This window comes from Rhinichthys klamathensis, unplaced genomic scaffold (assembly GCF_029890125.1).
Source record: "Rhinichthys klamathensis goyatoka isolate OS25496 unplaced genomic scaffold, OSU_Roscu_1.1 h1tg000015l_1, whole genome shotgun sequence".
NCBI classification, from domain to species: Eukaryota; Metazoa; Chordata; class Actinopteri; order Cypriniformes; family Leuciscidae; genus Rhinichthys; species Rhinichthys klamathensis.
Genome location: NW_026606567.1, coordinates 3679658 through 3801553, shown reverse-complemented (window position 1 = coordinate 3801553; position 121896 = coordinate 3679658). Strand labels below are relative to the sequence as shown.

General features: G+C 37.1%; 5 protein-coding genes and 1 long non-coding RNA gene across 9 annotated transcripts; 4 read left to right on the top strand and 2 right to left on the bottom strand.

Annotated features, from left to right (window-relative positions):
* The first annotated feature begins 855 nt into the window (after positions 1–855).
* On the top strand, positions 856–120706 carry LOC130069457 (serine/threonine-protein kinase/endoribonuclease IRE1-like). Its single transcript, XM_056233335.1, has 10 exons — positions 856–861; positions 115617–115713; positions 115995–116246; positions 116565–117191; positions 117407–117570; positions 117826–118046; positions 118937–119077; positions 119323–119455; positions 120000–120094; positions 120577–120706. Exons 3-10 carry the CDS (start codon positions 116051–116053, stop codon positions 120674–120676), a joined length of 1677 nt encoding a protein of 558 aa, XP_056089310.1. The 5' UTR covers positions 856–861; positions 115617–115713; positions 115995–116050; the 3' UTR covers positions 120677–120706.
* Positions 13878–17459, top strand: nfil3-6 (nuclear factor, interleukin 3 regulated, member 6). The gene is made up of 2 exons (XM_056233370.1): positions 13878–14271; positions 15637–17459. The coding sequence occupies exon 2, from the start codon at positions 15747–15749 to the stop codon at positions 16911–16913; it is 1167 nt and encodes a 388-aa protein (XP_056089345.1). The 5' UTR covers positions 13878–14271; positions 15637–15746; the 3' UTR covers positions 16914–17459.
* Positions 26677–30570, top strand: nfil3-2 (nuclear factor, interleukin 3 regulated, member 2). The gene has a single exon (XM_056233343.1). The coding sequence runs from the start codon at positions 26972–26974 to the stop codon at positions 28607–28609; it is 1638 nt and encodes a 545-aa protein (XP_056089318.1). The 5' UTR covers positions 26677–26971; the 3' UTR covers positions 28610–30570.
* Positions 58786–76394, bottom strand: LOC130069437 (ral guanine nucleotide dissociation stimulator-like 1). Its single transcript, XM_056233318.1, has 17 exons — positions 76302–76394; positions 71150–71424; positions 70312–70350; positions 69276–69445; positions 68984–69126; positions 68684–68905; positions 68409–68512; positions 68159–68243; positions 67158–67229; positions 66974–67060; positions 65208–65240; positions 64727–64848; positions 63819–63911; positions 63563–63656; positions 62482–62772; positions 60135–60249; positions 58786–59142 (listed from the first exon to the last, which is right to left on the bottom strand). Exons 1-17 carry the CDS (start codon positions 76323–76325, stop codon positions 58997–58999), a joined length of 2115 nt encoding a protein of 704 aa, XP_056089293.1. The 5' UTR covers positions 76326–76394; the 3' UTR covers positions 58786–58996.
* zgc:63569 (choline transporter-like protein 2) lies at positions 79979–103371 on the bottom strand. Of its 4 annotated transcripts, none has more exons than XM_056233307.1 (22): positions 103304–103371; positions 96644–96692; positions 95996–96069; positions 95591–95669; positions 94939–95023; positions 92851–92961; positions 92699–92759; positions 92477–92597; positions 92260–92343; positions 91654–91766; positions 91419–91550; positions 89220–89319; positions 88986–89078; positions 88180–88264; positions 87532–87794; positions 87331–87425; positions 86706–86809; positions 85616–85689; positions 84333–84403; positions 84059–84147; positions 83482–83566; positions 79979–80273 (listed from the first exon to the last, which is right to left on the bottom strand). In XM_056233307.1, exons 1-22 carry the CDS (start codon positions 103329–103331, stop codon positions 80176–80178), a joined length of 2094 nt encoding a protein of 697 aa, XP_056089282.1. In that variant the 5' UTR covers positions 103332–103371; the 3' UTR covers positions 79979–80175. The 4 variants fall into 4 exon arrangements, with proteins under 4 accessions (XP_056089282.1, XP_056089276.1, XP_056089267.1 ...); XM_056233301.1 differs by lacking the exon at positions 103304–103371 and adding an exon at positions 98991–99192; XM_056233292.1 differs by lacking the exon at positions 79979–80273 and adding an exon at positions 82749–82937.
* LOC130069501 (uncharacterized) lies at positions 103628–114114 on the top strand. Its single transcript, XR_008803773.1, has 3 exons — positions 103628–103742; positions 113774–113827; positions 113960–114114. It is a non-coding gene; the product is annotated as an uncharacterized LOC130069501 (long non-coding RNA).
* Positions 120707–121896: the final 1190 nt, after the last annotated feature.

The following is a 121896-nucleotide window of genomic DNA, read 5'->3' as shown; positions in this document are numbered from 1 at the left end:
CCACATAGCAAAGCCATAACACAGCGAGGGAGAAGAAATAAGTTACATGAAACAATCCAACTACATATTTTACACCACTGACAAGGGGAAAGTCACTACTCACGGTGTTTATGGCTAGCTTTTAGCTTTCTGCTGCTTCTCTTTCAAGGCAGTGACGAAACGCGCTCTGTAGCGCTGTTTGTTCGCGTTCGGCTACAGTAGAAACATGACGTCACAATGTGTCGACCTTCATAGAAGGGGGTGCCCGCGGTTATGTAGATATAAATGTCTCATTCTAAGATAATAAAAACATTACGGTTTATTAAGTAAGTTCTTTATACACCATTGAAAACATAGTTATGGATGTCATATTGCATTTCTGTTAATAGATACTCAATTTTTACACATTGCACCTTTAATACACTACACTCTGTATCTACCTTAACCTTAGATTTAATTTGTACCTTTTTTTGCAGTTGGCAAAGAGCATGGTAGGTTGGTGCAAATATATCTTATGACATCTACTCAAGAACAGACAACATTAGACTCAATAGTGTCAGGTGAAATTCATTATAGCTCAGCTGAAATGTGGAGATGCCGATGATTCAATGGGTTGAACGGGTCAGACAGGTAAAGGATAACTTTACACATGGAGAGAGGAAAATAATCTCATAACCTGGTCAAAAACTGATTTTTTTTATACAGGTTTGCTCTGAAGAGAATGCTGATCTTTCCATATAAGAAAACAGGAGTTAGGCTGCTCAAAGACACTCGCCTCATAGAGGCAGCTTTCCAGAGCTGATGTTCCACTTGTATCAGAAGTTGAAAATATCCCAGAAGTTGTTTTACCAGCACAATCATACTGAAAAAAAAATGAAAGTGGTGAAAAGGGACATGATATATTTCTTTATAAAGTTCCTCAGCTCCTCAAAAAATGTGGTAGCACAAGACATCCAGGAGGGGGAGTTGCTGCTTTATCGATTACATCTGGTGCAGCAGAGACAAGAAATAACAGTCAAAAGAGCCAAATACAAGTGGATCATGCCCTGATTACATCCCTCAGCACTGCTGTAAAAGGACTCGAGGGCCTTTCACACTATCAGCTATCAGTTGTAAAAACGGTCACATAAATGTATCTTCACAAAATGAATATAAATCTGATCTTCAATTCCTGTGCTATATGGAAATTCATTGGAGTTCACAATGACAAACACTGAAGCATCTGCTTCCTGAAGAGATACTCATCTGTGGCAGGCCAAATCTGTGGATATGTATTTTTGCAGTTGTGTTGTGCTATCTGGCTAACAATCACATGCACCTTCATTTTTTTTAACTGTTTTGGAAGGAGTAACCTACATACAGTATGTGGATTGAACAAACAACTGCATTTACACTTCTGAACTGTTTTGCAAACAGTTTTGAATTCGTTTTGGAGGGCATTTACACCTGGTCTTTTCACGATCCAAAGATTAGGTATCTATCCGATCAGTGAAAACACAAAGTGGACACGTGTTAACAGGTCCCTTGCCTTGTTTCAAAAATTAAGTTGAGAACAGCTTAAAAAAGAAAATAAATTCCAGTTGCGGCCAGCAGCGTGATGTTGAACAGGATATTGCAGAGGTAATAGCAAGGGAATGAGAACTAAGTTTTAGTAAACAACGTTAAATTTAATATAACTAATACAGAAAAAGCACATTGCAGTGGGTAATTACTACTGAAAGTCATTTTTATGCATATAATATATAATCCTCAAAATTCTTTATTCAAGCAGTCAATACTACACCATCAGTCTATATACCAGCAGTTGGCATGTGACATTATTGTAATAATTTCCCATGTATGAATTTTTTTTTGAAAAAATGATCAGTTTTGTCAGTAGTTAGCATATATCTGTACTTACAGAACAAGGTAGCAAGGAAGAAACTTGCCTTTCAGCATCACTGGGAAACAGGCATGGAGACTTACCATCAAGACAGTTCAGTTTGTACAAACATAACTCACTTGAAAGCAGCAGGTGACCTAATATTATATATATTTTGTTTGAATATTTTGAACCAAATGGGCATAATCTATGAAAAGCAGAGCACAAAACATTTCCAAATGCTTGCATATATCACAGCTTCATTAAACATTTATGAGCATTTCATTTACTCAGTGTCATATACAAAATGGCCTGAAGGTTAAATAATGGAGCACTGCATGAAATGTTCATGAAGAAGCACTCAAGTGCACTCAACTTTGCAAAGCACTCAACTTTGTACTTGTATCACAGAAAAACTGAACTGACACTGAACTTAACTGAAAAATTCTAGTCTCATATTTCACCAATAACGGGCACCAGCTGTCCAAGACATGCTGGTGAACACTAGACAGTTCCTCAAAGTCAGCACAAGGACTGCAAGAATGTGGGGTGTTGTCAACAAATGATGAAAACAGGCTGTCTTATGTAACTCTATTGAGTGATGAGTCATGTGTGATACATCTGGAGAGAGAACATTTCATGTTTGATCAGTCGTCTCTTACGCACATTAAAGAGTATAAAATTAGCACCGTTCCTTCGCCAGGCTCCGGAAATGAGTCATCTTGTTGGCTGTCGTCTCCTCCTGTATTAGGCATATAATATAAAGTTACCTGAAGGAAGTGAACAAAAATCTTTTAAAATTTTAAAATGTATCTTCTTTGCCTATTTCCATACATTATTTTTAATAACTCGCTTTTTCCCCCTCACTTTTTTTCCCTGATATTCTCCAGTCCTTTTTATTGGAGGAGAATGGTAGGCCTATGTTTGATAAACATGCACACCAGGTCTTCCGAGATATATATTTATGGCCAATTTTTCTAAGGAGTTATTTGAGCAAAGGATTAAAATGCCTATAATTCTACTTTCCACATTTCCACAAAGAGTTGACCAAGCAACCACTTATAAATATTTTTTTTTTAAAAGGACAAACAACTGAAGCAAACAACCTTTATTGTCCTGACACTTTTTATATGTATTGTCAGCTGCAAGTGCTCCACAAATTCGCATGTGTTCCTTAAGAAAACAAATGCAAAGGACAAATGAGGACAAGCAGCAAAGGAGCTTATTGCTTATGTGAGAAACATCTCAGAGATGAGTCATTTCAGCTTTCGGTCAGTTGACATCAAGACTGACCACAACAAACTCGCTCGCCTCTCCTCTATTCCTGGATATAATGCAGTCAAGCCAAAAGACAGTGCTCAAAAGAGCATTATGACATCTTTATGATGCAAAGACAGCATAGAAGCTGCCTGAAGAGTTACATATCCTGTGAAAAGGGAAAAAAAAATCCCACATTTAAACAGGGCTGTATATTGGTGCTTGAGATGTCATGAAGGCATTTACACAGGTATTTAAAATTAAAGAAATAATGTGATTAAAATTGCCGTTTTTAATCAAATTCCACTGGTCTCACATTAGTTTGAAAATCAGACTCATCTTAATGTTTTTGATTCACTAAAGAGAACCGACTGATAAGAGTCATTTAATCATGAATCAGACTTCTCTAGTCGCACTGCATGATTCTGCACGAATCACCGCTCCACATTTTGATTGACAGCAGTCACAACCTATAGTGACCGTGTTTACTCCTTTCCTTTCAACCATTGGATAGGATTTAAAAACGGCTTTTGTATTTGTACTTCTGACGAAGCGCTGTGTGAAAAACTACGCCGCAAAAGAATAAATGCTTTCTTAAAAAGGCAAAAGAACGTTGCATGCAGGTTTTCTTAAAGGGTTAGTTCACCCAAAAATGAAAATTAAGTCATTAATTACTCACCCCCATGCTGTACCAACCCCGTAAGACCTTCGTTCATCTTCGGAACTTCGGAACAACTGAAGATATTTTTGATTAAATCTGAGAGGTGGATCACTGCTACATAGGCTGCCTAAGGGAATGAAACTTGACGGCCCAGAAAGTCATTAAAGAAAATGTTTAAATATTCCATGTGCCTACAGTGGCTCAACTATAAGTTTATCAAGCGACGAGAATACTTTTTGTGCAAAAAAAAACATAAATAACGACTTTATTCGACTATTCCATTACTTCCTTGTGGGCCTGAGACGAGAGTTCAAGAGATTTCCACAACGCATGCGCGAGAACTGAACAAGAAGTAGTAGAAGAAGAACGTCCTCATCTCAGTTCTCGCGCATGCGTTCTGGAAATCTCTTCAACTCTCGTCTCAAGGCGCGCAAGACACCCCAGACCCCCTCTCTGGGGTGTCTTGCGCAACAAAACTCAATTGTTTGATTGTATATGCAATCCAAGCATCCACAAGATTCCACTGCTTGTGGAGCCGCTACTGAATTAAAAAGGTACTGACAAGAAACCAGGTTTTTTTTATTGCCCTCTGGGCTAGAGCGGATAAGACCCTGTTTGAGATGTTATATAATCCATGTTCTCTCTCATATAAGCACTTTTTTTTTTGCACTAATCCACTGTCAAAATGACTACACAAATGTAATCTAATACATGTGCATAGATATATGCTGCGTGGATTAAAAAGTAACCATAAATAGCTGATTTAAAATGAAACCAGATATAGCAGGTTGAATTTCAATTGGCTGTCAACGTTTTAATCGTTCATCATCTGTAAAAAAAAAAATCATTATGAAAGTGCTTCCAACAGTGCCATTACTGTTATATTTGTGATGTGTACTCTTCACATTTATAACAGTTTTTAAAACAATTTCTTTTTGTTATAGTTATCATCCTTGGTGTGAATGGGCCTTTAGTCAAATATGATATGCACTGCTCTATAATATGCTATTGCTGTAAGAATCTGTGGTTTACACTGGCACAGTTCAACAGAGGCTGAAAGACTCATAAGAGGGAACATAGCAGTGCAGATTGGGTAATGTGAGGTAAGGTCAACTGCTCTGAGCTGGGAGCATTTTGGGACATCAACCACCGTTGACCAATCACAGCATGAAATGCGAATTAGCTGAAGGCTCTGGTATTTGATTGGCTGGTTGGATCAGGGCCAAGCACCACTCTCAGCTAAACTCTTCTAGGAAACTGTTGTTCTGAGACAGCATGTTTTTTAGTATACACGAGGGAGTAAAAGCTAGTCTAGAAACAGGCTTAACACCACGAGTCGGTGGCAGACATTTCAAGAAATGTCTTTTTAAATAATATGATCATTTCACACTGTTTAAATCTATTCCACCACTTGTCTTCCTTATGTAAGTGCTCTTAATGCTGCTCCATGGATGTAGAGACAGCACAATGGGAATACTAAGAAACATGAGCAACACTTTAATATGCTGTAGGCTGTTTATAGTTGCTGTTTCAAGGACAAAGCCAAAGAATATTTTCTTCAGGCAGAAAACAAGATGTTTACTACTTATCTTTATATAGGGTGCACTCAGTCAGCAAATTGATTCAGAAGTTAATTAATTTGACCAAATGAAACATGTACTTTCATAAAAAGGTCAAATTAGAATTTTTTTAATAAATGTAATAACCTTGGCTTCCTCGATGTTTGTTAAACAACACTGACTTTGATTTGGCTGACACCTTTTTCAAATATTAATTATTACTCTAAAACAAAATTGCTTCACTCTTTTTTTTGTAATGATTATAAAAGTTAATTATGGCAAGCTACTTATGCCAGCATTCCTTTTTTTCAAGAATCAGTCTTTTTAATAATCTCCAGTTTCACCACTTAGAATTTTTTTTGTTTTGACAAAAATATCTAAATAAATGTTTTTATTCAGATATTGAAAACATGTTCATCCTAAAAAAAAAAAGTATGTTAAAGGCATTTTGAAGGAATTTCTTTTTCAGTGTATTTTGAATTTCTTCAAAGTTAAACAAGTTGGCAACTAAAAAAAATTAATTGCAATAGTATTTTCTTCCTTATGATGTATTCAAGTGAACCGGCTTCTTGAACAAGAATAAATAGGGCGGGGTTTGATTTTGTCCATCTGGAATTGATTGGCTGCTGGATGGTTGTGGTTTGGTATTTGCTATTGCTATAAGACATAATGTGAGTGACAGGTTGATCCCACCCACACCAGTAAACACATCATCAGAGAAGAGATGAGCTGCAAGAGGGAGGGGAAGTTATTTTGATGAAAAATTATGAGGGCATGGATCTCAGGATTATCTGTATAGTGGGTTTACCACCAGTAGTAATACACAAATAATTCCATTACCATTACCAAATTCATTACCAAACAATCTCAGAGATCATGGTAGGTCGGTCTTGAAAGCTTTATACATAACTGCTAAAAATATTTTTTTTAATGGAGAAAATAATGTGATTTTTTCACCTACTGGAATCCGACTGTTGCGCTTTATACCAGGTCTTAACAAACAAATTATATATTCAGTAAGTCTTAAAATAACCTCATCGTTGTCTGACGGTCTTGGTGGGTACAGCAAATCTGAAATGAAAAGGTCCATTGTACTAAAATGAAACATTTAATTGCATCAGCAACGAACAGAATGTTCCGAGCCTTCCGGACAGTGAATCCTCAAACATGCATATGCGGGAAAATTAGGTCATCTATATCTGTCCTACCCCACTGATTATGAATGTATTATGCAAGTTACACAGCGCCTGTTACGTAACTGCAGTCGTGCGCTCATATAGTCCCTCTGTCTCTTTTGTTCCCCCTCTCATTCCCGAATACAAGGGGTTATGAGATTTCGCCGGCTTTTTACGCACAAAACACGAGTGACATTAATACCTTCCATAACACAATATGCCATTCGACGCCAACAAAAAAGATTAGTATTTCATGGATGAAAAATGTCATAAGAGGACAAACAAGAGTCTTAAACCATAAGCAGACATTCCATGTATGATTTATTTCATGTGTGAAAGGTGATGCGAAAGATGAGAGGATTATGGGAGCACATTTCCTGCTTATCCTTTGAGAATGCAAATCTTAGTACTGTACATACATATATTCAGTATTCATATATAAAAACTGTGAACTGCAAACTCCTGCAATAATTGTGTTTCATAACACACATATACTTTGTGTTTAATCTCACTTTATTAACTAATGTCTTTACTCCTGACCTTCAACGATCCAATTTAACCTTACTAATTAGCAAAAATTACTTTAGTTAAACATCAAATTTGTGTTACTTTTTATTATTGCTAAAGTATCAGTGTTTAACTGTCTTCTGCGATCCAGAATGGCAGCTGAAAAGGTTTGTTTGAGTTGCGCTCTCTACTGTACAGGAGTGAATTTGCATTTCCTTCAGCCTGAGGCTTATTCATTTCACTTCTGGGGTGAAAGGGCCTTTGCATTTGCCAAATATAAACTTTTTTTTAAATATACATTTAAAAAAAAAAAAAAAGCAAGCCCAGCTCAGGTAAGAAAAAGTAATGCAAAAGTAATGTAATACATTACTTTACATAAAAAGTAACTAAGTAACGCAATTAGTTAAGCTTCTTGAATTCTTTGGTTATGTTTGCATTTACATTTATTTATTTAAAGGATGCCTTAATTCAAACCAATTTCCAAATGAGGAACATCACAAGCCTTTTGTCATGAGAGCCAACGGTAATACAGGATACAATGCCAAGTTGAACGTATGAGCTAAACCACAAGCTAGCAGAAACAAAATGCAGAAAATCTAAAAAGCACATTAAAATGGAGGATATTTATGCATATAGTTTTACTTTTTCAGACATATTTGTTTAAAATAAAACAATAAATCGCCGGACAGGTTTAGAAAACCTGCTTTTAACCACTTTGCAATGTCCTAGCAATCACCAAACCATCTATTACATTCAAACTAACTATCAAACTGTTTTAACTTCCCTTTACTCATTTACTTTTAGATTGTTCAGTTTGTAGTATTTGCTTTGCTTGAATTATATTTTATGAGAAAGTCGGCTTTGATCAAAGGATGCCTTGAGGAACATCAAAAATGCCCTCCATAACATGCCGGTTACGCAAACCGAAAAGTCATCAAGAGTATTTTTATCAGCTCCACTTAAATGTATATGACGATACTGATGTCCCCTTTTGAGTTGTTTATGATTATTTCATAACGCTCCTAGTTCCAAGCAACTGGCGATGGTTGCCATAGCAACGTGTTGACGTATTTTGGGATCCAGAAATAGAAAGATAAAGAAGGAAGGTGTCTCAGGCCGTGTCTTTTCCTAGGGGTGGGGTGGGGTGGGGGGGGGGGCACTCTTAACCTGATGAAATGCCTAGGAGGAGATATATTGATTTCAAATGCTTTTTAGCATATTGTTTAAGCACATGTTTGTATGAGTGTATGAGATGATGTTAAAGAGTACAGTGTTATGTGGCTGAGGACTGAGTGAAAGCATTTTAATGTCTTTGTGGACACGTAAGAAAAGAGATGAACTGAGACTCTCTTGTACAAGCTAAACACAACAGAGTGAGTCAGATTCTATTCATAGCCTGAGAAATGCAACTCAAGCCCTGCAGAGAATGCTCATAAATTAAAAAATATAGGGTACATGCTCCTATAAATATACCTCTCTGCCCACTCTTTAAACCAGACGTCTGCACATACTGTGCATACTGCAGCTAAGTGTATGGACACTTAATATGAAAGTTTAAATATATATAATATATATATATATATATATATATACCAGTATATATATTCTGTCATCATTTACTCTCATGTTGTTCCAAACCTGTAAGCATTTTTGTGTTTTATCATCTAAAAAACATCGTCTAATGCAATGGTAAATGCTAATGCGTCGGTATATGAATGAGTGAGTGAATGTAAGGCAATATGTAAAGCGCTTTGGTGGCCATTGGCTCTGTGAAAGCGCTACATAAATGCAGTCGATTTACCATTTAATGCAATGCTAATATTGCAGTTTGTAGGGCCACTCTCGTTGTCACAATCTGTATTGTGTGACCAATCATTTTCATGAAAAAAGTGTGACTGTTAAGCTGTTGTCATTTAACTTCATGGCATTGCATCCAAGGAGAAACATATTTCAAAGTTTAGATCCTTATGCGAGGAGAAGTACAAAGAGAAGAAAACAGTCAGTAATTCACACTTTCTTCCGAGAACAATAGAAGTTCACACTGCCTTTCAGTGGCAAGCTGAATTAAAGCAATTGTTTTTAAGGTGTTACATAACTGAGATAATGTAGAACTTACATTTTACATTTAATATTACATTTATTCATTTTAGCTGACGCTTTTATCCAAAGCGACTTACAATTGCTATATATGTCGGAGGTCGCACGCCTCTGGAGCAACTAGGGGATAAGTGTCTTGCTCAGGGACACATTGGTGTCTCGCAGTGGATTTGAACCCGGGTCTCTCACACCAAAGGCATGTGTCTTATCCACTGCGCCATCACCACCCCCATCTTATATATAAGATCACACCACTATGATCTTACAGATTTATGAACTTCTTACTACAAGAGGCGTGTGTGTGTGTGTGTGTGTGTGTGTGTGTGTGTGTGTGTGTGTGTGTGTGTGTGTGTGTGTGTGCGCGCGCGTGCGTGTGTGTGTGTGTGAGACACAGACAGAACCATTTATAATTATGTCATTTGTCACAATTAGGATTAGATGAAATTGCGCATGTTTATTTGTTTTGATTGTTATTGCATTTGTTGCAAGATTTTTTATCATCACTATAATCTTATATATAAGATCACACCACTATGATCTTACAGATTTATTAATGAACCGCTGGTTTTAAAATCTTCCCGGTCGACTGATATTTCTTATGATATTCGCTTCATACATCACAATGCTCATGATAACAGTTAACTCTACAATAAATAAATCCACTTCACCAGTTAATTACTCTTCAACTTTTTCACATGACTTCAAGGTCACCACCATTAAGCTTATTTAGAGAACATTTTCCCTGCAAGTTCAATAGTTTGCAAGAGCCTGATTTTAAACACGCAGAGGCTGTAAAAAGCGGACTAGTGAGTAGATGAGTTTACCCGTTCATCGTGATGAAGTGTAATGTCCCGACAACCTCTGTCCCATTTAACCACTTGTTAGCAACAAGTCAAAGCATTTGTATTTTGCACGATTGTTTTTGATTTGATTACATCATTTGCAGTGTTTCATGGAATGGGTATTGCTTCACTTTTTTCTTCAAAAATAACTTATTTTTGCTTTTAAGTTGTGATTCATCTCAGAGCTGGCCTAGAACTCTTCATTGATGAATTCTTTAAAAAAAAATATAGGAAGAAAATGTATGGACAAAATACTTGTAGAACCAAGGCTGCTGCAAAAAGTTAATCATCTGCACCACTGGCACGTTTATTCTTATTCTTCATTTTATACTTTCTTTTTAAATGTATTGATTGTTTTCTAAAAATTAACATCTTACTCTGTTGGCACTGTATTTATTTTGGGGGGTTTCAGAACAGGACAGAGAAAGGGAGAGAGGAGGGGTTTAACTTACAATCTCTCACTTCCGCTAAAATGGATCACAGATTTTTATGACATCACCACGGACTTCAGCTTCTCATCACATCTTCTGTCCAATCAAATGCTCTCTAGAATCTAAAGCTCCGCCCCCTATGCTATAAACACCACCTGGCCAAAGTGACCGTTGACACTTCACAGAGCTACATGGGTAGGAGATGTGTGTTCGGTTGCTCAAACGCTCGAGTTTCATTAAATGTGCCAACTGTACGTTGGTTAAGAATGAAATTGCCAGAATTTATTCACACCTCTACTATTAAATCCAACGTATCATCAGCGCTTGGATTCGCTTCCATGGTGCTGTCAAGTACGACTTCTGTGAGGTAAACTAAACGCTATTGGCTATTTGAAAAAGGGGGAGGAGCCTGCAATGAGTCCCACCTTAGCTTCATGTTTCAGTGGAAATTCAATCAACGCATCATACAAAGCTGCACGTTCCAAGGCACTTCAGAAAAAAAACCTTTAGCTAAATGAACGGACCATTTCCCACAATTAACAAACAAGACTTTGAGTAGAGGTCTTCTACTTGTTTAACATAAATTATCTAACTATCTGCTCAGGAACTGCCTTTGCTATATGCAGAGCCTCTTCTTTATATGGGATGAGTTAATGCATAACCTGACTGGAATGTCATGTCAAATGGAGTCGCTACATCTGGACCTGTTTCTGCGATGACCTGGATCAATAAGAATCTTCACATATGCTCAAGCAGAGCGTGTTTGCCATGCCTCGACCGTTCAGCGCACCTCTTGCGCCACACAGTGATAACGTGTGTTTGTTTACCCGGTTCGTTTGAAGGGTAGACTGAGGTTAAGCAGCTAAGTGTGTCAATGTGTTAAAGCCTGAGCCGGTCTGGATTAACTCAGGGCATCTGCTACAGCTCAATCACACTCATACACACAAACACAGAGACAGAATTCGCAGAATAGCCAGCTTTTACTTAATTAACAGATTGTTCTTTCTAGAATTCTTGGTATCAACATTTTCATGAAGAAAAGACTGTTTATGAATGAACAAGCACTTTTGTAGGGCACTTTAACCGATTAAAAGGTAAAAACTTAATTGTCATGTCAAAGAGATTAAATATGAATTAAAATTGTAAAATGTGAATGTAATGTGGTTAAAGGTTATTTAAGGAGACTGTAACTTATTCACTGGTCTGACTGTACCACAGAGTTAGATAGGTGCCCTTTCCCCTAGTTTTGCCTGAACAGCGCTGTTGTTATTGGGCCAATGACAGTCAACCGTGGCCACAGGGAAACATTCAAGTTTATCATAACACATGAACACAGAACATTTATATGAGTTTAATCATAATAGCAATATTGTTAACTTACAAAATGCCAACTAAAATACTGTATGCATTACGGATACAAAAGGTAAATCTGTGTAAATAGCTTTACTGAAATTCATGATGTAAATTGTTATAATCTTAATATCTTCAAGCCTTATAGTCACATTTAGCAGATTTTGTTGACCTTGGAACAACATTCCAAACAACCAAACTGATTTGGAGGGAGAAGTTTAAAGTTTGTCAATTTTATGCTTAAAACCAGGGTTAGCTGCTTCTACAACATTCTTATGTATAATTTCCCTCTGATTTTAGGGATAAGTTAGGTAAGAGGTAGGGATAGGACTACATTTTTCAGAGCGTTGTTCCAGGATCAACAAAATATGTTGATCCACAAACATGTTGCTCTTGGCAATATCACAATGACCTATATATTGCTTCATATAAGTATGTATGCAAGTATATATCCAACTTTTATTATTTGGCTGGGCGATAATAAATTGGTGTCATTAGCAATTTACCATTAAAGTTACTTAAATTTTCTCACATGAAACTATTTTATGATTTCAGATGACTTGGAATAGATGCATATGGAGCACTTCTATGTTCCTTTTAATAGTGTTTTTGGCTTCTTTTTTTTTAGCTTAAAAAAACACAGAAACTATTTAATTTCAGTGTTCTGGACATTATACCAAACATATATTTCTGTTCCACGGAAGAAGAAAAAAGAAGAAGTAAAGTATAGAGGTTTGGAATGACATGAGCGTGAGACAATGACAATTTTCATTTTGGAGTTGAAATTATTCAATCACAACTCAGCAATTTTTTTGGGTGGGTGAATGGATTTATAGATTCATGTTTGTCACCAAAATTGGAGTTTTTATGGAAATCCCATGTGTTCTTTTCTGATACCAAAGAGGTCATATGGCGCCAAAGTGTTTTAGTGATGGCCTGAGTCAAGTGTTAGTCAGCTTGTTGCTATAATAAACAGTTTGGTCAAACTGGATGGATAAATAGAACAAAAATGCATTTCTTCATGAGTACATTGCCCAGATTAGGCCATGCCAAGCACAAGCTACAATAAATTCTCATGTAAAAATCTGCCCCATATGTCAGTTGCGACAGCAGATGGTCCTAAGTTGATCTGATCACTCTAATGCAGTGTGAAAACACTGTGGCTTCTCGCAGATCAAGAGCAAGAGGTTACACACTGCTTTAAGACAGGGCCATGCTATAATTAGCGGGGTTGTTTGTTTGTTTCAGCAAGACGAACATACTGCTGTTCCTCACGGCATGCAACACAAACATGCATGCTGTCAGTTTTGCTTTCCCTCCAGTTTTTCAGAGCTGTTGTGTAAGCACAAACTGTCTGAACAGTAGTGCGTGAGTGTGAGGTATATCAGGGTCAACAAGATTGAAGAAAAAAATGTTGAAGGACAAAAATAAGATAAGATAAAATAGACAAAATGAGATATTGCAGATTAATTTAGTACATTATGAGATAATTGGATTTATTCCATCATGTTGAATTGTAGCCTGTATCTTATTTTTTGTCACATTTTAGGTATTAGTTGTCTAACAAACCCCAGCTTTTACTCCAAACAGGCCTGTAAGAACTCAACTTGTCTGATTTTACATGCAGTCTTCATGTAAAAAAAGCAAGCTTCACATATTACATTGCTATCATATTAATAATAATATTGCATTACTTGCTATATTTCATAAAAAAGTGTTTTCTTTCTCATTATCATATGCTTTCATAAAGGTCATTATGGCTGAATTTCTGTATGCTTTAGAAACCAGTTTAAAAAGAGAAAGAAAAAAAAAACAATTCCTAGTACTGGGCCAGTACCATAGTGACATAAGTAGACTTTGAAATATAGGCTATGGCACTGGGTGTTTTTCACTTCTTGATATAGTAGTGTTACCCCATTGCATAACACTGTGTTAAAGCAGCGAACGCAGTTCTTGTCTTTACAGAGCAACTTAGTTTTTTATCAAACCAACATTATAAGTGTTTTATAGCTTGTTGTGGCATTAACCTCCTTTTTGCTATCTTGAAAAAGGACAGCTGGGTCGCGCGTCACTGGTCTAAATATAGTTTCCGTACCTTTATTGAGGACAACAGTCGGTTTTCAGGACACGAGAGGAAAGTGAAAAGGGCGGGGGGGAGATTGAGCAATATTACTTAATGCTTTCGAAAAGATTATTCTGACGAAAACTGTAACGAGGGAGAGATTAGAGAGAAGAGGAGGGTCCTGTGTGCGTACGGAGGGGGGCGGTCCGTTCATCCACTCACACACATGTGGTTCAGTCGGGGTGATGGAGCGTCCTCGACTGAACCTCATCAAGCAAAGGCACAAATAGGGGCCGCGCGCGTTGCAGGCGGAACGGTTGAACGGCGCGAACAGTGTGTTTGACTTTAACCGGCGACGAACGAAAGCGAACACCGTGTGTTTTCTTCTGAGGAGAACCAAGAACCAGATTCTCTGCGGATCTTGAGTCACTGGAAACGATTTCAACTGAAGACATTTTGAACAGAATAAGCCACACGGCGATTTATAATGGTAAAATCCGTTTTTTTGTAATTTTATAAAGTTTACATTTCATTTGTTTGAAGATACTTTTATATTTGTGTATAGGCCTACATCTATAGCACCACAGTTGCTGCTATTCATTAAAAGTTGTATGACTTGTGTGCTCAATTAGTTTTATTCCCTTTTTTTTTAAATGTAGGCTAGCCTAGATTAAGTCTAAATGTTTAATATGGACAAATTATAGATCTTGGGAATGTTAGTTGGAAAATCCTGTTCCGGTTTTGGGACACATATCAAATGATGTAGGCTAGTAGGTTATCATTTATGGTCCAAATGTAGGCTATCATTATATCATTACTGGTCCAAAGATGACTTGGACCATTTAGACAAGTTAGAAACCAGCTAAAATGTTCCAAAGCAGCTACCAACTTAAGAAGGTTTTTTTTTTTTCAGCATGGTTGAGTAAGAATTTCGATAAAGGGGATGTTAACATTATGCAATTCTAGTGCGGGAGGCTTTGGATATGATTAGTAAACTTAGCCCACATCTTTTTATTTGGATCTTTACAATGCATTTAATATATATTTAATGTATTCTGAAATATAGTTTATTTTAGCTAAATACATAAAATCAAAGTTATTATGAACTTTTCACTTTATATTGGTGAAAGCAATTGAATTATGTTTAGTCCATTGATTCAGGTTTTCTTAATTTGTTCTTTATTTTTATAGGAGTTTTTAACATATAGCTTTCTGTATATTAAACTATTTTTGGTTACACTTTATTTTACAGTGTCCTTGTAACATGTTTCATGTACTTACCATAGTAATAACAGTAAATTATGCATAATTACATGCAACTAACCCTCAACCTAATCCTACCCTAACCCTATAGTAAGCACATGTTGTTAATTAATATTACTCCGTATTTAAATACAGAATTACACTGTAACAGTGACATCTTAAAATAAATTGTAACCCTATTTTCTTTTCTTTTTTTATCTGTACCAATGTAACAGAACAGCTTGTTAAGTAAGGCAGGATTTCATAATGAAAGTGACTCACTGGGACAGGAAGAAGATAAGACTCACTCACGCACAAGCTGTTCTGCAAATAGGTCAACATAGGAATTCTTAGAGGCGGCACTTCTGGTTTACATAAAGTAGCCGCTTACTGTTTTATGTAAAGAAATCCGAGTGCGATGCCTAACATGATATGTGAGAATGTTCTGTTGCATCACTTTGCGTAAGATGGCTATATAACTGTACAGTTGTTAACCTGATATATTATGTGGTGTAGCACATACTGTGCTTTGCCACTGGGAGGTAATGAAGTTACATAACACTGTGTTGTAACTGATCTTACGTAACTGTTCTTGTGTTCTTTCTGCCACCAGGTGGAGCCACTGCTGTGTCAATAACATCTGAAATTGACCTGAAAACCACACGCTCAGAAACACAACAGAGACTTTTAACACTGCAATTGAGAAAAATAAATAACTTCGAGATGTATGAAGAGTCATCTCAGGAGATGAGAGAGCAGAACGCTGGAGTTTTGAAAGCTGTTGAACCCTCCACCAGCACAGGGTTGATGGGGTTAAATGTGTCCGCTCCCAGCAGCACAATGTCTTTCACTGATGAAGCCGTGTCCATCCTGACGTCCAGCAGTTTGCTCGCACGCTCGCTTCTGGGCCGGACGTCGGCGCTCAAACGCGAAGATGCCGCTTCAGCCAGCGCCAACTCTGCGAGACGCAAGCGCGAGTTCATTCCTCATGAGAAGAAGGACGAGGGCTACTGGGACAAGCGCAAGAAAAACAACGAAGCCGCGAAGCGTTCTCGCGAGAAACGCCGCGTCAATGACATGGTGCTGGAAAACCGCGTGCTGGGTTTGCTCGAGGAGAACGCCAGGTTACGAGCAGAACTGCTTGCACTAAAATTTCGCTTCGGCCTCATTAAAGATCCCTCGAATGCTTCCATACTTCCGCTCACGACAGGAACCTGCGTCCCACATCCTTCAGCGCCGCATTACTACCTTCCACGTGGGGATGGCGCTCACCATGCGGGTCCAATGTTGCCCAATGCTCAAAGCGGGCCACAATCTGGGCGAAGCATCAGAGATACAAACAGTATGTCAGAAGATTCGGGTTTCTCCACGCCTAGTGGGTCCAGTGTCGGTAGTCCCGTCTTCTTTGAGGACAGACTGAGCGACCATGGAAAGTTGTCCCCGCATCAAGCAGATGAGCTCGGCTATGAGTCCCATCACTCTCCAACTGATGTTTTAGCAATGGGACACGCGCCCATGTCATCCAACCGGATGGAGTCGATGGATAGTTTGAAGAGCCTTCCGCACAAGCTGAGGTTCAAGTGTCCGGGCGGCGGCGAATGCGTCAATCTTGGAGAACGGCAAAGTCCCGTGCTGCCCAGAGTTCACAGCCTTTCGGGTACAAGCGAAGGAGCGGGTTACTGGACACAGCAGGAGGGAGAAGACACCCGAAAAGTCACACCACTGCCACAGCAGCTGCAACACAGAAATTACAGCCACAACATGAACCCGAACGAATCGCAATACCAGGCCGAAAACAGCATGCTCAAATCTCAGCTCAGCTCCCTCGGCGAGGAGGTGGCCCAGCTCAAAAAGCTCTTTTCCGAGCAGTTGCTCACCAAAACGAATTAAGACATTGTAAAAGTTTGAGCAAACTGGAACATCCTCAGTCGAAGTCATGAACAATGAACATCCGTTGATCAAAAATCTAAAGAAAGCAGCATGTGCATCACTACCTCTTCACACTCGGTCAAAACCAAACGGACCTTGCATATCCACCTTATTTTGAGAGCTATTTTTCGTGAATGTGTGAAATTTCTGATTCATTGGCCACTATGCTGTAGGTAAATAAATAGAAGGATGATAAGTACAAAAAACGAGCAGCGCATCAGACCGTTTTTGTACAGCTGAAAGAACTGGAAGTGAACGACAACGGAAACCTCGCACATTCAAGTTACAAATGGCCGCACCCGCTTTTACGTTAAAAATAAGGTGGATGATGACTTTTTTTTAACCCCCTTTCCTTCAACTCTCATTCAGGACCGTGCAAGAGCATTCCAGTGGCATCGGGACACGTCAGCTACAACACCTCACCTCAATTCGTTCGGTTCCTCCTTTTGCCTCAAACACTGTGATCTTGCTCAAAAACACCTCAGGCGGTAAAACCATGTCTCCACACACTGAACTGTTCTTGTCACTGTACGTGTAAAATGAAGCACAGCTTCCTCCGTCGTAACGTCATTCCTTTATTACGTGCCAACACTACTTAATCAACTGTCAGTCAGCGAGATGAGATACGCCGTGAGCCTGATAGTCTTCACACTGTAATGTTCCTCCTGTGGTTTGACAGATTTATACAGTGATTGCTGTGGTCTCATGAATGAAGTGTAAGAAACTTTTTGGTTTTGCAACATGCATCCTGATTAAAGCAGAACGGGAAACACCGGGAAGAGACAATTAGTGGAATCAATTGTTGTCATCGTCATGAACCAGTAGCAACTTAGCACTGAATGACTGCATCATTTTTATTTTTTTCATACGGATCACTTATCTGCCGTTGTCCAGATAAAGATATTATCATTTGAACTACACTGTTACTTGTATTTTGATGGTGAGATTTCTGTTGTCTTGTGAGTTCTTGTGTATTTGTACGGTAAAATATACATTATATGTTTGTGTCAATAAATATTTGAACTGTTCTCTTGTGCATCTGTTATTAAATGATGTTTTATAAACAAGGTTTGGGAGGAGCACGTTCAAATAAATCATTCCAATCAACTCGTCACCAAACAATTACATGTCTACCCTATCAGCACAAGTGGAAGCATATATATATATATATATTCTCTGTCAACTCATAACATTCCTTGACAGTTCCAGCATCCCTCCACCACCCCGACTCCTCACTCCTGGCTTATTTTCACAGTCAGGAATACGGGGGGAGTACTCTGGGTTCGGGCCGCATACCGAGCGCGGAGCCCTCTCCTCGGACAGCACGCCAAACATGCATTTATTCTATCTGACTTATTTGTAAGTGTGAACTCGTGAAACAAGATTAGCTTAATATATGAACTTCTACGTGGTTGATATATATATACATAGCCTACGTACACTGCCCGGCCCAAAAAAAAAAGTTGCTGTTTGGATTTAAATAGGCAAATGATTAGATCATTATTGCAGTGATTAATATGTTTCTAGCATGTTATATATTTGGCAACAGTTCTTCCAACCCTAATTGACGGTGTGTGTAGCTTTTAATTTCTTCCTTCATGTATGAGACACATCATGCCATATTCCAGGATGACAATGATTCATCAGGCTCAAATTGTGTAATAATGGTTGTGAGGGAACATGAAGAATAATTTCATCCTGGAATACAGTGTGTGTGTGTGTGTGTGTGTGTGTGTGTGTGTGTGTGTGTGTGTGTGTGTGTGTGTGTGTGTGTGTGTGTGTGTGTGTGTGTGTGTGTGTGTGTGTGTGTGTGTGTGTGTGTGTGTGTGTGTGTGTGTGTGTGTGTGTGTGTGTAATTTACTTGTGAAACCACTTTTGGTTGTCCCTCAAGACATGTTCTTTTGAAACATCAAATTCTCTTGCATTCGATTATGAGAACTGTCTCTGAATTAGTCAATTTCCCAGAATCAGCCAGATGAACAGGTTTTGACATGTACACATAAGCAATACTCACGGACTATCACCTCTGCTTGGTATTCATCAAGATTTAACAGTAATAAGCAAAGCCCTGGAGGCAATGACATCTTAGATGTCTCAATATACCAGCTCAGATGTTGTTCGTGAGAAAGCTGGTCATATTTTTGTTAAAACGCATTCACAGTTCCTTATTCAATAAATATATATTGTACATGTGCTGTGGATTGAGATATGTTCAAGATGTTTCTTAAAAGATTGTTTGGTAAAATGATCTGTAAAAATTGAGCATGCACAACAATTAAAGGGGTATATATAATAAAGAATTCATGGCTTCCTGAATAAAAATGAAATAAATCTTATTTACAGCAAATCAAAAGCAACAAATATATTTGTCTATAATTCAATTATATATATATTTTTTTTCTTCTGTAACTCTTATTTTTCAATATACAGTATATATTTTACAGGTCTATAACGCGTCACACATTTGTTGTTGCAACTCTAGCACAATCCACAAGAGGTCAGCAAATAATTTTGTATTTCCAGTCAGCGCATACGCACTTACATGCAGGTATTAACCGAACTAAATGACACACGCAGATTTGTACGACAACATCATCTGATTCAAGGTCAAATTACACCTTGACATTTCCCTGTACTTCATTTACTCTAAAAATAAACACCTGACACCAAATATACCCAAATCCCCTGAGAACAGAGCTCCTCTGAGACCTTTCTGGTGACGTAAGAAGATATAAATAGCTGTGAGAGTCTATTTAAGGAGCTGGACTGAGACAAAGCTTTTCTTGAGCTTCAGTGTTTATGAGCCTTCTTCACGTCCAAATATCCCTGCTTCCCAGTTAATTTTCCCTCCTGGACAGCCCTTTTCCACTAATCCACTGACCCCTGACTGGCTGATCTTCATCACTCTGCCAGTCAAAGGGAGGCTGGGCCTGGCGTGAGAGGGTAGCGTGACGGTTGCCATGGAAACCTCCTCCAGACGATGCTGGGAGGGGTGGGATTGGGGGATGAAGGCAGGAAGGTATGGGGGGAGGGGACAGTGGGCCAAGTTCAAGGTCATCTTTACAATACTATTGCATTTGTGACTTCCATCAGTGAGAAAAAAAAAAGAGAAAAAAATCCAAGGAGCATGAGGTGGATTCAGAATTGGAAAAATGAGGCAATCCTGGCCAGTCCTAAAATAATTAAAATATTAAAGCTAAATAAATAATAATAAAAAAATGTAATTAAAATAAAATAATAAATAAAATAACAAAATAATATACTATTTTTTGGACCATTATCATATTCCACAAAAAAAAAAAAAAAAAAAGATTCTCATTTTAATATTCTCAAAATCTTAATTTTACTAAAAAAATCTGTAAAGTGGAAATCATGGTAAAATAATTAGTTTCATTGCTAAAATGCTGTAATAAAGTAGTGAGAAATTATCAATGAAAATAATGGCTATATATTTTACTTTATATACAGTATTAAAAGGTCAGGATGCATTACAGCAATTGTGGGTAATAATTTAGGGGAAAATTGTCCTAAAAATAGTGACACAAAATATCTTAGTACTCTTCAAAATGGCCTTTATATTCTTGCAAAAAAAAAACTTTTTTTTTTTTCTTATGACCTTGTGGTAAAATTTGACCCAGACATTTCTTAACATGGTGTACAAATTATTTATCCTAAAATAGTCTGTCTGTCTCTGGATTCACCCAGACATGCAGCTAAACAAAATCAGCTGTTCAGTTTTTGGAAAATTGGGTCAATGAAATTGCATTTTCTTGTATTTGTTTAGTAACTACTTTTAAAAAATCTGGAGAGAAAACAAAAACAAAATTATAAATGTGAAGGAGAGTGTTATGTGCAATTTCCCGATTACATTTAATAGTGGAAGCGGAAAGTTGCATGCAACCTTATTTAACAGCTACATGTTTTCTAGCCTACATGTCAATCTTATTAGGAATATCACCGTCCTATATCCGAGAGTAGGTCGGGCCGACTGCCTGATCCCTCCCAGTTATGCACTCACAGGCTTTCGGATGGATGAGGGAGGGACGGAGGTGGGGGTTAAAGAGAGAAACAAAACGTGACGAGGCACCCGAAGCGTCCTGTTATGCAACCGCTGACCTACTAACATACATTTCTAAACAGAAGCAGCTAGCGGCAGGATACTGGAGCAACTCGCCAACACAACACAAGGAACCAGGGCAAAAACACAAGGGCTGCGGAATCCATGCGTTCAGGACGCGGCGTGTAGTGCGTGTGTGTGGATCACCTCGTCTTTCCATTCAAGTCTTTGAGGCTGATACAAAGAGACTAATAATAACCACCTGGCGCCAAATATTTGGATACACACACAAAAGCCACAAAAGGTACGTTTGCTTTACTACTTTTAGATGCGCGCACACTGTGTGTTTACAACTGCATGGCTGATGCTTCTGGGTGATATTGCGGTAATTTTACGCGGCTATGAAATTAGATGACTGGAAATAATCAGAGAAATATATTTTTAATGCAACGGGCAACGGCCCAAGCTCAAATCCAGATGAATTCATTAGTTTATGTTTAGTGTGTTTACGTATGCTCGTTACAGATTGGGATGTTGCTCAGTGTGCGTGTTCGCAATGTTAAGGCGAGGCCAGGACCCCTCGCGACTGTTGACAAGACATTTAGCACTTGATGCCCATAACATATTTTAAATGCTGCCCATGATGCACAATCATTCACCATGCACAAAAGTTTTCGGAATCATTGCTTATTTATGGTTAGTAACGATATTAGCCTACCCTATTTTATGATAGGTCATTTTATAAAAAATTAAATAAAAAAGGCACTTTTTTACAGTTAGAGATGGGCTACAGTTAGTTAAGCTGGGCGCACCGCTTATGACTTTAATTAAAACACCAACAAACATAATTTCATTATATCGCCGGAAATGTCTTTATATTAGCCTATATCAATGAATAATGAATGAATAATGTTCGAAAATGACATCCTAATGAAAGTGTTCAATCCAATTGGGTTAGGAGGTTAATGCGGCGGTTTGGGAGGAAAATCCCGGACACACTTCTCGCTGTCACGTGTAGCCGTGCTCGGTAAAGGTTAACGCGGGTGTTTACGTTAGAGGAGTCAGACCTGTTAACTCTTTCCTGGTATTCAGACAGGAGCAAACCAGTTGGCAACCAAATGTAATTACTTTCTTGCATGTAAAATGTAAATGCCCAACTACAAATCGGAAACATGCAATGCTTGCTTTAAACTCTCGTTTAATATATTTCTGCCGGTAAGCAAGCGATAACGGTTATTTCGTAACTTTTGTGGTTATTGTTGTATTGATCGTGGTCAGATCACCTAAAGCCCCCGCATGGTATATGTCTAGCTAGCCTATAGGCTGTAACGTTATTAAACTTTATACTATTGTTATTGTTCAGATAGTTCCCTGTACCTGGATGTAAACTGATTTACCGAGGTCCTTGATTACATGTTTATACAATAGGGTACAATTTACATGAGTAGCCTAATAGGTTAAGTCACAATTATTATTTTTTCCCTGATGACACCCCGTCTATGCTTCTAATAGCATACGCACAATAAAGTTTTATATCATAAGCTCTTGCATCACATATTTTAGATTCAACAAAAGTGTATTATATATAGTAAGAAAATATGCAAGCATGATTAGCCTAAAATGTGTGGATGTGTGAGATTGCTTAACATCTTGCCTTTTTCTTCTGACATAATGCAGTCTTTGTGTAAAGAGTTACATAATGGAGAGAAATGAGAAGGCTAAATAAAAGAACAAAAACTCAGGGTCTTTAAAGCATCAGGGGGCATCAGACGAACTGCTTTGTGTGCCAGCGCAGAATGTAGGTCATAAACCTGGAGAAAGCAACCCTCGTCTGCCATAACAAAGAACAAAGCTTCTGCCAGTTTACTGATTCGTGCGGCTAACACTTGCATATTGGGTACTGCTTTAGCACAAAAAAAAAAAAATATATATATATATATATATATATATATATTTTTTTTTTTGTGCTAAAGCAGTATATATATATATATATATATATATATATATATATATATATGTATGTATATATATATATATATATATATATATATATATATATATATATATATATATATATATATATAAAAACTTTGGTAGTGCCAGTAAATTGTGCAGATAAATCTTTCAGATTGCTACACATAAAAGCATATTTGTTAAGTGCGGTGTCATTCTTGATTTACGGTGTTTGAGTGTGACCAAGTTTACTGACCTCTTTAGGCTATAAACACTCAATTGGTGGATTTCTCAAGATTTCTTCTAGTGAAAGAGAAAGGAAGGTATAGGGAGGAGGCGTGCCGTTATTGTGCCGATGTGGCTAACAGGGAGAGGCGAATTACTGTTTAGTTATGTGGGGCAAGAGAGCACATGTGACTGGTGAAACACATGGACTCGGTCAAAGCATTTAATTTTTTTCAATAGAGGATGATATGAGTGTGTTTATAGAAAGAGTTGGTCTGGAACTCCTCCTGCTTGTCCAAGGCCTGCCCTCCTCCTACTGGAGAAGATAAAGACAAAAAAAAAAGAGCTCCCATCCCACGTGCCGAATATTACATTCCGCCCCAGGGTCAATTACATGGCCACAATGAAATCCAGCTCCCCGCCTTCGCCCATTATTTCCATTACTGAAACGGCTGTAAAGCAACACATGAAACATTTGAGCTGAATTATAGTTTCCAGGCCTCGCCCAAGTTAGTGGGCCAGACATGCTATTTCTTCCCGGATGAAAGCGCAGATATAACCCATGTCCTATATATAGGGCAAGAGTGAAAGTGAGTTTTATTGGCCCATTACAGTTTTAAGTTTATCTAATTGCACCTCATCCAGTGAAGTCGGTTATTAGAAATTTCATTAATCATGTCACATGATAAATAATAGCAGTTTTGAATAACAGACAGACAGGTGTGTCATGTCAGAGTCTTTATGGTGGTTTGATTGTTGGTGATGTAAGATTTCAATTATTAGTTGAATTGTTGATAATGCGAGGAGATACATACTTTTTAATGACTCATGGGTGTGGTTGACAGAGTAAATAACTCATCCACTTACTATTTTTATTCATAGCCTCTTCCTTTTTCTCCAGTTTAAAGGAGGCACAGTAGCATTTACATTTATAATTATAATTATTAAATTCAATATAATATAAAATATTTAAATTTAAATTAAATTCGAAAAATGCATGTAACAGTAATAGTGCTCTGCTCATTGTAAGCCTGAAATAAGTATGGGCATTTCTGAGTAATCTGAACTGATTCAGTGAGAGAATGAGTTGTCTGATTGATCCCAATCCATGAATCCTGTGCTCAGTTCAGTCTGATTCAGCAGTCGATTTGACAGATCAATAAAAAGAACTGAATCAAGTGATTCATTCACAAGTATGACAGTGTGTTTCATTAAACATCATAGGACAACTCTGAATACTGTGTAAATAGTAATACATTTGTTTACATTTGATTCAGTCTTTCTGTTTTCCCAGATAATTCGGAAATTGGCACTTATCCCTGATGGAGTTTTTTCTTTTGTTAGGGTGTCTTGGAAAGCTCCTCTGTGTTTGTGTAGCTGGCATTCAATAAAATGTCTGCAAGCATCCAAACACCTTTTTTCCCTGTATTCTCTTTTTTTCTCATACTTCATTTAGTTTATCCTCAATCCATCCCTTACCTTTCTATTTTTAGCAAACACTTCAATTACCTTTCTGACTTTATCTCTCTCATGATGCCTGTTGCACTCCTGACCTATATTTGAGCACAAGGAAAAGAGACATTTTTCTCGCTACCTGCCCAGTTTCTAGGTTAGTGGGTCATTCAGGGAGGGAGTCTCTTTTAGCTTTGCGCCTTACCTAAATGACCATAACTGTACCTGTTTAACATCATTTACATTTCATTAACAGTGCACTATTTTATTCATATCGTACAATAATTAGGGGAGGAAGCCTCACAGTTTTGGCCATATTCATTATACATTACCAGAATAAACCAGGAATTGTTGATTGAAGCCATCAGAAGAGGTTTAAGTGGTCTCGAGTTACGTAAAGTTCCCTCAGATGTCTGGGATGAGGCGACCATAACCCATAAAATATTCACTTTATATTTATTCTTGTATTATTAGAGAATAGTGGTGTTAGAAATTGGCCTTATGAGTTAAATTTTACTGGGATACTGGGACCAGATATTTGCACCCAAACCGAGCAAACTTGTAGAAAAAAGGAAATCAGACACTTAGTTGAACAACAATATCCTGACATTGCAACAGGGAGTTGTTGCTCAGTTTAGGTCATGATAGGATTGCAGCAAATGTGGAATTACCCACTGGCTGCTGAGTTAATCATCACTGGAGACTTCGCTTTTCCATTAGTGTTCACTTTTAAATGGATGAAACAGTTACCTCCCCTGGATCTTAACTCATGTTGATGGAATGTTCCCTTGGCTCCCCTTTTTTCCAGAAAGGCCTGACCTATATTGCAAAACTCCCAATCCCCAGATCATAAAACCTGACTTGCCTTTTGCCTGACCTCGGTTTATCTCCCATTATAGTAATTATTGTTATGAGGTTTTCTTGGCTTCTTCTCATTTTTAGCTCAAGTGTGCTTCTTTCGGAAGTTCTCCTTGAAAGCCTTTTAGTCCATGGTCATTAAAAGATTAAGTGTTAATGTTTTTGCATTTTGTTTCTGGGCCTTATTGCACATTGGGGCACCAGGCTCCTCGGGCTGTGCAGCCAAGAGGAGATGTGTTGTAACATTTTATGTTAATGTTTCAAAAGCCAAAACCTCTCGGACTGATTTCCTCTGAGAAGATGATGTAATAGGGGATAAGGTTTCAAAATGTTAAAACAAATCATGTGTTCATTGCTAATGTTTACCATATGTGTAGTCATGTTTGCGGAACACATGGATGGAATTCTGGAATTCTTTTGATGGAATTCTGTACAAAGGGTAATGCTTAACTTGGAAACTAATTTTAGGTCATTTTCTTTAGCCGTTGGTCCTCCTTGACCAAAATAATCACTGATAGCGTTCTTAGCCGTGGTCCCTTTGCATCACAAGAGTCCAATGTCTAGTCAGTGAGGAAAGGTCAAGGGTCGCAGACAGACAAATCAATACGAGGGTTAGTAGGTCAGACAGTGGTTACTGGGCAACAGAAAACATTCTGTGGTTGTCAAGGTTGAGTAGATGAAGCCAGAGAATATGACAAAGGCACAGCTGAACATTCCTCTTCTAAATCTTCTGATTACCCAGCCATGCAGAGAAGTGTGGAGAGTTGAATTTAAAATGAAAAACAACAAATTAAAATATTTCTTTAAGTGCCTAAAGGCAAACTATGAATTGCTTCAGCTTTCGAGAATTAACAAATCTGTCTTTTCTCTTTTATGTTTGCAGCCTTTCGTCGAACAGCCAGCTGGAGGCTTTAGGAGCAGCAGCACCCCTCCCCAAGAGGCTGGCAAGCTGGGGTGGACCGAGTGACCTATATCCTCCAACACGCCCAAGGCACTGGGACACATCTCTGTGGCATGATAGAGCCCTGTTGCATAAAGGAACAAAAGTGAAAACAAAGAAAAAGGCGGTCAGAATCTTTCAAGCAGTTTTGGCCACCTTCTCTGTACTTTATTCCCTCTCGTTTGGCTTTGACCAACATTGTGTGGCAAGAGAGTAAAAGATTTTACTCACTGAAGAATTCCTCGGGTTTGTTAAATGCAGGAGACTCATAATAAAGTGCACCTGTTCTTGCTCTTCTTAGCCAACCTGGACACTTGATCAAAGGACTTTTTGCTTGCAATTTAAATCAACAAAATCAATGAGGTTCGGCTTTTCAGAAGCTAAAACACCTCATAAAGTATTTGCTGATCCAGCTACTTAGTTGAAGATTCTCCAGTCTACTGTACATCAGGATATCCTACAGGGAATCTTGTAACCACCTTTCCCCCATCCCCGTTTCTTCATTAATTTCCATTATCGGTGGTGAAGCCGAGGATGGAAAGTTTGAACTTACAAATCTCAACAAATTCCAGTTCGAGCAAAACCTTAGAGAACACAGACAGCTTTTCAGACTACAGCGATCTTCTCCATTCACCTCAAAGCAACCCTCGCCAGAGCCGCGTTCTCAAACCAAAGTCAAACAACATGAGCTGTCGACGCAAGCGTGAATTTATCTCAGATGAGAAAAAGGATGCATCCTACTGGGAAAAGCGACGCAAGAATAACGAGGCAGCCAAGCGTTCCCGGGAGAAGCGGCGCTTTAATGACATGATCCTCGAGAACAGAGTTATGGCACTGAACGATGAGAATGTACGCCTAAAAACTGAACTTTTACAGCTTAAGCTCAGGTTTGGTCTGATAAGTACAGCCTCCTACATGGAAAAGAGTCAGCAGATTGCTGGAGCAGTCAATGGAACTTCTGGGGGCAACTCATCATCATCCTCTTCCTCCAGTTGCTTCTTCCCTAATGGTTACTCCAGTGTTTCTCAGATGATGATAAACTCTGATTCTTCTGAAACAGAGCAGTCTGTTCGAGGGGATGGGCATTTGAAATTGACAAAGTACTCCCCACGAGGTTCCCTCTCTGATATGTCCGATGGCTCTTCTCGGGACAGCCCAGAGCCAATGGCGTATGACATCAAGCAGGAAGGGATGGGTCTAGAGATGGACATTGTCAATAGCACCACTGCACAGTTCATGTTCAACATTCATTCTAGACTACCAGCAGCACTTCACCAGCGGACTTTTGAGCAAGGTTATTCAGCCAACCAACAGAAGCAACAACGCCAGGAGACGGTTGAAAGTTTTGACGTCCCGCAATCTGCTCAAAGAAGTGTCATCTTATACCGTTCTAGCAGTGCCTCGTATCCTGTAGAAACTCAGGAAATGATTCCAAAAGAGCAGCAGAACCTCAGCCAGCTTACAGAGGAACCAACCGAAAAAACCTTGGCAGAGGTGTCCAGACGGCTAGAGAGGAAGACTTTGGACTCTCCTCATGACTACACAGAGGCCGCCGAAAGGCAAGCGTACATTGCTCAGCGACAAAGGGTCGATGCTGCCGCCCCAAATCTTCTGGTGAGACCCGAGGATGGAGATGAAACACAGATGTACCACTGTTCAAATAGCCCCAAGGAAAACGACGAGCCACCAGTGCTGACCTACGAAGGAAGCTTGAGACAAGAAGAGTACTATGAGGCTCACTCAGGAAAGGACACTTCCTCAAGTGACGGGGATCCCCGCACCTCTGATAAAGAGGGCTCCACAGATGATGAGTCTCCCTTTTCCTCTTGCTCTGATACAGGCAGCTACCACCCTCACATATTCATGACCCAGAGCTCCTTTTCACCGAGCCAGTGCAAAGATGGCCAAGCAGAAATCAAAGGCACTGCCCTACCCCACAAATTGAGACTCAAGCACAGAGCTCAGAGTGAGGGCACAGCATCATCTCAAGACTCACCGACAACGCCACCTGCTAATTTCCAACCATTACCTCAGCACCCTTACCTGGCCTTGTCTCAATCTGGCGGTCAGTCGAATGCAGGGTTTTGCAAGGAGGACACTTCGGTTGGAAGCATCGAATGTTGGAAGGAGGAATCCAGCTTGCGTAACAGTTGCAACAAGAGACATGACTGAATGGGAGACCGTAGGACTCACTTGGGTCTTGGTATAAACCCCCAAGAGACATTTTATAAACCCTTTGAGGTCCTACCTTCATCTTATATCCTTCACCCATTCCCTGTTCGTATGGCTTGGAATAAGAGAAATGGACATTGCCAGAACTACATCAGGACAGAAACTGATGCATTGTACCATAATGTATAGACTTACCTTTTGTTGGTTTGGTTTGTTTGTTTAACTTCCTCTTAAGGTTACAGTGGCACTTTTATAACAGAATGAAATAGGATGACAAGCTATTGATCGCACTTACCCGTATTTCCTGTGCTGCACTAAGATGTCAACATAAGAGTACATTCAATTCAATAGCAATATCTACAATTTGTGAGGCATTGTAATGGATTCTTCTATGTAAATAGGCAATTTCAAGTGCCCCTTTCTTAGTTTTTGGCCACAACGAAACAACAGAACATTTGCATCATTTTGAAACATATCAAACATCAGAAGATTCAGGGAACGTTCCCTTGACCAAAGAAACATGGCTTTAATTTCATACCTCTCTCTGCTCCATATACCTCTATCTGCTTTTCTAACTAGTGCTCCCCATCTCTTTTCCCACATTCAACAACCTAGCTACTGCTCCTTTATCAGGCACTTGGTTTGTATGTATAAAATGTGATATAAATATTATATACGAATATATTTTGAGAAGAAAACAAAAAGATTACATTCTTGTCAAAAAAATACTGTACAATATCAGTGTGTTTGCAGTGCCACTTAATATAAACTCCTTTTTTTACTTTACCAATTTGCAAATAAATATTTTTTTGGAAACTCTCCTTTTATAGGAAAATTACAAAATGCCCCAAAGCCTTTACAGATTCATTTGCAGGTTCATGTAATCTCCATGTAATAGATACTAAAATGTTTTTATTGCAGTTATAACTAATTGAAATGTCTAGTCTTGAAACACTGTTTATTGTAATATGTATTTTCCAGATGTTTAAAACATTAAAACTACCCTAAAAATTACATTTACCTTCTATTTTATGTAGCCTTCTTATTTATTGTTTTCCTAGTACATCCACTGATGTAAAACATAAATTTGCTTCATAACCTGTTATAGAGTGAACCTAAAGATAGATATGAAACTGTTTTTGTTCTGGACGTAATGCAAAATAACACTCTCTTCCTCTCTGGTTATGAACGGGAATGATTTGCTCTAATTAGCATGGGGTTTACACGAAAGCTCCACCCTGCTTACATCAGTATAAATGGATGATTACTAGCATAATGTCTCAGATCGTTTGCCATTGAGGCCCCCAGTTAAGCAATTAAGCTAGCTGATACTGCAGTTTTTTCACTCTTTAACTGGTTTGCTGACTCACTCACTAGTCAGCCGCTGCCCTGCATATGCTTTCCTGCTAAAATGGTTTAATTAAAGTTTTTTTTTGTTTTTTTTTCACTTTTAGAAGAACGCTTCAATTTTTTCAGGTAGCTCAATTGTAGTCACAACTCCCCCTAAATATTTTTCAAAATAAGTCTACGTGTCCTGTTAACTTATGGCACTTGTGTATAAATGTAAAATATTTTTTTTCTCACAACACTGTATTGTGCTTTTTGAAATGTTTTTGGGGGCCAAGTGTTGTCCTTTTTATCACTAACTGCGTCTTTACTTCCTGTTTACTGTGATTTTGTAATTGCTCACCACAATGTCACCAACACCATATCCCTCTTCGTCCTTTCAGTACGTTTCAAACTGTGATGTTTGATGTTTTTTTTTTATTATTATTATTTCTTATGGTTTTATCAAAAAAGAAAGTGGAAATAACGAGCAAGGTTTGTTTGCTGTTATTGAGTAGACTATGGCACTGCTTTGAAATAGATGCATATTGTAAAAACACTAATATTCAGTGCTAGGTTTGGGTGCATTTCAAAAATTCTACAAAAAAATTAAATAAAAAAATGTTGTTGCATTATTCATGCATTTGTCCTTTTTTATACTGTATCCACTTAGTTAAATAATTACATAACTGCATTATATTTTGCAACATGCAATTATAGCCTTATCGAATCAAATTTATTGACACCAGATTACATAATTGTTTTCTTTCTAAACAGGATTTCACTCAAGTTAAAAGAGATTAGTAAACAAAGGAAATATTTAATGTCCTATTATATCCTGTTTTATTCTGGCTTAACATTACGAAAGGGCAGAAATGTTGAACATCTTGCTCTGATCTATCATGAGATACAGACACACATCAATCTAGCTTTACCGCAGGCTTACATTACTTATGTAACTCTGACCTAGTTACTCGATGTGCTGCTTAAACATGTTGTGCAGATGTGTTCAGCGAACTGTACACGTACAGTACACGTTGCACATTGATAGTTTTTCATAATGTAACATGATATGCAGAACACAATGTGCGTATTTGAGACGAGCGCTGCATAAAGATACACGCAAACAATGTAGTCAAACGGGATACAATCTGTATCTTGCCCTTTCTGATTGGCTCTACCAGTAGAAAAGACTTAATTAAACCCTTATTTCCCAAGTGCCTTCATGTTCGTGTTGCATGAATGTACAGAACAGCCTGTCCTGCTGATGAGAACATGCACAGGTCAGCAGATCTATCAGGTGTTTTTAGTTTAACACCTCCCAAGCCGTGCCAAAGCCAAATCCACGGTGAGCTAAATCAATTAAAAATCTCGGTTTCCCAAGAAAAAGATTTTCACATTTTTATGCAACTCCCTCAAACTCCTCAGAAAATATGTAGGATTTATTTCTAGGTGCTTTATGACTTCTGCTCAACAATAAGGACGGCCCGGGGTCGGTGTGAGACAATTTAATAAATATAACTAATATAGATATGACTGGACAAATAATTTATAGGGTTCGGAAGCATTAGTTAAATTTAAAATGTGTTAATGAAATCAGTAAAATATAACAAAATAACACCAAAAATGTAAATGAATATATACATTTAAGCAAAAATTATATACTTGTAATTATATTATATTACATTTTAAAATGCTCATAATCAGACAACAGTTACATTTTTATTGATAACATAATTACTTAATATTCACAAATTGCCACTAAATTATTCTTAATTCTTCACTGACTCTTCATAATTCTTCTGTTGTTCCTTTCTAAAACAGCCTATTTCTTATATACGTTTGTAAAGGACATAATTACATGTAAAATTAAGAGGCCATGAACACAGATTAAACAAATACAATATTTAATCTTTTTTATTTATTTTTTATTTAATTTAAAATTATTTTTTAAATAAATACAAAACTATTTATTTAATTTTTTTGTTTTGATTATTACTTTAATTTATTAATACTTACTCCATAATTAATTTTTCATCAACTTACGAACTTCTAGCAGTTCCTTCACCTGATGTAATGTAATGTTCAATGCATTTCATGTTGTTGATAACACATTTAACATTTTTTTTTCTTCTTTTTCTTTGTATTTTTATATCAGTATGAAGATTATCCTATTCAAAAACATTAGGTCAAAGGATCTAAAAGTAATCAAAAAGTAGTCCGATTTTATTACGTAAAATGTGTATTAATGTCGTCACTAACCACAATTTTCATCATGCAATTTGTATTCAGTAATGGACTACCGAGTCCTGGTTTACTTTAGCTAAATGAAATAAACATACAGTGCCAGTATCAAATCCAACAGCTCTCGTTGACTTGTGTTCTCTGAATCAAATAAAACTGAAGCCCTTGATCTGATTACATTTCAACAAGGAAAATGTTACACAATCTGTGTGTGAGGACAGACATAGAAGCAGAGAGACTGGTCCCAAACACAGAGCTGACATAATGAGTCTGGCAGCGAGAGAATGAGGGATCGGGCTGAGGGGATTTAGATCTCTCCTGAGACACACCGTCTGATCGGAAACACCCTGACCCGGTCCACACTAAAAACAAGCGGCAAAACTAGAACACTCTTATTACAATGAAGGCTTGTTGTGTAGATGAGGCCCAGATAAGGTCTGTTTTCTTCACAAGAAAGACAAGGCAAGGCTATGGAATATATATAGATATAGTGATTTTATTTGGGGGAAAAGATCTGTATCTTTTCACATACACTAAAAGTTTAAAAGTATTGGGGTCGGTGAGATTTTTTAATGTTTTTGAAAGAAGTCTCTTTCTGAAAGAAGTTCTGTTCACCAAGACTGCAATATTGTGAAATATTATTGCCATGTAAAATACGATTATTGCCATAAAATAAAATGTGTTTTCTATGTGAATATATTTTAAAATGTAATGTATTCCTGTGATCAAAGCTGAATTTTCAGCATCATTACTCCAGTCTTCAGTGTCACATTAACCTTCAGAAATCATTATAATATGATGATTTGATGTTCAAGAAACATTTCTAATTATGTTGAAAACAGTTGTGCTGCTTAATAAGATGTGGGGGAAAAAAACATTGTTTTTCAGGATTCTTTAATAAATAGAAAGTTCAAATGAACAGCATTTATTCAAAATAGAAATGTTTGGTCACATTATAAATGTCTTCAGTCACTTTTTTCCTTTCTGATCCCAAACTTTTGAACAATAGAGTATATTTTTAATGTATTTCAAACTCTATGATGGCCTAGAAATATATTGCTAATATACATGTTAAAATATATTAGTGCATTAAATATTGCATAAATAAGTTTTAGTTAGTTACATAACAAAACTATTATAAAAAAAAAAATTATACTTAGCATATATTTGAACTCCAAACTGTAGCTAGACTATTTTCAAACTACGTGCAAATTATGTATGTTGCTTCATAAAAGCCTATATTGCAAAAGATCATGTTAATAAATAGGATTACAGTGCTTGTTAATATGGGCGATGATAGAAATATGTGCTACCAAAGTGAGCCAAGTGAAATAGGCCAATGCAACCAATGCCAGCAGTCTCATAACTACACGACTTCTATTAATAATCACCTCTTTGAAGTCAGTGTCGTAACCTGTTACGTGAGGTTAGAAACACCATTGCAGTGTCTGTATAGAGGTGGGGCAGCAGGTAATGATCCCCGAACAACAGCAGTGGAAACAGTAGCACAGTCCTATACAGATTCGGCTTCCCCTTTGTCCCTCTTTTTGTGACTGGAGCGCATGGAAGCTTGCATAAACAGGTCAGTTGAAAAGTAGGTCAGCGCTGAAGGGAGGGAGGAATGAGAGAGAGAGATGGTGATGGACATGAAGTGAAAGTATGGTAGGAAAACAGAAAAGAGAAAGAGAGAGAGAGACAAGCTGGCCTGTCCTGTCGAGGAAAGCTCATGGTAAGCTGAGGGAAAACAGTCTTCTCGAGTTACCTGGTTTATTTGTAACTGCCGAGAGAGGTCAACGGATCAGGCCACTGCTGCGTGTGTTTGTGCCGTAGCACAACGGAAACACTGTGCACTGGGCTTTGGCTCGCTGTAAGCTTTCCTCCACATGGACAGGTCTGCAGAAACACCATCTGAACACCCCCTGCAAGCTCGGTCTACAGACAAAATTGACATAAAACTATTTATTTTATAAATGTAAATTGCTTGCTTGTTCACACAGAAAGCTGAGTCTGGCATTCATTCTGAAAATCATCAAACAAACACCTTTATGCACTGTAGATCTAGACTCAACTAATCGGCTGCATTTTAATGCAAAAACTTTTTTTCAAAGTTGTAAATAAAGATGATTAGAATATGTTTTACAAGAAATATTATTTTAACTTCAAAATCGTACTTTTCGTCAAATTCAATGCGCTATTTATGTTTCCCTGTAATTATTTGTGAAATTCACGAGTAATTTCTGAGTGAAAGTTGTTTTCCTACTATAATATTTTTCAGTGTTCCCCAAATGGAACTAAAATGCTCATAATCTTTACCTAGAAATAAGTTAGACTTATAGAGTCACTTAGTTATTAAATTCCTATAATAATTCATATTTAAATATATTTATAACAAAATTAGGCTGAAATGTTTGCATGTGGTTGATCGTGGTTCTAAAAGTTATTCTTCTAAAGAAACTTCAGTGTGATTTTGATGCAGGGTTAGAATAAAAGGCAGGTTTGATGCACAAATTCATCAATGCATCTTAAAATGATTCAACTTTCTCCAGCTCTAGTAGAAAAAACAAAAAAAGGAAAAAAGAAAAAAAAAGGTACTGTGATAGTACTGTGTACACACAAAAAGGTTCGATAGGGTTATAGACCTTATGCACCAGAAAATAAGTAATATTGTTTTTGAACTTCCGTTTTAGCAGCTCTGTATATTTCTATGGCATCGCTGTCGAAGAGTAATTAACTAGTGAAGTGGATTTACTAACTTATGAGTTAACGTAAGTTATCACGAGCATTGTAATGTTTGAAGCGGATTTCATAACAAATGTCAGTCGACTGGAAAGATTTTAAAACCAGCGGTTCATTCATAAATCTGTAAGATCTTACCTTCATGCTGTGGAAAAACAAACCAGAAGACAGAACATGACAGAACAGAACCCTTCAAGCTTGTATACAGAACCTTTTCTTCTAAGAGTGTGATTGATTGTGAGCGATTACCATATTGATGTCAGTATATTAATATCCAAATTTAGTGGTGTGTACTTCAAAGAGTACACCTGTACGTAAATGTCCGATGAAAAATGGTAGTGCATAATACTTTTTGTTTTGGGCTGATATGTTTTTGAAAGGCCTTTTTATGCAACTAAACAAAAACTAAAAACACTCAACAAAAGCGTTTGACCTGCTGCAGTGTGTCCTCCACCCACACAGACAAACACAAGCATGTCATCATGAACACGATCACACACACACACGCCACTCCCTGTCGACTGTTGACCTGACTTTTTTACTCCACAATCTGTGACCCAAAATCATATTTTACAATCCCTATTACAAACAACTGCCCATTATCAATCATTTATGTTTAATCAGTAGTGCAGGATATGCTTCGGATGTGTGTCATGGAGTCACGGACGCTAAAGGGTCAAGGTTTGGTTGTTATATCCAGTATTATTCATTAACAGCCGTTTAAAATGTATTCTGATGAAATTTCTTTTTTTATTATATTCTAGTAGGTGTTTTAGCAGTGTCTGATACTTTTTGCAGAGCTCTTAAAGGGAGTGAAACGTACATATACATACATATTTTTCCCTTGTTATAAAACATTAGCATTTGTTTATACATGTACAGTATTGTGCACTTGCAGATGGATTTATGTAATATTTAGCGGAAGTGAGGTGAAAGAAAAAGAAACTGGGTAAGCTGGTTAAACCGATCCTGTTCTAGATTGGTCATAAATTAAAAACACAATCAGTTTATTGTCTGTTTGCAAACATTATGCACATGGTAATAAAAATCTGCCTCTGTCTGGAAACTGGGCTATAAATACTAATAACAGTTTTTTCCTCATTATGCAAGTATCGGTACATTAATAACAAGAGTATATAACAAAGAAAGAAGGCAATGGGGCCTTGAGATTAAGAGAGACTTAGTTTAATATGAGAGAGGAAAGGGTTTTATGTGTTTGGATATAATTCAAAACATAAACATGGACTATATCTCGTCCTGCTCGGTTTCCTTCCTGAAGCCAAAAACATTCCCCCACCTTCTGTTTTTCACCTTCCCGTTTTCCCCTCCTGTAATATGTAATGTGTGGACCATCCACACTTCGGACTTATTTTTATTCAGTTAGTTTTACAGAAATGGTGAGTACAAGTTCTAAAAAAAAAGTGTGCAAAACAAATGCATGGCAATAAATAAATAATTTTTTTTAAATTCATTACAGTGTGATACAGTGACATTCAATATGCCTAAGCTAATGATAAAAACCCTTGCTGTTCTTCCCATTATGGTTCTAGCGTGGTTTACGTAATACAGTAAGTAAATATACATAAAATGCAAGCAGCTCAGACAGATTGCACAACACAGTCAGTTTTTAGTAATGCAAGCCTCTCATGATTATCTGTGCATTAGTTAAGTATGAATTAATGCATATTAGTGCATCCGTATTGTAACGTGTTACTATATATATATATATATATTCACACACACACACTTACAAACTTATGTTAGATGCGATTAATTGTGATGAATCTATTTGACAGCACTAAAAAAGAATAAAAACAAGAAAACAAGAAATCACTTTTTTTCATGCGGTTTATTTGAGCATATAATTTCTGTACATATAACGGTTTAATGTGATAAAAATATGGAAAAATACTTTTTAAAATACTTTTATTGCTAATGTTTTATTTTAAAAGTTTAAAATGTTTTTAAAACGTTAATATTGTTTTAATAAAAAAAAATTCTGATCAGCTATATTGAGCTTCAGCTTAGAAAGTTTCATTTAGATGAGTATGAGTCACTGTTTCAACTACTATGGGTTTCCTTTTTCATGAGTCTTTATTTGCATAATGTAAATGTAAAACAAATGCAGTATTAAGTGGCATTAAATATGCCTAAGCTAATCATAAAACCCCTTGCTGTTCTTCCCATTATGGTTCTAGCGTGGTTTACGTAATACAGTAAGTAAATATACATAAAATGCAAGCAGCTCAGACAGATTGCACAACACAGTCAGTTTTTAGTAATGCAAGCCTCTCATGATGAATGTGTGTTTGTGTGTGTGTGTGTGAGAGAGATTGTCTGTGTTTATATATGCACAGTGTCTCATACAAGGAAGCAGAGATCAGCTTTTCAATAGTCTAGCTGGCTTTGTGCCCGCATGTGAGTTCTGCGTTTACTGTAGAAATATCACTCCAGCTGTTTTTGTTTTTCATTTTCCTATTTGTATATCCTGAAATTAGGTCAGATGGCCCACGTGAGGCAAGGGAACGTGGATGGCGGACGGAGAGCTTAATGACTTGTTTATCCGTGCCTTTATAACTTGACACTGTTGTACAAGTCTGACTCACATTCTCTAGTATTACCCAGTTTTGATCTGCACACGGACTGACCCGTAACCGACAGAGTTCTGTGTGAATGAGGAAACGCATACACACCTTACAGAACAACAGCTGGTAAAGGAACATTCCTGTCATGATGACTTTTTAAAACATCAACAGGTGCCACACAGAACAACAGGATGAGTGTTTAAGCAGGAGAGAGACACGCACAGCATTCATTCCTAATTAAATGTTTGCAAAGCTAAACAAGCACAACAATGTCCTGAATAATATATATAATTATAAATATAATTTAGTAGATTTAATAGAAATAATGTATTTTTTAAATAAAATTGCATATTTTATTATTAAAACGTCTTAAAATATTTTCATATTTTTGTGTTTTAATATTTTCATATAAATTGATTTAAAGTTTCAGTTAAGTTTTCAGTTTCACTTGATTTGATTTTGGGTCTTGGGAGCAGAAACTCTTCCAATTAAATATTTATAATCCTAATAATTTTTAATTATAATAATTAAGATTTCAAGTATATGTCCACATTGAGAGCCTAATAAAAATAAATAAAAAGCTCAAACTCAAGGGGAAAAAAATCTAATTATTTAAGTAAGAAATACTTTATATAATTACACTAAAACTATATATGTTCAATAAGTTATGACAACATATGTTTTTACAATGTTTTAACTATTTAAATCAAAATAAGTTAAGCTATTTTCAACTCATTTAAGTCAGTTTAATGTAATATAGGTTGAAATGACTTAAACATCCAAGTTCATTGTACTTAAAAATGTAAGGCAGCAACTTTTTGGTGTACTTTATTTAAATTTCAAAAAATGTAAAATTAATTAAAAAAAATGTAATGTGACTTTTTAATCACATGATTAAAATATATATTTTTGACATATATATATCAATATAGGTCATAAATATACAGTGTATATATATATATATAATTTTTTATTTTTTGAAGAACGTGACCCTGCGTTTTTGATTCTTGGAGGGTTTATTTAACACAAACATTGTTTTATAACACTTTAAAGCAGACTCTCTAAAGTGGCTCAGGAAATAGGAATCATAATCTGTGTAAATTGTGTCCGAGAGTAAATGACATTTCACAATATCGCAATATTGTTTGTTTACACAAGTGCACATGAGCGCAATTCACAATTTTATAGTTTCCTTATTTTGCAAACAGTGATGACACTCAAGCTTGATTCCAGTGAAAAGCCTTATGGGATTGTTTATTGTTTTGACCGGAAAGCACACCTTCCTGTAACGGTCGCTTTGAAGGACCATTCAGAGTGATGTGCTGTCCTGTTAAAAAGATGTTCCCACTTAAAAAGCCCTGAATAGACTTCCCAAAAGCCGTCTGGATCACGGCCTTTGTATATATAAGCGTTAGTGTGGCGTGTTAAATGTTTTTATTCAACACTGGCTAGGCAGTTCAGAGGCTACAGCAGAATGTAGGTCAACTCCTCCCATTCTGGCCGTCACCTCCTCTCGCGAACACAGAACCTCAAGTGAACCCACTCGTCATGGCAACGAGAGGGCAGCCAGTCATAACGCAGCTCAAAAGAAGGGGCGTGGCCAAACGAGCAGCAGACATGGGCACTCCGATTCGTTCTGTGTTCCATCTCCCTTTCTTCCCTTCCTCCCTTCTCTCTTTCCAGTGGACTGGAATCGTTTTTCTAGGAATCCTAGAGTGCATTTCTGGCACGGCCAGAGCACTTGTTATCTTGTCATCTGTCTTGCTCGGCACAGTGTAAAAAAACAGCCAAAATATGGTGGCATATGTTGTGAACAGTGGAACTTAAATCAATTTTTCTAATTGAAAATATGTTTAATTTAAATCTTCAAATGCCAAAGTATTACAAAACCTACATCAAGGGGTAAGAAAATCCATTTCCAGTTTTGGATACATCAGGCACAGGGACTGTCATAACTCGTGTACTGACATAACTTGGGTAGCATTTACATTTATTTGAATATTGATGTTAATGTACATTGCCCCGTTTTAGATGAATTAACAAATAAATATGAAGACATTAAGATAAGAAATAATAATACAAATTAAATAAACCTAAAAGAAAAAATATGTTTAAATCTTTTTTCAGCAATATATTGGTTATATATTTTAAAAGAAACAGTAAAATTACCTGTGAAATGTGAGGACATTTGGCCCTCACAAGTATAGATAAATGAGCACACACACACACAGGATTTCCATGTTTTATGGGGACTTTCCATCGACTTAATGATCTTTTATACTGTACAAACTGTATATTATATCCCTTAACCCTAAACCTACCCATCACAGAAAACCTTCTGCATTTGTACATTTTCAAAAACCATCACTTAGTATAATTTAAAAGTAGTTTTCCACATGGGGACCAAAAATGTCCCCACAACGACTTCAGATTTTGGATATTGACATCTCTGTGGGGACCCCATAACTCAGGGTTTACCAGGACACACACACACACACACACTCTACAAACTTTGGAATAATTACGATTTTCGAATGTTTTTAAAAGACATTTGTAAAATATTTTCACAAAAGCTTTATTTTTAAATCTTTAAAATTGTAAATCATACTCCACAATTTTTACTGTATTTTTTATTTAAAAAGTGCAGCGCTGGTATGCATAAAATACTACTTTCAAAAAGATTAGAACAATCTTAATTTTTCCACATTTTTGACATATAAACATAATATGTGAATGTGTATTCATACATTATATAATATATACATGTAAATTAAAGGAAAGAGTGTTTCTTGAAAGAGTGAAGGACAGAAAGAAATGGATGCATGACATGGAAGAAGGGATGAGGGATGGGTGGATGTTTTCCGGTGTTTTGGATGGAATGTGAAAGCTGGCGTTTTAGGAGAGGCTAAGCTGGTCATGTCAGACAGCCTTCGTTTTATGAGTCTCGAGTCTTCATCGCACACGGCTTACAGCTTCAGCTATTACAATTCTCTCTTTTGAACCTTATCGTGATATTTTAAACATGCAGGAAGCATTAATGCCTGTTGAAATAATTTTGACCACAGGAACGCACACAGCACATATACAGTATAAGTACTCTGAAATGAAACACTAAAAGAAAAGGTATGTACAGGAAAACCACATTATTATTTTTCCTCTAGCTGAAATGTGCAACCAATGGAATCTGGGTTTTATTTTTCATTTTTAAAGCAGATGTATTGCATATGTACTGGTCAGGTTTGACGACCCTTGTAGGAAAACCTATTGGCGAAGACTGCAAGTAATTTGGCTTGACCTGAGTGCTTTGAGGATTCTGAGCTATGCTTATGTTCACCGCAGGCTTGGCGATAGAGCATCTCTCTCACGCTCTCTAAATATCTCTTTCATCACTGCCTGCATTTTAAAGATTTTTCAGAGTCCAACTCATATCCTGTAGAGATTTGGGGGGGAAAAAGGGGTGGAGCACATTGGAGCACATTAAGAAAAGATTTAAGGCTGAAGAGAAACATAAGCTCTGTGTGTTTGCAACATTCTCATTCTAGATTGTGCAACTCTTGATGAAAAACTGCGAGTGCTAGTCAGACATTATAACTCACGACAGGTGTTGTCAGGTAATGAAAGACCACACTTGGGAAATAGCTAACAGACTCTACTAGTGGCGGGCGGTATGACCAGCTAAAATCAAAGGGCTAGTTAAAAAAAAAAGAAAAAAGCCTAACCTAAGACTATGGATGGACCTGTCAATCAACCAGTGCACTTTAGATTTTTTTTTTTTAAAGAAATTACTTAGTGTTACTTTAGTAATACTTTTACTCAGCAAGGATGGATTCAATTAATTAAATGTGACCGTAAATGCGTTTATAATGTTGCAAAAGTTCATAAATAACACAAAAAAAATAGAATTAGATGCTGTTCTTTTCTATTTTTCCATGCCTTTGCGCTCACTCGCAAAATGTTTTGCGTTTTCCCAAGAAACTTTGCGTTTGCTCACAAAATGTTTTGCGTTCCCCGAGAAACTATGCGTTCTGATTACCATCACCAGCAGGAATAAATGTTTTAAACATTTGAAAATTAAAATAAAAAAACATTTTAAATTGTAGTAATTTCACACACAAAAAAACCCTTATTGAACTAAAACTTCTGAACGATAGTGTTCTGTTCACCAATGTAGCATTTAATTCATCAAAATACAAATACATTAAAGATAAATATTGTAAAATAAACACTAGTGATGGCCAAGTGAACAGCTGTCTACAATAGAGATCATACATATATTCTACGTCATATTCTCTCCTGGCATATATTATTAATCCTACAGCTGTCACTGTGAGTTAATGTTAATGTTAAGGCCCACAGGATGACATTTCATACAGGTCAAAGGTCAATCACTGCAAAACGTTAGCTTAGCATAAAAGGACTCAAACAGGCAGCGCATGCTTATAAAGAGAAAGCAATGAGAGCTCAGACAGCAGACCAAACAAGAGGTACTTCCTTTATAGGTGAAAGGGCAAATAACACGCATTTTTGCAGAGCCACGTGAGCCTGAGAGGTTTTTCTTGTTCAGAACTGGTTCCATTTATCATTTGTGCATTTTCTAAGAACATCTTTCTAATTCAAAACCACAACTTCTTAGATCGTACAGTACATTCCCAGAAGAAAAAACCTATCTAGACATGGATCTATTCATAGAACAGCAGCCCAAATCCTTCGGTATCTGCGTGTACCATCTGTTTGACATCAGGGAAGCTCTAAAAACATACTCTAGAAATTGACTCCATGTTTTTGGGATTCAAAACATGTGCTCTTATATCGCAACATCCAACACCACTTGTTTTATTCAAGATAGCTTTGCTGATGTCAAGTCACAAAAACAAGATTCAATTCAAATTAGTTCATTATTGACAAGCCAGCACTACAAATGCTGCACAATACATCTCAACAATGGTAAGAAATAAACATTAACAGTGAAATGTAAAACATGAATATCCACCGTTTCACACACTTTTACATAGTGATTAATCAGTCAAAACTTGCTCTGATACTAAAGATATCCATTTCAAATAAATGGTGTTCTTTTAAACTTTCTATTCAATGCATCCTGAAAAAAAGAGGACAACAAAAACATGTAACAAAAATATTGCTGTATTTTTTCTGTATGTCCCAGCTAATTTACTTAATTTTTACATTAATTATTACAAATAATTTCAGCTCAAATCACTATTTTAAATACTTTTTTTATTATTTGAGTAACAAGCATTATCGACTGACTGGATATTATCACTTACATATACTGTCAAGGTCAAGGACATAACCATGTCTTGAACATTGGGGGGGGGACAAAGTTTTAATTTTGTTTTTTAAAAGAGATTTAAGGGAGTAAAGAAAAAGAAAAAAGAACAGCATAAGATGTCTAATTGTAGTTGTGAAATAATGTAAACTATTTGCAAATAATATTTTTTATATTAAAATATACACGCTCTAAAAAAAAGGTTCTTTATTCCCGCCTTTTTTGATTTTCAAATCTGTAACTGTCAGCAATACAACTATACACAGACTGTCAACTCTCAACAGGTAAATGAATTCTTTCTTAAAATGTCTATAAATTATTACTTTAAAAATGTTAACAATCATCTCCTAACAATCATGTCTTTTTCTCTTTTTAATTTAACAGAATATGTACTGTAAGTGTGAGCAGCTCTGTTCAGTTAAGGAAACTCATCATCTCTTCTCCACAAAGTAAGTAACAGAGAAATGGAATTTATGATCCATAGTGTTTGATTTTTTTTAAAATTATGATTTTATGGCTAAACCTAGTCACGAAAAAACATTAAAGCTAGGACTATACCATGATTTTATCACTTTTTTCCTTTTAACATGCTAATTTTGGCCTTCATGAACAAATCAAAGAGACACAATGTAACTCTAAACTCAATTGTTTATTTCAGATCATATTTCAGTATCATAACCTCATCATCTGCAGAGATAAACTGCCACTCAGAATACACACATAATGGAGGACGTAAAGACACCAAAGGGCATTATGAAGATATTTAACTGGAACTTGGTCTTCATTACACCTAAATCGTGTTCAATGTCAATTGTTATTTATTAATGACCCAAATAGAGGCAACTAGATATAAGACCAGGCATAGAGGGCTAAAAAAACAATATTAATAAATGATTTATAAAAAATAATATTAATAATATGAAGATACTATTATTAATGAAAATATATATTGTTGAAAAGGTTATTTATAACACCATTAAGGACCTATAGGACTTTCAAAGCATGGTTCTTTATGGAACCTTATTAAAAGGGTTCTATTTACCACCAAAAAGGGTTCTTATTGTTACAGGCCGAAGAACCCTAATTTGGTACTGTGGCGAAATGCCAATTTTGTCATTTCTAATTATTGGGGTTGTGTCGATTGGTTCCGGCCCTGCGTACGGTAGCCTATGTGTCAACTTCATTATATTGTTGTTTAATTTCTGCAATTCATATGAACAAATGACTTCCCTCTAAACCTGAATGTACTTTCATATATCAGATGACGAAATTCGTAGAAAAAAATGTTGTGATAAAATTCAGGGGAATATTTACTCAAATCTTTCAGGAAATATACAATTGCAAATTACAAGGAAACGTAATTGTGAAATCACCAGCGATTGAGCTTTCCAAATGTGCTTTTTGCATTTCATTTATCAATTTAATTTCACAGAATCGTGAATCTTTTAGCACTACGTCTTTGCTTACATGGCGGCTGGCCAAGGGACAAGGTTTTCTTGCAGGTTGAATAGTTTTCCTATGTAACTGTTGACCTGCTTTCATTTCGGGCCGCACCCGGACTTTGATTTGTTAATAATTCAACTCAGAGCCTTATCTCCATTTCACAACAACAACTGTGTTCAGAGCCAAATAAGGGATAAGAGAGAGATCTGTAAACCATAAACGCTATCAGGTGAAGTCATGAGGAAATAAGCCAAGTGTAGCATTATGTTTGCGAAGCATACGTGACTATGACAGAGAAGAATCAGGGGAAACTGACTAAACATTATCTCATCGTTTACCGTAACAGATCTTAATATATCTGGATCAGGTGAATCACCTCTAGCTCACACATGTAAACACTTCACGTTTTGACACGCCGGTGTTACATTAACTATTGTTAACTAAGAACCCAAAAAAGCTGGCGACTGCATGTTAACCTAATTGTGACCTTGGTTTGTAACAAACTCGGTTAGTAAACAAACATGCCCCAGTTCAAAAAGACAGACGATACGGTATAACTGTAGGTTATCAACAACAACAAAAAAAACAGCTAAAACCTAAATTAAAACTTTGTCTCACTGTAAACTGGGCAAAGTTATGAAGTATAGAACTGTCAAAACCGGCAGTTCATGTGCCTCATAATCTTTAATCAAAATAACTTTCCCTACCTCTTGTATCTCATCTCTTCTCTGATAATGTGTTTACTGGTGTGTGGGCGGGGCAACCTGTCACTCACATGAGATTCACCGACAGCAAACCACAACCATCCAATCAAGGAAAAGGAAAAGTCACCCAAAGTTAAAAAAAAACAACAACAATTAAATACATGATTTAGAAATGACCGAGAATTCGTGTTGAAATGCTGATGTCTGTGTGCTTACTTTGTTAAGGTTGGGGTACCACTGATAACCTTAGATGATCTGAGAAGTTAATGTTTGCCTGACATGGCAACATTACAAAACTAAACCAAAAATCACTTCTCTCCATATTTTAAACATATTAGTGATTTTGTTTGTGTCTTTGTTCAATGGCACGCAAAACAACCTCACAATAAAACCCGGTAACCTCATTTCACTCCAGAGAGCAGAAAGGGAGAGGGAAAGACCTTGAGGATATATTAATGGCTTCCGTCCGGCTCTGCCCAAAAGTCAGAGGTGTCGGCTTACACGGCCAGCCCTCGTTTACATGCCGAACCGCTTCCTCCGCCCTTAATTCAAACACCTGAGGGAGGGACATGGCTTAAGCCGTCCCCATGTGACAGCGGGTTCACATGCACCGGGGAGAAACGTGTTACTGTAACACCTTGTTGGAGGCCAGAGCAGTTATGTAAAGACCTGACGGCCTCGAACACTGCCAAGGGCACTGCAGGGAGGGGCAGCGGGAATAGAGCTATGTGTGTCGGGATGGGGGTTGGGAAGCGGGAATGTTTCCGAGTTTTCACACTGGGCCGTGCATGCAACTATTACTTTTGGGTTTTGAACTTTTTCAGAAATGTTTCTAATGAGACCTGCAACTACAGTGCTTAGCATAAGTGAACACACCCATGCTAAAGTTGACTAAAAAAAAACATCTTTTGGTAATTGATCATAATGCCTTAATTAAAATAATGAGGAAAAATCCAAACTTTAAAGACACCAATTTTCTTTGTGAATGAATAATGTATCGTAAATAAATTAATGTTCTTCCTTAAAATACAGGGTGCATACGTCAGGACACCCCATGTTAAATTCCCATAGAGGCAGGCAGATTTTTATTTTCAAAGGCCAGTTATTTCATGGATCCAGGACACTATGCTTCCTGATAAAGTTCCATTGGCCTTTGGAACTAAGATAGCCCCACACCATCACACACCCTTCACCATACAGAGATTGGCATGGTTTAATTTCAGTTAGCCTAATAGCCGTTTTGATTTGCATTGAAAGATGATCTTATGGAAAGTACCCCATGCCAATCTCTATTTATTTACGATACATTATTCATTCAGAAAATTGGTGTCCTTAAAGGTTGGATATTTTCTCTTTTTTTTTATTAAGGCATTAAGATCTACTTCCAAAAGATGATTTTTTATTCCTCTTTTTAGTCAACTTTAGCATGGGTGTATTCACTTATGCTAAGCACTGTATATATATATATATATATATATATATATATATATATATATATATATATATATATATATATATATATATATAGCAACATATAAACTATATATATACACAAAAAAAAGTTGTAGGGCAGTTATTTATATCTTTTGCTGTAGTGTGTCAGTCGGAAATACAGTTTACTTTTCCAAATATTCACAATTTCACATTTTTATATGCACAATTTCTTGTGTGTTCAGCTTTATTTACTAGAAATGTATAATCAAGGATGCATTAAATTGATCAAAAGTGACAGTCAAAACATTCAATGTTACAAATGATTTCCATTTTAAATAAAGGCTTTTCTTTGGATCTATTATTCATCAGAGATTATTCATTATTATTATTTAACTATTATTACACATTATAAAAAGTGAGTGAGTGAGTGGCTTTGTGTGTGTGTTAGTGAGTGAGTGAGTGAGTGAGTGAGTGAGTGAGTGAGTGAGTGAGTGAGTGAGTGAGTGAGTGAGTGAGTGAGTGAGTGAGTGAGTGAGTGAGTGAGTGAGTGAGTGAGTGAGTGAGTGAGTGAGTGAATGAGGGTGAGTGAGTGAGTGGTGGGGTGAGTGGGTGAGTGGGTGAGTGGGTGAGTGGGTGAGTGGGTGAGTGGGTGAGTGAGTGAGTGAGTGAGTGAGTGAGTGATTGAGTGAGTGAGTGGTGGAGTGAGTGTGAGAGTGAGTGAGTGTGAGTGAGAGCGAGAGTGAGTGAGTGAGTGAGTGAGTGAGTGAGTGAGTGAGTGAGTGAGTGAGTGAGTGAGTGAGTGAGTGAGTGAGTGAGGGTGAGTGAGTGAGTGAGTGGTGGAGTGAGTGGGTGAGTGGGTGAGTGAGTGAGTGAGTGAGTGAGTGAGTGAGTGAGTGAGTGAGTGGTGGAGTGAGTGTGAGTGAGTGTGAGAGTGAGTGAGTGTGAGTGAGAGCGAGAGTGAGTGAGTGAGTGAGTGAGTGAGTGAGTGAGTGAGTGAGTGAGTGAGTGAGTGAGTGAGTGAGTGAGTGAGTGAGTGAGTGAGTGAGTGAGTGAGTGAATGAATGAGGGTGAGTGAGTGAGTGAGTGGTGGAGTGAGTGGGTGAGTGGGTGAGTGGGTGAGTGAGTGAGTGAGTGAGTGAGTGAGTGAGTGAGTGAGTGAGTGAGTGAGTGAGTGAGTGAGTGAGTGAGTGAGTGAGTGAGTGGTGGAGTGAGTGTGAGAGTGAGTGAGTGTGAGTGAGAGCGAGAGCGAATGAGGGTGAGTGAGTGAGTGAGTGAGTGGTTGGTTGGGTGAGTGAGTGAGTGAGTGAGTGAGTGAGTGAGTGAGTGAGTGAGTGAGTGAGTGAGTGAGTGAGTGAGTGAGTGAGTGAGTGAGTGAGTGAGTGAGTGTGTGAGTGAGTGAGTGAGAGTGAATGAGGATGAGTGAGTGTGAGAGTGAATGAGGGTGGTTGAGTGAGTGAGTGAGTGAGTGAGTGAGTGAGTGAGTGAGTGAGTGAGTGAGTGAGTGAGTGAGTGAGTGAGTGAGTGAGTGAGTGAGTGAGTGAGTGAGTGAGTGAGTGAGTGAGTGAGTGAGTGAGTGAGAGTGAATGAGGGTGATTGAGTGTGAGAGTGAGCGAATGAGGGTGAGTGAGTGATTGAGTGAGTGTGAGTGCCTTGATCCCATCATTCTATGAACTGAGCGACAATGAAAAAATGTCCTTCTTACTGGGAGAAGATGTTAATACAGCTGCACTAGCGGCTAAATATGTGCTAGCTATTCACAACGCCAGAGACAGCTAATTCTCCAGAGTGATCAAATATATTTATTTATCTATTTATTAAGATAGATTGTGTTTATCTATATATTTACAATGCTACATATGACATGATTTATACATATATGTTTACTGTTTGTTTTATTATTTATATATAATATGTTGATGCTTTGGCAACATTGTGTTACACAGTCATGCTAATAAAGCTAATTTGAAATTGAAATTGAGTGTGTGAGTGTGTGAGTGTGTGAGTGTGTGAGTGTGTGAGTGTGTGAGTGTGTGAGTGTGTGAGTGTGTGAGTGTGTGAGTGTGTGAGTGTGTGAGTGTGTGAGTGTGTGAGTGTGTGAGAGTGAGAGAGTGAGTGAGTGAGTGAGTGAGTGAGTGAGTGAGAGAGTGAGTGAGTGAGTGAGTGAGTGAGTGAGTGAGTGAGTGAGTGAGTGAGTGAGTGAGTGAGTGAGTGAGTGAGTGAGTGAGTGAGTGAGTGAGTGAGTGAGTGGGTGTGAGTGAGTGTGAGTGAGTGTGAGTGAGCAAACGAGGGTGAGTGAGTGAGTGGTTGGGTGAGTGAGTGAGTGGTTGGGTGAGTGAGTGAGTGAGTGGTTGGGTGAGTGAGTGAGTGAGTGGTTGGGTGAGTGGTTGGGTGAGTGAGTGAGTGAGTGAGTGAGTGAGTGAGTGAGTGAGTGAGTGGGTGAGTGGGTGAGTGGGTGAGTGGGTGAGTGGGTGAGTGGGTGAGTGGGTGAGTGAGTGAGTGAGTGAGTGAGTGAGTGAGTGAGTGAGTGAGTGAGTGAGTGAGTGAGTGAGTGAGTGAGTGAGTGGTTGGGTTGAGTGAGTGAGTGAGTGAGTGAGTGAGTGAGTGAGTGAGTGAGTGAGTGTGAGTGAGTGAGTGATTGAGTGAGTGGTGGAGTGAGTGGTGGAGTGAGTGTGAGAGTGAGTGAGTGTGAGTGAGAGCGAGAGTGAGTGAGTGAGTGAGTGAGTGAGTGAGTGAGTGAGTGAGTGAGTGAGTGAGTGAGTGAGTGAGTGAGTGAGTGAGTGAGTGAGTGAGAGTGAATGAGTGTGAGAATGAGTGAGTGAGTGAGTGAGTGAGTGAGTGAGTGAGTGAGTGAGTGAGCGAGAGTGAGCGAGAGTGAGTGAGCAAGTGGTGAGTGGGTGTTTAGGTTAATCTTGGTTAATCTTGGATTACAACAGAGAGAGGGCCTCCTCGTCACACAAGCTTTACGCAGAAGCACGTCACATTTCCACTATCCAAAACATAAAGCCTTCTGAACAGCCTTATGGGTTCAATTAGCAGTGTTTGTTTTAGGATTAAAGACTGTGGAATAATACAGCAGTCAGTGTTGAAAATCTGAAGTACTTAAATAAGAACATCCAAAGAGCTTTGAGGAAATCAAAGCTGGAATGAATGGATTTGAAGTCTTGTTGTAGAATTTGTTTAGTTATGATTACTAGATGCAATGAAAATGAGAAGCAGAATTCAAATTTGGGTTTCCCGCATACGTGCACCACCACACAACACTATGAATTTGAAAAATAATACTATACTTCTACTAATATTTTATCAAAGATTGACTGTTGACAGCTTTCTTTCTACCACGGTAACACTTGTTAATCATGGTTCCATGTTTTTATTTTATTTTACCTTAATGTTAATTTTTTACATTTACTAGTACATTATTCAAATCAAAAGTTGTATCTGTTAATGTTATTTAATGGATCGGAGCTGACATGACCAACAATGAACAGCTGTATTTTTATTAACTAACGTTATGCAACAAATGCGCTACTCATTGTTAATGTGAATTAATGCATTAACTAATGAGACTTTATTGTAAAGTGTTACCATTTAAAGGAATTGCACACAATGAAACTTCCATAAAATGTTTAAGAATTGTGTTGCATTGGCGCACATTATTTAATTAAATTGTACATTTTTTGAGTGTTGGTTACATTGATCTCCAATGAGGATTAAAAGGGAGAAAAAGAGATGGAAATCTGGAAGATACTAAATAAAGGTGATTATTTGTTTTATATCTGTCCAGACCAGCATAAGCAGCAGGAGATGTGACTCATTTGGTGGACGCAAATTACAGAGACTGCATCATCCCACAAGGGAGATTCCATTTATTTTTGTCCTGTGTGGAAACAATAGTACATTGGGAACAAATGTAGCATTTTATTCCCAATCATGTGGTTAGCAGAGGAACAAGATCACGACAGTGGCTCGGTGGTTCATGTAGGTTGTCTACAAACCAGAAGGTTGGTGGTTCAGTCCCCAGTTCCACCTGACCAAGTGTCGAGGTGTCCATGAGCAAGACACCTAACCCTAGTTGCTCCCGACGAGCTGGATGGCGCCTTGCATGGCTGACACTGCCGTCTGTGTATGAATGGGTGAATGCGAGGCAATATGTAAAGCGCTTTGGTGGCCATTGGGTCTGTGAAAGCGCTATATAAATGCAGTCCATTTACCATTTACTTAGGTCAGACAAGACAAGTAACTACAAGACATTTCGACCGTGACCTACATAGCTAAATACCGTGCACTATACTCACTTCAACTAAAAATAAAACACTTAACATCTCAAACATGATTCATGTGAAGAAAAACCCCCAGCAGAAATGCATTTAGAGTATCTTAGTCTTATGCTCTTATTCCATTTCAAATAAATGCTCCATCTCCTCTGTTAACAATGTTTCCCTAAATATTAAGCAGCAAAACCTGAGAACCATTAATAAGATTAATAAGAACCATTAATAACTAAGCCCCAGTAATAAAATTGAGAATAACTTTTGACCGTAGTGTAAACATATTTTTTGTATTTTTTTATCCAAATACACTTACAAATCGAAGGCAAATCGATCAGGAATAACAGTGTTTGGATGTTTGAAATTGGATTATTGATACAAGAAGGTCAAATAAATCCCTGTAGGTAAAGAGAAACTAGGTTATGACGGCTAAAGCATTGATAAAAAAAGCACAAAGAGAAACAGGAAGGTGTGCTGATGGAGAGAGGCAGACAAAGAAGGGCCACCACGTGAAGGGAGAGTGTGTGCCGTCTTCAGGCCATGTGCTGCTAGCAAGCGTGTGTGTGTGTGTGAGAGAGAGAGCGGCCAGTGTAAGCAAATGACTCATCCTGAAGGAGCCCCTCCACACACACACACAAGCTCATGGTAAATGAAAGCACGGAAAACACATTAAGCCATCATCCAAATGAGAGAATGGCAAGGATAGAAGTGGAAAGAAAAGAACAGTGTTTTTCATCCTCTTTTTTCCAAAGAGAGATAGAAATAGCATAAACACAGCAGCAGCCGAGCTCCAAAGCTATGATCTCACGACCCCGAGATGCTCCTGAATAATAGTTGGGTTCATCATTATAGCTATTCACAGAAGTCTGCTTCCCTATTGTGACGTATATCCGAGTGAAACGGCTTCTCAAACAAGAGACAATGCAGGGCAGGGCTTGGTTTTGTCCATGGGGAATTGATCGACTGGTTAAAAGCATCTTTTGACAAAATTGCGTTATTTATCTTTTTGGCACATTGATTTTCATACTTCACTGAATTTGCACATGCATCTTGTAGGGGAATATTTGCCGGTTTCCCCAAACAGAACTTCTCAAGCTCAGCAGGAGAGCATCGTTGCCCGGCCCTTGTTTAATCATTCCACAGATCCAGAGGATTTTAAGTCTGACGAGACATTTCAAGGACATTTAGCATCCTGTCTTTCAGCCACTGAATAGTTGATTTGGCAGTGTCATCATGTTGAAAGAAGAGCCATCTTGAGCAGGTTTTAGATTTTCCTGTAATTTGTATCATCCATCTTCCCCTCTATGCTGACAAGAGCACCAGACCCAGCCGATAAGCAATCCTCCCACAACAGGGTACGAACCCTATGGTATTATATATGTGGTTTTCATCAGAACTACAGCTGTTAATATTAGCCAAAATGCTGATCTGATTACAGCAACTTCTGCAACATTGCCAAGTACAATTGATCACAGGGGTCAGTAACTTTGGCTAACACCACAAAGCGTAAACACTGGCACACGAGAAATAAATATTATATATGGATATATATATTATATGTTGGATGTAACGATACCCTCATGTCACGATTCGATATCACGAACTAGCGATACGATATCCAAGACATATGGTAAAAGGTTAACAAAAAAATGTACAGTTGATTCAAATGCTAAATTTGATATTACAATGTGGGTGTAGATGAATAGGCCTGGACTTGTTGCTGATAAACCAATGCACAGGACAATAGAGACACCAGAATAAACATATTCATGATTCTGAAGCTGAAAATACAGAATTATTTTAGACGAATATGCTTGCACTGTCACTGCTAGATATATTTAAAATTATGTAGGACCCACAAATATTCCCCCATTGCATTATTATACATTATATATAGCAGTTTAATGTAGTACTATTAAACTTGAAACTCTGAAAACTCACACAGAAATTTTATTTTGGTTGAACCATACGCACTACTGTCACTATCCACGATACATAGTTGCATTTTTGTATTGCGATATATTGTGACAATATATTGTTACACCCCTAGTTGATATCGTTTTTAATACAAAACAACATATTTATAGTATATTAAAGTGACGCAACATAAAATCGGAATCAGAATACTTGGCATTTAAGCTCAATCTGATTCTAATTCTATATGTGTCACTTCAATATACTATAAATATAATTGTTTTGTATTAAAAAATAACTAAAATATGTATTAGGGCTGTGAATAGATTAAACATGCCAATCAAAATTAATCCCACAAATGTGAAATTAAGCATACACCATGTATATTGTTGAACACGCTAATTTTGTCCTCATTGGCTGTAAGCAGCAAAGTAAACCATCAGATTGAAGGGTGATTCACACAAAACTATATTTTGCAAGCTTTTCCAAGGTAAATTTATGTCTTTTCAAAAAAGGACACTTGGAGACTCTAAACTTTAGTCTCCAAGTGTCCTTTTTTGAAAAGACAAACTTACCTTGGAACCAAATTTTTTCTTTACATTAGTGCTGTTTTGGACTAATTGTTTGAATGAATTTGCTTACTGGATCACTGGACTGAAAAAATAGTTTAGAATACAAACAGAAATTTCTGCCTAACAGGTGCATTATACATATTTATATATAGGTCAACTGCTTTACTCATGACTGTAATGGGACACATTAAGAAACTATTTACATCACCGAGGGTGAATGGATTAGACTTGCATATGTTTGAAACAATAAGATTTTTTTGTTTGAGCCTTTTGATTGTGAGCTGTGGTACTGTCAGAGTAAGTGCACGTGAAGACTGTGTGTGAGTCAAGGTTGTTCCTGCATGGGGACTTATTGTTCATGAGACTCACCCTGTGATTCAGCCCATTCTCTTGAGCATGTTCTGCTTTGACTCTCTATATCCTCTTGCATCTGTTTTGAGTCCATGTGTGAGTTCCTGTTAAATGGTGTGCGACAGAAGTATGAAATGACAAATGTATAGGTGTGTTTATACGTAACATGAGTAAAATGTACGTGTGTGTTTGTTTGCGCGTACACTCCCTTAAACACATTCATGCATCCGTGTGTTTGTGTCTGCACGTGCTTCATTATGAAAAGCAATTGCTTTCTCAAAATAGAAAGTGTGTCAGGTAAGAAAAACAAAACATGGATTACAGGAATAGTCGGGAGTCGTGTTTTTACCACCATCATAAAACACATTTACCTTGTAATATCTGTGTGTTTTATGGTTGCTTTCTTACAGCTCTTTCTAGACAGCTCCAGAAATGAGTTGGTGAAATCAAACGTGGATAATAATAAAGTCAATCCCTTTCATTCTGACTGGATGCAAATGATTAATATGACAAATATACAGTAAGACAAGTTCAAATTGATTTTGAATGGTCACAACAAATGGTCGTTTTTAGCTCTTATTATATTTGGTCTTCCCAAGATCTTAAATACACGGTCAGTTTGGGATCAGATTTGAATTTTAATTAACATTTTATATTAGGCAAGGATGCATCATATTGATCAAAAGTGACAGTAAAGACATTTATAATGTTACAAAAGATTTATATTTCAAATAAATGCTGTTCTTTTGAGTCAAAGAATCATGAAAAAAAGGTTTCCACAAAATAACCGCGGATAAACGCGGTGCAGCACAACTGTTTTCAACACTGATAATAATCAGAAATGTTTCTTGAGCATCATCATATCAGAATGATTTCTGAAGGATCATGTGACACTGAAGACTGGAGTAATGATGCTGAAAATACAGCTTTGATCACAGGAATAAATTACACTTTACAAAGGATTCAAATAGAAAAGTTGTTTTAAATTGTAATAACATTTCACAATATTACAGTTTTACTGTATTTTTGATCAAATGCCTTGGTGAGCAGAAGACTTACAAAAACATTAAAAATCTTACCGACCCAAAAGCTTTTGAACAGTGGTCACACTGTTATTTACGACGCCTTTTATTAAACCGAAAGTTTAGATTACACATCAGTAGTGACAATCAAAATAATCTGTTTAGATTGTAACTTTACTGAAGCGTAGTCAAGTTTAACGGCCTATCTACACCGAGCGTACAATGTGGTGCAATAAAGCTAGAACACCCTCATGGTGATCAAAGAAACACTGACTGAAAAGCTCGATTTCATCATTCTAGTTGTGTCATGTCGCTCGGTTTCGGTGTACAGTAAAACGGTCAGGCGGCTGGGTCTGATTAATCGTGGGGTGCTCCGTATCCGTATCCGTGTCCGCACCCACGCTGCGACCCACTGAGGGCCTGTTGCACTGACTCAGGACCTGCTCTTGTCTGGCCCGAAAACCCCACAGTCCTGCCAGAGAGTGAGTCAGGCGTTTCCACCCAGACACACTGAACATGATCAAATTATTCTCTGTTCTCTATATTTTTGTATTGGACTATTTGACATGATTTGGTTTGAATACGTTCTACTCACCCCTGCCATTAAGTAAATAAACTTAAGTTTGGGATAGGACAATATTTCAGTACAAAGTGAGCAGAAAATATGCACATGTCCAACATAGAGCAACCTAGATGACAAAATAGTTTGATTATGTTGATTATGTTCTCATAAGGCTGTGCTTTTTCTACCATCTAGTGGCCAAAATGCAAAATTTCATTTACCGTCCTTTTCACTTCAGTCTGCCTTTGATATAACAAGAGTAAATTACTTCCTTTTTTATCTTTATATATTGTATTTATTCTGTTGTTTTAGGTCACCGTATAACAGGTACACACTTTGCACTGGAACCACCATAAATGAATATAGTCAGGGTTCTTACTCTAAATAAATGATTGATCAGAGTTACATCACTGACAGCATTGACTTAAAGACAGTCATCTGTCGCCACCTACTGGTGCGATGAGGTAATTGCAGAAAGAGGCGCTGTAAATGTGAGATGACCTAAAAATAAAACAGTAGGCTACTAAGCATTGGACGTTATTTAGAGAGTACATTTCTGGGGGTTTTGCTTAACTTAAGGGTTTAGTGTTCAGGGTTATGAAAACATCCAATATTTGCATCCACCTCACTCACCTCCTCCATGTCGCCTGTCAATCCTGCCTTATTTCCATCCAACTCCACTGTCTTTATTTGACCTAACGGTGTTAAAACAAATAAATAGCCTATCATTTGACCATCCTTAAAAACTAGCAAAGATTTTAAGGCATTATGTGTTTTTAATAACCTACTTACACGAGTCTTTGGCAGAAATTGGCACATTAACCATGTAAAGCCTAATGTCCGTCCTGTGTCCATCATTCACTTTAACCTAAAAAATACTCGCTCCTAACTAATTAAACCACGGTTTACAACCACGATATACTCGCGGTTATTTAACAATTGGCTTTCATTAAACAACTAGTAAACGAGAGATAGGCTTTTGCTGCAATTTATTATAATATCTATCCGTTGATCCTCTCACCGAGTCGCTTTGAAAATTGTTTCAAAACACATTCAAACGGACCAGTGAACGTCACGAGAGCTTTTCTATCAGTCAGGCAGGCCCTGTTAATCACTAGAGGTCACGTGGTAATCAATTAGGCCTACGTCTCCCAACGTCTAATTACTCATTGCCTGCCATTGCGTCTTTTAATTAATTCACCTTCATGGTTAATTGGTTAATTACAAGTTTATTATACCTGGTATTATACAGGGTATAATTGTGGTTAATTAATTCACCTTAATTAATTCAAATTCGCATTTTGGTAATTGTACTGTATATTGTTTTAAAAGTAATTTTGTCTCTTCTAAAACCTGATGGAAAAAGAAAACCCGCAGTTCTTTGGCACATAGGCCTAAGTATGGAAGCCCTTTCCCACCACATACGAAAAAATCATGCTTTGATTAATATAGGCTAATTATAATATTAAAAGTCATAATTATGACAAAAAACTCAAAAATTAACTATGTCTTAATTATAAGATAAAGTCAAAATTGACATAAAAGTCGATATTATGAGATAAAAATATATAAATATGACAAAAAGTCAATTATGATATGCAAATTCGATTTTTCATGCCACAGTGACTTCATATCTCAATTTCAACATGTCATAACTCCAACTTTATATCTCATAATTATAACTTAGCGTGTGACTTTTTTTTCTTTTGGGCTCATAATTATGACTTTTTATGTCATAATTATGCATAATTATTATTATACAAGTATAAGTTTAGGAATGAGGAATCACAAGAGGTTTTTAAAACAAGTTACATGGTTATGGCAAGTCCATTTTAAGTCCACAGGCCATAATTCAGTACATCAGGGTCAGAAACACTAAAAGTGTTGGACTGCGTAGGAAACCCCTTCCAGGAACTGCTTAGGACAAAGTTGTGCCACAGACTCAGATGATAGACTCCAACAATCACAATCATTTTATTTATTTATTTCTCCGCGTGATCTGCTGAGGTCACTGAAATCTCAATGCCGTCCTAGTCAAGTCTTCAAGATATAAAACTGAACAGGTGCTTTAAGATTTGCTAATCATAGCTTAATATAAGGCTGCTTAGGTGCCTATCACCCAGTCCTATACCAACATTTGCAAGTGTGACTTTAGATGCTTCTTGCTTGTGTCAGAGACCTTTGAGAATATTCAGACATCGTAAGCATTTTATACCAGCTCATTTTCACAATGCCTCTCCATCCATAGCAGCAAATCCACATCGATCTGTGCATAACCATCTTTCATCTCAGATCAGCATGTAGATTGCGCTCACGTTTCACTTCTGTGTATTTATTTACATGTTTTTTTACATTGTTTTTCAGACAAAATTGCTTAAAGTTCATCAGTGAAATGTTGCAGGGTTCAGAAAACATTGAGTTAAAAAAATATTTTAAATAAAATAATAATATAAAATAAAATACAATCAAATAAAAAAAAATACATTAAAAATAATAATAAATGAAACATTGAAATGATTAAAATAACTGTAATATACATAAACTAACATAAATATTGCATTACTAAAATATCTACATTTCAAACATCTTAGAGTGATAATATAATTTATCTTGTTAATTTTACACTGCAAGAGCTTGTACAGTATAAGTCCGTAGAAGTAGACTGATTGTGGAGAGTCAAGTTACTGAATTTTGAGCAGATAAAGGAGGATACAAGACATAGTGGTGTAAAAATATCAGTAGAGAATATACAGCAGTGCAGCCACACAGCCTCATACAATAATATCAGAAATAATATTCTTGTAAAAACTGGATTCATCAAATGACATGTGACTGAAATGACATGTAACTGTGGACAACAGCATGAAAGCGTGTCTCAGGAATGCCACTGCACCGGTCTTCCCGCATCCTGGTGGTTTAATGAGAAGGAACACTGAACTGATGATGTATTAACCATAGGCATTCTGTGTGGACATTAAACAAGTCTCATTCCAGGCCTCTAGGTGTCCGATTGTGTTTCAATTCGAAGTAAGTGCATTATCATACAGTGGATCTGGTTAGACGGTCTCACAACAGCGGAAGGTCATTGAAAAGCATTGCTTTATCCCATTATCACTGCATTGAATGTGAGGAATTCAAGAAGGTGCCGTGTTTGTTATCTGTCTCTTGTCACTTCAAACAATTTACAGGGTTATCAGTTCATGAAACTGAACATGTGATGGTTGCCTTTCCATTGCAAAGCCCTTCAGTCAACATAATTGGCACGATTTATATAAATATATATATATATATATATATATATACTCTTAGAAAATAAAAGGTTCAGTTCCATATAGAACCCTTAGGTTCTTGACTTAACTCTAAAGAACATTTTATGCCAAAAAGGTTCTATATAAGTATATAAGGAGTGAAATGTCTTCATTTCCAGTGAAAATGTATGTTTACAAGCTGTTTAAGTCATAAAATTAATTAATTAATTAAAACTACTGTAAATCCATAAAATGATCCCATGATGGGAACCCATAAAATGTTCTATAAATGAAGTGCCTGACAGAACAGAACCCTTTAAGGTTCTATATAGAATCTTTTCATCTAAGAATGTTCTTGATTTTATCATGCATGATTCATTAGTGCATGTTATTCCAAAGAAATGAATTATACATCAAAATGTAAAAACGTTGCCAAACCCTCATATTCTAACCTTTCAACGAAGTATCCTGTTTCAAACAGAAATACATTATGGAAGTACAATAGCTTGCGAACGGCGTCTCATGAAGTTTGCATCACCTCCCAAGGTGAAATGTGGATCAGAAATAGTCTTTTATTGTCTTCAAATGACTTGTTTTCGATCTCACACATCTCCATTTGTGTCTGAATGACGTGTCTTCAACAACTGCACAGGAAATAGGAATCCGTCAGAAATCGAGGCTGAATCCGCGGTTATTTCGTTGCTCGTCCTGATGACAGTGAAACTGAGCGTATGAGTTGCTTCCGTTGGCCTTTTGGGCATCGCCGTAGAACAAAGTCATAGTTGGCTGATGTAGACATGGCGTAAAATACATTGGCCTTTTCTGGAATATGCAACTCTACAACAAAAACATGCATACAAATGATGAGTATTGCACATGTGCATTATTTTGAATAAAACCAAAAAACCTTCCATTTATAGTTTTAATATAGTATAAACATATAGTGGGATTCAAAGGTTTCTATATTTTAATAATGACAAGTTTAATTTATTCGGAAAACCCTTTACTTGAAGGGGTGTGCATAAGACTGACATGACACATGTCATGAATATGAAGGAGGTTTTATGCATGTATTAATGCAAAAATGAGAAATATTTTTAATGCAAATATGACATTGTTTGAGATGTCTTTGTTATGACAACTTGACAAACCAATACATCATAACCTGTCAGTGTCTTGGTAATGACAACTTGACATTACCAAGACAACATAAATTGTCATAAATATGTTATAAACATGACATAGCAGATTAATTATCAAACTTAAGAAACTACTTAGCTTTATGGGTTAACTTTACATTAAACTGTCATGTGGTTGGTTTTGACATTGGCTGTCATGAGGCCATTATAACTGTGTCATGAATATTTTCTTGACCTCAACTACAGTGGTACAAATGTAATTTGTCATTAAAATGTTATAATGGCCTCATGACAGCCAATGTCAAAACCAACCACATGACAGTTTAATGTAATATTAACCCATAAAGCTAAGCGGTTTTTTAAGTTTGATAATTAATCTGCTATGTCATGTTTATGACATATTTATGATAGGTTGTGTTGTCTTAGTAATGTCAAGTTGTCATGACACTGACAGGTTATTATGTATTGGTTTGTCAAGGTGTCATAACAAGACATCTCAAACAATGTCATATTTGCATTAATATGTCATAATTGAGGGAATGACACTTCATGACAGTTGTCATAAACATGCATAAAACCTCCTTCATATTCATGACATGCGTCATGTCATGATTATGAAGCTGTCATGTCAGTCTTATGCACACCCCTTCAAGTAAAGTGTTACCATTTAGTCAAACCAGTTTTCAGTACCTCTGCCTTGGGCCAGGACTTGTACAAGGGTGAGATCCTGCTCACTAACATCCTCCAGGTTGTGTTTTTGCAGAGCTCTCTGGATCACCTGGGCCGTCTTATCCTGACTGGTCAACTGCGCAAGAGATCGTAAAAACAAACAAACATACAAGTCAGTTGAGAAAGAACAGAATTCACTCCAGTTTCTGCTAAATGTTTACAGAACTCTTTAAGAAATAAAAGAACTGCAATCTTCCACAATCTTTAGTAGTGATATCCAGCAGAAGAGGATATAAATGTTGACTCAAAGAACAGGTTTTGAATGATGTGGATTTCTGCACAAAATGACTCTTAGATCTTTATTGAATTCATAACAGTAATTATATTTATATTTAACAAACAACAACATTTTATTGTTTGTAACATTTAACAAACAATCAACATACAATCAACATACCAGCCTGGTAATTATACATTTGAGGATGATGATTATGATTAAGTAGCAAATATAAAAGATGCTAAATTGCACCTATAAGTAACATTCAATGCATTATTATTCAAGCCATTCTTAGGCTTTCAGAAATGAATACTAATTAAGATGAGTACCTAGAACATTACATCATTGTTTAGTTTTTTTTTTTTGGGGGGGGGTTATTTATTTAATCTATATTAAATAAATAAAGCTATATAATTATATATAATCATTGGCAAATTCTTGCATTAACGTCCCTCCAAATTGGCATAGAGAAGTGAGGATAAGCTGTAGCATCAGTTATATAACTCCTCCGGTTCTTCAAGCGGGATTCGAACCAGCGTTTCCGGCATGGGAGGCAGGCACGCTAACAAGGACACTAAAGACAACAACCTCTAGTGTCAGTCGCCAGCGAGCCTCTTGAGTTTGAATCCCGTTTGGAGTGGTGTGAGTAGTACCGGTGGGGTTACATTGGTGCCGTGACCCGGATGGGAGTGAGGTTTAGTGGGGGATAATTACGGAGGCCAGCTAGTAGGGGTTGAACAACGTCAACTAGTCACTAATGACGTTAATAATGAAGAAATAAACCTGAACCTCGAGCTTATGGCATATGACACAGCGCTGCCCACAAGGCTATTGCTCCTACATAGCAGTTTATTTTTATCAGTTCTTTTGTCTTTGGTTCGTTATAATTCTCACGGATTTCTGCTCGTTCTAAATCAGATACAGATAAAGCAGCACAATAAAGGCCCGTTCACACCAAGAACGCTAACTATAAAGATAACTATTAGCGTCCACACCAGTGTATGATATCGTTTGGTTTCTAAGCCTGTGGATTTCTGTCACTTTAAATGCTCGAGCTCCTCACACCAGGATTGATTCTGATTGGCTGTCAATGTTTTTATCGTTCATCAGCTGGATAAAATCGTTCTGAAAGTGATTCCAACAATATCGTCTCTCTGTGTCATTATTGTTATAGCTGTGGAGAGGACTCTGCTCTTCTTTAATATTGAGAATGATTTTTAGAACTATTACTTTATGGTTATCTTTAAAGTTATCGTCCTTGGTGTGAACGAGCCTTAAATATTTATATGAACGCATTAGTGAGAGGGATTGCGTGTAAAAAAACACAATTAACTTATGCTGTTTAAAACATGCATTCATCCGATGAATTCTGAGCATCCAGATGGTATAATAAAACATCTTGTGGAGCTCTCTCAGAGTATGCATTTATTTGTCATTTTAACTGATGTAAACAGAAGTAGCGCATGCGTGCGTCATGGCGTAGCATAAATATCAGCAGTACGTTGCATTACTCACATAAGTTCCGGTTTACACTTAAGTGGAATCCATATGTGCGTTTGGCCGGAAGCTAGTTATTTTACTTTGTAAAGTTTTAAATATGGATATTTTTTGTACACGAACGCATCGCTTCGCTTCAGAAGGCCTTTATTAACCCACAGAGCCGTGTGGAGCACTTTTATCATAGATGGATGCACTTTTATGGACTTAAAAACAGAAACAGCAATTCATTGCCATTATAAAGCCAGGAAGAGCCAGGACATTTTTTAATATAACTCCCGATTGTATTCGTCTGAAAGAAGAATGTCATACACACCTAGGATTAAATGAGTAAATTTTCATTTTTGGGTGAACTATCCCTTTAAAGCGTCATGGCAGAGCATTAAAGTTGACTACTTGACTAGTCCGTGCAACCCCTACCAGCTAGTAAGAGCTGTGTGAGTAAACCTCACTCCCCTGGTCTCAAGAAGCTGCGGTCTATATAGTGCCCTTGTTAGCACGCCTCCCATGCCGGGAATTAACTGTACAAAATCTGTAGTTGTTGATATCAAAAAGGCGGTCTTAAAAAACACTGTCCCAAGGGCAAGAACTTACCAGTATGCTCCTGTACATGTTGCCATTGTTGCAGAACTCCACGCTGACCCTGATGATGCAGGAGTCGTCCACCTGTCTGTTGTAGAAGGGCAGGGTGGTCATGGAGAACGAGCGCTTATGGCAGGAGACCAGGTGAGGGTTAGCTGACGCTGGAGAAGACGAGGATGAGGAAGATGGATTAAGACTGAGGTCCTGGTGAGAGCTGGAGGATGAACTAGACATGGTAGAGGAATCAGGAGAGGAAGACGAGGGAAAACCCTTGGGCGTGTTCTGAACGCAACTGGAAAGAGACTAGAGATGAAAGGAGAGAATCACATTTTAGAGCCAGTTACAAAAAGACAACGTCATATGACACCATAAAAAGCACCATAACACTCTGAGACGAAAATACCAGTTGAGCTAAACAGTCAGTATAATGACTGAATGATAATACCATATCAATATGGCTAAACAAATTAATGGACATGGACAATGTTGATTTGAGTTTAAATTACTTAATTATGTGAAAAGGATGAAAGCATATGAGAGACATGAAATGAGATCAGCCTTGTAGAATATAATCATGGGTTTCATTCCTGATAAAGTGTAGCCTGAATGCAAGTACACAAATGCATAAACGTTAATGTTGTGAAAGAGCCTTCAACATTTTGTTGACACTTAATGAAACTGAATTTTTGGTCTCAGCAACTTCAAATGACGTCAAGGAAGCGATTAGGGCCAAAATTTTCAAGAATTTAAAATATTTTTTTTAAGTATCTGTAGTATCTGACGCAAGTATGTCCCTGAATACGGTGCAAAGTTACAGAAGGCATGACTGCTGACACAGAGATGACTTCTTTAACGCCGTGCTTGAGTCATGTTAGCGACGAAAACTCGTGTCAGATTGGTGGGAAATTAAAAACAAGGACAAAAGTTTTAGTGTCTGCAGGATATGATGTAAAAGACGGTCAAGACCTTAGAAGCGAATAGAGACAGTGTGTGTGTGTGTGTGTGTGTCAGTGTGTGTATATAATTAAATGTTTCTACTAAGATCTAACAAAATAAAAGCTTCTAAATTGATATAAAATTGTATGTGTAGTACCGGTGATTCCTCAATTTCAGAGCCGCTGGATCCTGACGAGGACACGCTGATCTGATCTGCGTTCTTTCGCGAGCCCTCATTTCCTGACAAGAGCCTGCAAACATAAATTCTTGCCATGTTAAGTCACGTTATCTCTGTTGTGTACACTCTATTATGCTAATGAAAGCTTGCAGCTAATAGGATAATTGCAGCAAACTCAAGAAATCCTATCTGCGCCCTGACATAAGTTAGAAATGGAGTTCAAACTGATACTCACGATGAGAGCTTTTTGGTGAGAGTTTGGTGACTCCAGCCGCTGTTAGATGGAGAAGTGTCATGAGGAGTCTCCAGCTGTCTGGAAAGTTCATAGCTGACGACAGTGACACAACAAGCACAATTAAGATAAAGGAAGTGATCTCATAACAGAATTCTGGAGGAATATTTGTAAGGTTCCAATACTCCTTGTTTTATTTTATTTTTTTATCAATTTATTTTATTGGTAACACGTTACAGTAAGGTTTTATTAGTTGACATTAGTTAACTACTAAACTAATAATGAACAATACTTTTATCTACAGCATTTATTAATATTAGTTCATGGTAATTACAACATTTACTAATACATTATTAAAATCAAATGTTGTATTTTTGACATTATTTAATGGACTGAACTAAAATGAACAAACAATGAACAGCTGGATTTTTATTAACCAACATTAAAAACGATGAATAAATACTGTAAAAAATATATTGCTCATTGTTAGTTCATGTTAGTTAATACATTAACTACTATTAACAGATGAGACCTTATTATGAAGTGTTACCATTATTTTATTTTAATTGAACTTATTAGTGCTGTTTTGCTATTTACATTTAGGATTAAACTTAATCCTGATGTTTATCGTTTTCTGTCTTAGTTTTCATTTAATATATTTAAATTGCAGTATTTATATTTATATTAAATTATATTATTTTAGTTTTTATATTTATATTATATTTTATTATTATGTTATATTTTTATTTTCAGTTGTGCTTTACAAATAAATTGACATTGAGATTAATATTAATTTGATATCCTCAAAAAAGGACCTAAAGTATAGTATTTATTTTGATCCACACATTTGCCCACTCTTTTTGTAAATCTATCATGACTCGGTTCAGAGGATTCGGGCGTTGGAGTCTCACCTCTCCTGATCCGACAGCAGTTTCTGACTCTGTAGCCAGGCGGCGATCTGAGGATGACGGGGTAAAACATACTGAGAACACGAGGCCTGCAGCTGACGGATCTGCCTTAAAATCTCAAACTCCTGTAAAACAGCGGGAGTGATTCCCAAGAAATGAGAGGCGAAGCAAGAATATACAGAGCAAGAGATTAAAGTGAAATAGAGGAAACAAAGCCAAAGACTGTTAGCATGACTGTTATGTAACACACCCCTCACAAATAATCAGTCATGAGATTAACATCAGTCTGCCTTCGGAGGAAGAGAGTGCTTTTTAAACATAAGTCTATCTCTACGGCGCCGACGTCAAACCAAAGCTTTAAAGAGGACTTCATGTCTATTCAGAATGAGCTCTTACCAAATCTATAACAACAAGATCTGGACAAAGACTGCTTTGGATACATTTAATTAGACAGTTAAGAAGATAAACAAACAGAAGGACTCACCCGTCTCCTCTTTTCGAAATTAATGAGGCCACCCTGTTGATAATAAATTATGTACAGATATTAATCAAAATGATACATTATGATATTACACTGCATGTGAAACCAAATTAAAAACTGATAAGAAAAAAAGGACATTTTTACATTTTCAAAAGAAATGTGAGTTATGCAAACATCAGGGCATTGCTACCATAGGTGTCTGATTAGATGTTTTAATAGTTGTTACGTAGTTGCTAGGGTGTTCAGGCTGGTCACTGGAGCATTGGTGTTGTGTGTGATTTCTGTAAACACTGTAATACAGCTACTTTGATGTTCTTAGCAAATATTCTGCTTGGGTATTCTGTGTGTTGCTAGGGCGTTGCTAGATTGTTGCTATGGTGTTGCTAGGTGTTCTGAATGGTCATTAGGGTGTTCTGTGTGATATTGGCACACAGTTATGCGGCTGCAAGGGTGCTCTGAGTGGTTTTTATCATATTCTCTGCTAGGGTATTATGGGTGTTGCTAAGTGATTTCTAGGGTGTTCTGGATAATCACTAGGACAGTGGGTGCAATGTAGTTGCTAGGGTGCTCTAAGTGTTTTGAGTACCTGCTCTCTGCTGAGTATTCTGGGTGTTATCACATTCTCTGCTAGGGTATTCTGAGTGTTGCTAGGGTATTCTGGGTGTTGCTAGATTGTTGCTATGGTGTTCTGAATGGTCACTAGGACATTTCTAAGTTGCAGCAAGTTAGTTGCTAGGTTGTTCGGTGTGTTTTAGCACACAGTTATGCGGCTGCTAGGGTGCCCTGATTGTTTTTTAATCACATTCTTTGCTAAGGTATTCTGAGTGTTGCTAGGGTGTTGCTAGGTTGTTGCAATGGTGTTGCTAGGGTGTTCTGGATAGTCACTAGGACAGTGGGTGCAATGTAGTTGCTAGGGTGTTCTGGATAGTCACTAGGACAGTGGGTGCAATGTAGTTGCTAGGGTGTTCTGGATAGTCACTAGGACAGTGGGTGCAATGTAGTTGCTAGGGTGTTCTGGATAGTCACTAGGACAGTGGGTGCAATGTAGTTGCTAGGGTGTTCTGAGTGTTTTGAGTGCCTGCTCTCTGCTGAGTATTCTAGGTGTTATCACATTCTCTGCTAGGGTATTCTGGGTGTTATCACATTCCCTGCTAGGGTATTCTGGGTGTTGCTAGATTGTTGCTATGGTGTTCTGAATGGTCACTAGGACATTTCTAAGTTGCTGCAAGTTAGTTGCTAGGTTGTTCTGTGTGCTTTAGCACACAGTTATGCGGCTGCTAGGGTGCCTGATTGTTTTTTTTATCACATTCTTTGCTAAGGTATTCTGAGTGTTGTTAGGGTGTTGCTAGGTTGTTGCAATGGTGTTGCTAGGGTGTTCTGGATAGTCACTAGGACATTTCTAAGTGGCTGCAAGTTAGTTGCTAGGTTGTTCGGTGTGTTCTTAGCGCGCAGTTATGCGGCTGCTAGGGTGTTCTGAGTGGTTTTTATCACATTCTCTGCTAGGGTATTCTGAGTGTTGCTAGGTTGTTGCTATGGTGTAGCTTGGGTGTTGTGGATGGTAACTAGGATATTTCTGAGTGGTTGCAAGGTAGTTGCTAGAGTGTTCTGTGTGATTTTAGCACACACTTATGTGTCTGCTAAGGTGTTCTGGGTGTTTTCTGGGGTATGGTTGCTGAGGTGTCGCAAGGTGAACAATATGTAATAGTATGAGCACCGCTAATAAAGTCAAGCACTCCGCCATTCCTAAACAAACATGATTCCAACCTCACCTCCACAGTGTCTGGCAGGGCAGTGTCCAGCATGTTCAATACTGTAAGGTACGTGCCCAGGTATGGAACTGTTCCTCCAGCTGAGCTCTGGAAAAAAAATCACTCAGCTATTAATCACCTGAATAGTATCACTGTAAAACATTGATTATTAAATATAAAAAAGTGTGCCATCTGTCATCTTTACCATCTGTTTTGTTAGAGGGCATCTTTTGGATGTTTTTGTGGTATTGTTATCCATGTCATCTTGACTCCCATCCTATAATATGTGAGAAACAACATGTAATCAAGCTAGCATGTGACACCCTAATAATCTTAAAAGTACATAGCACATACAAATACTGGGTAAAATAATCGATGCATAATTAGATTGTACTACCGTTCTAAATTTTGGGGCCAGTAAGATTGTTTTTAAAAATAAATTAAAACTTTTATTCAGCAAGGATGCTTTAATCTAATCAAAAATGTTTGTAAAGATATTTATAATGTTACAAAATATTTATATTTCAAATAAATGCTGTTCCTTTGAACTTTCTATTCATCAAATAATCTTTTAAAAATGCGTCACAATTTCCACAAAAATATTAAGCAGCAGTTTTCAACATTGATAATAATAAGAAATGTTTATAATAGTGCTTTCATGTGAACACAGAGATCAGATCATTGCTATAATAATCTTAGCACACTCTGGTCGAACAGAGAAGTCAGTTTTAGACAAACAGCACCTGTGTCTCAATTTATAATAGCATAAGTGGATTAAGAGAGAAAATAACTCCAAATATGAGATCAAATGTGTTCAACTTGAAATTATAAAAGATCATTAAATTAAATTCACGTCGCAAGAAGTGACTTCAAATCTGGACCAGAAACACCAACTCAAGATAGTTTGAAAGCATTTTGATTATTGTGTTTATTATGGTTTTTTTTTTTTTAAACTAAAAATCTTTATATATACTGTATATGTGTGTGTGTGTGTGTGTGTGTGTGTGTGTGTGTGTGTGTGTGTGTGTGTGTGTGTGTGTGTGTGTGTGTGTGTGTGTGTGTGTGTGTGTGTGTGTGTGTATAAATATACAAATTAAAGCTAATTTAAAATAATTAATAAAAAATCCAAATATTAATTCAAATCTATCATAAATATGATACTACATAAATAATACTTAAATAACAGACACTATATTCATGGCTTACATCCACAAAGATTTCTCGGCTGGTCAGAACACAGTTCTCATCAGGGAACGTTTTGGTCAGGTTCTCAAAGACAGACACGGCTTCTCTGGAAATACAGAATCAGAGGTTTGCAATGAAATATGGCTTCCCACCAGTGGCTCAGGGTTTTCTACAAAGTACTTGCTGGTTAGAAATATAGAAAACAAAACCAGCTGTATGAGACTATAGTGGCCATAAAACCCAATTACATTTGAAGGGTGTATATAAGTACCTGCTCACAGCAGACCAGGTCTTCCTTAGTCTGTAGATGGGGTTGGACTGAAGGGCAGATAAAATGGCCTTAAGAGAGGAGAAGTTCTTCAGCTCTCTGCACCCCTGCGTCAAAATAAATAAGTCTTTCTTTAATACCTATAATGATATTTTAAAGGTTCCTACTTTTGTTTTGGAGGTCACCTACAATAGGTTGACATGCATCCAAGGTCAAAAACACTTTAATTTTCTCAGTAGACATTGCAGCATCACTTTTTTTCTGTAAAAAGGGCATACCTGTGCGACCCGAACCCATTTTTCAATGACTCTGGCTCTTTCTGCGGTTGTGGAGGAAGAGGCAGAAGATGAGGGATGGAGCAGAGAAGTGATGACCCAGTTGGTGACTGCATTGAACTGGGTGATGGTGGCCCAAACAGTGGGTGAGAGGTTCTCATTCTTGTCTCGTTGGGACCACACACAGCCCAGACATTGGAAAGGGACCACCTTCATGAACAAGTCCTACAACATCAGAAACACCAACATTACAAGATGACTGTCACCATGACCATAAGGAAGCAATGAAGCAATGGCACTCACGGTATCCACACGGGTGAGCTGTTCTGTAACATCTGTGATGGAGAAATCCATGAAATCTGCAAGGTTATCTGACTCAACGTCTTTCGCCTCCTTATTCAAGCCTGGTTCTTCTATATAATCAACTGGACAATCTGCCACAACATCTGGATGTGCAAAAGACAGAAGAGTTTAAATTGTAGTTGGCTTCACTTATTCAAGAGGCTAAATGTTGATCCATACACATTTTTCAGCCTATATCAAGTAATAAAATCTTCAAATGATGTGCACAACAAACAAATAATCCAGTATTGACCTTCAGTCTGGAATTTCTTCAGGAGCGCTTCATAGTGTTTAGCCAGGGGGAAGAGAAAGGGGTGTCCTCTCAGCTGTAAGCACATGAGACGCAGGGAAGAGTGCATGGGAGGATCCCTGAAATCATCACTGTACTCGTCCAACCACATCTGGAGCAAAGTCCACAAACAGCTACGAGGAAATCGGGAAAGAGGGGTAAAAACAAATCAAGTATTGAAGCTGTATTTTCAAAATTGTACATCAGAAACCCTACGAAATGAGCGGACTTGTTTAAAGTTGAATTAAATCGAGACTGAACTGACTTCAGCTGAATAATGACACTGCTTTACATCATTGATCATTATGTTCCTGTTTATCACTGTGAAGATGCTTTGAAACAATCTGTATTGTATAAAGTAAGTAAGTAAGTAAGTAAAATTTATTTTTATAGCACATTTAAACACAGCTTGCACTGACCAAAGTGCTGTACATAGCGCAATAGCCAGAAAAAAACTAAAAATAATAAAAAATATAATAAATACAAATATAAATACAGACATAGCACAGTAAGACAATTAAAACGCAGGAAAGGCCAATGTAAATAAGTGAGTTTTGAGTCTGGTTTTGAAAATTGTGATAGACGAAGCATTTCTGATGTCAGGTGGCAGTTGGTTCCACAGCTGAGGGCCAGCAATGGAAAAGGCTCTATAACCTTTTTGTTTGAGCCGGGACCGCGGGACATGGAGAAGACCTTGGCTGGAAGATCTAAGGGACCTGGGAGCTACATGCGGATGAATAATACCAGCTATGTAGCTGGGGGCCAAGGCGTGAAGAGCTTTAAAGTGCTATATAAATAAGGTGAGTTGACTTGACTTAAAGATCCAGTATAATTTATCCACCACTATAGAGGCACAAAACATAATTTCAAAAATAATATGCTTCCTCCATTTGCTATTGGTTGGATAAACAGATAGGCCCTACCCAGATTCATTTAATCATGGTCTACTGGACATAAAAAAAAAAGTGTCAAACATCTTATTGTCAGCGTATATTTTTACCTGTCAGGGTAACTGGTGCTGTCAAGCGAAGAGTTGTCCCTATTAGAAAAGATGAAAAGGTATACTTCTTTATGAATAGTATTTATAAAAAAACATTAACAGTACTGTAGTGCTTAATTAGTTTAAGACGTCTTGTCATTAAACCTTATTGACAAAACAGTGTTATAACAGATAGTAGCTATAAAAACACACCTTTTCACTTTACACATTCAAGAATGAATGACGGACTGATGCAAAAACTGCATATAACCTTTCCTTATTAGTATTTGTCTGGTTTTACAGTAAAAAACAAGCAAGAAAATTACATAAGATTAAGACTTGTTTTCAGATATCTAGATCTTGAATTTAGTTTTTTTTTTTTTTTTTTTTTAGCTCAATGGTGATTAGAGATAAATAATCTAGATTAAAGAGTTGGTCTAGACACACATTATGTTGAGAAAGTAACTTGGCTGGCTTTTTCTTTTTTCTTTTTTTTTTCTTTTTTTAAACGCTGGCGGGGAAAGAGTTAAAAGTAATGCATTTAGATGCAAGATTCAACCAAGACGAAACAGGCCTGTCTGAACAGACATTCAAAACCCATGTGTTAAATCAAAAGTGTGAAAAATATAATTAAAAAGTGCCTAATTGATGCAGTGTTTCTCATAAAAAAAGGTAATACATGAACCCATTAACCCACCGAGACCAGAAGTCAGTCATGATGAGTTTAAGGAAGTGATCATCAGTGGTGACGTACTATATAAATAAATGACGTAGAGAAATCCAACACACAAACAACAGATAGCCAAATACAGCCTGTTATCGCAAACACACATTTCCATATGCACCTCTAAACACACACCTCTGGAAGAGCATCTCGATGAGTTTGTTGGAGCTGGTAAACGTGTGATACGCGGACAGCAGTATTCTGCCGTAGTCTTGTTCCTGACAGCAGGGGTCCAGGAGGTGAGAGACCAGCCTGTCCAGCGTGGCCGCTTTTAACCTGCGCACTTTACATGTGCGGTACTGAACGAAAGCCTCTGTGGGCTCGGCTGACTGCAGGACCGGCTCTCTGCGCAGGGTGATCCCGAACACCGCCCCGTCTTCATGCTCCTCGCCCCACTCCTGAACAGGCTCCTTTGACAATGACACAAAAGACATTACTGCGACAATACCAAAAAATAATAATATATATATATATATACAGTTACAGTATATATATATATATATATATATATATATCTGAAGGATCATTATATATATATACAGTATTGTAGTTTAAGGACCAGTTTACACAGTTTTTTTTATGTTTTTCTATATTGACTTATACACGTCCATACCAAGTCCATACTTAGTCATATGTTCCACAAAAATCCAACAACAACAAAACAAATTGACCAAATATTTTTTTAAGAATTGAATAAGGGTGAGTAAATAAGCAAGGACACAATACATCCGTTCACAATCCCTAAAATATACACTACCATTCAAATGTTTGGGGTATAGGTAAGAAATATTCATCCTTGAAAGAAGTCTCTTATGCTCACCAAGGCTGCATTTATTTGACCAAAAATATTAATATAGTAATATTTTGAAATATTTGTACAGTTTAAAATAACAGTTTTCTATTTGAAAGGAATAGTAATGTATTCCTGTGATCAAAGCTGAATTTTCAGCATCATTACTCCAGTCTTCAGTGTCATATGATCCTTCAGAAAAGATCTGAGAAACATGGTTATTATCAATGTTGAATACAGTTGTGCTGCACAATATTATTGTGGAAACCATGATACTTTTTTCAGGATACTTTGATGAATAGAAAGTTCAAAAGAACAGCATTTATTTTAAATATAAATCTTTTGCAACATTATAAATGTATTTACTGTCACTGTGATCAGTTTAACGCATCTTTACTGAATAAAAGTATTAATTTCTTTTTTTTTATCTTACTGACCCCAAATGTTAGAATAGTGTACACGCTCCCTTATGACTCATATACATTTTAAAATGTTTATATTATAAACATTCAAGTCAAGCAAAGAAACCATAACATAGCTACAAAATGGGCGAGACATGTTCTAAATCAAATACCATGCACTTTTCAACAAAAACCCTTCCCATAATGCACTGTTTGTAAAACAACACTGGTGACTGAGCTGTCAGCTAAAAGCAGCATGGATTTGCAAACCACAGACACGAGGACAAAGAGTCATTATTACAAGCTTCATCTGGCTGACTAGCAGCTGATGTCACTATAACATTAGGGCAAGTCTACACCTGCACACCTGAGGGATTTTGTGTCAGGATTACCTCTTTTGCTGAGTATAGGTTGTGTGTTGTTGACTGTAAACTATTAGAAGCGGGTATGACACTGAAGACTGTCAATTACAGCCCATTATTGACGGGTTAAACGGATAAACAAGAGGAGAGCTGAATGTGTGAAAACAAGCAAGCAAAACAAGAGACTACTGTTCAAATCCAAAGCTTCAGTTGGATGAACATGTGCTTGATAAGAAATAAAGTCAAGAAAAATAGTCAAGAAAAGCATGTTGCTATGCAGTTGCTAGGGCGTTTCTGGGTGGTTGCTATTTGAAGAGTGTATGAAAATGCACAAGCATGATGCTATTGTGTTGCGTGTTGCCAGGGTATTGCTATGCAATTCCTGGGGCGTTCCTGGATGGTTACTATGTGAAGATGCATTGCTATGCAGTTGCTAGGGCGTTTCAGGGTGGTTGCTATGTGAAGATGCATTGATTTGCAGTTGCTAGGGAGTTTCAGGGTGGTTGCTATGTGAAGATGCATTGCTATGCAGTTGCTAGGGCGTTTCAGGGTGGTTGCTACGTGAAGATAAATTGATTTGCAGTTGCTAGGGCGTTTCAGGGGGGTTGCTATGTGAAGATGCATTGATTTGCAGTTGCTAGGGCGTTTCTGGGTGGTTGCTGTGTGAAGAGTGCATGAAAATGCAAAAGCATGATTCTATTGTGTTGAGGGCTAACAAGGTGTTGCTATGCAGTTGCTAGGGCATTTCTGAGGGGTTGCTATGTGAAGAATGTATGAAAATGCACAAGCATGATGTGTTGAGGGTTGCCAGGGTGTTGCTATGCAGTTACTAGGATGTGTCTGGGTGGTTGCTATGTGAAGAGTCAGAGTGTTTGAAAATGCACAAGCATTGTGCTATTGTGTTAAGGGTTGCCAGGGTGTTGCTATGCAGTTGCTAGGGCATTTCTGGCTGGTTGCTATGTGAAGCGGCATTGCCATTCAGTTTCTAGGGCGTTTCTGGGTTGTCGCTATATGAAGAGAATGAAAAATGCACCAGCATGATGCTATCGTGTTGTGGGTTGCCAGGGTGTTGCTATGCAGCTGCTATGGCGTTCCTGGGTGGTTGCTATGTGAAGAGGCATTGCTATGCAGTTGGTAGGGCGTTTCTGAGAGGTTTCTATGAGAAGAGTGTATGAAAAATGGACCAGCGTGATGCTATTGATTTGCCGGTTGCCAGGGTGTTGCTATGGTGTTCTAGGTGGTTGCTACGATGGTCGCTAGGGTGTTCTGGATAGCCAGGAAAGTTTAAACTTGTTTTAGAGCAGTGGCTTTTTGAAAAAGCTTGCCTGCCTCAGCAATTGCTAATAACTACAGCTATTGTAACTTATAATCTCCATCTCTGAATATAACATGAGTCTGTCCTTATGAATAAGCAAAATTAAGTGTCTTTTGATTTATTCCAGTGAACAAACACTACAGCTAATGAGAACCTGTCTGCAGCTCAAGAGGCAGAGCGCTTCAGTTCAAAGGACATGCACCTGGGACTCTGTATTTTCAACCTGGGACACAAAACATAGCATTATATATACAAAACATATCATTAAAGCTGCATAATATCACACGCACAACGATCCTGCTTTTCAAAATCAATACCTGCTTGCATTTTTTAACCTTTAAAAGCCGTTTTTAAAATCTTGTCCTATATAAAAACCCATTCTGGTTGCTCTTTCAGCTCTATATCTCATCTAAACCACACATTAATAATTGGGTCATTCCTGGAATTCGGTAATATTTCAGCTTGAAAATATTTCAGCAATAAAATAAGTACATTGTGTATACTTATGGACTAAAATAAAATTGTGAAAAATAATAATTTGCCATCTTAATTTTATGTGATGGGGTTGAGTTGTTAAGCTTGACAGTACCCCCCCTGACTATAATACACCTCAAAATAAGAATTAAAAAGTAGGATACTACTTACCATCTTCTGCACCACTGTTAAAGAGACCTGAATGATGTCATTTCTGGTAAGTGAGGTCACATATGGGTGGAGTCATTATTATAGGAGGAGAATTGTTGGCGTGATGGGGTTGATGTTCAGACTGAGGGACATAACGTCTGTTTTTTTTACAATACTTGCTTTTTTTTTTCAAGAAAAATATTTTTCACAAGAAAGTGACAAAGAAATTCTTACAATATTGCCAAAATTATAGATACTGTGCACATTTTGTTAAATATTTTCTAAGTACAAATTCAGTAAAGTGCCTCAGGGACATGACAGAATGCTTATAGTGTACGATAGAAATAAGACATTATTTTATGACTATAATTATATAAATGCATAACGGACATACTGAAGTATTGTGAAAAGCTTTTAACGTTTCATTTTGGTGAACCACCACTTTAAAAAGTCAGAGGGACTGAAATATTACCGAATCCCAGGAATGACCCAGTTACTCACTGGTCACACCAGGTCATGGGCATTTGCCATCTGATAGCAGGAAGCACGAGAGAAATTGCTATTATTCAAGGAAAAGAAAAGAATAACATCTACTTTCTGAACAAAAATCACTATGTATTTTATATAACGCCCAGCGGCCCAACAAACACAGATTCCCAAGCTGTACTGGAAGTGCTGCTGACTAGGTCATTTACTTCGGCTTAATGTCTGTTGCCAACATTCACCAGCCCAAATCTCACAGCAGACAAAACAGAGGCACATGACACACACAAACTGGGCATAAACTGGTGGCTGTTGTAGATTAGTCCGTTCAGAACATACGGTACATCATAAGCTTATTATACAGCACACAATAAGACAAATATCGAAATAATGCATTACTGTAATGCGTTACATACTCTGAGTAATTTTATACTCTACAAAAAAAAACTAATTTCAGCAGCTGCCTTAAATTTTAAAGTATAATCAGTTTTGCTGCACAATTCACTTTGAATTAAATTATATTAAACGGACCTAAAAAAAACAAGCTGAATCTCGCATAACTTAAAAATTAAGTTGAAATCGGTTAAATTATTTTCATGAGAGACGTTTTTATGACTTTATCATATTTTATTTAATTGTGTTAAATCCTATTTTTGTAGCTATACTTTATATATGTCTGTAGACATGTACTTCCTTGTTATTTTGTATGCATCTATATTAAACATTTATGCATTTAAAATGTACTATTGTCTATTTAAATAAAAAAAAAATAGAAAAATGGGATGGGTAAAAAAAAAATTTTGTCAGACAGACATTGTAATATTGATTACAATGTAATATTGATGACAATCAATTGCAAAATACTAACTTGGTTTAACAGCATTACAAAAATGTAGTTACAAAAAATGATCCAGTTTCGAACTCGATATTTCAAACGCAATGCTAGAAAAATCACATGTGTTAAACTGTTTAACTGATAGCCATTGTGACAACTTGCCCCGGTCTCTCCTATTGTATAACTGTGATTCATGACCATTTATTTTAACCCAGTAACATCCAGCCCCTCTCTCTCTGACCCACATTGAATGGCCTCGTCTTTCAGCAATGATGTAGCCTATATCTGTCAGGTGCTGGGACAGCACATTTTCTGAACACGATCTGTTAACTCTATTTAAAGTGCATTCAGGGCACAGCAAAACACACACACACACACACACAACTCGATTCATAACACAGTTACATTATGTGTGCGATTGTACAGTAGACTACTTTTCATTTAACACAGACACCACAAATAAATCATTCGTCTTACCATTGTCAACTCCCATTTTCCCATTTCTTAAGGATGTTTTTACGATATAATCCTTTCCATCACGAATAACCATAGAAGTAAAAATAATAATTTAGAAAACAAACTTAATTGCACTATTCGCATTCGCTAGAAAATAAACATCTTGAGAGTTGCATAAAGCGTTATTTATATCAAACAGCTGCATATTCAAACAGATGTTTAGAATAATAAGCGATTATAGGCCTTTATAAAAAATAACGATTATCAGCTTAAATTCTCTATAACTTCAGAAGCGCCAATCTAAAATCCCCATTATGTTAAACTATCTTTCCTTTGAGTCAGACTGCCAGCACTGATGTGTCGTTTCACCTGCGTTCATAAGGGCATCATGAAGTGGGAGGTGTTAAAGGAGGAAGTCTACACTGTACGACACAACACTAGAAGAACGTTGCCATTATATCAACACTGGACGCAACTGACATCTTTAAAGCGATTTTCGAAGGAATTCGAATTCGAATTGAATGAATTTCTGACTCAAAGTTTCAAGTTTCGCATCTGTTGATCTTCCTCTCGCGCGACCCATATCGTGGCGCTGTTAGCTTAAAAGAAAACACGAAGGCTATATTTGAAGTAGGCTATACATCACTATAAATGTATAATGAAGTAATTTAACCGTACTTTGATACGTTTTGCCAGCCTTTAGTTCAGTCTGAGACTGCTACAAAGCGCTCGATTAGCGAACTGTTAGGCCTACTATGGTTACCGACTCAGAGGAAATTTCATTATTCATTCATTCTTGAGTTGTGAATATTACGGTAACTTCATTTGACCTGAACAAAACGTAGGCTACATTTATAAAAAGGTCAATGATTTTTAAAAAACAAAATAAGCTAAAGAAATAAAGATCACTATTTATGCCTTTTATTTCAATAACAATTAACATTGCCTTTTTGTAGGCTACTTAGGCCTACATCAATAAAAGGCTACATATGCCTACATATAGATGTCAAATTGCAAGTTTCAATACAAAAAAAACAATTTTAATATTGACAAATGACAAACTAAATGTTAAACCAGCCCAAATAATAAGACACCTTAATATTATGAACATCTAAATATCAGAAAACTCAGATAAAGAGAATTTTATTTGTGAAATAGGCTATACAGTAAAAATCAAAGTGAAATGTACACCATTACATGGTAGGCTAATAGGCCTATATGTATTTATATAGTTGGTATATATAGCATATAGTAGGCCAGAATGGACTATATTATAGATATGCCATGGGCTAAATGGTTAAAACTTGCATTAACTGTTGGGCATTTGACACTTTGATTTGTACTGTGTGCCAAAAACATTATGAAGGCTCTGACAGTCAGTCTTATATTTGAATTATTACTTCTATCCTCCTCATAAAGTACAGGGCTCGAGATCATGAACCGCCCGAGGGAAGGGCTTTTCTGGTTGGCACACAACGGAGGCCAGGAAGTCCTTCAAGCTATTCAAGAAGACCTCATGCGTGCGTCCCGTGGGATCTGTGACGTGTTGCTGTCGTCACTGGCGAGCATCTCATCTAACTGCGGCTTTCCAAATAATATTTTACACTTTGGTAGAGACGTAGCCTACGTGCTTCAAATAGGCTAGGAAAGCAGGTGTCACTCTCCAAACTCAAATTATTTTTTATCTCAGAAGTGAGAAGCTAAATTAGGTGAGAATATAATTAGGGCATGGTTAACATTTTGTGAAAATGATGGTTAGAGGCAAAGGCCACAAAACCGAACCTAATATGATGTCATTTTCGCTGTGCACACATAAAACCTATATTCTGTGTTAATAAACAATAACTTGAAATCTGAGCTGTGGATTGAACTCTAAAAGTGTAAGCTATGAGCTATATAAAACTGAAACCAGCCCCTGGAGATTTGGCTATCATGGAAAAGCATTCACACGTCACTATGGGAGCCGAGCTTCTGTATTGTTGAGGGAAATCAGTCACTTTGAAAACAGTGTAACCTAGGTTGATTGTTTAACATGGTTATATGTAGAGCAACAGAACTTCCTTATGGGACTGTGATTTTGCAAACTGCCTGCATTAAATATAATAGCATTGTAAACAATATATAAGGAACGAAGTTTATAGTGGCTTCATAAATTAATTAAAAACATAAAAAAGCAAACACACACCTGATGCACATTCTTTGTTCTTCATTTTCTAGAAGTAGAGTTTAAAAACCTTCCTGTAGCCTATTATTTATTTTTATTTTGTAGTACAAGTAGCCTACTAAGTAGGCCTAACTTAACTTACTCCGATGAAGTGCCTTAACGCAACTGACATCGTAAACTGGACTTTCCAACTCACAAATATGAACTTCCCAGTAGTTAAAAGCATCCATAGGCCTACATATGAGTGAAATGGCTTCTCAAACAAGAAAAAATGTAGGCCGGGGCTTGATTTTGTCCATGGGGAATCATTGGTGGTTGTGGTTTGCTATTGGCTGATCTGATGTGAGTGACAGGTTGCCCCGCCCTCACACAAGTAAAGTCATCAAAGAAGATGGAAGGGAAGATATTTTGATTAAAGATTATGTGGCACATGAACTACAATAACAACAACAACAACAAAGATGTGCATGGATAAATCATTTATAATACATACTGCGATATTCCATTAAAACATTTCTTTTGATTTAAAGATTTAATGATGACTTTAAAATAGAGTGAACTTGGGTACATTTACCTCAATTCACCCTATATACTGTTCTACTGTATTTGATGAATAATATTAACAATAAATAAACAAACTTGATGATTCCAAAATGTTTGACCGGTAGTGAATAACAAATTACAAATTTTTCGTTATTTTAGACCTGTTTTTTTTTTTTACACAAAAATACATTTGAAATTAAAGTGTGCAAAGTCAGATTTGCTCCAGTACACAGCTTCTGCTAAACATAGCGACTTATGTATATTTGGTAAACAGCGCCACCTAGCGGCTAACTGAAAATGAGAAAGTTCTACAGCTATTAAATTCTAAAATAAGCATTGATATGGCAGTTAATTCACATTTTTTATGTTTAAGACAGAACAAAACTTATCAATAACTGATCAAAAAGGTCTCATAAACAGGTTTCACAAGTTTTTTGTAGAAAATTCTTTATTTACCATGCATTGAGGCATACGAACCTGTAACAACAATCTTAAAACACTGAATAAAGTCATGAACACTTTTCAAGTCGAAGTCTTTAACTGAACTACATACAGGCACTTCTTATTATAAATGTACACAAGGCCACAGATTTAGCTCTTAGGAACATAAAAAGATGATCTAACATTAAAAAGAAAAGTATCTGAAATATTTATTCATAAACATTGTTCTATGATTGATTACGCATATGTAGTGGCAAAGAAAACATTCTTCAACAACTGTCCAACAGCACAATGAACGACACTGAATTGTGTTGTTATATAAAAACCATAAATATAAACAAACAAAAAAAAGTTAACTAAATATCAAAACGCAAACCTAGGGCGAAACACTCCCACATTTCTGGTATTCTTTAAAATGGGCATTAAAATGCTTGTCAGTTATTGCAAAACCGTTTTAGACATTTAAATAAATCTACTTCAAAAAAGCCTCTGAAAAAAAGCAGAGGTGTAATTTTACCTAATTGTAACGAAGTTTTTGGTAGTATTCCTGCATTATAAATCTCAATGTATGGCCGAGACACGGACGTCAATCATAATTAACGCTTCATAATTAATATGATCGTCTCTGGCTCTCTAAGGCACGGTGAATATGGCAGCGAAAGCGATTTCAGGCACTTCCAGTTATTTCAAGGCCTCACAGAAAACATGCACACGCTGTATACGTATAACTCTGACCGTCGGTGTGGACTAGTTGGCCTGGTTCTTCTTCTTCAGAACATTCAGAAGGTTATCAGACATCAGATAGGGTCGTTCTGAGCTGCCGTCGTTCCTCTCCAGGTCCTCCACTGCGATAAATGGAGAATGTGAGAAAAGAGTTGAGGAATAAAACAAGCCATGGCCAACCTTTAGCCATAGGAGGAAAGGAAAGTGACAAACTCCTCACACACAAATGTAAACAGACCTAAATAACACATGTACCTTCTTGCATAGTATTTATTAAAGATAAAAAAGACATATTAAGAACAAAAGCATCCAAGAGACAGTGGAAAAGGCAGCAGACAAAGTTAAAGGCGTCTCAAGAAGGCAACGAGGTGTTTTGGTTTTCCAAAAGCGGTTGCAAATTGCTACCAAAAACAATAACCAACCTTAAAGTGCATTCAATAGATATGGCTTACAATCTACAGGAAATACAGAAATATTATCAGCAGTTTAAGAGTAACATTGGATGTTCAGTCTATCGTATAATAAAGCAGCAGCAACAAATTAAAGCAGTACATTAAAAAAAAGAACTAAATGCATCATTTGACAACTAAAAACCCTGAATCACAAAACTTTGATGAACAGTGTAAACAATTATATTACTTACAACGAAGTTGTAAATGAAAAAAAATAGTTTGGGAATATGTATTAGAAGAAAATACTATTTAGGTCTTTCTACTTCAAATCTCATGCTTCCATGTGTTGCTTGCTGTTGTAATTATTTGTGAAATTTACTGATATTTTTTTACCTAAAAAGAAATACACTGAAAAACAATTCAGTGTCGAAACAAATTTCAATAAGAACTTGCTATAGTGAATTTCACAAACAATTATGAAATCTGGAAATAACCCATTTAATTAAATTAAACAAATTAAAGTAGAAAGACTTTCTTATAAAACATACTCCAATAATCTTTGTTTTATTTACAACTATGAAAAATATTATAACTATGAATTGATTTTTCGATTTAATAAACAGGCGCAAAGCAAAAGGCTACTTTAAAGTCAACTTGAAATCAACATTGACCTTTTTGCACGATTCATTGTTTGTCTTCACATACGTTTATTAAAATGTAATAATAAGCCCTTTTTTCATATAGAGACACTTTTCATCATCCAAGTGCCACTATTGTTTTTATGGTTAACACTTTGCAATTAGATCCCATTAGTTATACCAGTTAATGCATCAGCTGACATTAAAGGTGCATTGTGTAATATTTAGGAGGATCTGTAGACAGAAATGCAATATAATATACATAACTATGTTTTCAGTGATGTATAAAGACCTTACTTAATAAACCGTTATGTTTGTATTACCTTAGAATGAGCCTTTTCTATCTACATACACCGCAGGTCACCTTACATTGAAATCGCCATTTTGTGCCGACATAATGCAGTGGCCCTAAACGCGTTTCGTCACTATGTTGTTCTTCGTGCAAAGAAGCTAGCTAAAGTCAGCGAATAAAACACTGACACAATGATGAACAAGTAACAATAATATTCGCAATAACATATCGTTTTACTGAAAAATGAAGTAAACAATTTCCTCATTTTTCTTTTTAAAGAAACCTCATTGCGGAACTGGCTACTCTCTGCTGTCTCAGACGACGTCGGCCACCGTAACTTTTGATGGGTGCAATTCGTAACCTCACCACTAGATGCCGCTAAAAATTACACACTGCACCTTTAACTAACAAGAAGCAATATATTTGTTGCAATATATTTGTTAAAGTTAATTAATAAAAACTGTTCATTGTAAGTTCATGTTAGTTCAGGTACATTAAAATAAAATTAACAAATACAACTTTTGATTTTAATAATGTTTTAGTAAATCCTGAAATTAACATTGACTAAGATTAAGAAATGCTGTAGAAAATATAGCTCACTGTTAGTTCATGTTAACTGATGTTAACAAATGAAACCTTATTGTAAAGTGTTACCATTTTTATAATTTAAAGGGGTCCTTTGATGCTTTTTAATGTTTTTCTTTTCATTTAGAGCGTAATGTATCTGTATGTGCATGTATACGATCTGTGAAGTTATAAAGCTCATGGTTTCCTACAAAGAGATTTATTCCATCTAACAAAGATCATTAATCCAGACCTGCCTAAAACGCCTCGATCAAAGTCCAGATATAACTTCCTCGACCGTCTACGTCACAATGTGAAATATTAGCATAATGGCGGCCAAAGACATACTCAAAGAAGTGTGTGAAAAATGTTTTTTTGAAAATTAAAGCATGTTGTACATGTTGTACAAGCACCCAAAACACAAAATATTGAACTTTTAAAACAGCATCATATGACCCCTTTAACATCCTCTTTCATTTGGTGAAACGTCACATTATATAAGTAAAGTAGGTTGTGAATGTAGTTTCATGTTGACTTCAAATAAATTATTCTCGGCAAAGGTTGTCATTTTCCCTCTCTATCCTATTACCTTAAATATTACCTTAACATACACTAATCATTCAGTCGATTAAACACGTGATTATTTAACTAGTTATGATTGAATCTTGTGACCATTCAGTCTCTTAATGTAATAAATAAGATTATATTTCCATATTACGAAGGTTCTGGACAACTTTCGAACAGTTTAACAGTTTTTGCTGGGCTCCGTCAGCTGGATGGTCTCGTCCTGTGAAGCGGGGGTCCGAGGCGCATCCGCGTCCTTCATCAGAATGTCGTGCAGCGATGCGGTCATGTAATACGGACGCGCTGTGGAGCCGTCATTACGCTCAAGGTCTTCACCTTTATGTGGCGTTAGTGGGTTTAGTAATGAGTGTGTGAGGTTGTCAGGAGGTATAAACAAAGAATGGTGTAGAGTAATAATGATTCATGTGTGATATTTAGATTGTGAGGAAAAGATTTTCAAAATGAAGAAAAGAAAAACCAAAGGAGGAATGATGAGAAAAGTGGAGGGAACAACAATAAAAAGAGAAAGAAAAAGAATCAGGTTATTATGAGATAAAGGGAAGAAAAGCACCAAAAACAGATTAGAAACACCTCATACCAGAATACACAACTGAAACGCAGAGTAAATGATCAGTCTAGCGAGCCATGAGAGGTGTATTAAGTGCAAACCGAGCTACATGCACTGCCATTGGCAATCAGGAGTCATTAGTGGCATAAAGCTTCATCCAAACAGATATAATATTTCTCTAAATGCAATGCTATACCATTTTTAAAAGGATCCAAAATTACACTTATTCAAAAGTGGACCGCGATGGCTTGATATACATACTTGAACTACTGGATTCTGAGGTGAAAACACTTATTAATGGCAAGTACTCACAGAAGCAGAGGAAGAGTGTGTCCACACACATGGCGTAAACGCTGAAAAACCCATGGGCGATGAGGTAGGAGCCCACCAACACGGTCTGGAGAAACAACGCAAACATATGTTTCAGCTGCTAAAGACAGGTAGCATACACTATACATTTCTTTAAAAAAAAATCTTTTGGATGGCACTTTCATTAAGCAGGGATGCATTAAATTGATTACAAATGACATTTAAGAGATTTACAGTGTTGGAAAAGATTTCTATTTCAACAGAATCCTTAACAACAACATCAACATTGATAATAATCAGAAATGTAAACTGCAAATGTTGAGCATCAAATCATCATATTAGAATCATTTCTGAAGGATCATGTGACACTGAAGACTGGAGTAATGATGCTGAAAATACAGCTTTGATCGCTGGAATAAATTACATTTTACTATATATTCACATAGAAAACAGTTATTTTAACTGGTAATAATATTTCATAATTTTACTATTTTTACTGTATTTTTTATTAAATAAATGCTGCCTATATCCTCATTCAGTTAACAATTGTTTCTCATGTTCTGACTCTCAAACCACTTACCAAAATAGGAACCCAGTAATAATGGAGACTGGGTGCAGCACCCTTAAACGCATCCGTTTGTCCTGAGAAGAAGAAGAAAGCGAAGATCCCTGGGGAGAAAAGATGGAGTGAGATCAGAAAAACCTCTAGCTTGAGGATTTACATTAAAATGTAGTCCAACTAAAAAAGATGAACGTTGTACAATTCATGAATTTTATCATCAGCATTTAAATCTAATGTTTAGTTCAGTATTACTTAAAGTTTCATTCTTTCCAGTCTAAAGCAGAAAACTTACCCACTAGCCCAACAATAAGGAGTTTTCCAAGGAATAAGATGAAATCTGTGACCTTATCCAGGACTACAACCCTGTGACGAGAGTGAAAACATTACATTTACATTTATTCATTTAGCAGACGCTTTTATCCAAAGCGACTTACAAATGAGAACAATAGAAGCAGTTAAACTATAAGTAGGACAACAATACGCAAGTGCTATAACCCCTCTCAGTTTAATTTTAGTGCAGGTTTTTTTTTTTTTTTTTAGAATAGAAGAGAAGAGAAAGTGTTAGTACTACTGAATCAAGTGCTGCCGAAAAAGATACGTCTTCAGCAGTTTCTTGAAAGTGGCTACTGATTCAGAAGCTCTGGTTGAGTTAGGCAGATCATTCCACCAGCAGGGAACAGTCATGGTAAAGGTCCGAGAAAGAGATTTTGTGCCTCTTTTAGATGGTACCACAAGACGACATTCGCTAGCAGAGCGCAAGTTTCTGGATGGCACATAAGTCTGAAGTAATGTGTTTAGGTAAGAGAGAGCAGTGCCAGTGGTTGTTCTGTAGGCAAACGTCAGTGCCTTGAATTTAATGAGAGCAGCAACTGGCAACCAGTGCAATTGTGTGAGGAGAGGAGTGACGTGTGCTCTCTTCGGCTCATTAAAGACTACTCTGGCTGCAGCATCTGGATCAGTTGTAGAGGTTTGGCAGTGCAAGCTGGAAGAGAGCATTACAATAGTCCAGTCTGGATAAAACAAGTGCTTGGACAAGGAGTTGTGTAGCATGCTCTGTAAGGAAGGGCCTGATCCTCCTAATGTTGTGCAAGGCAAATCTGCAAGACCGGGTAGTTCTAGCAATGTGGTCTGTGAAGTTCAACTGATCATCAATTACAACCTCAAGGTTCCTAGCTGACCTTGATGGAGTTATGGATGACGAGCCTAGCTGAATGGAGAAGTTGTGATGAAGTGTTGGGTTGGCCGGGACCACAAGTAGCTCTGTCTTCGCAAGGTTTAGTTGAAGGTGGTGGTCCTTCATCCAGCCAGAAACATCTGTTACACCTGCTTTAAATTCATCCCGCAAATATAAACTTCCCAAAACTAGTGATCTGCCTCGCTGCCTGCATTTGTTTATTAATTGTTGGTCTGCAAATGCATAGTACGTTCTTGCTGTTATCAGCATCACATATCATTGTTTGTTAGCATCTAAAAAAGCACCAGTTATGGTGTGAAACAATGTGTCAATTTAAAAATGTTAAACCCCTGTATTCAGTTCCAGTCTCTTCTATAGTGCAGTGTCAGGGTTTCACCCACCTGATTACATTTCTCATCAGGAGCAGGAAAGCATCACTTGCTGACCGGCAGAAATTTTTACCGTATATGGCCACCTGTGGCAGAAGAGACATTTATTCAACAAAGACTGCATTATTAAGATTCCCATACAGTCTATATTATAAAGTACGTAGGCTTCAGACTGCATCCTCTTTTACACATTAGTTCATAGTTTCTCCAGCTGAGAGTGATAAAACTACATTAAACACCTCAAAAAAATAAAAAAAAAATAGTTCAGTGGTGTCCAATCCTACTCCTGGAGGGCCACAGTCCAGCAAAGTTTAATCAAACACACCTGCCTGGAAGTTTCTAGCAAAGTCACTTGATGAAAAGCCTGCAACCTTAGCCAAAAACAGCATAACTCCTGCTAACGCTGTGGTATGCAGGGAAGGACACCAGAGGCCGTTTTTGAGAGACTTCACTACCCTGAATAAACCGCTTTTGTGAGGAAATAGCTTATCGTTACTTTAATGAATCGACAACCCATCGGCTAATCTCCAACCTGTTTGCTCTTAAACGTTCATTTCATTCAGTTTTCACTGAAAAAAGTGCTTTTTATAAGAGAAGTCACTGACAATTGCGTGAGAGGTATGATTCAGTTTACGCCACTTCTCATTTATTTCTATGGTATTAGCAAACAGTAATTGACTGTCGCACAACTCATTGAAATTCAATGACGTCAAGGCTGTAATGTGATTGGTTATCAAGGCACACATGATCCATGTTAGCCGTTACACTTTCTCCAATGGTAGAGCCACGGACACTCGTATCTCCCAGTAATAAGGCCATGACTGAATTCGAAATCGCCCTCTATAGCCTCAATCACTATTCCCTATGTTAGTCCACTAATAATACAGTTCACTTGAAGGAGTGAATAAAAACGAATGAGTGATTTCGGATTCTAGTGAGTCTGAAGGCCTTGATTATGTGGTTCAGGTGTGTTTGATTAGGGTTGTAGCTCAACTCGACAGGACAGTGGCCCTCCAGGACCAGGACTGAACACCCCTGGTTTAGTTCAATCAGTCCAAGAGTTTCTGCTTTAAATATTACGCTGTAGTGCATGACCACGCACCATAATGTAAGCGTTCCTGTTCATGAACTTGATGAACTTCTCCAGGCACCAGAAGCAGCATTTCAAACAGCACAACAAGAACTTGGCGAATTTATTCTCTGCTCCTGCGGGCACAAAAGCAAGCAGAAGAGTTCACAAACAGATTACAGTGGGCAGTGTGAGATATGGCGAGAGATAATGTTTGCTGTCATCTCAAAAGAGTAAAGAGCAGGGTCTCTAATTGCCCTAAAAGGGTTTATTTTGCGATAATAACCAGTTGAAGTAATTATGTGAGAAGAAAAAGGCTGCAGAGTGATTCGAGAGACATGAAACTAGAATAGCTGAAAATAGTCAATTATTATTTATAATCAATTATTATTTAACAGTCATTATACACTGTAAATAAAACGATTTTTCGAAGTTGTAAATGAAACAAATATTAATAGAAAATGCCATTTATAAGAAAATGCTATTTCAGTCTTTTCTACTTGCCTTTCTTTGCAATTAACCGTAAAATTTACTAGCAGTTTCTGAGTGAAAATTGTTTCTACTTTCAGTGTATGCACACATATTGGCGTGATTAACCTATCGTAATCAACTGAGTTATAACTGACTATAAACGTTCTGTCGAAATGTTTTCTCTTACCTTTGAGTTTGTGGTCAATATACTCCAGCAGAACCCTGATAATCTGGACGATGGCGAGGATGAGAGAACCAAACGCCAGAGAGCCTGTGTGATACCTGCGTGTGGACAAAATGCATCAAATACATCAATTAAACTGTCCCTAGGATCCGAATGACACACTTTGCTAACATGGCTTTTTTTTTCTTTTCTTTAAAGCCGTACCTGAGGGATCTGCCCAGAGAGGCACACAGCGGGTAAGCGGGGATGTCGCCGGGTTTATTTAAAGCCCAGTAGTAGGACGCAAACGCTCCTGCCAGAGTCATCTGACCCAGAGCAGTGACAAAGTTGGCACACCAGAAGAACAGGAAGACGTTGTAGAACTGAAGGCCGATCAGGTATTTGTGATACGGCGTTTCCCCACCGTAGAAGGCAAACAGGCACTCAGACCGCTGACATTCTGCCTTCATAGCAGAAGCACTGTAGTTCTGCAAGGATCAGGGAAATGAGAAACAGGGATCATTCACTTACTTTAAAACATGAGGTTATATTAAATATTATTATACAAGATTTGATTTTTCCATCAAGCCTGCTACAGTACATCCACAGAATTCCATGTCAGACAATTATATAAACTCCATTAAACAAGTATCAATATTAATATATATATATATATATAGATAGATAAAAAAAAAAAAAAAAAAAAATATATATATATATATATATTTGCAAAGTTATTTGCCAAGATGTGAGATTTTATCAATATATATTTATAACATACTACATATTTGCATTAAAAAAAAAATAGAATTGTGCACCTAATATTTTAATGACAATAAATAAATATATTATTTATGCACAGAGTATACACACCTCAGGGATGCAGGTTTGTCTGGCATATGAACATACTGTTTCGTTGAAAACCTTATAAACAGGTTCACTAGATGTAGAGAGAAAACTGAGCAGGGCGATTAAGGACTAGTATTGGTGTAATCATGACACATATATTAAACACTTTTTACAATATATAAATAATTGCTTGGTGCTGGGAATGTTGAACTATAGCATTGCTATCATAAAATATCCCCAACTTGATCTTATTAAAAAAATAATCCATTACAAACCATTATCCCCTGCTGGCAGATGCTGTAACTACACCCTTATGGTGGCAAAACACATCTGCCTGTACTGACGGTCAAACAAAAGTCTGAGTATCTGTGTATTCTGATTATTTATTGAAATATTATTGAAATGTAATGCAAACTGAATTGAATTAGATGTTTTGGCAGTTTCCAATTATTTTATTGGAGGCTCTTAAATGGATAATTCACCCAAAAACGAAGCAAACAGTTGATGTACGCCATTGACTTCCATAGTATCCATAAGACAACGGGGCCCATCAACTGTTTGGTTACCCATATTCTTCAAAATATCTTCTTTAGTGTTCAGCAGAAAAAAGAAATGCCTACGGGTTTGGAAGAACTTGAGGATGAGTAAATGATAACATCATTTTAATTTTTTGGGTGAACTATCCCTTTAAAGTCATATAATGGATTAACCTTTTGCCCCTCTGAACTAAGAACTATTTTAATTTAGATTTAAGTGAGTGACTATAAGATGCAAGTTCCTGTCCAAAAGCGCTAACACACATTAAAACTTGAGTCTTGAGTAAAGGATACACTGCAGTGACACCCCAGTAAGCGATGACTATGGTCAGGAGGAAGAAGGTAAAGATTGGGTAGAACAGTGATGACATGACATAACCGATGGCCCTAAAAGAGGTCGAAGAAAACCACAACGAGGGTAAACAAGAACAATTCTAAAGCACTAATACAAACCAAAGATTAAACGGTAAAATAACCAATATGCCTATAAACTTTAATAATAGGCAGAATCCCGCAAAACATACAAACCTGCTAGCCTCCTTTATGAGCTCGACAGCGATTCGGATTCGGTTCCTGAGGAAGATGAGGAGGAGGATGATGATGAGCTCCAAAATAGCCAGAATGATTACTGAAGAAAGAAACATGTGCTCAGTGCCTTTACAATAATATTTAAATGAAGCTTAAGTATTTTAATTACATTTATATTTAAATGTAAATTACTTTTTAAATGCGAATCTACAGCCAAAATGCAAAAAAAAATAAAAAAATGTGCAAAGTTATAAGATCCAATCTAAACTGAATGTGATTAGAGATAAAGAATGGCTAGCTATCGCCAAATAGTAATAAACAGACAAACATATTCGACGTATACAGAACATGTGAGTGGTGTTTACTAATGTTTAACTCACCACCACAATTCTAGGTTGTTGTGGGTGGTTTTTAGGGTATTTTCATGCGTTTAGGGTATTCTGGGTGGTTTCTTCTTCCTTCACTCACCCTCATCTTGTTCCAAACCCATAAGACACAAATGAAGATATTTTTTATGAAATCTGAGAATCATTAAAAATATTTTCATTTGTGTTCTGAAGATGAACGAAAGTTTAATGGATTTGGAACGACGTGTATAAATACATTTTGGGGTTAACTCAACGCAAACACTGTGCTCTTTTTTCATATATATATTTTTTAAATTAATGCTGTTGGTCACCCTTTACGTCTGTAATGTTGGTTTTACAAATATTTAACCAATAAAAAACATTTAAAAGAGTTTGTGACTAAACCATTGGAGATGCCAGGTTAAATAAAGAACTGATGTTTGCGACGTAAGTACAGCGTTTTATTTACTTACGAAACACTATGTCCATAAAGGCTAACTTTTTTTTTTTTTGAAGAGCGGAGAATAGTCTTAGTCTTTGCAGTCTAGTCTAGGAGCCAATAGTATTGCTGTGAAAAAAAAAAAAAAAATCTTTAAAAGAGCCCAACCACAAGTCTCTATGATATTCCGACCCATATGGCACTCCTTAAATCTTAGTGATATATGAGTTATGGGCCTAATTGTTTTTTTTACCCCAAATCTCTAATCTAATCTCACAGCAAGCAAGGCGGCCAGGTGGCATGGCTGGACCTCTCAGAGACGCCCAATACACATACACAAACATTCTTTCCATTTAACTCATAATATAAGTCATTCCCAAAATATATATGATATATTCCTGTGTGTGTGTGTGTATGTTTCCCACCTCATATAAGCTTAGTCTTGTTGTCCTTGTATCCTTGTGTATCTTAGTCTTTTCTTTTTGTTCTAGCTCGCTTGCTTTTCCTTGTTTCTGTCAGTCCTATCCTTCGGGTGAAACGGACTCTTCCTCATTTTTCAACTTTGCTTTCAAGTAAACTTTTCAAACTTCCCACGAAACAACACGTGCTCCGGAAGAACCGAAAGAGCGCTTCAAACCCACGGGCCCAGCAAGAACCATCACTCACACACACACACGCATTCTTGCTCAGCACCAAAGATCCATGCAAGTATTATTTATATCGATATTTAGAAGTGTTTAAGATTGTTTGCCCGGGTGATTTGATTCTTTGCTGGCTCTCAAAGGTTAACTGTTTGTGATATTTGCCACTTCTGTGATCTCCTCTTTCTTTCGTTATTCTGTTTATGTATTCTTTGTTTAAAACTAGTCGTATGTTTTCGTAGTTTCATTTATTAAAACCCAATTATACGCTTGATTGTCTCTGTCTGCTGCTCACCTAACAAAGTCTCTTAAATGTGTGATCTTACGCTACAAGCTTGATATTGTTAGGTACTTTAGTTACTAATCTTATAGAACAGAAAAGTTATTCTTCATGACCAGAAGATATAATAGCATAATAATATAGAATAATCCTTCTTGAGAGTTGATAAGAAGATTGTACGGTCGGTTCGGTGGACGAACAGATTATTCGATGTTAAATTAATTCTGTTAAAGGTTATTCTGAAAATTGATCTAGCCTATCTGTATATTACATTCTTATAAATTCATAATTGATTATAATTCGCTGTGGTTAATTATCTACATATAGAGATACAGATACATGTGCTATATACAGTATATATACCCTTTTTGGGCGATTTAAAATTTGTAGGTAATAATTGATCATAACCAATATGATTAACTATATTCCGCTCATTTGAGCTAATTCGCTACATAAAATATAAGCAAATAAGCAGTGAGTGAAGCTACTCACTGAAGGCCAGCCAGGTCTGTCTGATGTGCAGGTAGACGGAGAAGTCGGGCTGGAAGCCCAGCTGCTGTAGAGTGATATTAGAGCCAGCCGAGTCCTTCAGATTGACATACTTTATGCTGCAGTGAGCAATACCTGTGTAAAGAACAGACAAACGATTGACCGTTTTTATACATTTTTGCAGCATCATCAGATGTACTGCAGCAGATTAATGTATCTTAGTGTATGAAGACGTTACCATAGGCAATGACAGCGACGACCATGAGGATCATGACCCAGACCATGATTCCAGCCAGATACCGCAGGAGAACGATGAAGATCAGACTCAACACCACAGCAATCAACAAACAACTGCAGAAAGAAACAGATTAACACTCGTTCAAGTATCTAAACCACTGTAATTATCATCAACTTAAAACTATTTACTATAAAAAAAAAACATTTACGTTAATAGAAATACAAATCTGTTATACTTTATTTCATCTAGTTTCAAAGCCAACATTTCTAATTTTCCTTCAGTTTGACTAAAATTACTAAAGAATAAGACTGAAAATGATCAAATCTAAAACTGAAATAAAACAATAAAAAAATGACACTAAAAGCATTATAATAAAACCAACAAAATGAGACAAAATGACTACAACAAACTAATAAAACTGTAATAAGCTGAAAAAAATTAAATCTAATTAAAAATATGAATAAATACCATTATATTCCAGTATATTGATGATATTAAAAGAACACGGATTCAAATGTTAGCACTAAATAAATAAATACAAATAAAAAGAGTAATTTCTATTGAAAATAGAGGAAATATAAATCACTAAAACATAAAATGACTTACACTAGGATCCAGTACCAAGACTTTGTGTAATCCTCAAAGATCTTCATTGCAACTTGTCGACCCTCCATGACTATTGTGGCGTTCCTGCGATTGTCAAAGCAAACATGGATTTATAATAAATAGCCCCCTTGAAATAGCCCAATTGCATCTGCAGTAATGGCATGCAAATGAGTTATTTTCTTGCAAACGCATGTTTGAGTGTTATAAACATGTTTACTTCATCCCAGCCACCAGGTCTTTGGCATCTCTTGTCTTCTCTCCATCATTAAACGTCTCTTGATCGCCCACGGTGATGACTTCACCCTTTTTGCCCAGAGACGGAAAACACCGTTGCAAAACTGAGAAGAAAAATAGCATTATGTAACGGTGGCATTAAAACTCAATTTGCAATATTTCCCAATAAATATTAAAAGTGTAATAATAAGAGCAAGAGTCTCACATGGTTTGCTGGAAATCAGATATGCAGGACACAGTTTTTCTTGCAAAATTTGCGTCACAGGCTTTAGAGGGAGACAGTATTGGTCAGTCATTAGAAATGTACAAACTCTAGTTACTTGCAAACAAAACCTTGATGTTAAAAAAACAACTTACCTTCGTCCCAGGGTCTTCTCTGCAAAATTCTTTGTATTCTTTCCAATCGATTGAATTTGAGAAGGCCTTTAACAAAGTCATGGTGCGGTTAGGGCATTTCTCTACACACACCTAAACACAGAAACAAAACAAATTGATAAATATTTATACAGGTTTGACTGTCAAAAAAACAAAACAAAAAAGCCTATGACTTCTTGTTTTAAAATAGTACGTGAAGCAGTATGCAACAATAAACGTCAATCAGGAGTATGCTACACTGTTGTCACATGACTTTACTATGCGTTACATTTTTAATTTTGACAAATGGTGTCAATTCATCACCTACAAAATAAATACTTATTTTATCATTTGATAGTTGTTCACTTTTGGCAGTGGGAATCAGTACATAAAAACATGTTAAAAAAGACATTACTCTTGGTGCAAAAATGACTGCTAAAAAAATCCTGTAAATAAATGCAAATGTTAAAGGGATCTTTAGGCATTAAAAGTTCTTAGCACCATTAAAAAACATCCTGCAAGTTTCATAGCTTAAGATGTCCTCCTTATAATATTAAAAAATATTTGTTTAATCAAGCTCCAATGGATGTTGGGATATTGAGGGATCTCTATATCTTTAAAATATCTTTAACCACTCACTCCAACCTTCAGTCTGCTATGAGCGAGAGATGGAGAAGAGAAGCGTTAAAGTAAAAACCCTGCCCTCTATTCAATATTCTCTTTCACATCACAACTGTTCATCCGGTTCACTGGGACATTAAAGTAGCCGAGGGGCAGAATGAGGGTTTTGTGTGTTTGTGTGTTTGTGTGTTGTGTGTGTGTGTGTGTGTGTGTGTGTGTGTGTGTGTGTGTGTGTGTGTGTGTGTGTGTGTGTGTGTGTGTGTGTGTGTGTGTGTGTGTGTGTGTGTGTGTGTGTGTGTGTGTGTGTGTGTGTGTGTGTAGGTGTGTGTAGGTGTGTTCAAAAAACTTTATTAACATTATAAGTGGACCCTTAAGGAACCTATTAAATTTTTTTATTTTTTTATATATATATATGTAACGAAAGATAAGTTTAGTGCATTGCATTGTGGGATACAGTATTCCCAACAGTGCCCTCTGGTTGTACACTGCACATGCAAGCATGTCACCTTTATTTATACAACGCAGAATGTTTCAAAGCAGCTTCATAATTGTAAACAAGAAAACAAATCATGATGCAAACTTCATAAAATATGACACAAATTCAGCTCAAGTTAGTTCAGTGTGGATTCAGTTCAGTTCATTAACTGTAAAGTTCATCAGTTTTGAAAAGAGTTCAGTTCAGCTGTAAGCAGCTTCACAGAGGGCAATAAGGGTCGATATTCAGCTCAAGTCAGTTCAATGTGGATTCAGTTCAGTTCATTAACTGTAAAGTTCATCAGTTCAGCTGTAAGCAGCTCTACAGAGGACAATAAGGGTCGATATTCAGCTCAAGTCAGTTCAATGTGGATTCAGTTCAGTTCATTAACTGTAAAGTTCATCAGTTCAGCTGTAAGCAGCTCTACAGAGGACAATAAGGGTCGATATTTAGCTCGAGTCAGTTCAGTGTTAATTCAGTTTAATAAAAGTGTCAATGTAGCAAAATTTGTCAGTTATAAAACACATTTGATTCAGCTATAAAGCAGCTCTGCAGAAGACAAGAGTGTCATCATCCAGTTGAATTCAGTTCAAGTTTTGTTCTCATTTCCATTGTATCAGTGCAGTCACTCAAATTGATAATATTACTGAATATTAAGTCTCTTTTAAACCCCAAGTAAAGCAAGCCAAAGGCTACCCAAATTCAGGTGACAGTAATGGCCAAATTAACAAACATGGTATGATTTTTTTTTAATCCAGGCGCCTTACAACTTAAATTTGTGGATTGATATTATTCAGACATTTTGTATCCAGCTCCTCCAGCTTGTAAATCGGGATACGAGGCGCCAGCATTAGGTGGAAACGCCATCATCGTTACAAAACATTCTCATACTGTGAACTGAATTCTGCAATAATAGTTTGAGTAGTAAAGTAATATGCCAATCCAAAAAGATGGTCGCCACAGAGTGAAACAGATGGGGTGTAGAGGACACAAACCTGAGGGGTGGGACACTGGAACTCTAGGAGGACCATGGGACTGGCACACTTCATCATGTTAAAGTAGAACAACAACGGCTGCTTCCTGTTACACACGTCACAAAAACAAATTTTCAATTAAGCGAGGCTTTTATTAATCCATTTCACTGATACATCGCACAAATTTATTTTTTTTTACTGGAGAATGCATTTTTACTATATGCTAGAACTGCATGATTCAGGGTACATTGAGGGTGGGTTTTTTTTTGTGTGCGTTTAAAATAGAGATCACGATTCTGAACAGACAACTAAACAAAATAACGCAATTTACTAGAGTTTCTAAAAAATTTGTTGATTTTTGCAGTATATTTAAAAATATTTTATTCATTTTTAAATTGTTTTGAATGAATGATTCAATGACTCACTCATAAATACTAACTGGATGAATCAGTGTTTTTGGACAAATCTCTTCAATTAATATGATTCAATTTCAAATGCATTTTTTAACAGTAACTTGTCGCCACCTACTGATGTAACAATGTCATTGATACAATCTCAAAAGATTTGCAAATTAGTTTTTGCAAATCCTTAAAAACAAAAAGCAAGGTTATTTGATGTGATGTCAAACCTGGAGCAACAAAATTCATACTAATCTTAAATTTGTGAGACTTACTCCAGTTTCCCCTGGCCGCAGTACTGTCCCATGCTGTCTGTGGGGTAGATCACCTTCCTCGGGTCACCGTGAGTCCAGGCTGAGGGTGCAAGACAGAAATGATGAGTATTTAACACACACACGCCGCAACAGATTTTAATGCGCTTTATGTGTAGCCATTACCTTTCCAAAACCATGTCGGATGTGCGAGTATGAGAAAGTTAAAACAGCAAATTTTAGAGCAAATAGATTAGGAAATATTTTAAATATCTCCAAGAGGCTTTTAGCCACCTGAATCACCCAGTCCTAACATGCACACAGACAAACGCTCATCGCACACACACCAATAATAATCACTACATATGACATTAAAAGGTTCATTGTTACACAGTACCCAGTTCATAACACTATTGCAGACTGACTTACCCAGTATTCCCACTGCGATGTAGCCCACTATGGCCACGATGAAGAAGATACAGCAAATAATGTCTGTGCATCCTCTGTGGTGCAGAAAGAAACGGTCCGTTACAACATGCTTTAAAACTACAGGACAAACAATTCAATGTCTTATATGACGAACCAACATCAAGCATTTGTTTGCATGTAAAATCTTCTAACTAAGGTTTGATGTCAGTGCTGATAAACTCTATTGGTTCTTGCATATCGCTTGAAGATAAGCAGCACAGGAAAACCACAAGTGGGAATGAGTTACAAAGCAACAGATTTTTTTTAAGGATTTTTGGCAATTAACAACTTTGACTTTAGTCTGTTGTATTGCTATGGAATTGGAATTTGGCACATGAGCATTATGGACTACTTTTATGACACTTGGGGCTTTTTGGAGCGTGAGAGTCCCTGGTCACTTATTGTATAGAAGAAAATAAGACTAGAGCAGTGTGAATATTCATCAAATAATCTTTTTTGTGTTTCACATAAGAAAGTAAGTCAGGTTTGGAACGACATGAGAGCGAGTAAATTATGACATTTTGTGTGAGTGTGAACTATAATTTTGAAGTTTAAGCAAAATCTAGTTATTAAAAACAAATCAAATCAGTTCGATACTTCAATTCTTACCTGTTTTGGATGGGCCCTTTGAAGTTGGGGTCATATTTTTTGGGCTCTCCTGTGAGAACAAGGAGAAACTAAATTAAATACGACCCAACTAAAACAGTCAATATTCCAGACATTGTTAGACCACAAGGAATCCATGTAAGATTTCATTACAGACAACCACTCACTAACAGGGCATACATTTGCTCAGTCAGGTATTTGTTAGCCCAATTAAGCACAATGTATCACACTTTGTCAATGACTGCTGATCTACAGCAGGGGATTTTCTTCAGCACACCACACGCCTGGAAAATGACATTCCAGCCCAGTGAGTGAGCAAGAGCTTCTGCTACATAGTAAATCACCACTAGGATACCCAATCAACCACCAGAAGTCGTTAGTGAACTTGTGATAGTGACTTCTGCAAGGGCAAACACCACCCACATTTCCTTCAGAAAATTACTAGTCTAGTTGTGCCAAAAACAACAACGTCCCACACACACGTTGTTTTGGAAATATTTCCCAATTTACAGCCCTGGAATGGAGCCTCCTATTACAAAATGGCACCAAAAAGGTAAGCCAAGCATGCTTTTTAATGCAACATGACTTCTAATTAATGTACATTTGTTGCTGCTTGTCAGTTAACATCTAGAGCCGGGGGGTTGTTCCTAAAATAAATAAGACATGTAGTATGAAATGTTGTGCTAAACAGCTAGTAACCAAGCTTCCCTGTTAAGTTAATTTAGCTCAAACAATGAGTCAGCTGGAAGTATTTGGATCCTTATTGTATTAGAAAAGAATGTCAATGTCAATGCTGCATTTGTTTTAAAAAATAGATTGCACAAGCACTTTTTCATGCATTTCAGGATTTCACAAAAACATTTAGGTTTTAAATGTTAAACCAACAGATTTCAAAACAAAGACAAAAAATGTGTGAGCACTCTTGTTTTTGCAAACCACTTTGAAACCAGTTCCAGTTCCTTACAAAAATGGCTCAGAAAAGAGAAGTATTATTTCAGAGAAGAGCGGTAGATACTGAGCACATGTTGCCACTTGCTTTGATAATTTTGGATCTAAAATAACCGTTAAGATAGTTCCAAGTGAGTCCAAATACTGTACTTTTTGAGGCCACTGTACTCTCATCTTGTGAACTGCAATAAACTAAGAACAGATGTGCAAATGCTCTTATTCGCCAACCACAGAGCTCTGGTGCGGAAATAACTGGTACAATCTTTCCATTTACTTAGTAAAAAAAATGTCTTGTGTTTACTGGAACAAAAAAAAAATAACCTCTACTCAGACATCCACGAAAAAAACATGCTGCATAACAACCTGCCCAAACGCATTTGATTAAACAAGACTTTTTGTGAAAAGTGATCAACATAATGACTTAATGCACTACATTTATTGATTTAGCAGACGCTTTTATGCAAAATGAGAAACACCACCAGCAATTGGTCAAGAGCCAACATCATTCATAGTACACAATGCCAAGTTTAGTATACACTAGATTAGAAAGGCAGATGTGAAATGCATTAAATAGTAGCAAGTTGTAAGTGTCTTGGTTTATGGCTGTGGATTAATTAAATGCTTATAGCCTTAGTTGTTATTACTATAATATCATTCAGCTTTAAATAAGTAAGCTTCATTACAATGTTTTCTTTCATCTTAGAATGAAAACAACTGCTGTGGATTGCTAAAATGTCAAACCCTCACCACTTAAAGGGAAATCTCCCTCACCACTCCATGGGAATTTCTGCTGTTGGATCTGACTGTAAACATCCACACCCTAGTAAACATGCAAAGACTGAGTGCTTCAGTTCCCAGGCAGACCAGGGTATTGTGAAGATGGACAAAGGCCTAGTATGACACTAATGCAGTGTTAACACACTTCTACCAATGCACTAAAAGAATGCATATGGCTAATGGCATGCAAGCCAACAGTAGTGCCATTTGAGCACTCTCTGAAAGAAAAAGCTGTAACTGGGACACAGTAGTACAAAAAAGGGACTAATATACACTTCAGGAAATAATATGTACCTTTATGTGCATTCTTTAAGAGTAAATATTGTAAAAAGGTGTACCTTTTGAAAGGGTACCTCCCAAGAGACAGCTTTTGTACCTTTCTTTCCGAGAGTGAGTCACTGAATAATCCCACGTTATTGGAAACCATTTGAACCAACATCTGGACATAAAAAGCAGGCTGACTGCACATAACTTTTTGATTCAGCTAAACACTGCCATTTTTACCATTACTCATGTAAGACAACTTGTGGTAAGTTACTCAAAGAGAGCTTCAAAGGGTTTGTCCACATGTCAAAACCAATAAAAAAACTTGCATACTAGAGGAGATATCATCAAGTGACGTTACCGCTTTTTTTGTAAGCACCTTCCTCCGCAGACATCTTGATGTTCAGTGGCACTGATGATCTGATATTCCTTCCTCACTGTAAAGGGAAAAGTCCTTCAGCCATCTATCTGACTTTAACTTCCTGATTTCAAGCGGGAAAACAACTTTCTGCTGTTGAAAACTGGTTGAACAGGTTTAAGCTGAACTAAACACCACCTTTTCAGGCTAGAAAATATCGGATTTCTCTCATTTGATCTTTCTAAAACTTGGTTCGGTGTCCTTTCTGAATTGTTTTTAAGTTTTCTTTTGTCTCTGAAGGACTAAACGGAGCAGTTTTGGGTCTCTAGCATCAGGAGGGATCAGAGCTGGGCGTGACGACAATGACACCCGACTCGGTTTAGATTCATTTTGTCTCGCAGATGCTTTTGCAAAGCAACTTCATCGTGCAAATATCTCTCGAACCATTACCAACATGGGTGGCATCTTTTGAACAAACATATGAACTTCTGGTTTAGGTCATGCTTTCGGTGGAGGTTTATCAGTGTGTGAAATCAATGAGATACTCAGATATTTTTAAGTGTGGTATAAATATCCAAATACTTCCAGATGACTCATTGTTTGAGCTAAATTAACTTAACAGGGCAGCTTGGTTACTAGCTGTTTAGCACAGCAATTCATACTACATGTCTTATTTATTTTAGGAACAAGAACAACTCCTTGCTTTAGATGTAACTTATGCAAAAAAGGTGGTACATCAAAAGGTGAAAAAAGAAAAGCTTTCCCTTGGTTTCACAATATCTATTGGGACCTGCTCATGTGCATCTCCACTCATGCTGATTTAATGTAATGTAATTAAAGCTGGTAATGTCATTTCTTTAAAGCGACAAACGTTTTGACTCAATTCTGCTTAGATTCAGACAAAATGGGAAATGAAAACTGATATCAATCAAAAACTGACTGTTGTCAGTAACTGCATGTATTTTTTTTTTGTTAACTATAATAACCCTGTTTAAAGGGGTGGTACATACACCTTTTCACAAGATGTTAAATAAATCTCTGATGTCACAAGAGTGTGTGAAGTTTTAGCTCAAAATACCCCACAGATATTTCTATTTTTATAATAATATTAATTTATTAAAATGTATTTATTTCTATAGCATGTTAAAGTTGTCACTTTTTTGAGGGTGAGCAAAAACGCATAGTTTTTTGTCTGTCCCTTTAAATGCAAATGAGCTGCTGCTCCCGGCACAGAGGGCGGAGCTTCGATTACCTCTTCACACAGACACGCACTGAAAATTTCAAAAACTTTTAGCCTTTTATGTTCAAATCGGAGTCCGACAATGATGGAGAGACTCAAGAAGTGTATAAATATCTCCATTTGCTTTGAACTTTGAGCATAGTAAATTTGCAGATGTTGTTTATGCTCAAACAGCAACATTACACACTAACAAAAGTTAGAAAAGTGAAATAATTTAAAGCATTTTTACAATCAGAAAAAAAATTATATACATTATTCAAGTCCTCAGCCATCCTTCTTAAAGCTGCAGTCCGTAGCTTTTTTGGGGTTAAAAATTATCCAAAATACATATTTGAGAAAATACATAACCAGCCAGTGTTCAAAACTATCTGCTTGCTCGATTCAAAGCGGTAAGCTTGAAATAATGTTTTTAATTCCAGTGGTACTGGTGGATTTCCACGGTAAATTCGAGCATGTCTTTCCGTCGCGGCTAGTAGGCTATATTGCGTGTGAGGATGCTGTAGGTGGAGATTTATAGCCTTCTCTCACTGCACTTGATATAATTAAACTGATCAATTTGATGGCGGATCCAGAAAGGTTCAAACGACAATCACCAGTGACAACTGGAGAAGATTCACACGTTGTAAAATGCAAAAGACTTCGTTCAGACTTCGGAGTGGCTACAAAAAAAAAAGAGACTGCAACCGGACCCATGCGAAAACAAGGATACATATTGGAAGGACATTACATCACACAATGCTGACGGTGTTAACATTAACAATTTGAGAACAAAGTATAATTTGCACGGTTTTGCGTGATATCATAAGCGATTGTTAGATTTAATCAGCGCGAATACTGCAATGTCAGAACCAGAAGAAAAGTGGATGTTACTTGTTCAGATGGCATTTTCCGGTGAAAATTCTTATGTTGGTCATACTTCCAAAAAGAATAATCTGTGATTCTGAATGCCAGTATCGCCACCGGCGCGGTGACTGACAGCTGCACACTCTCCTCAAACATTGTGTTCATCCGCGCTGTGCCATGCCGAAGTACAACTCACGTAAAGTTGATAATTCCGTGAATAACTGCAATTGCAGATTTCGAACAGAGATGGCGACAGAGAGGAAAACCTGCGAACTGCAGCATTAAGCTGTAATGATGTTTCTGTAATTGTAATCACTTCTCTGTGGAGCCCCTAAATGGACAAAACATGAGATGGCAGGAAAAATAAGAAGTCAAAGATTTTGCCAATTATTTTTGTTTTCTTGCAAATGTTGAAACATGTCCAAATGACCAGAAACGTTCAAAATAGTCATTGCTCATGAATATATGCAGTTCATAAATGAGAAAAGTAATAAATCAAATCAATAGCACTTCCACTAATCTAAAAGACTAATGGAAGGAAAGCTGCTATCAGCAGTTCAGGATGTGATCACAAGAAGTCTGTCTAACTATAAGAGCTATAACACGAGTTAGCAAGTATAGAAGACAAGTATGTAAAGCCTTGCAGCAAAAGATATGAAGACCTGATTGTAGAAAGTTCATTTATATTTTATTTCAATGGCCATTTATATTTTTCAGAACCAGGCAAAACTGTTTTGCATGGTAAATTATCGATTTAACTAATAGAAATGCACAATATAGAGATCCTCAATTGGTTTAATTCATAATAAAAAAAAAAAAAGAGCTTTAGCTTAAGCATGTGCGTCCCTTAAAAACAGATTTAGCTTGTATTTGCCTTTTAAACTATTGAAATTGGTCTGCTATACAATTCTCATTGAAATTGTTTATATTATTTGTACTGTACAGCAATTTGGAGTTACTTTGTAGCATGAAAGTTGCTTTATAAATAAATAAATACAATACAAATTAGGCAATATAAAAATATAATTCGGTGACGAACACTGATCGCAAACTAGCCTATTTGAGAGGTTCCACTGAATGTGAGTTATCCCTTCCCTAATTTGAAACAGCTGCCGTCGCACTCAGTCCCTCAGCAGCAGAAATAGCACATAAGTACAGCTTAAAGTTCAAATTAAGGCCTTATTTTATACCTTTAAAAAGCGCCATCCTATATTCCGCCCTTTAATTACCGGTACATGCACTCCCACTCATGAGAGCAGACTCTATGACTTTGGTTACCAGATACTTTACAAGGACATATACAAGTAAAACCAAGGCTGAATATTAAAGCAAGTTTTTTTTTCAACACAATTGTTCCAAATATTGACTTTTAACCTAATAAATGAGCAACAATGTTCTTGTAAAAGCAACGTTGTAAGGAGTTTCCAACAGAAAACCACATGCACACTATTAAAACAACCACAATTGACCCTTTCAATGGTTTCCATGTTGTGTCCACAAGGAGATGTTCATACTCACAACAGCTGTGTAGTTTCATATGTCTGTATGTAGTTTTACCCTGTGGCATAACTTTACTGTTTTTGCTTTGACATGATCTGGAAACACAGTTATCTCATCTTACAATATAAACACATCTACCTTCTATTTCCAGTCACACAGCTTTAGTTCTTATAATAATAACAACAACTAAAAAAAATAATTTTTATATATTTGCAAATAATAAATTAATATATAAACAAACATGTACACTATTATAGTACAACTGAACACATGAACATTTCAGTCATGCTGTCACGTGTGATGAAAGCACAGCATTTATTTGGTCAACCACCACATTTACAGTAACTACAAATAAGTAAGCTACTAAAATTAGTGACAAAGGCCACGACGTTTACAGAAATGACTGTTAGGAGTAACGTTAAGGAAATATATGGTAAAGTAGCTAAGCAAATCCCAAACTCTGACATAGTAACGTTAAATAACGGAGGTTTAGGCGTTGCCTTACTAACACAACAGCTTTAACACTCATAACATAGCTGTTTTTTCACCTTAACACGGCATATAGAGTCAAAACAACCGGTAACAGTTCTTACTATTAACGGCAGCGAAGTTATTAAAATGAATTTCAGTTTCTGTTTGGTAGCGTTAATATTTGAGGAGGACTCTTATAATAACACCAAATCATAAACTTGCAATACAAACACCAGCAAATATAAAACCGAAATAAACTTGCCGTATTTTGGCTTCTCTTCCATATCCATTTCAGGTTAACAAGCATGTACGAACTGTGGTGACCTATACCAGTCATGCGTTTTGGTTTCAGTCCACAACAAACTGCAGAGAGCAGACTAGCGAATTCATACGAGTCATGTAGAGTGCTTTGATTGGCAGTTCTTTAAACCAATCACTGGGCTTTCTGCTCTCTGACAAGTGGAGTTAAATGGCCAGTAGAATCTGCTTTGTACATGCAAAAAATATTCAAATGACATTAAAGAAAGGGAAGGAAGTTAAGGAACCGTTATGAGATTCCGTAACAGCATTGTTTCGGTCACACAGCTAAACTCTTGTGATTTTTTTCTATTCGCTTTTAAGGAATCATAACAAGGAAAAGATCCGGGTTAAAAGAACAACTCGTTCGCAATTTGGAGCATCAAACAAGTGTTCAGTTTTAGGTGAGGAGAAAAGTTTAATAAGATTGCTTAAAATGTCTTTTTTTCTTTCTTTTTTTTTTTTTTTCTTTACCGGCGTGAAGTTGTTTTATATTTTGCTGATTAACACAAGACGTCCTAGTGTTTGTGTATTCCTTATTAAAGGAATACACAAGCTGCTTAGCTGCTTTACAGTGATAATAGGAAATTAAAGTAACAGATTGTTTTGGCTTTATGACAGCTCTAGAATAAAGTTATTTTCCAGCTAAAGATAGTTTTAATTGATTCACTTCCGTCGCAACGATCATAATTATGAAAGTTCAAATTATGAAAATTATTTATTTCTGTATGTATAATTTAATTATTTAACAAACATGTACACTCATTCATAAATTATATTTATACATACAAATTCATAACTTCAAGTGTAGCTTATTGTATTATGTCTATGATCTTTTTTACCTGATTTATATTTGATAAACCTTTTTTAATCAAATAATATAAAAGTAATTACTAATTACTAATAGAAGTATTTTATTTAAATTATATATATATATATACTGCTCAACAGTATATAAATATATATATATATATATATATATATATACACTGCTCAACAGTATATAAATATATTTTAGTATATTCAACTTATATATAAGTTGATATAATAACTTATTTGCCTGGCTAATAGAGCTGGTAAGTCCCGCCCATCCGTAAAACTCGACATGGACCTCTAGGTTGAAAAAGCGTGCAAGTGCAAATGCAAGTGAATGAGAGAAAATAATTATTTTCTGATCCCGTTTGAATTGTGCCATGAATGTGAACATATGTTGTCTGTGAATTTTTTATATAATTTCTCATGTAACGAGTTTGACAGTATATTGTATGATTCTTTGGCTAGCAGTTGTGGAAAAGACATAACGAGAAAGACTACACGTCGCATATGTGACGTCACTGCATAACACATTTTCCCTCCACAAATGACGGTGCGATAATCTAAGGAATTAGATCGAGATGCCTGTGTGTTTTGTACCCAAATGTCACCATTCAAACAAAGGCATGTTTAGCGGGATCCGTGTGCTAGTGGTGGTGACGTATATCAAACGCGTCGAAAGCAGCGAAGAGTTGTAGTCCACAAAGTGCTCTCACACAAAGTCTAACCATATGAAAATTCTACCCGCTAAATTGTAGCATTCTTTACATGAAATATTATATAAAAAATTCACAGACAACATATGTTCACATTCATTGCAAAATTCAAACGGGATTAGAAAATAATTATTTTCTCTCATTCACTTGCATTGACGATTTTTCAACCTAGAGGTCCAGCGGGGTAAGCGGAAGGGGCGGGACTTACCAGCTCTATTGCGGCTGTCATCTACCTCCGACTTCCGGTTATTTGTGACCGCTGACGTCCGGTTTTATTGGCAGGTACGGTCGGCTACTTCCTGCTGCCAGCTGCCGAATTTTCGCTGAACCCAAGGGGGTAATCCATCGACCGGAAGTTGAAGCCGGCCGGGTGCCGCCATGTTGTAGCAGAACTTCACTTGCGTTAGCATTTCCATTGACTCCCATTCATTTTGGCGTCACTTTGACAGCGAATAACTTTACATCTGAGGCGTTTAAAGACTCCATTTGTCCATTATTTATTTCTAAAAAAAACGACAATGTATAAAGTGCTCCATTACCTTCTATGTCACATTATGGCCCCGTAGAAACAGTTTTAGTAAAAATAGGCTAACGATTGCGTCATAACCACTCGACTCTCTGTCGCGCTGTACAGAAATTACCGTACAGACAGGAGGAGAAGCTCGCAGGCAATCGGGGGGACGTCCCGTCAAGGGAGAAGCCCATAGATAATGAGTCCATAAAAGCAACGGAATACTTACTCCTGCTCACTCACGCCAAAAAACTCTTTCCTCAAGTTCCCCGTCTCTGCAAGATTAACGTTGGCAATTTTCAGGCACAGCTACTAGAAGATTCACGTCTGTCAGACAGGTTGCTCACGTCATCAAGCTTAGTTTGAGTCGGTTTGAGTCTGCGCGTAAGGAACGGAAGTGCTCAGAAATCGCTAAAAATGGGCTTCAACTGTCTCAACTGAGTTCCAATGAGATGGCTCTGTCCATTTCTTATACTGTCTATGGCTGAACCCCCTATCAAAAAATCTGGAAAATAGCAATGGTGGCGGTGGAATGAATGGTGGCCATTCATTCAACTGTTTAACGGTCTAACTTCACAATTCAGTACTTCACAGTTTTTGTAATATGTTTTACCAATACATTTCTAAATGTGTTTAAAGTTTTTTTTTTTTTTTTTTTTTGCCTTTACAGGGACTTTAAGTTCTCTCTACGCAAACTTTAAAAACGCGAACCTGTGAGAACGCTGATGGCGTGCACATGCGCATTAAGAGTTAATTGTACTTGCGTTTATATGTGTGCAGGCATAACGTTCAAATGAGCCGGGACGTCCCGTATTTTGGGCCTAATTTATTTGTCCTGTACGGGACCTCCATTGTCCCGATTAAATAGGCTGCTATATGCTGATCTAACCACTGACTGAAACAACAGCAACACGACACTTGAATGATCGCCATTCATTCACAAAATGGACTGTGAACAGCTTGTTTTCTTTTACTGGGGGCTGTTTACCTGGCCAGTTCATGCGCTTTCTCAGATCGGATAGCTATCTGATTTATCAAAACGATTCCATTTACACCTGGTCACATAAATGTGTTTTTGCAAAACGGATTATATATTCGTCGAGACAAACTTTAAGTTGGCTTGTGAAAGTTTGGACCGCAAAGTTTGAAGAAGTTTAAAGTAGTTTGAAGTTTAAATTAGTTTAAAGTTTAAATTAGTTTGAAGTAGTTTATAGTTTAACTTAGTTTAAAGTTTAAAGTAGTTTAAAGTAGTTTAAAGTAGTTTATAGTTTAAAGTAGTTTAAAGTTTAACTTAGTTTAAAGTTTAAAGTAGTTTAAAGTTTAAATTAGTTTAAAGTTTAAATTAGTTTGAATTTTAAAGTAGTTTGAAGTTTAAATTAGTTTGAAAGTTAAAGTAGTTTAAAGTTTAAATAAGTTTGAATTTTAAAGTAGTTTAAAGTTTTAAATAGTTTAAAGTTAAAAGTAGTTTAAAGGTTAAAGTATAGTTTCAAGTAATTAAATGTTGCTAGGGTGTTTCTAGTGGGTTGCTAAGGTGTTGTGGGTGGTTGCTAGGTGGTTGCTAGGGTGTTCTGGGTGGTTGCTAGGGTGTTAAGGATGGTTGCTAGGGGGTTGCTAAGGTATTTTGGTTGGTTGCTAGGGTGTTAAGGATGGTTGCTAGGGGGTTGCTAGGGTGTTCTGGGTGGTTGCTAGGGTGTTAAGGATGGTTGCTAGGGGGTTGCTAAGGTATTTTGGGTGGTTGCTAGGGTGTTAAGGATGGTTGCTAAGGGGTTGCTAAGGTATTTTGGGTGGTTGCTAGGGTGTTCTGGGTGGTTGCTAGGGTGTTCTAAGGTATTTTGGGTGGTTGCTATGGTGTTGCTAGGGTGTTCTAAGGTATTTTGGGGAGTTGCTAGGGTGTTGGTAGGGTGTTATGTATTTTGGGTGGTTGCTAGGGTGTTCTAAGGTATTTTGTGTGGTTGCTAGGGTGTTCTAAGGTATTTTGTGTGGTTGCTAGGTGGTTGCTAGGGTGTTCTAAGGTGTTTTGGGTGGTTGCTATGGTGTTCTGGGTGGTTGCTAGGGTGTTCTAAGGTATTTTGGGTGGTTGCTGGGGTGTTAAGGATGGTTGCTAGGGGGTTGCTACGGTATTTTGGTTGGCTGCTAGGGTGTTCTGGGTGGTTGCTAAGAGGTTGCTAAAGTATTTTGGGTGGTTGCTAGGGTGTTGCTAGGGTGTTCTAAGGTATTTTGGGTGTTTGCTAGGGTGTTCTAGGTGGTTGCTAGGGTGTTCTAGGGTATTTTAGGTGGTTGCTAGGGTGTTCTAAGGTATTTTGGGGTGTTGCTAGGGTGTTGCTAGGGTGTTCTTTTGTATTTTGGGTGGTTGCTAGGGTGTTCTAAGGTATTTTGTGTGGTTGCTAGGGTGTTCTAAGGTGTTTTGGGTGGTTGCTAGGGTGTTCTGGGTGGTTGCTATGGTGTTGCTAGGGTATTCTAAGGTATTTTGTGTGGTTGCTAGGGTGTTCTAAGGTATTTTGGGTGGTTGCTAGGGTGTTCTGGGTGGTTGCTAGGGTGTTCTACGGTATTTTGGGTGGTTGCTAGGGTGTTGCTAGGGTGTTCTAAGGTATTTTGGGGAGTTGCAAGGGTGTTGCTAGGGTGTTCTAAGGTATTTTGGGTGGTTGCTAGGGTGTTCTAAGGTATCCCGCGCTATAATATGCAGATTTAATGGAGTGCACGTCACCGAAAGCAACAGATATGAGCAGCATTTTATTGATCATCAGCTAATTTCAAAATTAAAGACGGCAATAAGAGAGAGCGTTAACAGAACTGGTAAGATCATTTTGTTTCTTTTCTTTTAATGAAGATGGTTGTGTTAAGCGTCTGCGACTTACTTTCACTTTGATTTGCGATAGATTGCGGTGCGTTGGCTTGATGAATAGACGCTCAGCTGCTCATCTGAGGTGATGCGTGTCGCAGTAGCGTCGTCATATCTGACTATAACATGACATATAGCCTATATAACACGCTCTCACGCGTTTATTTATAACATTTTTGGGCGGAGTAAAATTTACAAAATGTGGTTTCAACAACCAGATGCATTTACACTTGTTCAGTTTCGTCTGGAATGCGGCCCAGACCACCGCCTCAAGTGGTTTGAGCGATCGGATGCAAATCCGTCTCGAATGCGTTTCGGAGGGCATTTACACATGGTCTTTTCATGATCGGATAGCTATCCGATCACAGAAAACGCATGAAGTGGCCAGGTGTAAACAGCCAGTAGCCTATGTCATTCATATATCTGACAAAATTAAGAATAGCAGATGTTATCCGTTTTGTTGATAGTTTTCAGGGAGCTGTGAAAAGATCGAAATTGGACAAAGGTTACAAATTCTTGACGTTTGCCTAAATTAAAAAAGTTCCATGGCATGACACTTGATGATTAAGCTCACACTTACTATATCTAAACAAATAAATAAATTGAAATGATGTCTGATTGAGTGAAATGTAGTGGCTTTTGTTAAAATCTCATATTATTAAGTGTTAGTTTGTCCAGGAGATTGCAGCAATCTTCCACTAGATTATGGCTCACTAGATTATGTCAACACCATGAATGAAACTAAGAATTGTAAAATTTTTACAGTGAATTCTGAACTTGTGATTGATAAGACATCCCTTCATTTACTGCTACAAACTGATAATGGTCAGATAAGTATGATTTAAACCATGTTAATGCAATTCCACTAATGCCAACATAATTTTTGAGTCTATTTAAAAGAATGTTGTGGTCAATAATAGTATCAAATGCAGCACTAAGATCGAGTAACACTAATAGAGAGATACAGTCACGATCGGATGATAAAAGCAAATCATTTGTGACTGATGAGAGCTGTCTCAGTACTATGGTACGGTCTTAATCCTGACTAAAAATCCTCGCAGATATCATTTCTTTCTAAAAAAAGGACCATAGTTGTTGTGAGAATACTGCCTTTTCTAGTATCTTTGACATAAAAGGTAGATTCGAGATCGGCCTGTAATTGACTAATTCTGTACGATCAAGTTGCGTTTTTAACAAGTGGTTTAATCATAGCCAGCTTAAAAGTTTTTGGTACATATCCTAGTGACAGAGATGAATTAATGATATGGAGGATCTATGACCTCTGGAAGCATCTCTTTCAATTGCTTAGTCGGTATAGGGTCTAGCATACATGTTGTCGATTTAGGTGATTTAATGAGTATATATTAAAATTCTTCCTCGTCTATAGCAATGAATGAATCGAATTTTTTTCTTGGGGAGACTACAATACACCCCCTGATGCGATGCTGTAGTAGACTGTCGCATGGTTATAATTTTCTCCCTGATATTATCAATCTTATAAGTGAAGAAGGTCATAAAGTCATTACTGTTGTGCTGCTTGGAAACCTCTGGGCTTGAAGCTCCACTTAGGTGGTGCTAGACTACGGTTCTGCTGTGAGCACCACCCACTTGATTGAATACGCGTGCGGCGTGCGCTGATTGACTGATTTTATAGGCAGAACGTTTAATTTTACTTGTTGTTACCCATGTATATCTCAGTATAGATTGTGTTTAGAGAGTTGAGGAAAAACAAAGACCAATTGTAAGTGCTGAACATATTATTATATTGTAACAGTAGGCTATAAAACGTTACTTGGTTTTGTATATTGTTTTCATTGTTTTCTTGAGGATGATGCATAGGGGCCAGTATGTGTTACCACTAGCAGCCGCTTGAGGGCGCTAGAGTTAATTGATTACAGGATATAACCCCGATCACAGACTAGTAAGTGAGTTGTGGTAGAAGGAAACCAAAGAACGTATATTGTCAAGAAGTGAAAGCCAATAGAACGTTCCATTGCAAGTTAACACCAGCGCCCAGCATCAGCCCTACGCGTCCGCCATTTTGGGGTGAAAGCGACTCAGCAGTCATATATTATATATATATTTAGTCCAGTGCAGAGGTCATTTTTAGGTTGCAATAATTAGGTGATTATTTTAACTCACAACAGTTAACGTTATAGCAGTTAAAAAGAAGTTGCTACTTAACCAGGCTTTCCCCCCACATAACATTGTACTAAAATGTAAATGTTGGACAATAAATATATCACAGCAATAGAATAGCTTTACAGTAAACAGTTGTTTTTTTGTTTTGTTTTTTGCAGTACTATCTTTATATTAATGACCGTTAAAGCAAGACATATGTAAACAAAAAAACACATCCACTGTCCAAAGTGGCAATTAAAGTTATAGGACAACGGACACAGCAATGCATCATGTTCTAAGATCATCATGTTTGTAGCATGATCCAGGGGATTAAAACATATTTCAGACCTAGTGTTTGAGTTGGTAACTAAAAATAGTAGTAAATGTGTAAAGTTGCATACAATGGAAATACTCACTAATGCAAGCAAAAACTACGTCAAAAAACTGTTATCTGTGCTGTTGTCCATAACCAAAGATTATAGAAGAACAAGAGGCGAAACTCTGATGCTTTTTTGGTAACAGCCACTAGGTGGCGCTTCGGTAGTGCGGCCGCCATTTTGGAGTGAATATTCCAACTGGAGTTACTGGACAACAGCACAGATAACAGTTTGTTGAGGTAGTTTTTTCTTGCATTAGTGAGTATTTCCATTGTATGCAACTTTACACATTTACTACTATTATTAATTACCAACTCCACTAGGCCTGAAATATATTTTGTACGTTAATCCCCTGGATCATGCTACAAACATGATGATCTTATAGAACATGATGCATTGTGTCCGTTATCCTATAACTTTAATTGCCACTTTGGACAGTGGCTGTTTTTATGTTTACATAGTCTTGCTTTAACGGTCATTAATATAAGATAGTACTGCAAAAAAAAAAACAGTTTACTGTAAAGCTATTCTATTGCTGTTATATATTTATTGTCCAACATTTACATTTTAGTACAATTACATTTCTTTGCTGAATTCGTTTATTTCATTGATAACTTATTTTTGTATGTAACGTTATGTGTATCTCCTGGGAAACGGTCTAACGTTATTATTATAACTGAACTGATATCACTTTATTCTTACCCGTCACACTTAAAGCTGCTGTAGGTAACTTTTGAAAACATGTATTTGCTAAGACTGTCATTATGTCCTGACAGTAGAATATGAGACAGATAATCTGTGTAAAAATCAAGCTCCTCTGGCTCCTCCCAGTGGTCCTATTGCCATTTGCAAGAAATACACGCTCCCGGTCAGAAACAACCAATCAGAGCCAGGAGGAATGTCTTAGCAGTGTCAATCACGCTTGTGTACGCGCTGATCACACCCCTCTCTTGCACAGCGCGTTGCGCGAGCCGTCGTTCAAACTCAAGATTGCCGGCGTGCTGCAGCTGTGCTTATGACGGAGAAACAACCTAAACGGCCAATTCTCGAGTGACACCTGCTCATAAAACAAAGAGGTAAAAGGAAAAAGACTGATGACGATAAACAAGCGAAAAAGAAAGAATTACACAGAGCCCATTGACTCGGTATCAAAACTCTAGCCGCATAACATGTAGATAAAATGTCACGCACTCTGCTAAGCAACAATTGAAACCTGCTAATTCACTGGTTTGTCATGTTGCTGAAATAATGTACTAGCACACCTTATCTAGCATTATATATCGCTAGAATAATTACTTGCATACTGTAACGTTAGTTACCGTTATATTAACGTTATCTTACTAGCTATTTATAACTTAGAAAGAGTGCAATGTTATAAAGTTACATACAGGCTATTGGAAAATATATAATGATTTGAGGACCAAGTTTGTAGTCAAAGTATGGGCAGGCCATAGTCAATGTAAAGCATATTATTGACGTTTATTAGTCATATTAGTCCCTATTAGTGAATGTGCCATATAACTTTTTATCCGCTGTGATCGGTGGCCCTGTTTACTAGCCTGCGCGTTCACGACGGGCTCCGCTGTGGAGGACGAGCTGTGGAGGGAGGGCTGTAGCGCAGCAGAGAGCAAGGGGATGGGACCTGTAAGTTGTGCTTGTTCAAATTTTCAGGCTAAGTCAACGTTTTCTCAAAACTCCCTACTGCAGCTTTAATGTGGAGAGTAATATAATTAATTAAATCCTTGAATTTCCCTGTCTCAAGGTATGTGGGGGGAAAAGCCTGGTTAAGTAGCAACTTCTTTTTAACTGCTATAACGTTAACTGTTGTGAGTTAAAATAATCACCTAATTATTTCAACCTAAAAATGACCTCTGCACTGGACTAAATATATGTATAATATATGACTGCCGAGTCGCTTTCACCCAAAATGGCGGACGCGTAGGGCTGCTGCTGGGCGCTGGTGTTGCAATGGAACGTTCTATTGGCTTTCACTCCTTGTCGTCAATATACGTTCTTTGCCATAACTCCAGTTGGAATTTTCACCCAAAAATGGCGGCCGCGCTACCGAAGCGCCACCTAGTGGCTGTTACCAAAAAAGCATCAGAGTTTCGCCTCTTGTTCTTCTATACTCTTTGGGGAAACCCCGGAAACCCCACGGTTGAACTCATGGCTACCTTTTCTCATAAGTCCTGTTTGAGAACTGTTTAAGTTTACGCTCAAACGTGAGTATATGGTGCTTAATATCGGTTTGATATGTGATGTATTAGAAATTACAAAGGCTAATGTGAGCTATTTGGTTTCTTTTATAGAAAGGACTTTTTGGACAGTTGGGATATTTGATCATTGGAGGTTGTTTGATACCTTTTGTTGGTCCATGCTGCATGAGGTCTTCTTAACTCATCACCATTTACAACTTGTTTTTCCATAAGCAATGTGGGTTTGGTGCTACAGATCTACAAGGCTGCTTATCTCCATTTCACACTCATTTGGATTACAGGAATATAACATTGTATCGCTCTCAAATAACTGTTTGGATCTCAATCATCTCATCTTCATCATCGGCTTAGTCATCTAACTCTGATTAATCAGGAAAAGTTTAAGTTATTGTTGACTCTCCTTGATGCTCAAAGACAAAGACTGCTTGGTTGTTTGTTGATTATTTGTTGTGCACTTGGGAATAAAATGAAATAGAAGAGTATTTGTTTGATGAAGTGGTTTTATTATCAGTATCAGTCGAATTCTGTTGAACCTCTTCAGATGTATCATCGTAAATTAAGGGAGGTGTTACAAAATTATACTCATAATTTTTGTTAAGAAAAATAATTATTATTATTTACTATGAAGAATACTTAATATAATAAATTACAATTTAGACTAGTTTTGCCTGTAAGTAATTGTCACGTGTTTAGCGAGTTGCATAACCATGTTTAACCATGCATGATGTTTGAATACTGACATTCACAGGGGATTGTATGTACATTTATTGTGTAAAGATTTGCTGTATATTCTTCTAATCAGCATGTTACTTCTGTTTTCTTTGCTTTCATCTTTTGATTAGGTTTTCAAGACTTGCAGTTTTTCAGCCACTGAATCAAAACAATGCAGCATCTGGGTAAGTTCAAAGTGACACTCCAACTCACGTCCACCACAGACTGGCTAATTACAAATGTAGGTCATATGCAACATTCTGCATTAGCTCACAATGATGCATAAACTGATCTTCAACTAATGTCATTTATTTCAGATGCTCTTTTTGTGAAACGTCACAGTGAAGTTCTCATCAAGAGGGTTACTCCTGTGATGCCCATTGCTGATGCATTGAAAGACGCTGCAATAATTCAGCAAGAAATATACACACAGATTCTGAATTCGTCTACAGATGTGAATAAAATGACGGTGCTCTTATGCCTCGTTTCCACTGAGTGGTACGGTACGGTTCAGTACGGTACGGTTCGGGTCGGGTCGCTAAACCATGATCGGGGCTCGCGTTTCCACTGCCAACAGTACCCTACTTGATAGGCGTGGTGTATGCCGGAAAGTAGTGATAACGTCACTTGATAGGCGTGGTGTTTGCCGGAGAGAAGCGATCGACGTCATTTTCGCGCGAACAAAAACGACATAGTAAACAACAATGGATGACAGACAGCAGATCTTGTTCTTGCTTCTCGGGATGTTTGTCACAAGAAACAAGCGCTGGCATTAGGCGTTTCTCAATACCAAGTAGCCACGCAAAGTCCGACTCAGGAGAATGATCCCGAGGACGCGAGTCCAGTAATTCTGCTGATGGAACAGCGCGTTCTTGAAAGCGCCACTCAGCTCGCTCTGCTACTCCGGTTATGTACATTTTAGGCAACAATAAAACGAAATATGTTATAAAACACCACTCTGCTTCTTTTCGATTTAATTTAAATACATTTTAAACATTATAAGTACATTACAAATGTGGTTCAGGCAACGCATAGCCTATATTGATTATATTCACTGCATGTAACGTTATATTTATAACAAAACTAAATATAAAACACAATCCTGCCTCTTTTCGTTTCAATTTAAAAATATTAAACATATTCCAGGCAATGTATTGCGTATTGCATTAGTACAAATGTTGCAATAGACAACATTACAGATGATCTTGAAATAAAAGAAAATAAATGACAAAACTATCTATTTTTGTTGAATTTCAGTTTTATCAATAATAGCCATTATAAAAGTATAAGTAAAAGGTACAAAAATATATACAGTAAAGCTTTAATAACAAAGCAAACAATTCAGTCAAATATACAAATTCAGCGCTCAAATATATGAAACTTCACTTAGCCTTCTGCCAAAACTATTGGCCAGGGAACGAATTATAAATTCACGAGACCAAAGATCGCCTGTTAGGTCTGTACAAGGCGAATTATATCTCATGTTTAACCACTACAGAGACGTCAGAGTCAGCGGCAAACATCAGAACGGCTAGCCGGGGAAAGGCTGCTCCAGGCGGGGTGCACGAGCGACGAGCGCCCGGTGATTGCTTGGAATGGATCTTCAAATTATCATAAATCTATAAATAAACCACAGATTTGAGCTTTAAAAAACTACTTTCTCGCCTGAAAAACTCTTAAAACTACATTTCGTGACACAATAACAGTAGTATTATATTTTAACTGTATGCTTCTAATGCCCTTGTAGCACGCGCAATTGACGATACTCTGTCAACCAATCACCGTTCTGCAGTGAGTCTAGCTCCACCTTTTAGTACCGTACCACTGTGCTAGGTACCCCAACGGAAGGGTACCCAAAAAGTGGTACGGTACGGTTCGGCTTTTTGGTACCATTCACAACTTTTGACAGTGGAAACGCAAATAATTGCGTACCGAACCGAACTGTACCGTACCGTACCGCTCAGTGGAAACGAGGCATTACATGCTCTGAGCACTGACAAAGCAAAATCTGCTTTTTACAATGAGTTGAAAACTAAGAATCCAGACCTGGTTGAAGATCTTGAACAAGAAGGTGAGAGAGATTTAGTAATGGTAAACATTTGTCAACACATACTGTACAATCCAAAATTATGGAAGCTTATTTATGCCACAGAATACAAAATTTTAAAAAGGAAATTGTGACTTTTTATTCCGTGGCAGATCCAAGCTTCCAGTCAAAACTCCACTGACTTTATCAACGCACACGACTCTTAAACTCAGTCTAGAAACACTCCTTGAATGGATGTTTCCTCTGTGCAATACTCACAGTGCATATTGGGAAATATTCTGGTTTAACTGTCATTTGTTTTTCAGATGCTCAATTTGTGGACCATTGGAGTGCAGATCTCATCCAGAGTGTTACTGCTGTGATGCCCATTGCTGATGTAATGAGAGCTGTTACAATAATTGGCAGTGAAACATACTCAAAGATTCATGCAGCCCCTACACATATGGAAAAAATGAGAGAGCTCCTTAAGACTCTAAACTCTGACAAAGCAAAATCTGCTTTATACAGTTTGCTTAAAGACCAGCAGATTTTCCTGGTTAAAGAGCTTGAACGAAAAGGTGAGAGAGATTAGTAAATACTAAACATTTAACAACACATACAAGACAAAACCCAGATTCTCAGAACCCAGCACAGATTCTAACATTGAATGGATATTTATTCTCATGTTGCATATGCTTATGCTACTTCTTGGATTCAATTGTGAGTTTGCGTAATAATAATTCCATTGTCAACAAGAAAGTACTACATTATGCTCTGTTGTGCAATTGAGATCTACAACTTTAAAAGTAAATACATTTTCTGTAAAGAAACATTGGAAAAACATTTGCAAACATGAATGACCCTCTTGGTCTTATATATCATATTTTCTTATGTAGGAGTTCAACAAGGGATTCCAAGGTCTTCGGGACAGACCTCATCAAAATTACTGAAAATTGAATCTCCCCCTCAACATGCAGAAACAGTACAAGTGCCAACTATCGAACAAAAGACAGAGAAGAAACAAATCCCCAGGTGGAACAAATCCTCCAAAAGACATGGTACAAAACTAGAGGAGCTGTTAAAAGAGACTGACATTGAAAAAGTAGGGAATCTCTACTTTAAAAAACATGAGAAGTACATGATTAGCCATAGTGGAAGCGGCGCACAAGTATATATTGGATTGAGTGAAGATGGCATTGAGGTGGCCATTAAACTAATAACAAAGAACCCAAAGAACAACAAAGACTTTGAAAATGAGCTGAACCATTTGCAAGATCTAAAGCTTGAGAGCCAGTATATCGTCAGATATGTGACCTTTGAAGTGGGTAAGGACTTTTTCTATCTTGCAAACCGGCTTTGTGAATACGATCTAGTGGACTACATGGACTATCTTCGTGTCCAGGAGCAAAAGGACAAAGACAACGCTTTGAGGAAAATAGTGAAGGAGATGCTTCTTGGCCTTAAAGTCCTTCACGACGCTGGAGTGATACATCGTGACATAAAGCCTAGAAATGTTTTGATAGGTAAAAAATTTTAAAATCAATCTCGGAATAATACAAATGATTCTATACGGTTGACTTTTACTTTAAAAAGTGATAACTCGCCCTAAAATTCTGTCTTCATTTACTCCCTTTCACTGTAAAAAAAATGCTATAAAGGTTAGACATGAGAGAGTAAATATTGACAGAATTAAACTTTAATTCGTAAGTATTCAAAGCTAAAATATTTCTATTTTTAGACGTAGATAAAAGGGCAAGGCTGGCTGACTTTGGTATCAGTCGCAAACTGGAGGAGGGAAAAACCACAGTGTATACTGACAGAGCTGGTACACGAGGCTGGGAGGCAACAGAGATCCTGAATCAGTCTGAAAAGGGCCGCTACAAAAAGAGCTCAGACATCCAGGTTTGTGAAATACCACGAATCAACTGCAGTCATGCTAACATGAGACCATCTAGCTTAAGAGGATTTGATTATCATTTTAGTCATAGACTAGTTCATAGTCTATGACTATGAACTAGTCATAGTTCATAGTCATAGACATAGTTCATAGAAATCTTGATTTCTTGCACTTTTCCAACTCTAATCAAGTCCAGTGCTGGTTAGTATTGTGCAGTTTTCCCTGTTAGATAACTGACAAATGATCCTCATTTATTGTAGGTTGCGGGAATGTTAACCTATTACATCCTCTCTGATGGGAAACATCCTTTTGGAGATGAACTCTGCTGTGAGGTGAACATCTTTAAAGGGGAATATTCTCTTGACGATGTCCGGGACAAAAAAGCAACGGATCTCGTAGAATGGATGATCAACAAAGACCAAAATCAGAGACCACCCGTTCACAAGGTTTTAGATAACCCTTATTTCTGGGATGATAAAAGGTAAATCAAAATTGATGTTTGATGCTTAGGAAGAAATCCTTTTCTGCTTATTCTTGCTTTTCACTTCTTACACTGGCAGTTAAGTGACACTTTATTTTTTCACTATTACTTATACAATAATGATGTATCTTGTGTCTAGTCTTTCACTGCATCCTCTTACTCTTTTACTTCTTTCTCCCCTTTATTTCCAGTATTTCAGTTGCTGTTTTTGCCTGATACTTTGACTCTGGCAGGATCTTGTTTCTAGACTTTTGGTCTCTGCGTTATCTTGGCATCTATCTGTCTGCGTCAGTTCTTGAGATGTCTCTACAGTGTGCTGCTATCTGACACACCCTTCTTTAAAGGGGTAAGGATACTTAATGTATCAAATAATGAGACTAAGTTTGATACTTGCATGTCTTGCCCATTTGAATTAAACTGTCCTGGCAATTAAACTGGCATTTGAATGTGTAATTTCATTGGATGTTTAAGAAAAGAATCTTCAAGATTCTAATACTACTAATACGTCAAAGTTAGCAAAATGTTATGTAAATTAACAAATGGGGGCGAAGATCGGAGTTTATAGAGACCAAACATGCCACACATATGATTTTGGCTAACCATAGTATGCAAAGTCTGAAACATTAACCCATTAGAGTTTACAAGAAAACATAGGCCAAACAACATAATCAACCTGTAACAGAATGGACATTCATGCTGGTCTTTTAACCAAGGTTCTTCAATCAGATGTTGCTTAACTAACTCTTGCATTTATACATTTTGTGCTTGTGTCCTAATCTATCTAATAAATAAAATAAATAAATAAAAAGTTTGATGTGCATTTATGTAGAAGATATGCTTGTTCTGCTGCTAAACCTATTTGCTCTTTGCATTCTCTTTTTATCATACAGATATGAGGAAGTAATTAAGAAGCTGGGCGATCGACATGAAGTCCAGTACTACATTGGTATTTCAGAAGCTTGCAAGATTAAGAAAACCGAAAAAGTTCTACCAGCAGAAGCCATTGAAAGGGCATGCCGTAAACAAAAAGTGTAGGAAAACATTTTTATTGGTGGTCTTGACTCCTGCTCCTTTGGCCAATGATGCCTTTATTGGTTTACCTTTATTTGATTTTCATCATATTTCTCTCTCGTAGTTCAGACACTGTTCTCTCCATCAAACTCTGACAAAAAAAGCTCTTCTGAAGAAAATGGCATCATTGTTTATTTTTTGCCAATGCTGTACAAATATGTTGTGTGTTTGGCTTAATGTGCTCTTTGCCTGCTCTTTTCTTTAGGAAAGCTAAAATCCTTGAGATGCTAGGCGAAACAGAGGAAGTCCAGGGCAAAACCTTCGAAAATCTTTCTAAGTTGTGCGACTATTCAGAGAACTACACAAAAGGAAAAACATTTAATCAATGGAAATCAGAGGTTGGTAGAAATATCCAACAACATGACTCGCAAGAACAGTATATTAGCTTTCCTTGCTGAACTGTTGTTTATAAAATATCTTTAGTTAAAGGAGTAGTTCACTTTAAAAAATACTTTTGCTGATAATTTACTCACCCCCATGTCATCCAAGATGTCCATGTCTTTCTTTCTTCAGTCGAAAAGAAATTAAGGTTTTTGATGAAAACATTCCAGGACTTTTCTCCATATAATACACTTTACTGGGACTCAAACGGTTCAAGGTCCAAATGACCGTTTCAGTGCAGCTTCAAAGGGCTTTAAACGAGTCGACACCAGACGATGAATAAGGGTCTTATCTAACGAAACGATCGGTCATTTAAAAAATAAATACAAAAGTTTAAGTTTTATAAGCACACATGTTAAAGAGAACTAATCCTTTAAGTAGTATGCCAAGACATCTACGTTAACATCTGAGATTGATGTTGCTCCTGATGATCACAACAATTTTGTAATTGTTTACCATCTGAACATTTCTTGGTTTAAAACCCTCGCTTTGTATTTGCAGCTTAAAGATAGATGGCCAGACATTAACATTGACAAAGATACTCCAGAGGACTTGATTGGCCTGCTCCGTTGTATTCGCAACGACACAGTACACAAGTAAGACAAAAAAACAACAATTTATTTTTAAATCTGTCCTTGTCTTTCGGAAATTACATTTTCCTAATTTCAAGTACGGTAGGTCTATTTTAACCAAGCAAAAAAGTTTATTTGAAGCGACAAATAATTGAAATCAATCTGCTGCAAAATAATTGTATTGAATATTTATTTAGGTTTCGGAGAGATTTTAAGCACAGCACAATGCAAAATACCTAAAATATTACTTAATTTGTTAAAGCTTTTTATTACAGGGTGAAAAAAGTAGAGTTTTTACATTTGAATGTGGCATAAGAGATTCCTTATATAATGCAAAACACTCCCATCTCAAGCTCCATATTGTTCTAGTGGTCATTTCTAACTTATTTTAGTCAGTAAGTTACACAATAAGGTATACAGTTAACGTTTCGTTCCAAAATTGTCCCAGTTTTGCATTTTATTCTTAACTGTTCTCACATTAATATTTCAATGCATTTTGTTTCCAGTTTGAAATTTGATAAAGAGAGGCTCGACCATTTTCCAGATTTCTTCATCAGCTTATACAGATTGACTACAGACATGGGCTGGGACTGTACCTGGTCTTAAGATGAGCAAGGAGAACGTCTGCTGTGAGTGCGAGTGTATATCTTCAATGTATATCTAATGAGTGATTATAATCAAGGTATTAATCAATATTTTTCCAATACTTCTCTAAGCTTATGAGATTTTACTTGGTTATAGAAGTTACCAGTGTGATTACCCAAATGTCCATTTTGTAGGTGTGTCAAAGATACACCTACACATTCCCTATATTCGTTCACTACTTTATACCCACAATCCTCTCTGAATTCGAGCACTATTTCCCAAAATCCAATGCGAAGAGGACTGAGTGCGCGTGAAAGTGCGGGAGCTTGCGAGTTTAATTGATGTTTTATTAACAAGGTTCGGGAGGAACACGTTCTAATGATCAAACAATCAAGTCATTCCAGCCAGCTGTCAGCAATCAGTAATCAACAGGTCCACTCAATCAGCACGAGTAAAGCCTATAAATATACTCAGTCGACTCACCCATATTCCTCGACAGTTTTCAGCATCCCTCCACCACCCCATCTCCTCACACTTGCCTAGTTATCTTCCTAAACAGAGATACGGGGGGAGTACTCTGGGTTCGGGCCCAATTTCCGAGCTCGGAGCCCTCCCCCCGGACAGCACGCCAATATACGCATAACCATCTATTCTCTGATCATTTGTAAGTGTGAACTCGTGAAACCACTTTACAGCTTTCTTATTTCTGCTTTAACATTTATCTCATGCTAGTGTCAGGACTCGGGTTTGATCACTGCTCTTCCTGCTTTGTCTCTTGGTTATGTGTCCCTGTATATTTCTACAGATTACAACATTTGTAATCAGCGGTACTCCGCGCCCATCTCTCACCTGTTTCTCCGTTTGTTCATTTTTCCACACTTTGTTTCTGTGGCAACCACGGCTGCGCCGCACTGTAATTAGTGCTCTTGCACACCTCTCTCACCTGATTCACCTCTGATAGCCCTATTAAGAAGGGGAGCGCGGGGCACAACCTAACGCGGGGTTAAATGTAACACGGACCTTTTACATAGTTATGCTGCGTTCCAGGCAGGTTTTTGAGCACGTAAATCACGACTTCAAACCCACGACTCACGACTTTGTAGCGTTCCAGGCCAGTCACGCCAAACTGCCTGAGCGCAATATACATACTTATTTTTTCAGACACATAACATTGTAATACATATTCGTGTGTGTGTATTATTATCATTATTATTATATTATTAATTTGACTGCAACGTTAT

Bases quoted from the DNA above. Each gene is read 5' to 3' on its own strand.
- nfil3-6 (XM_056233370.1), top strand. From the start codon at position 15,747: ATGTATGAAGAGTCATCTCAGGAGATGAGAGAGCAGAACGCTGGAGTT.
- nfil3-2 (XM_056233343.1), top strand. From the start codon at position 26,972: ATGGAAAGTTTGAACTTACAAATCTCAACAAATTCCAGTTCGAGCAAA.
- LOC130069437 (XM_056233318.1), bottom strand. From the start codon at position 76,325: ATGGGAAAATGGGAGTTGACAATG. The intron at 71,425-76,301 runs GTAAGACGAATG...TCATTGTCAAAG, and splicing joins GAAAATGGGAGTTGACAATG to GAGCCTGTTCAGGAGTGGGG. The intron at 67,061-67,157 runs GTAAAGATGACA...TTTTTTTTCCAG, and splicing joins GCCCTCTAACAAAACAGATG to AGCTCAGCTGGAGGAACAGT.
- zgc:63569 (XM_056233284.1), bottom strand. From the start codon at position 99,024: ATGTCTGCGGAGGAAGGTGCTTACAAAAAAAGCG. The intron at 96,070-96,643 runs GTAAGAATTGAA...TCTGCACCACAG, and splicing joins AAAGGGCCCATCCAAAACAG to AGGATGCACAGACATTATTT. The intron at 92,760-92,850 runs GTAAGTTGTTTT...CTCCCTCTAAAG, and splicing joins GAGAAGACCCTGGGACGAAG to CCTGTGACGCAAATTTTGCA.
- LOC130069457 (XM_056233335.1), top strand. From the start codon at position 116,051: ATGCCCATTGCTGATGTAATGAGAGCTGTTACAATAATTGGCAGTGAA. The intron at 117,571-117,825 runs GTTTGTGAAATA...CATTTATTGTAG, and splicing joins AAAAGAGCTCAGACATCCAG to GTTGCGGGAATGTTAACCTA. The intron at 119,456-119,999 runs GTTGGTAGAAAT...TTGTATTTGCAG, and splicing joins TTAATCAATGGAAATCAGAG to CTTAAAGATAGATGGCCAGA.